We start from the raw sequence: 141,010 nt of genomic DNA, 5'->3' as shown, positions 1-141,010 counted from the left end.
CCGTTCAAAACTGGAAAGAAGCTTTCTGAGAAACTGCTCTGTGTTCTGTTAATTCATCTCACAGAGCTACATCTTTCCCTTCAAGAAGCCTTTCGCTACTGCTGTTCTTGTGGAATTGGCAAAGTGATATTTGGAAGCCCATAGAGGGCTATGGTGAAAAAGGAAATATCTTCCGTTCAAAACTGGAAAGAAGCTTTCTGAGAAAATGTTCTGTGTTCTGTTAATTCATCTCACAGAGTTACATCTTTCACTTCAAGAACACTTCGCTAAGGCTGTTCTTGTGGAATTGGCAAAGGGATATTTGGAAGCCCATAGAGGGCTACGGTGAAAAAGGTAATGTCTTCCGTTCAAAACTGGAAAGAAGCTTTCTGAGCAACTGCTCTGTGTTCTATTAATTCATCTCACAGAGTTACATCTTTCCCTTCAAGAAGCCTTTCGCTAAGGCTTTTCTTGTGAAATTGGCAAAGGGATATTTGGAAGCACATAGAGGGCTATGGTGAAAAAGGAAATATCTTCCGTTCAAAACCGGAAAGAAGCTTTCTGAGAAACTGTTCTGTGTTCTGTTAGTTCATATCACAGAGTTACATCTTTCCCTTCAAGAAGCCTTTCGGTAAGGCTGTTCTTGTGGAATTAGCAAAGGGATATTTGGAAGCCCTTAGAGGGCTATGGTGAAAAAGGAAATACCTTCCGTTCAAAACCGGAAAGAAGCTTTCTGAGAAACTGTTCTGTGTTCTGTTAGTTCATCTCACAGTGTTACATCTTTCCCTTCAAGAAGCCTTTCGGTAAGGCTGTTCTTGTGGAATTAGCAAAGGGATATTTGGAAGCCCTTAGAGGGCTATGGTGAAAAAGGAAATATCTTCCGTTCAAAACTGGAAAGAAGCTTTCTGAGAAACTGCTCTGTGTTCTCTGAATTCATCTCACAGAGTTACATCTTTCCCTTCAAGAAGCCTTTCGCTAAAGCTGTTCTTCTGCAACTGGCAAAGGGATATTTGGAAGTCCATAGAGGGCTATGGTGAAAAAGGAAGTATCTTCCGTTCAAAACCGGAAAGAAGCTTTCTGAGAAACTGCTCTGTGTTCTCTGAATTCATCTCACAGAGTTACATCTTTCCCTTCAAGAAGCCTTTCGCTAAGGCTCTTCTTGTGGAATTGGCAAAGGGATATTTGGAAGCCCATAGAGGGCTATGCTGAAAAAGGAAATAACTTCCGTTCAAAACTGGAAAGATGCTTTCTGAGAAACTGCTCTGTGTTCTGTTAGTTCATCTCACGGAGTTACATCTTTTCCTTCAAGAAGCCTTTCGCCAAGGCTGTTCTCGTGGAAATGGCAAAGGGATATTTGGAAGCCAATAGAGGGCTATGGTGAAAAAGGAAATATCTTCCGTTCAAAACTGGAAAAAGCTTTCTGAGAAACTGCTCTGTGTTCTGTTAATTCATCTCACAGAGCTACATCTTTCCCTTCAAGAAGCCTTTCGCTACTGCTGTTCTTGTGGAATTGACAAAGTGATATTTGGAAGCCCATAGAGGGCTATGGTGAAAAAGGAAATATCTTCCGTTCAAAACTGGAAAGATGCTTTCTGAGAAAATGTTCTGTGTTCTGTTAATTCATCTCACAGAGTTACATCTTTCCCTTCAGGAAGCCTTTCGGTAAGGCTGTTCTTGTGGAATTAGCAAAGGGATATTTGGAATCCCTTAGAGGGCTATGGTGAAAAAGGAAATATCTTCCGCTCAAAACTGGAAAGAAGCTTTCTGAGAAACTGCTCTGTGTTCTCTGAATTCATCTCACAGAGTTACATCTTTCCCTTCAAGAAGCCTTTCGCTAAAGCTGTTCTTCTGCAACTGGCAAAGGGATATTTGGAAGTCCATAGAGGGCTATGGTGAAAAAGGAAGTATCTTCCGTTCAAAACTGGAAAGAAGCTTTCTGAGAAACTGCTCTGTGTTCTCTGAATTCATCTCACAGAGTTACATCTTTCCCTTCAAGAAGCCTTTCGCTAAGGCTGTTCTTGTGGAATTGGCAAAGGGATATTTGGAAGCCCATAGAGGGCTATGCTGAAAAAGGAAATAACTTCCGTTCAAAACTGGAAAGAAGCTTTCTGAGAAACTGCTCTGTGTTCTGTTAGTTCATCTCACGGAGTTACATCTTTTCCTTCAAGAAGCCTTTCGCCAAGGCTGTTCTCGTGGAAATGGCAAAGGGATATTTGGAAGCCAATAGAGGGCTATGGTGGAAAAGGAAATATCTTCCGTTCAAAACTGGAAAGAAGCTTTCTGAGAAACTGCTCTGTGTTCTGTTAATTCATCTCACAGAGCTACATCTTTCCCTTCAAGAAGCCTTTCGCTACTGCTGTTCTTGTGGAATTGACAAAGTGATATTTGGAAGCCCATAGAGGGCTATGGTGAAAAAGGAAATATCTTCCGTTCAATACTGGAAAGATGCTTTCTGAGAAACTGTTCTGTGTTCTGTTAATTCATCTCACAGAGTTACATCTTTCCCTTCAAGAAGCCTTTCGCTAAGGCTTTTCTTGTGGAATTTTCAAAGGGATATATGGAAACCCATAGAGGGCTATGGTGAAAAAGGAAATATCTTCCGTTCAAAACTGGAAAGAAGCATTCTGAGAAACTACTCTGTGTTCTGTTAATTCATCTCACAGAGTTACATCTTTTCCTTCAAGAACCTTTCCTAAGGCTGTTCTTGTGGAATTGGCAAAGGGATATTTGGAAGCCCATAGAGGGCCATGGTTGAAAAGGAAATATCTTCCGTTCAAAACTGGAAAGAAGCTTTCTGAGAATCTACTCTGTGTTTTGTTAGTTCATCTCACAGAGTTACGTCTTTCCCATCAAGAAGCCTTTCGCTAAGGCTGTTCTTGTGGAACTGGCAAAGGGATATTTGGAAGCCCATAGAGGGCAATGGAGAAAAAGGAAATATCTACCGTCCAAAAATGGAAAGAAGCTTTCTGAGAATCTGCTCATTGTTCTCTGAATTCATCTCACAGAGTTACATCTTTCCCTTCAAGAAGCCTTTCGATAACGCTGTTCTTGTAGAATTGGCAGAGTGATATTTGGAAGCCCATAGAGGGCTATGGTGAAAAAGGAAATATCTTCCGTTCAAAACTGGAAAGTAGCTTTCTGAGAAACTGCTCTGTGTTCTCTGAATTCATCTCACAGAGTTACATCTTTCCCTTCAAGAAGCCTTTCGCTAAGGCTGTGCTTGTGGAACTGGCAAAGGGATATTTGGAAGCCCATAGAGGGCTAGGGTGAAAAGGAAATATCTTCCGTTCAAAATTGTAAAGAAGCTTTCTGAGAAACTGCTCTGTTTTCTCTGAATTCATCTCACAGAGTTACATCTTTCCCTTCAAGAAGCCTTTCGCTAAGGCTGTTCTTGTGGAATTGGCAAAGGGATATTTGGAAGCCCATAGAGGGCTATGGTGAAAAAGAAAATATCTTCCGTTCAAAACTGGAAAGAAGCTTTTTGAGAAACTGCTCTGTGTTCTGTTAATTCATCTCACAGAGCTACATCTTTCCCTTCAAGAAGTCTTTCGCTACTGCTGTTCTTGTGGAATTGGCAAAGTGATATTTGGAAGCCCATAGAGGGCTATGGTGAAAAAGGAAATATCTTCCGTCCAAAACTGGAAAGAAGCTTTCTGAGAATCTGCTCAGTGTTCTCTGAATTCATCTCACAGAGTTACATCTTTCCCTTCAAGAAGCCTTTCGCTAAGGCTGTTCTTGTGGAATTGGCAAAGGGATATTTGGAAGCCATAGAGGGCTATGGTGAAAAAGGAAATATCTCCCGTTCAAAACTGGAAAGAAGCTTTCTGAGCAACTGCTCTGTGTTCTCTGAATTCATCTCACAGAGTTACATCTTTCCCTTTAAGAAGCCTTTCGCTAAGGCTCTTCCTGTGGAATTGGCAAAGGGATATTTGGAAGGACATAGAGGGCTATGGTGAAAAAGGAAATATCTTCCGTTCAAAACCGGAAAGAAGCTTTCTGAGAAACTGTTCTGTGTTCTGTTAGTTCATCTCACAGAGTTACATCTTTCCCTTCAAGAAGCCTTTCGGTAAGGCTGTTCTTGTGGAATTAGCAAAGGGATATTTGGAAGCCCTTAGAGGGCTATGGTGAAAAAGGAAATATCTTCCGTTCAATAGTGGAAAGAAGCTTTCTGAGAAACTGCTCTGTGTTCTCTGAATTCATCTCACAGAGTTACATCTTTCCCTTCAAGAAGCCTTTCGCTAAAGCTGTTCTTCCGGAACTGGCAAAGGGATATTTGGAAGCCCTTAGAGGGCTATGGTGAAAAAGGAAATATCTTCCGTTCAAAACTGGAAAGAAGCTTTCTGAGAAATTGCTCTGTGTTCTCTGAATTCATCTCACAGAGTTACATCTTTCCCTTGAGAAGCCTTTCGCTAAGGCTGTTCTTGTGGAATTGGCAAAGGGATATTTGGAAGCCCATAGAGGGCTATGCTGAAAAAGGAAATAACTTCCGTTCAAAACTGGAAAGAAGCTTTCTGAGAAACTGCTCTGTGTTCTGTTAGTTCATCTCACGGAGTTACATCTTGCCCTTCAAGAAGCCTTTAGCCAAGGCTGTTCTTGTGGAATTGGCAAAGGGATATTTGGAAGCCCATAGAGGGCTATGGTGAAAAAGGAAATATCTTCCGTTCAAAACTGGAAAGAAGCTTTCTGTGAAACTGCTCTGTGTTCTGTTAATTCATCTCACAGAACTACATCTTTCCCTTCAAGAAGTCTTTCGCTACTGCTGTTCTTGTGGAATTGGCAAAGTGATATTTGGAAGCCCATAGAGGGCTATGGTGAAAAAGGAAATATCTTCCGTTCAAAACTGGAAAGAAGCTTTCTGAGAAAACGTTCTGTGTTCTGTTAATTCATGTCACAGAGTTACATCTTTCCCTTCAAGAAGCCTTTCGCTAAGGCTGTTCTTGTGGAATTGGCAAAGGGATATTTGGAAGCCCATAGAGGGCTATGGTGAAAAAGGAAATATGTTCCGTTCAAAACTGGAAAGAAGCTTTCTGAGAAACTGCTCTGTGTTCTCTGAATTCATCTAACAGAGTTACATCTTTCCTTTGAAGAAGCCTTTCGCTAAGGCTGTTCTTGTGATAATAGCAAAGGGATATTTTGAAGCCCATAGAGGGCTATGGTGAAAAAGGAAACATCTTCCGTTCAAACTGGAAAGAAGCTTTCTGAGAAACTGCTCTGTGTTCTGTTAATTCATCTCACAGAGCTACATCTTTCCCTTCAAGAAGCCTTTCGCTAAGGCTTTTCTTGTGAAATTGGCAAAGTGATATTTGGAAGGACATAGAGGGCTATGGTGAAAAAGGAAATATCTTCCGTTCAAAACCGGAAAGAAGCTTTCTGAGAAACTGTTCTGCGTTCAGTTAGTTCATCTCACAGAGTTACATCTTTCCCTTCAAGAAGTCTTTCGGTAAGGCTGTTCTTGTGGAATTTGCAAAGGGATATTTGGAAGCCCTTAGAGGTCTATGGTGAAAAAGGAAATACCTTCCGTTCAAAACCGGAAAGAAGCTTTCTGAGAAACTGTTTTGTGTTCTGTTAGTTCATCTCACAGAGTTACATCTTTCCCTTCAAGAAGCCTTTCGGTAAGGCTGTTCTTGTGGAATTAGAAAGGGATATTTGGAAGCCCTTAGAGGGCTATGGTGAAAAAGGAAATATCTTCCGTTCAAAACTGGAAAGAAGCTTTCTGAGAAACTGCTCTGTGTTCTCTGAATTCATCTCACAGAGTTACATCTTTCCCTTCAAGAAGCCTTTCGCTAAAGGTGTTCTTCTGGAACTGGCAACGGGATATTTGGAAGTCCATAGAGGGCTATGGTGTAAAAGGAAGTATCTTCCGTTCAAAACTGGAAAGAAGCTTTCTGAGAAACTTCTCTGTGTTCTCTGAATTCATCTCACAGAGTTACATCTTTCCCTTCAAGAAGCCTTTCGCTAAGGCTGTTCTTGTGGAATTGGCAAAGGGATATTTGGAAGCCCATAGAGGGCTATGCTGAAAAAGGAAATATCTTCCGTTCAAAACTGGAAAGAAGCTTTCTGAGAAACTGCTCTGTGTTCTGTTAGTTCATCACACAGAGTTACATCTTTCCCTTCAAGAAGCCTTTCGCTAAGGCTGTTCTTGTGGAATTGGCAAAGGGATATTTGGAATCCCATAGATTGCTATGCTGAAAAAGGAAATATCTTCCGTTCAAAACTGGAAAGAAGCTTTCTGAGAAACTGCTCTGTGTTCTGTTAGTTCATCACACAGAGTTACATCTTTCCCTTCAAGAAGCCTTTCGCTAAGGCTGTTCTTCTGGAACTGGCAAAGGGATATTTGGAAGCCCATAGATGGCTATGGTGAAAAAGGAAATATCTTCCGTTCAATACTGGAAAGAAGCTTTCTGAGAAACTGCTCTGTGTTCTCTGAATTCATCTCACAGAGTTACATCTTTCCCTTCAAGAAGCCTTTCGCTAAGGCTGTTCTTGTGGAATTGGCAAAGGGATATTTGGAAGCCCATAGAGGGCAATGGAAAAAAAGGAAATATCTTCCGTCCAAAACTGGAAAGAAGCTTTCTGAGAAACTGCTCTGTGTTCTGTTAATTCATCTCACAGAGTTACATCTTTCAAGAAGCCTTTCGCTAAGGCTGTTCTCGTGGAATTCGCAAAGGTATATTTGGAAGCCCATAGAGGGCTATGGTGAAAAAGGAAATATCTTCCGTTCAAAACTGGAAAGAAGCTTTCTGAGAAACTGCTCTGTGTTCTCTGAATTCATCTCACAGAGTTACATCTTTCCTTTCAAGAAGCCTTTCGCTAAGGCTGTTCTTGTGGAATTGGCAAAGGGATATTTGGAAGCCCCTAGAGGGCTATGGTGAAAAAGGTAATATCTTCCGTTCAAAACTAGAAAGAAGCTTTCTGAGAAACTGCTCTGTGTTCTCTGAATTCATCTCACAGAGTTACATCTTTCCCTTCAAGAAGCCTTTCGATAACGCTGTTCTTGTGGAATTGGCAGAGTGATATTTGGAAGCCCATAGAGGGCTATGGTGAAAAAGGAAATATCTTCCGTTCAAAACTGGAAAGTAGCTTTCTGAGAAACTGCTCTGTGTTCTCTGAATTCATCTCACAGAGTTACATCTTTCCCTTCAAGAAGCCTTTCGCTAAGGGTGTTCTTCTGGAACTGGCAAAGGGATATTTGGAAGCCCATAGAGGGCTAGGGTGAAAAGGAAATATCTTCCGTTCAAAATTGGAAAGAAGCTTTCTGAGAAACTGCTCTGTTTTCTCTGAATTCATCTCACAGAGTTATATCTTTCCCTTCAAGAAGCCTTTCGCTAAGGCTGTTCTTGTGGAATTGGCAAAGGGATATTTGGAGTCCCTTAGAGGGCTATGGTGAAAAAGGAAATATCTTTCGTTCAAAACTGGAAAGAAGCTTTCTGAGAAACTGTTCTGTGTTCTCTGAATTCATCTCACAGAGTCACATCTTTCCCTTCAAAAAGCCTTTCGCTAACGCTGTTCTTGTGGAATTGGCAGAGTGATATTTGGAAGCCCATAGAGGACTATGGTGAAAAAGGAAATATCTTCCGTTCAAAACTGGAAAGTAGCTTTCTGAGAAACTGCTCTGTGTTCTCTGAATTCGTCTCACAGAGTTACATCTTTCACTTCAAGAAGCCTTTCGCTAAGGCTGTTCTTGTGGAATTGGCAAAGGGATATTTGGAAGCCCTTAGAGGGCTATGGTGAAAAAGGAAATATCTTCCGTTCAAAACTGGAAAGAAACTTTCTGAGAAACTGCTCTGTGTTGTCTGAATTCATCTCACAGAGTTACATCTTTCCCTTCAAGAAGCCTTTCGCTAAGGCTGTTCTTGTGGAATTGGCAAAGGGATATTTGGAAGCCCATACATGGCTATGGTGAAAAAGGAAATATCTTCCGTTCAAAACTGGAAAGAAGCATTCTGAGAAACTGCTCTGTGTTCTGTTAATTCATCTCACAGAGTTACATCTTTTCCTTCAAGAAGCCTTTCCAAAGACTGTTCTTGTGGAATTGGCAAAGGGATATTTGGAAGCCCATAGAGGGCTATGGTGAAAAAGGAAATATCTTCCGTTCAAAACTGGAAAGAAGCTTTCTGAGAAACTGCTCTGTGTTTTGTTAGTTCATCTCACAGAGTTACGTCTTTCCCTTCAAGAAGCCTTTCGCTTAGGCTGTTCTTGTGGAACTGGCAAAGGGATATTTGGAAGCCCATAGAGGGCAATGGAGAAAAAGGAAATATCTTCCGTCCAAAACTGGAAAGAAGCTTTCTGAGAATCTGCTCAGTGTTCTCTGAATTCATCTCACAGAGTTACATCTTTCCCTTCAAGAAGCCTTTCGCTAAGGCTGTTCTTGTGGAATTGGCAAAGGGATATTTGGAAGCCATAGAGGTCTATGGTGAAAAAGGAAATATCTCCCGTTCAAAACTGGAAAGAAGCTTTCTGAGCAACTGCTCTGTGTTCTCTGAATTCATCTCACAGAGTTACATCTTTCCCTTCAAGAAGCCTTTCGCTAAGGCTGTTCCTGTGGAATTGGCAAAGGGATATTTGGAAGCCCATAGAGGGCTATGCTGAAAAAGGAAATAACTTCCGTTCAAAACTGGAAAGAAGCTTTCTGAGAAACTGCTCTGTGTTCTGTTAGTTCACCTCACGGAGTTACATCTTGCCCTTCAAGAAGCCTTTCGCCAAGGCTGTTCTTGTGGAATTGGCAAAGGGATATTTGGAAGCCCATAGAGGGCTATGGTGAAAAAGGAAATATCTTCCGTTCAAAACTGGAAAGAAGCTTTCTGAGAAACTGCTCTGTGTTCTGTTAATTCATCTCACAGAGCTACATCTTTCCCTTCAAGAAGCCTTTCGCTACTGCTGTTCTTGTGGAATTGGCAAAGTGATATTTGGAAGCCCATAGAGGGCTATGGTGAAAAAGGAAATATCTTCCGTTCAAAACTGGAAAGAAGCTTTCTGAGAAAATGTTCTGTGTTCTGTTAATTCATCTCACAGAGTTACATCTTTCACTTCAAGAACACTTCGCTAAGGCTGTTCTTGTGGAATTGGCAAAGGGATATTTGGAAGCCCATAGAGGGCTACGGTGAAAAAGGTAATGTCTTCCGTTCAAAACTGGAAAGAAGCTTTCTGAGCAACTGCTCTGTGTTCTATTAATTCATCTCACAGAGTTACATCTTTCCCTTCAAGAAGCCTTTCGCTAAGGCTTTTCTTGTGAAATTGGCAAAGGGATATTTGGAAGCACATAGAGGGCTATGGTGAAAAAGGAAATATCTTCCGTTCAAAACCGGAAAGAAGCTTTCTGAGAAACTGTTCTGTGTTCTGTTAGTTCATATCACAGAGTTACATCTTTCCCTTCAAGAAGCCTTTCGGTAAGGCTGTTCTTGTGGAATTAGCAAAGGGATATTTGGAAGCCCTTAGAGGGCTATGGTGAAAAAGGAAATACCTTCCGTTCAAAACCGGAAAGAAGCTTTCTGAGAAACTGTTCTGTGTTCTGTTAGTTCATCTCACAGTGTTACATCTTTCCCTTCAAGAAGCCTTTCGGTAAGGCTGTTCTTGTGGAATTAGCAAAGGGATATTTGGAAGCCCTTAGAGGGCTATGGTGAAAAAGGAAATATCTTCCGTTCAAAACTGGAAAGAAGCTTTCTGAGAAACTGCTCTGTGTTCTCTGAATTCATCTCACAGAGTTACATCTTTCCCTTCAAGAAGCCTTTCGCTAAAGCTGTTCTTCTGCAACTGGCAAAGGGATATTTGGAAGTCCATAGAGGGCTATGGTGAAAAAGGAAGTATCTTCCGTTCAAAACCGGAAAGAAGCTTTCTGAGAAACTGCTCTGTGTTCTCTGAATTCATCTCACAGAGTTACATCTTTCCCTTCAAGAAGCCTTTCGCTAAGGCTCTTCTTGTGGAATTGGCAAAGGGATATTTGGAAGCCCATAGAGGGCTATGCTGAAAAAGGAAATAACTTCCGTTCAAAACTGGAAAGATGCTTTCTGAGAAACTGCTCTGTGTTCTGTTAGTTCATCTCACGGAGTTACATCTTTTCCTTCAAGAAGCCTTTCGCCAAGGCTGTTCTCGTGGAAATGGCAAAGGGATATTTGGAAGCCAATAGAGGGCTATGGTGAAAAAGGAAATATCTTCCGTTCAAAACTGGAAAAAGCTTTCTGAGAAACTGCTCTGTGTTCTGTTAATTCATCTCACAGAGCTACATCTTTCCCTTCAAGAAGCCTTTCGCTACTGCTGTTCTTGTGGAATTGACAAAGTGATATTTGGAAGCCCATAGAGGGCTATGGTGAAAAAGGAAATATCTTCCGTTCAAAACTGGAAAGATGCTTTCTGAGAAAATGTTCTGTGTTCTGTTAATTCATCTCACAGAGTTACATCTTTCCCTTCAGGAAGCCTTTCGGTAAGGCTGTTCTTGTGGAATTAGCAAAGGGATATTTGGAATCCCTTAGAGGGCTATGGTGAAAAAGGAAATATCTTCCGCTCAAAACTGGAAAGAAGCTTTCTGAGAAACTGCTCTGTGTTCTCTGAATTCATCTCACAGAGTTACATCTTTCCCTTCAAGAAGCCTTTCGCTAAAGCTGTTCTTCTGCAACTGGCAAAGGGATATTTGGAAGTCCATAGAGGGCTATGGTGAAAAAGGAAGTATCTTCCGTTCAAAACTGGAAAGAAGCTTTCTGAGAAACTGCTCTGTGTTCTCTGAATTCATCTCACAGAGTTACATCTTTCCCTTCAAGAAGCCTTTCGCTAAGGCTGTTCTTGTGGAATTGGCAAAGGGATATTTGGAAGCCCATAGAGGGCTATGCTGAAAAAGGAAATAACTTCCGTTCAAAACTGGAAAGAAGCTTTCTGAGAAACTGCTCTGTGTTCTGTTAGTTCATCTCACGGAGTTACATCTTTTCCTTCAAGAAGCCTTTCGCCAAGGCTGTTCTCGTGGAAATGGCAAAGGGATATTTGGAAGCCAATAGAGGGCTATGGTGGAAAAGGAAATATCTTCCGTTCAAAACTGGAAAGAAGCTTTCTGAGAAACTGCTCTGTGTTCTGTTAATTCATCTCACAGAGCTACATCTTTCCCTTCAAGAAGCCTTTCGCTACTGCTGTTCTTGTGGAATTGACAAAGTGATATTTGGAAGCCCATAGAGGGCTATGGTGAAAAAGGAAATATCTTCCGTTCAATACTGGAAAGATGCTTTCTGAGAAACTGTTCTGTGTTCTGTTAATTCATCTCACAGAGTTACATCTTTCCCTTCAAGAAGCCTTTCGCTAAGGCTTTTCTTGTGGAATTTTCAAAGGGATATATGGAAACCCATAGAGGGCTATGGTGAAAAAGGAAATATCTTCCGTTCAAAACTGGAAAGAAGCATTCTGAGAAACTACTCTGTGTTCTGTTAATTCATCTCACAGAGTTACATCTTTTCCTTCAAGAACCTTTCCTAAGGCTGTTCTTGTGGAATTGGCAAAGGGATATTTGGAAGCCCATAGAGGGCCATGGTTGAAAAGGAAATATCTTCCGTTCAAAACTGGAAAGAAGCTTTCTGAGAATCTACTCTGTGTTTTGTTAGTTCATCTCACAGAGTTACGTCTTTCCCATCAAGAAGCCTTTCGCTAAGGCTGTTCTTGTGGAACTGGCAAAGGGATATTTGGAAGCCCATAGAGGGCAATGGAGAAAAAGGAAATATCTACCGTCCAAAAATGGAAAGAAGCTTTCTGAGAATCTGCTCATTGTTCTCTGAATTCATCTCACAGAGTTACATCTTTCCCTTCAAGAAGCCTTTCGCTAAGGCTGTTCTTGTGGAATTTTCAAAGGGATATATGGAAACCCATAGAGGGCTATGGTGAAAAAGGAAATATCTTATGTTCAAAACTTGAAACAAGCATTCTGAGATACTGCTCTGTGTTGTCTGAATTCATCTCACAGAGTTACATCTTACCCTTCTAGAAGCCTTTTGCTAAGGTTGTTCTTGTGGAATTGGCAAAGTGATATTAGGAAGGCCATAGAAGGCTATGGTGAAAAAGGAAATATCTTCCGTTCAAAACTGGAAAGAAGCTTTCTGAGAAACTGCTCTGTGTTCTGTTAATTCATCTCACAGAGTTACATCTTTCCCTTCAAGAAGCCTTTCGCTAAGGCTGTTCTTGTGGAACTGGCAAAGGGATATTTGGAAGCCCATAGAGGGCTATGGTGAAAAAGGAAATATCTTATGTTCAAAATTGAAAGAAGCTTTCTGAGAAACTGCTCTGTGTTCTCTGAATTCTTCTCACAGAGTTACATCTTTCCCTTCAAGAAGCTTTTCTCTAAGGCTGTTCTTGTGGAATTGGCAAAGGGATATTTGGAAGCCCATAGAGGGCTATGGTGAAAAAGGAAATGTCTTCCGTTCAAAACTGGAAAGAAGCTTTCTGAGAAACTGCTCTGTGTTCTGTTAGATCATCTCACAGAGTTACATCTCTCCCTTCAAGAAGCCTTTCGCTAAGGCTGTTCTTGTGGAATTGGCAAAGGGATATTTGGAAGCCCTTAGAGGGCTATGGTGAAAAAGGAAATATCTTCCGTTCAAAAGTGGAAAGAAGCTTTCTGAGAAACTCCTCTGTGTTCTCTGAATTCATCTCACAGAGTTACATCTTTCCATTCAAGAAGCCTTTCGCTAAGGCTGTTCTTGTGGAACTGGCAAAGGGATATTTGGAAGCCCATAGAGGTCTATGGTGAAAAAGGAAATATCTTCCGTTCAAAACTGGAAAGAAGCTTTCTGAGAAACTGCTCTGTGTTCTGTTAGTTCATCTCACAGAGTTACATCTTTCCCTTCAACAAGCCTTTCGCTAAGGCTGTTCTTGTGGAACTGGCAACGGGATATTTGGAAGCCCGTAGAGGGCTATAGTGAAAAAGGAAATATCTTCCGTTTAAAACTGGAAAGAAGCTTTCTGAGAATCTGCTCTGTGTTCTGTTAGTTCATCTCACAGAGTTACATCTTTCCCTTCAAGAAGCCTTTCGCTTAGGCTGTTCTTGTGGAATTGGCAAAGGGATATTTGGAAGCCCATAGAGGGCTATGGTGAAAAAGGAAATATCTTCCGTTCAAAAGTGGAAAGAAGCTTTCTGAGAAACTTCTCTGTGTTCTCTGAATTCATCTCACAGAGTTACATCTTTCCCTTCAAGAAGCCTTTCTGTAAGGCTGTTCTTGTGGAACTGGCAAAGGGATATTTGGAAGCCCATAGAGGGCTATGGTGAAAAAGGAAATATATTCCGTTCAAAACTGGAAAGAAGCTTTCTGAGAAACTGCTCTGTGTTCTGTTAGTTCATCTCACAGAGTTACATCTTTCCCTTCAAGAAGCCTTTCGCTAAGGCTGTTCTTGTGGAACTGGCAATGGGATATTTGGAATCCCATAGAGGGCTATAGTGAAAAAGGAAATATCTTCCGTTCCAAACTGGAAGGAAGCATTCTGAGAATCTGCTCTGTGTTCTGTTAGTTCATCTCACAGAGTTACATCTTTCCCTTCAAGAAGCCTTTCGCCAAGGCTGTTGTTGTGGAATTGGCAAAGGGATATTTGGAAACCCTTAGAGGCTATTGTGAAAAAGGAAATATCTTCCGTTCAAAACTGCAAAGAAGCTTTGTGAGATACTCCTCTGTGTTCTCTGAATTCATCTCACAGAGTTACATCTCTCCCTTCAAGAAGCCTTTCGCTAAGGCTGTTCTTGTGGAATTGGCAAAGGGATATTCGGAAGCCCATAGAGGGCTATGGTGAAAAAGGAAATATCTTCCGTTCAAAACTGGAAAGAAGCTTTCTGAGAAACTGCTCTGTGTTCTCTGAATTCATCTCATAGAGTTACCTCTTTCCCTTCAAGAAGCCTTTCGCTAAGGCTGTTCTTGTGGAATTGTCAAAGGGATATTTGGAAGCCCATAGAGGGCTATGGTGAAAAAGGAAATATCTTCCGTTCAAAACTGGAAAGAAGCTTTCTGAGAAACTGCTCTGTGTTCTGTTAATTCATCTCACAGAGTTACATCTTTCCCTTCAAGAAGCCTTTCGCTAAGGCTGTTCTTGTGGAATTGGCAAAGGGATATTTGGAAGCCCATAGAGGGCTATGGTGAAAAAGGAAATGTCTTCCGTTCAAAACTGGAAAGAAGCTTTCTGAGAAACTGCTCTGTGTTCTGTTAGTTCATCTCACAGAGTTACATCTCTCCCTTCAAGAAGCCTTTCGCTAAGGCTGTTCTTGTGGAATTGGCAAAGGGATATTTGGAAGCCCTTAGAGGGCTATGGTGAAAAAGGAAATATCTTCCGTTCAAAAGTGGAAAGAAGCTTTCTGAGAAACTCCTCTGTGTTCTCTGAATTCATCTCACAGAGTTACATCTTTCCCTTCAAGAAGCCTTTCGCTAAGGCTGTTCTTGTGGAACTGGCAAAGGGATATTTGGAAGCCCATAGAGGGCTATGGTGAAAAAGGAAATATCTTCCGTTCAAAACTGGAAAGAAGCTTTCTGAGAAACTGCTCTGTGTTCTGTTAGTTCATCTCACAGAGTTACATCTTTCCCTTCAACAAGCCTTTCGCTAAGGCTGTTCTTGTGGAACTGGCAACGGGATATTTGGAAGCCCGTAGAGGGCTATAGTGAAAAAGGAAATATCTTCCGTTTAAAACTGGAAAGAAGCTTTCTGAGAATCTGCTCTGTGTTCTGTTAGTTCATCTCACAGAGTTACATCTTTCCCTTCAAGAAGCCTTTCGCTAAGGCTGTTCTTGTGGAATTGGCAAAGGGATATTTGGAAGCCCATAGAGGGCTATGGTGAAAAAGGAAATATATTCCGTTCAAAACTGGAAAGAAGCTTTCTGAGAAACTGCTCTGTGTTCTGTTAGTTCATCTCACAGAGTTACATCATTCCCTTCAAGAAGCCTTTCGCTAAGGCTGTTCTTGTGGAACTGGCAATGGGATATTTGGAATCCCATAGAGGGCTATAGTGAAAAAGGAAATATCTTCCGTTCCAAACTGGAAGGAAGCATTCTGAGAATCTGCTCTGTGTTCTGTTAGTTCATCTCACAGAGTTACATCTTTCCCTTCAAGAAGCCTTTCGCCAAGGCTGTTGTTGTGGAATTGGCAAAGGGATATTTGGAAACCCTTAGAGGCTATTGTGAAAAAGGAAATATCTTCCGTTCAAAACTGCAAAGAAGCTTTGTGAGATACTCCTCTGTGTTCTCTGAATTCATCTCACAGAGTTACATCTCTCCCTTCAAGAAGCCTTTCGCTAAGGCTGTTCTTGTGGAATTGGCAAAGGGATATTCGGAAGCCCATAGAGGGCTATGGTGAAAAAGGAAATATCTTCCGTTCAAAACTGGAAAGAAGCTTTCTGAGAAACTGCTCTGTGTTCTCTGAATTCATCTCATAGAGTTACCTCTTTCCCTTCAAGAAGCCTTTCGCTAAGGCTGTTCTTGTGGAATTGTCAAAGGGATATTTGGAAGCCCATAGAGGGCTATGGTGAAAAAGGAAATATCTTCCGTTCAAAACTGGAAAGAAGCTTTCTGAGAAACTGCTCTGTGTTCTGTTAATTCATCTCACAGAGTTACATCTTTCCCTTCAAGAAGCCTTTCGCTAAGGCTGTTCTTGTGGAATTGGCAAAGGGATATTTGGAAGCCCATAGAGGGCTATGGTGAAAAAGGAAATGTCTTCCGTTCAAAACTGGAAAGAAGCTTTCTGAGAAACTGCTCTGTGTTCTGTTAGTTCATCTCACAGAGTTACATCTCTCCCTTCAAGAAGCCTTTCGCTAAGGCTGTTCTTGTGGAATTGGCAAAGGGATATTTGGAAGCCCTTAGAGGGCTATGGTGAAAAAGGAAATATCTTCCGTTCAAAAGTGGAAAGAAGCTTTCTGAGAAACTCCTCTGTGTTCTCTGAATTCATCTCACAGAGTTACATCTTTCCCTTCAAGAAGCCTTTCGCTAAGGCTGTTCTTGTGGAACTGGCAAAGGGATATTTGGAAGCCCATAGAGGGCTATGGTGAAAAAGGAAATATCTTCCGTTCAAAACTGGAAAGAAGCTTTCTGAGAAACTGCTCTGTGTTCTGTTAGTTCATCTCACAGAGTTACATCTTTCCCTTCAACAAGCCTTTCGCTAAGGCTGTTCTTGTGGAACTGGCAACGGGATATTTGGAAGCCCGTAGAGGGCTATAGTGAAAAAGGAAATATCTTCCGTTTAAAACTGGAAAGAAGCTTTCTGAGAATCTGCTCTGTGTTCTGTTAGTTCATCTCACAGAGTTACATCTTTCCCTTCAAGAAGCCTTTCGCTAAGGCTGTTCTTGTGGAATTGGCAAAGGGATATTTGGAAGCCCATAGAGGGCTATGGTGAAAAAGGAAATATATTCCGTTCAAAACTGGAAAGAAGCTTTCTGAGAAACTGCTCTGTGTTCTGTTAGTTCATCTCACAGAGTTACATCATTTCCTTCAAGAAGCCTTTCGCTAAGGCTGTTCTTGTGGAACTGGCAATGGGATATTTGGAATCCCATAGAGGGCTATAGTGAAAAAGGAAATATCTTCCGTTCCAAACTGGAAGGAAGCATTCTGAGAATCTGCTCTGTGTTCTGTTAGTTCATCTCACAGAGTTACATCTTTCCCTTCAAGAAGCCTTTCGCCAAGGCTGTTGTTGTGGAATTGGCAAAGGGATATTTGGAAACCCTTAGAGGCTATTGTGAAAAAGGAAATATCTTCCGTTCAAAACTGCAAAGAAGCTTTGTGAGATACTCCTCTGTGTTCTCTGAATTCATCTCACAGAGTTACATCTCTCCCTTCAAGAAGCCTTTCGCTAAGGCTGTTCTTGTGGAATTGGCAAAGGGATATTCGGAAGCCCATAGAGGTCTATGGTGAAAAAGGAAATATCTTCCGTTCAAAACTGGAAAGAAGCTTTCTGAGAAACTGCTCTGTGTTCTCTGAATTCATCTCATAGAGTTACCTCTTTCCCTTCAAGAAGCCTTTCGCTAAGGCTGTTCTTGTGGAATTGTCAAAGGGATATTTGGAAGCCCATAGAGGGCTATGGTGAAAAAGGAAATATCTTCCGTTCAAAACTGGAAAGAAGCTTTCTGAGAAACTGCTCTGTGTTCTGTTAATTCATCTCACAGAGTTACATCTTTCCCTTCAAGAAGCCTTTCGCTAAGGCTGTTCTTGTGGAATTGGCAAAGGGATATTTGGAAGCCCATAGAGGGCTATGGTGAAAAAGGAAATGTCTTCCGTTCAAAACTGGAAAGAAGCTTTCTGAGAAACTGCTCTGTGTTCTGTTAGTTCATCTCACAGAGTTACATCTCTCCCTTCAAGAAGCCTTTCGCTAAGGCTGTTCTTGTGGAATTGGCAAAGGGATATTTGGAAGCCCTTAGAGGGCTATGGTGAAAAAGGAAATATCTTCCGTTCAAAAGTGGAAAGAAGCTTTCTGAAACTCCTCTGTGTTCTCTGAATTCATCTCACAGAGTTACATCTTTCCATTCAAGAAGCCTTTCGCTAAGGCTGTTCTTGTGGAACTGGCAAAGGGATATTTGGAAGCCCATAGAGGGCTATGGTGAAAAAGGAAATATCTTCCGTTCAAAACTGCAAAGAAGCTTTCTGAGAAACTGTTCTGTGTTCTGTTAATTCATCTCAAAGAGTTACATCTTTCCCTTCAAGAAGCCTTTCGCTAAGGCTGTTCTTGTGGAATTGGAAAAGGGATATTTGGAAGCCCATAGAGGGCTATGGTGAAAAAGGAAATATCTTCCGTTCAAAATTTGAAAGAAGCTTTCTGAGAAACTGCTCTGTGTTCTCTGAATTCATCTCACAGAGTTACATCTTTCCCTTCAAGAAGCCTTTCGCTAAGGCTGTTCTTGTGGAATTGGCAAAGGGATATTTGGAAGCCCATAGTGGGCTATGGTGAAAAAGGAAATATCTTCCGTTCAAAACTGGAAAGAAGCTGTCTGAGAAACTGCTCTGTGTTCTGTTAATTCATCACACAGGGTTACATCTTTCCCTTCAAGAAGCCTTTCGCTAAGGCTGTTCTTGTGGAATTGGCAAAGGGATATTTGGAAGCCCATAGAGGGCTACGGTGAAAAAGGAAATATCTTCCGTTCAAAACTGGAAAGAAGCTTTCAGAGAAACTGCTCTGTGTTCTCTGAATTCATCTCACAGAGTTATATTTTTCCCTTCAAGATGCTTTTCGCTACGGCTGTTCTTGTGGTACTGGCAAAGGGATATTTGGAATCCCGTAGAGGGCTATGGTGAAAAAGGAAATATCTTCCGTTCAAAACTGGAAAGAAGCTTTCTGAGAAACTGCTCTGTGTTCTCTGAATTCTTCTCACAGAGTTACATTTTTCCCTTCAAGAAGCCTTTCCTAAGGCTGTTCTTGTGGAATTGGCAAGGGGATATTTGGAAGCCCATAGAGGGCTATGGTGAAAAATAAAATATCTTCCGTTCAGAACTGGAAAGAAGCTTTCTGAGAAACTGCTCTCTGTTCTGTTAATTCATCTCACAGAGCTACATCTTTCCTTTCAAGAAGCCTTTCGCTAAGGCTGTTCTTGTGGAATTGGCAAAGGGATATTTGGAAGCCATAGAGGGCTATGGTGAAAAAGGAAATATCTCCCGTTCAAAACTGGAAAGAAGCTTTCTGAGCAACTGCTCTGTGTTCTCTGAATTCATCTCACAGAGTTACATCTTTCCCTTCAAGAAGCCTTTCGCTAAGGCTGTTCCTGTGGAATTGGCAAAGGGATATTTGGAAGCACATAGAGGGCTATGGTGAAAAAGGAAATATCTTCCGTTCAAAACTGGAAAGAAGCTTTCTGAGAAACTGTTCTGTGTTCTGTTAGTTCATCTCACAGAGTTACATCTTTCCCTTCAAGAAGCCTTTCGGTAAGGCTGTTCTTGTGAAATTAGCAAAGGGATATTTGGAAGCCCTTAGAGGGCTATGGTGAAAAAGGAAATACCTTCCGTTCAAAACCGGAAAGAAGCTTTCTGAGAAACTTTTCTGTGTTCTGTTAGTTCATCTCACAGAGTTACATCTTTCCCTTCAAGAAGCCTTTCGGTAAGGCTGTTCTTGTGGAATTAGCAAAGGGATATTTGGAAGCCCTTAGAGGGCTATGGTGAAAAAGGAAATATCTTCCGTTCAAAACTGGAAAGAAGCTTTCTGAGAAACTGCTCTGTGTTCTCTGAATTCATCTCACAGAGTTACATCTTTCCCGTGAGAAGCCTTTCGCAAAGGCTGTTCTTGTGGAATTGGCAAAGGGATATTTGGAAGCCCATAGAGGGCTATGCTGAAAAAGGAAATAACTTCCGTTCAAAACTGGAAAGAAGCTTTCTGAGAAACTGCTCTGTGTTCTGTTAGTTCATCTCACGGAGTTACATCTTGCCCTTCAAGAAGCCTTTCGCCAAGGCTGTTCTTGTGGAATTGGCAAAGGGATATTTGGAAGCCCATAGAGGGCTATGGTGAAAAAGGAAATATCTTCCGTTCAAAACTGGAAAGAAGCTTTCTGAGAAACTGCTCTGTGTTCTGTTAACTCATGTCACAGAGCTACATCTTTCCCTTCAAAAGTCTTTCGCTACTGCTGTTCTTGTGGAATTGGAAAAGTGATATTTGGAAGCCCATAGAGGGCTATGGTGAAAAAGGAAATATCTTCCGTTCAAAACTGGAAAGAAGCTTTCTGAGAAAATGTTCCGTGTTCTGTTAATTCATCTCACAGAGTTACATCTTTCCCTTCAAGAAGCCTTTCGCTAAGGCTGTTCTTGTGGAATTGGCAAAGGGATATTTGGAAGCCCATAGAGGGCTATGGTGAAAAAGGAAATATCTTCCGTTCAAAACTGGAAAGAAGCTTTCTGAGAAACTGCTCTGTGTTCTCTGAATTCATCTAACAGAGTTACATCTTTCCTTTCAAGAAGCCTTTCGCTAAGGCTGTTCTTGTGATATTAGCAAAGGGATATTTTGAAGCCCATAGAGGGCTATGGTGAAAACGGAAATATCTTCCATTCAAAACTGGAAAGAAGCTTTCTGAGAAACTGCTCTGTGTTCTGGTAATTCATCTCACAGAGTTACATCTTTCCCTTAAAGAAGCCTTTCGCTAAGGCTGTTCTTGTGGAATTGTAAAAGGAATATTTGGAAGCCCATAGAGGGCTATGGTGAAAAAGGAAATATCTTCCGTTCAAAACTGGAAAGAAGCTTTCTGAGAAACTCTTCTGTGTTCTGTTAGTTCATCTCACAGAGTTACATCTTTCCCTTCAAGAAGCCTGTCGCTAAGGCTGTTCTTGTGGAATTGGCAAAGGGATATTTGGAAGCCCATAAAGGGCTATGGTGAAAAAGGAAGTATCTTATGTTCAAAATTTGAAACAAGCATTCTGAGAAACTGCTCTGTGTTCTCTGAATTCTTCTCACAGAGTTACATCTTTCCCTTCAAGAAGCTTTTCGCTAAGGCTGTTCTTGTGGAACTGGCAAAGGGATATTTGGAACCCATAGAGGGCTATGGTGAAAAAGGAAATATCTTCCGTTAAAAACTGGAAAGAAGCTTTCTGAGAAACGGCTCTGTGTTCAGTTAATTCATCTCACAGAGTTACATCTTTCCCTTTAAGAAGCCTTTCGCTAAGGCTGTTCTTGTGGAACTGGCAAAGGGATATTTGGAAGCCCATAGAGGGCTATGGTGAAAAAGGAAATATCTTCCATTCAAAACTGGAAAGAAGCTTTCTGAGAAACTGCTCTGTGTTCTGTTAGTTCATCTCACAGAGTTACATCTTTCCCTTCAAGAAGCCTTTCGCTAAGGCTGTTCTTGTGGAACTGGCAAAGGGATATTTGGAAGCCCATAGCGGGCTATGGTGAAAAAGGAAATATCTTCCGTTCAAAACTGGAAAGAAGCTTTCTGAGAAACTGCTCTGTGTTCTCTGAATTCTTCTCACAGAGTTACATCCTTCCCCTCAAGAAGCCTTTCGCTAAGGCTGTTCTTGTGGAATTGGCAAAGGGATATTTGGAAGCCCATAGAGGGCTATGGTGAAAAAGGAAATATCTTCCGTTCAAAACTGGAAAGAAGCTTTCTGAGAATCTGCTCTGTGTTCTGTTAATTCATCTCACGGAGCTACATCTTTCCCTTCAAGAAGCCTTTTGCTAAGGCTGTTCTTGTGGAATTGGCCAGGTGATATTTGGAAGCCCATAGAGGGCTATGGTGAAAAAGGAAATATCTTCCGTTCAAAACTGGAAAGAACCTTTCTGAGAAACTGTTCTGAGTTCTATTAACTCATCTCACAGTGTTACATCTTTCCCTTCAAGAAGCCTTTCGCTAAGGCTGTTCTGGTGGAATTGGCAAAGGGATATTTGGAAGCCCCTAGAGGGCTATGGTGAAAAAGGAAATATCTTCCGTTCATAACTGGAAAGAAGCTTTCTGAGAAACTGCTCTGTGTTCTGTTAATTCATCTCACAGAGTTACATCTTTCCCTTCAAGAAGCCTTTCACTAAGGCTGTTCTTGTGGAATTGGCAAAGGAATATTTGGAAGCCCATAGAGGGCTATGGTGAAAAAGGAAATATCTTCCGTTCAAAACTGGAAAGAAGCTTTCTGAGAAAGTCTTCTGTGTTCTGTTAGTTCATCTCACAGAGTTACATCTTTCACTTCAAGAAGCCTTTCGCTAAGGCTGTTCTTGTGGAACTGGCAAAGGGATATTTGGAAGCCCTTAGAGGGCTATGGTGAAAAAGGAAATATCTTATGTTCAAAACTTGAAAGAAGCTTTCTGAGAAACTGCTCTGTGTTCTCTGAATTCTTCTCCAGAGTTACATCTTTCCCTTCAAGAAGCTTTTCGCTAAGGCTGTTCTTGTGGAATTGCAAAGGGATATTTGGAAGCCCATAGAGGGCTATGGTGAAAAAGGAAATATCTTCCATTCAAAACTGGAAAGAAGCTTTCTGAGAAACTGCTCTGTGTTCTCTGAATTCATCTCATCGAGTTACATCTTTCCCTTCAAGAAGCCTTTCGCTAAGGCTGTTGTTGTGGAACTGGCAAAGGGATATTTGGATGCCCATAGCGGGCTATGGTGAAAAAGGAAATATCTTCCGTTCAAAACTGGAAAGAAGCTTTCTGAGAAACTGCTCTGTGTTCTGTTAGTTCATCTCACAGAGTTACATCTTTCCCTTCAAAAAGCCTTTCGCCAAGGCTGTTCTTGTGGAATTGGCAAAGGGATATTGGGAAGCCCATAGAGGGCTATGCTGAAAAAGGAAATATCTTCCGTTCAAAACTGGAAAGAAGCTTTCTGAGAAAGTGGTCTGTGTTCTGTTAGTTCATCTCACAGAGTTACATCTTTCCCTTCAAGAAACCTTTCGCTAAGGGTGTTTTGTGGAACTGGCAAAGGGATATTTGGAAGACCATAGAGGGCTATGGTGAAAAAGGAAATATCTTCCGTTCAAAACTGGAAAGAAACTTTCTGAGAAACTGCTCTGTGTTCTGTTAATTCATCTCACAGAGTTACATCTTTCCCTTCAAGAAGCCTTTCGCTAAGGCTGTTCTTGTGGAATTGGCAAAGGGATATTTGGAAGCCCATAGAGGGCTATGGTGAAAAAGGAAATGTCTTCCGTTCAAAACTGGAAAGAAGCTTTCTGAGAAACTGCTCTGTGTTCTCTTAGTTCATCTCACAGAGTTACATCTTTCCCTTCAAGAAGCCTTTCGCTAAGGCTGTTTTTGTGGAACTGGCAAAGGGATATTTGGAATCCCATAGAGGGCTATAGTGAAAAAGGAAATATCTTCCGTTCAAAACTGGAAGGAAGCATTCTGAGAATCTGCTCTGTGTTCCGTTAGTTCATCTCACAGAGTTACATCTTTCCCTTCAAGAAGCCTTTCGCCAAGGCTGTTGTTGTGGAATTGGCAAAGGGATATTTGGAAACCCTTAGAGGCTATTGTGAAAAAGGAAATATCTTCCGTTCAAAACTACAAAGAAGCTTTGTGAGATAGTCCTCTGTGTTCTCTGATTTCATCTCACAGAGTTACATCTCTCCTTTCAAGAAGCCTTTCGCTAAGGCTGTTCTTGTGGAATTGGCAAAGGGATATTTGGAAGCCCATAGAGGGCTATGGTGAAAAAGGAAATATCTTCCGTTCAAAACTGGAAAGAAGCTTTCTGAGAAACTGCTCTGTGTTCTGTGAATTCATCTCATAGAGTTACCTCTTTCCCTTCAAGAAGCCTTTCGCTAAGGCTGTTCTTGTGGAATTGGCAAAGGGATATTTGGAAGCCCATAGAGGGCTATGGTGAAAAAGGAAATATCTTCCGTTCAAAAGTGGAAAGAAACATTCTGAGAAACTGCTCTGTGTTCTGTTAATTCATCTCACCGAGCTACATCTTACCCTTCAAGAAGCCTTTTGCTAAGGCTGTTCTTGTGGAATTGGCAAAGTGATATTTGGAAGGCCATAGAAGGCTATGGTGAAAAAGGAAATATCTTCCGTTCAAAACTGGAAAGAAGCTTTCTGAGAAACTGCTCTGTGTTCTGTTAATTCATCTCACAGAGTTACATCTTTCCCTTCAAGAAGCCTTTCGCTAAGGCTGTTCTTGTGGAATTGGCAAAGGGATATTTTGAAGCCCATAGAGGGCTATGGTGAAAAAGGAAATATCTTCCGTTCAAAACTGGAAAGCAGCTTTCTGAGAAACTGCTCTGTGTTCTGTTAATTCATCTCACAGAGTTACATCTTTCCCTTCAACAAGCCTTTCGCTAAGGCTGTTCTTGTGGAATTGGCAAAGGGATATTTGGAAGCCCATAGAGCGCTGTGGTGTAAAAGGAAATATCTTCCGTTCAAAACTGGAAAGAAGCTTTCTGAGAAACTGCTCTGTGTTCTGTTAGTTCATCTCACAGAGTTACACCTTTCCCTTCAAGAAGCCTTTCGCTAAGGCTGTTCTTGTGGAACTGGCAAAGGGATATTTGGAAGCCCATGGAGGGCTATGGTGAAAAAGGAAATATCTTCCGTTCAAAACTGGAAAGAAGCCTTCTGAGAAACTGCTCTGTGTTCTCTGAATTCACCTCACAGAGTTACATCTTTCTCTTCAAGAAGCCTTTCGCTAAGGCTGTTCTTGTGGAATTGGAAAAGGGATATTTGGAAGCCCATAGAGGGCTATGGTGAAAAAGGAAATATCTTCCGTTCAAAATTTGAAAGAAGCTTTCTGAGAAACTGCTCTGTGTTCTGTTAATTCATCACACAGGGTTACATCTTTCCCTTCAAGAAGCCTTTCGCTAAGGCTGTTCTTGTGGAATTGGCAAAGGGATATTTGGAAGCCCATAGAGGGCTACGGTGAAAAAGGAAATATCTTCCGTTCAAAACTGGAAAGAAGCTTTCAGAGAAACTGCTCTGTGTTCTCTGAATTCATCTCATCGAGTTACATCTTTCCCTTCAAGAAGCCTTTCGCTAAGGCTGTTCTTGTGGAACTGGCAAAGGGATATTTGGAAGCCCATAGCGGGCTATGGTGAAAAAGGAAATATCTTCCGTTCAAAACTGGAAAGAAGCTTTCTGAGAAACTGCTCTGTGTTCTGTTAGTTCATCTCACAGAGTTACATCTTTCCCTTCAAAAAGCCTTTCGCCAAGGCTGTTCTTGTGGAATTGGCAAAGGGATATTGGGAAGCCCATAGAGGGCTATGCTGAAAAAGGAAATATCTTCCGTTCAAAACTGGAAAGAAGCTTTCTGAGAAAGTGCTCTGTGTTCTGTAGTTCATCTCACAGAGTTACATCTTTCCCTTCAAGAAACCTTTCCCTAAGGGTGTTCTTGTGGAATTAGCAAAGGGATATTTGGAAGCCCATAGAGGGCTATGGTGAAAAAGGAAATATCTTCCGTTCAAAACTGGAAAGAAGCTTTCTGAGAAACTGCTCTGTGTTCTGTTAATTCATCTCACAGAGTTACATCTTTCCCTTCAAGAAGCCTTTCGCTAAGGCTGTTCTTGTGGAATTGGCAAAGGGATATTTGGAAGCCCATAGAGGGCTATGGTGAAAAAGGAAATATCTTCCGTTCAAAACTTCAAAGAAGCTTTGTGAGATAGTCCTCTGTGTTCTCTGATTTCATCTCACAGAGTTACATCTCTCCCTTCAAGAAGCCTTTCGCTCAGGCTGTTCTTGTGGAATTTGCAAAGGGATATTTGGAAGCCCTTAGAGGGCTATGTTGAAAAAGAGAATATCTTCCGTTCAAAAGTGGAAAGAAGCATTCTGAGAAACTGCTCTGTGTTCTGTGAATTCCTCTCACCGAGCTACATCTTTCCCTTCAAGAAGCCTTTCGCTAAGGCTGTGCTTGTGGAATTGGCAAAGGGATGTTTGGAAGCCCATAGAGGGCTATGGTGAAAAAGGAAATATCTTCCGTTCAAAACTGGAAAGAAGCTTTCTGAGAAACTGCTCTGTGTTCTCTGAATTCATCTCATAGATTTACATCTTTCCCTTCAAGAAGCCTTTCGCTAAGGCTGTTCTTGTGGAATTGGCAAAGGGATATTTGGAAGCCCATAGAGGGCTATGGTGAAAAAGGAAATATCTTCCGTTCAAAACTGGAAAGAAGCATTCTGAGAAACTGCTCTGTGTTCTGTTAATTCATCTCACAGAGTTACATCTTTCCGTTCATGAAGCCTTTCGCTAAGGCTGTTCTTGTGGAATTGGCAAAGGGATATTTGGAAGCCCATAGAGGGCTATGTTGAAAAAGGAAATATCTTCCGTTCAAAACTGGAAAGAAGCTTTCTGAGAAACTGTTCTGTGTTCTGGTAGTTCATCTCACAGAGTTACATCTTTCCCTTCAAGAAGCCTTTCGCTAAGGCTGGTCTTGTGGAACTGGCAAAGGGATATTTGGAGGCCCATAGAGGGCTATGGTGAAAAAGGAAATATCTTCCCTTCAAAACTGGAAAGAAGCTTTCTGAGAAACTGCTCTGTGTTCTCTGAATTCATTTCACAGAGTTACATCTTTCCCTTCAAGAAGCCTTTCGCTAAGGCTGTTCTTGTGGAACTGGCAAAGGGATATTTGGAAGCCCATTGAAGGCTATGGTGAAAAAGGAATTATCTTCCGTTGAAAACTGGAAAGAAGCTTTCTGAGAAACTGCTCTGTGTTCTCTGAATTCCTCTCACAGCGTTACATCTTTCCCTTCAAGAAGCCTTTCGCTAAGGCTGTTCTTGTGGAAATGGCAAAGGGATATTTGGAAGCCCATAGAGGGCTACGGTGAAAAAGGAAATATCTTCCGTTCAAAACTGGAAAGAAGCTTTCTGAGAAACTGCTCGGTGTTTTGTTAATTCATCTCACAGAGTTACATCTTTCCCTTCAAGAAGCCTTTCGCTAAGGCTGTTCTTCTGGAATTGGCAAAGGGATATTTGGAAGCCCATAGAGGGCTATGGTGAAAAAGGAAATATCTTCCCTTCAAAACTGGAAAGAAGCTTTCTGAGAAACTACTCTGTGTTCTGTTAATTCATCTCACAGAGTTACATCTTTCCCTTCAAGAAGCCTTTCGCTAAGGCTGTTCTTGTTCTAATTGGCAAAGTGATATTTGGAAGCCCATAGAGGGCTATGGTGAAAAAGGAATTATCTTCCTTTCAAAACTTGAAAGAAGCTTTCTGAGAAACTGCTCTGTGTTCTGTCAATTCATCTCACAGAGTTACATCTTTCCCTTCAAGAAGCCTTTCGCTAAGGCTGTTCTTGTGGAATTGGCCAAGTGATATTTGGAAGCCCATAGAGGGCTATGGTGAAAAAGGAAATATCTTCCGTTCAAAACTGGAACGAAGCTTTCTGAGAAACTGTTCTGTGTTCTATTAATTCATCTCACAGAGTTACATCTTTCCCTTCAAGAAGCCTTTCGCTAAGGCTGTTCTTGTGGAATTGGCAAAGGGATATTTGGAAGCCCATAGAGGGCTATGGTGAAAAAGGAAATATCTTCCGTTCATAACTGGAAAGAAGCCTTCTGAGAAACTGCTCTGTGTTCTGTTAGTTCATCTCACAGAGTTACATCTTTCCCTTCAAGAAGCCTTTCGCTAAGGCTGTTCTTGTGGAACTGGCAAAGGGATATTTGGAAGCCCATAGAGGGCTATGGTTAAAAAGGAAATATCTTCCGTTCAAAACTGGAAAGAAGCTTTCTGAGAAACTGCTCTGTGTTCTCTGAATTCTTCTCACAGAGTTACATCTTTCCCTTAAAGAAACTTTTCGCTAAGGCTGTTCTTGTGGAATTGGCAAAGGGATATTTGGAAGCCCTTAGAGGGCTATGGTGAAAAAGGAAATATCTTCCGTTCAAAACTGGAAAGAAGCTTTCTGAGAAACTGCTCTGTGTTCTCTGAATTCATCTCATCGAGTTACATCTTTCCCTTCAAGAAGCCTTTCGCTAAGGCTGTTCTTGTGGAACTGGCAAAGGGATATTTGGAAGCCCATAGCGGGCTATTTTGAAAAAGGAAATATCTTCCGTTCAAAACTGGAAAGAAGCTTTCTGAGAAACTGCTCTGTGTTCTGTTAGTTCATCTCACAGTGATACATATTTCCCTTCAAAAAGCCTTTCGCCAAGGCTGTTCTTGTGGAATTGGCAAAGGGATATTGGGAAGCCCATAGAGGGCTATGCTGAAAAAGGAAATATCTTCCGTTCAAAACTGGAAAGAAGCTTTCTGAGAAACTGTTCTGTGTTCTGTTAATTCATCTAACAGAGTTACATCTTTCCCTTCAAGAAGCCTTTCGCTAAGGCTGTTCTTGTGAAATTGGCAAAGGGATATTTGGAAGCCCATAGAGGGCTATGGTGAAAGAGGAAATATCTTCCTTTCAAAACTGGAAAGAAGCTTTCTGAGAAACTGCTCTGTGTTCTCTGAATTCATTTCACAGAGTTACATCTTTCCCTTCAAGAAGCCTTTCGCTAAGGCTGTGCTTGTGGAACTGGCAAAGGGATATTTGGAAGCCCCTAGAGGGCTATGGTGAAAAAGGAAATATCTTCCGTTCAAAACTGGAAAGAATCTTTCTGATAAACTGCTCTGTGTTCTCTGAATTCATCTCACAGAGTTACATCTTTCCCTTCAAGAAGCCTTTCGCTAAGGCTGTTCTTGTGGAATTGGTAAAGGGATATTTGGAAGCCCATAGAGGGCTATGGTGAAAAAGGAAATATCTTCCGTTCAAAACTGGAAAGAAGCTTTCTGAGAAACTGCTCTGTGTTCTGTTAATTCATCTCACAGAGCTACATCTTTCCCTTCAAGAAGTCTTTCGCTAAGGGTTTTCTTGTGGAATAGGCAAAGGAATATTTGGAAGCCCATAGAGGGCTGGGGTGAAAAAGCAAATATCTTCCGTTCAAAACTGGAAAGAAGCTTTCTCAGAAACTGCTCTGTGTTCTGTTAGTTCATCTCACAGACTTACATCATTCCCTTCAAGAAGCCTTTCGCTAAGGCTGTTCTTGTGATATTGGCAAAGGGATATTTGGAAGCCCATAGAGGGCTATGTTGAAAAAGGAAATATCTTCCGTTCAAAACTGGAAAGAAGCTCTCTGAGAAACTGCTCTGTGTTCTCTGAATTCTTCTCACAGAGTTACATCTTTCCCTTCAAGAAGCCTATCGCTAAGGCTGTTCTTGTGGAATTGGCAAAGGGATATTTTGAAGCCCATAGGGTTCTATGGTGAAAAAGGAAAAATCTTCCGTTCAAAACTGGAAAGAAGCTTTCTGAGAAACTGCTCTGTGTTTTGTTAATTCACGTCACAGAGTTACACCTTTCCCTTCAAGAAGCCTTTCGCTAAGGCTGTTCTTGTGGAATTGGCAAAGGGATATTTGGAAGCCCATAGAGGGCTATGGTGAAAAAGGAAATATCTTCCGTTCAAAACTGGAAAGAAGCTTTCTGAGAAACTGCTCTGCGTTCTTAGTTCATCTCACAGAGTTATATCTTTCCCTTCAAGAAGCCTTTCGCCAAGGCTGTTCTTCTGGAATTGGCAAAGGGATATTTGGAAGCCCATAGAGGGCTATGGTGAAAAAGGAAATATCTTCCGTTCAAAACTGGAAAGAAGCTTTCTGAGAAACTACTCTGTGTTCTCAGAATTCATCTCATAGAGTTACATCCTTCCCTTTAAGAAACCTTTTGCTAAGGGTGTTCTTGTGGAACTGGCAAAGGGATATTTGGAAGCCCATAGAGGGCTATGGTGAAAAGGGAAATGTCTTCCGTTCAAAACTGGAAAGAAGCTTTCTGAGAAACTGCTCTGTGTTCTGTTAATTCATCTCACAGAGTTACATCTTTCCCTTCAAGAAGCCTTTCGCTAAGGCTGTTCTTGTGGAATTGGCAAAGGGATATTTGGAAGCCCATAGAAGGCTGTGGTGAAAAAGGAAATATCTTCCGTTCAAAACTGGAAAGAAGCTTTCTGAGAAACTGCTCTGTGTTCTCTGAATTCATCTCACAGAGTTACATCTTTCCCTTCAAGAAGCCTTTCACTACTGTTGTTCTTGTGGAATTGGAAAAGGGATATTTGGAAGCCCATAGAGGGCTATGGTGAAAAAGGAAATATCTTCCGTTCAAAACTGGAAAGAAGCTTTCTGAGAAACTGTTCTCTGTTCTGTTAATTCATCTCACAGTGTTACATCTTTCCCTTCAAGAAGCCTTTCGCTAAGGCTGTTCTTGTGGAATTGGCAAAGGGATATTTGGAAGCCCTTAGAAGGCCGTGGTGAAAAAGGAAAAATAATCCGTTCAAAACTGGAAAGAAGCTTTTTGAGAAACTGCTCTGTGTTCTCTGAATTCATCTCACAGAGTTACATCTTTCCCTTCAAGAAGCCTTTCGCTAAGGCAGTGCTTGTGGAATTGGCAAAGGGATATTTGGAAGCCCATAGATGGCTACAGTGAAAAAGGAAATATCTTCCGTTCAAAACTGGAAAGAAGCTCTCTGAGAAACTGCTCTGTGTTCTCTGAATTCATCTCACAGTGTTACATCTTTCCCCTCAAGAAGCCTTTCGCTAAGGCTGTTCTTGTGGAATTGGCAAATGGATATTTGGCAGCCCATAGAGGGTTATGGTGAAAAAGGAATTATCTTCCGTTCAAAACTGGAAAGAAGCTTTCTGAGAAACTGCTCTGTGTTCTGTTAATTCATCTCACAGAGTTACATCTTTCCCTTCAAGAAGCTTTTCGCTAATGCTGTTCTTCTAGAATTGGCAAAGGGTTATTTTTAAGCCCATAGAGGGCTATGGTGAAAAAGGAAACATCTTCCGTTCAAAACTGGAAAGAAGCTTTCTGAGAAACTGCTCTGTGTTCTGTTAATTCATCTCACAGAGCTACATCTTTCCCTTCAAGAAGTCTTTCGCTAAGGGTGTTCTTGTGGAATAGGCAAAGGAATATTTGGAAGCCCATAGAGGGCTGGGGTGAAAAAGCAAATAACTTCCGTTCAAAACTGGAAAGAAGCTTTCTGAGAAACTGCTCTGTGTTCTGTTAGTTCATCTCACAGAGTTACATCTTTCCCTTCAAGAAGCCTTTCGCTAAGGCTGTTCTTGTGGAATTGGCAAAGGGATATTTGAAAGCCCATAGAGGGCTATGGTGAAAAAGGAAATATCTTCCGTTCAAAACTGGAAAGAAGCTTTCTGAGAAACTGCTCTGTGTTCTGTTAGTTCATCTCACAGAGTTACATCTTTCCCTTCAAGAAGACTTTCGCCAAGGCTGTTCTTGTGGAATTGGCAAAGGGATATTTGGAAACCCATAGAGGGCTATGGTGAAAAAGGAAATATCTTTCGTTCAAAACTGGAAAGAAGCTTTCTGAGAAACTGCTCTGTGTTCTGTTAGTTCATCTCACAGAGTTACATCTTTCCCTTCAAGAAGCCTTTCGCTAAGGCTGTTCTTGTGGAACTGGCAAAGGGATATTTGGAATCCCATAGAGGGCTGCGGTGAAAAAGGAAATATCTTCCGTTCAAAACTGGAAAGAAGCTCTCTGAGAAACTGCTCTGTGTTCTCTGAATTCTTCTCACAGAGTTAAATCTTTCCCTTCAAGACGCCTATCGCTAAGGCTGTTCTTGTGGAATTGGCAAAGGGATATTTTGAAGCCCATAGAGGGCTATGGTGAAAAAGGAAATATCTTCCGTTCAAAACTGGAAAGAAGCATTCTGAGAAACTGCTCTGTGTTCTGTTAATTCATCTCACAGAGTTACACCTTTCCCTTCAAGAAGCCTTTCGCTAAGGCTCTTCTTGTGGAATTGGCAAAGGGATATTTGGAAGCCCATAGAGGGCTATGGTGAAAAAGGAAATATCTTCCGTTCAAAACAGGAAAGAAGCTTTCTGAGAAACTGCTCTGCGATCTGTTAGTTCATCTCACAGAGTTACATCTTTCCCTTCAAGAAGCCTTTCGCCAAGGCTGTTCTTCTGGAATTGGCAAAGGGATATTTGGAAGCCCATAGAGGGCTATGGTGAAAAAGGAAATATCTTCCGTTCAAAACTGGAAAGAAGCTTTCTGAGAAACTGCTCTGTGTTCTCAGAATTCATCTCATAGAGTTACATCTTTCCCTTTAAGAAACCTTTCGCTAAGGGTGTTCTTGTGGAACTGGCAAAGGGATATTTGGAAGCCCATAGAGGGCTATGGTGAAAAAGGAAATATCTTCCGTTCAAAACTGGAAAGAAGCTTTCTGAGAAACTGCTCTGTGTTCTCTGAATTCATCTCATAGCGTTACATCTTTCCCTTCAAGAATCCTTTAGCCAAGGCTGTTCTTGTGGAATTGGCAAAGGGATATTTGGAAGCCCATAGAGGGCTATGGTGAAAAAGGAAATATCTTCCGTTGAAAACTGGAAAGAAGCTATCTGAGAAACTGCTCTGTGTTCTGTTAATTCATCTCACAGAGCTACATCTTTCCCTTCAACAAGCCTTACGCTAAGGGTGTTCTTGTGGAATCGGCAAAGGGATATTTGGAAGCCCATAAACGGCTGGGGTGAAAAAGGAAATATCTTCCGTTCAAAACTGGAAAGAAGCTTTCTGAGAAACTACTTGTGTTCTGTTAATTCATCTCACAGAGTTACATCTTTCCCTTCAAGAAGCCTTTCGCTAAGGCTGTTCTTGTGGAATTGGCAAAGGGATATTTGGAAGCCCATAGAGGTCTATGGTGAAAAAGGAAATATCTTCCGTTCAAAACTGGAAAGAAGCTTTCTGAGAAACTGCTCAGTGTTCTAATAGTTCATCTCACAGAGATACATCTTTCCCTTCAAAAAGCTTTTCGCTAAGGCTGTTCTTGTGGAATTGGCAAAGGAATATTTGGAAGCCCATAGAGGGCTATGGTGAAAAAGGAAATATCTTCCGTTCAAAACTGGAAAGATGCTTTCTGAGAAACTGCTCTGTGTTCTCTGAATTCATCTCACAGCGTTACATCTTTCCCTTCAAGAATCCTTTCGCCAAGGCTGTTCTTGTGGAATTGGCAAAGGGATATTTGGAAGCCCATAGAGGGCTATGGTGAAAAAGGAAATATCTTCCGTTGAAAACTGGAAAGAAGCTTTCTGAGAAACTGCTCTGTGTTCTGTTAATTCATCTCACAGAGCTACCTCTTTCCCTTCAACAAGCCTTACGCTAAGGGTCTTCTTGTGGAATTGGCAAAGGGATATTTGGAAGCCCATAAACGGCTGGGGTGAAAAAGGAAATATCTTCCGTTCAAAACTGGAAAGAAGCTTTCTGAGAAACTACTCTGTGTTCTGTTAATTCATCTCACAGAGTTACATCTTTCCCTTCAAGAAGCCTTTTGCTAAGGCTGTTCTTGTGGAATTGGCAAAGGGATATTTGGAAGCCCATAGAGGGCTAGGGTGAAAAAGGAAATATCTTCCGTTCAAAACTGGAAAGAAGCTTTCTGAGAAACTGCTCAGTGTTCTCTTAGTTCATCTCACAGAGTTACATCTTTCCCTTCAAAAAGCTTTTCGCTAAGGCTGTTCTTGTGGAATTGGCAAAGGGATATTTGGAAGCCCATAGAGGGCTATGGTGAAAAAGGAAATATCTTCCGTTCAAAACTGGAAAGAAGCTTTCTGAGAAACTGCTCTGTGTTCTGTTAATTCATCTCACAGAGTTACATCTTTCCCTTCAAGAAGCCTTTCGCTAAGGCTGTTCTTGTGGAACTGGCAAAGGGATATTTGGAAGCCCATAGAGTGCTATGGTGAAAAAGGAAATATCTTCCGTTCAAAACTGGAAAGAAGCTTTCTGAGAAACTTCTCTGTGTTCTCTGAATTCATCTCACAGAGTTACATCTTTCCCTTCAAGAAGCCTTTCCCTAAGGCTGTTGTTGTGGAACTGGCAAAGGGATATTTGGAAGCCCATAGAGGGCTATGGTGAAAAAGGAAATATCTTCCGTTCAAAACTGGAAAGAAGCTTTCTGAGAAACTGCTCTGTGTTCTCTGAATTCATCTCACACCGTTACATCTTTCCCTTCAAGAAGCCTTTCGCCAAGGCTGTTCTTGTGGAATTGGCAAAGGGATATTTGGAAGCCCATAGAGGGCTACGGTGAAAAAGGAAATATCTTCCGTTCAAAACTGGAAAGAAGCTTTCTGAGAAACTGCTCTGTGTTCTGCTAATTCATCTCACAGAGTTACATCTTTCCCTTCAAGAAGCCTTTCGCTAAGACTGTTCTTGTGGAATTGGCAAAGGGATATTTGGAAGTCCATAGAGGGCTATGGTGAAAAAGGAAACATCTTCCGTTCAAAACTGGAAAGAAGCTTTCTGAGAAACTGCTTTGTGTTCTGTTAATTCATCTCATAGAGTTACAACTTTCCCTTCAAGAAGCCTTTCGCTAAGGCTGTTCTTGTGGAATTAGCAAAGGGATATTTGGAAACCCATGGAGGGGTATGGTGAAAAAGGAAATAACTTCCGTTCAAAACTGGAAAGAAGCTTTCTGAGAAACTGCTATGTGTTCTATTAATTCATCTCACAGAGTTACATCTTCCCCTTCAAGAAGCCGTTCGCTAAAGGTGCTCTTTTGAAATTGGCAAAGGGATATTTGGAAGCCCATAGAGGGCTGTGGTGAAAAAGGAAATACCTTCCGTTCAAAACTGGAAAGTAGCTTTCTGAGAAACTGTTCTGTGTTCTGTAAATTCATCTCACAGAGTTACATCTTTCCCTTCAAGAAGCCTTTCGCTAAGGCTGTTCTTTTGGAATTGGCAAATGGATATTTGGAAGCCCATAGAGGGTTATGGTGAAAAAGGAAATATCTTCCGTTCAAAACTGGAATGAAGCTTTCTGAGAAACTGCTCTGTGTTCTGTTATTTCATCTCACAGAGTTACATCTTTCCCTTCAGGAAGCTTTTCGCTAATGCTGTTCTTCTAGAATTGGCAAAGGGATATTTGGAAGCCCATAGAGGGCTATGGTGAAAAAGGAAACATCTTCCGTTCAAAAATGGAAAGAAGCTTTCTGAGAAACTGCTCTGTGTTCTGTTAATTCATCTCACAGAGCTACATCTTTCCCTTCAAGAAGCCTTTCGCTAAGGCTGTTCTTGTGGAATTGGCAAAGGGATATTTGGAAGCCCATAGAGGACTATGGTGAAAAAGGAAATATCTTCCGTTCAAAACTGGAAAGAAGCTTTCTGAGAAACTGCTCTGTGTTCTGTTAATTCATCTCACAGAGTTACATCTTTCCCTTCAAGAAGACTTTCGCCAAGGCTGTTCTTGTGGAATTGGCAAAGGGATATTTGGAAACCCATAGAGGGCTATGGTGAAAAAGGAAATATCTTTCGTTCAAAACTGGAAAGAAGCTTTCTGAGAAACTGCTCTGTGTTCTGTTAGTTCATCTCACAGAGTTACATCTTTCCCTTCAAGAAGCCTTTCGCTAATGCTGTTCTTGTGGAACTGGCAAAGGGATATTTGGAATCCCATAGAGGGCTGCGGTGAAAAAGGAAATATCTTCCGTTCAAAACTGGAAACAAGCTCTCTGAGAAACTGCTCTGTGTTCTCTGAATTCTTCTCACAGAGTTACATCTTTCCCTTCAAGAAGCCTATCGCTAAGGCTGTTCTTGTGGAATTGGCAAAGGGATATTTTGAAGCCCATAGAGGGCTATGGTGAAAAAGGAAATATATTCCGTTCAAAACTGGAAAGAAGCTTTCTGAGAAACTGCTCTGTGTTCTCAGAATTCATCTCATAGAGTTACATCTTTCCCTTTAAGAAACCTTTCGCTAAGGGTGTTCTTGTGGAACTGGCAAAGGGATATTTGGAAGCCCATAGAGGGCTATGGTGAAAAAGGAAATATCTTCCGTTCAAAACTGGAAAGAAGCTTTCTGAGAAACTGCTCTGTGTTCTCTGAATTCATCTCACAGCGTTACATCTTTCCCTTCAAGAATCCTTTCGCCAAGGCTGTTCTTGTGGAATTGGCAAAGGGATATTTGGAAGCCCATAGAGGGCTATGGTGAAAAAGGAAATATCTTCCGTTGAAAACTGGAAAGAAGCTTTCTGAGAAACTGCTCTGTGTTCTGTTAATTCATCTCACAGAGCTACATCTTTCCCTTCAACAAGCCTTACGCTAAGGGTGTTCTTGTGGAATTGGCAAAGGGATATTTGGAAGCCCATAAACGGCTGGGGTGAAAAAGGAAATATCTTCCGTTCAAAACTGGAAAGAAGCTTTCTGAGAAACTACTCTGTGTTCTGTTAATTCATCTCACAGAGTTACATATTTCCCTTCAAGAAGCCTTTCGCTAAGGCTGTTCTTGTGGAATTGGCAAAGGGATATTTGGAAGCCCATAGAGGGCTATGGTGAAAAAGGAAATATCTTCCGTTCAAAACTGGAAAGAAGCTTTCTGAGAAACTGCTCAGTGTTCTATTAGTTCATCTCACAAAGTTACATCTTTCCCTTCAAAAAGCTTTTCGCTAAGGCTGTTCTTGTGGAATTGGCAAAGGGATAATTGGAAGCCCATAGAGGGCTATGGTGAAAAAGGAAATATCTTCCGTTCAAAACTGGAAAGAAGCTTTCTGAGAAACTGCTCTGTGTTCTGTTAATTCATCTCACAGAGTTACATCTTTCCCTTCAAGAAGCCTTTCGCTAAGGCTGTTCTTGTGGAACTGGCAAAGGGATATTTGGAAGCCCATAGAGGGCTATGGTGAAAAAGGAAATATCTTCCGTTCAAAACTGGAAAGAAGCTTTCTGAGAAACTGCTCTGTGTTCTCTGAATTCATCTCACAGCGTTACATCTTTCCCTTTAAGAATCCTTTCGCCAAGGCTGTTCTTGTGGAATTGGCAAAGGGATATTTGGAACCCCATAGAGGGCTATGGTGAAAAAGGAAATATCTTCCGTTGAAAACTGGAAAGAAGCTTTCTGAGAAACTGCTCTGTGTTCTGTTAATTCATCTCACAGAGCTATATCTTTCCCTTCAACAAGCCTTACGCTAAGGCTGTTCTTGTGGAATTGGCAAAGGGATATTTGGAAGCCCTTAGAGGGCTATGGTGAAAAAGGAAATATCTTCCGTTCAAAACTGGAAAGAAGCTTTCTGAGAAACTGCTCAGTGTTCTATTAGTTCATCTCACAGAGTTACATCTTTCCCTTCAAAAAGCTTTTCGCTAAGGCTGTTCTTGTGGAATTGGCAAAGGGATATTTGGAAGCCCATAGAGGTCTATGGTGAAAAAGGAAATATCTTCCGTTCAAAACTGGAAAGAAGCTTTCAGAGAAACTGCTCTGTGTTCTGTTAATTCATCTCACAGAGTTACATCTTTCCCTTCAAGAAGCCTTTCGCTAAGGCTGTTCTTGTGGAACTGGCAAAGGGATATTTGGAAGCCCATAGAGTGCTATGGTGAAAAAGGAAATATCTTCCGTTCAAAACTGGAAAGAAGCTTTCTGAGAAACTGCTCTGTGTTCTCTGAATTCATCTCACAGAGTTACATCTTTCCCTTCAAGAAGCCTTTCGCTAAGGCTGTTCTTGTGGAACTGGCAAAGGGATATTTGGAAGCCCATAGATGGCTATGGTGAAAAAGGAAATATCTTCCGTTCAAAACTGGAAAGAAGCTTTCTGGAAACCGCTCTGTGTTCTCTGAATTCATCTCACACCGTTACATCTTTCTCTTCAAGAAGCCTTTCGCCAAGGCTGTTCTTGTGGAATTGGCAAAGGGATATTTGGAAGCCCATAGAGGGCTACGGTGAAAAAGGAAATATCTTCCGTTCAATACTGGAAAGAAGCTTTCTGAGAAACTGCTCTGTGTTCTGTTAATTCATCTCACAGAGTTACATCTTTCCCTTCAAGAAGCCTTTCGCTAAGGCTGTTCTTGTGGAATTGGCAAAGGGATATTTGGAAGCCCATAGAGGGCTATGGTGAAAAAGGAAATGCGTTCCGTTCAAAACTAGAAAGAAGCTTTCTGAGAAACTGCTCTTTGTTCTGTTAATTCATCTCACAGAGTTACATCTTTCCCTTCAAGAAGCCTTTCGCTAAGACTGTTCTTGTGGAATTGGCAAAGGGATATTTGGAAGCCCATAGACGGCTAAGGTGAAAAAGGAAATATCTTCCTTTCAAAACTGGAAAGACGCTTTCTGAGAAACTGCTGTGTGTTCTGTTAATTCATCTCACAGAGTTACATCTTTCCCTTCAAGAAACCTTTCGCTAAGGCTGCTCTTGTGGAATTGGCAAAGGGATATTTGGAAGCCCATAGAGGACTAAAGTGAAAAAGGAAATATCTTCCGTTCAAAACTGGAAAGAAGCTATCTGAGAAACTGCTCTGCGTTCTGTTAGTTCATCTCACAGTTACATCTTTCCCTTCAAGAAGTCTTTCGCTAAGGCTGTGCTTGTGGAATTGGCAAAGGGATATTTGGAAGCCCATAGAGGGCTACAGTAAAAAAGGAAATATCTTCCGTTCAAAACTGGAAAGAAGCTTTCTGAGAAACTGGTCTTTGTTTTCTCAATTCATCTCACAGAGTTACATCTTTCCCTTTAAGAAGCCTTTCGCTACTGTTGTTCTTGTGGAATTGGCAAAGGGATATTTGGAAGCCCATAGAGGGTTATGGTGAAAAAGGAAATATCATCCGTTCAAAACTGGAAAGAAGCTTTCTGAGAAACTGCTCTGTGTTCTCTGAGATCATCTCACAGAGTTACATCTTTCCCTTCAAGAAGCCTTTCGCTAAGGCTGTTCTTGTGGAACTGGCAAAGGGATATTTGGAAGTCCGTAGAGGGCAATGGCAAAAAAGGAAATATCTTCCGTTCAAAAGTGGATAGAAGCTTCCTGAGAAACTGCTCTGTGTTCCGTTAGTTCATCTAACAGAGTTACATCTTTCCCTTCAAGAAGCCTTTCGCTAAGGCTGTTCTTGTGGAATTGGCAAAGGGATATTTGGAAGCCCATAGAAGGCTGTGGTGAAAAAGGAAATATAATCCGTTCAAAACTGGAAAGAAGCTTTCTGAGAAACTGTTCTGTGTTCCGTTAATTCATCTCACAGAGTTACATCTGTCCCTTCAAGAAGCCTTTCGCTAAGGCTGTGCTTGTGGAATTGGCAAAGGGGTATTTGGAAGCCCATAGAGGGCTACAGTAAAAAAGGAAATATCTTCCGTTCAAAACTGGAAAGAAGCTTTCTGAGAAACTGGTCTTTGTTATCTGAATGCATCTCACAGAGTTACATCTTTCCCTTTAAGAAGCCTTTCGCTACTGTTGTTCTTGTGGAATTGGCAAAGGGATATTTGGAAGCCCATAGAGGGCTATGGTGAAAAAGGAAATATCTTCCGTTCAAAACTGGAAAGAAGCTTTCTGAAAACTGTTCTGTGGTCTGTTAGTTCATCTCACAGAGTTACATCTTTCCCTTCCAGAAGCCTTTCGCTAAGGCTGTTCTTGTGGAATTGGCAAAGGGATATTTGGAAGCCCATAGATGGCTATGGTGAAAAAGGAAATATCTTCCGTTCAAAACTGGAAAGAAGCTTTCTGAGAAACTGCTCTGTGTTCTGTCAATTCATCTCACAGGGTTACATCTTTCCCTTCAAGAAGCCTTTCGCTAAGGCTGTTCTTGTGGAATTGGCAAAGGGATATTTGGAAGCCCATAGAGGGCTATGGTGAAAAAGGAAATATCTTCCGTTCAAAACTGGAAAGAAGCTTTCTGAGAAACTGCTCTGTGTTCTCTGAATTCATCTCACAGAGTTACATCTTTCCCTTCAAGAAGCCTTTCGCTAAGGCTGTTCTTGTGGAATTGGCAAAGGGATATTTGGAAGCCCATAGAGGGCTATGGTGAAAAAGGAAATATCTTCCGTTCAAAACTGGAAAGAAGCTTTCTGAGAAACTGCTCTGTGTTCTCTGAATTCATCTCACAGAGTTACATCTTTCCCTTCCAGAAGCCTTTCGCTAAGGCTGTTCTTGTGGAATTGGCAAAGGGATATTTGGAAGCCCATAGAGGGCTATGGTGAAAAAGGAAATACTTTCCGTTCAAAACTAGAAAGAAGCTTTCTGAGAAAATGCTCTTTGTTCTGTTAATTCATCTCACAGAGTTACATCTTTCCCTTCAAGAAGCCTTTCGCTAAGACTGTTCTTGTGGAATTGGCAAAGGGATATTTGGAAGTCCATAGAGGGCTATGGTGAAAAAGGAAACATCTTCCGTTCAAAACTGGAAAGAAGCTTTCTGAGAAACTGCTCTGTGTTCTGTTAATTCATCTCATAGAGTTACATCTTTCCCTTCAAGAAGCCTTTCGCTAAGGCTGTTCTTGTGGAATTAGCAAAGGGATATTTGGAAGCCCATGGAGGGCTATGGTGAAAAAGGAAATAACTTCCGTTCAAAACTGGAAAGAAGCTTTCTGAGAAACTGCTATGTGTTCTATTAATTCATCTCACAGAGATACATCTTCCCCTTCAAGAAGCCGTTCGCTAAAGGTGCTCTTTTGAAATTGGCAAAGGGATATTTGGAAGCCCATAGAGGGCTGTGGTGAAAAAGGAAATATCTTCCGTTCAAAACTGGAAAGAAGCTTTCTGAGAAACTGTTCTGTGTTCTGTTAATTCATCTCACAGAGTTACATCTTTCCCTTCAAGAAGCCTTTCGCTAAGGCTGTTCTTGTGGAATTGGCAAATGGATATTTGGAAGCCCATAGAGGGTTATGGTGAGAAAGGAAATATCTTCCGTTCAAAACTGGAAGGAAGCTTTCTGAGAAACTGCTCTGTGTTCTGTTATTTCATCTCACAGAGTTACATCTTTCCCTTCAAGAAGCTTTTCGCTAATGCTGTTCTTCTAGAATAGGCAAAGGGATATTTGGAAGCCCATAGAGGGCTATGGTGAAAGGGGAAACATCTTCCGTTCAAAAATGGAAAGAAGCTTTCTGAGAAACTGCTCTGCGTTCTGTTAGTTCATCTCACAGAGTTACAACTTTCCCTTCAAGAAGCCTTTCGCCAAGGCTGTTCTTCTGGAATTGGCAAAGGGATATTTGGAAGCCCATAGAGGGCTATGGTGAAAAAGGAAATATCTTCCCTTCAAAACTGGAAAGAAGCTTTCTGAGAAACTGCTCTGTGTTCTCAGAATTCATCTCATAGAGTTACATCTTTCCCTTTAAGAAACCTTTCGCTAAGGGTGTTCTTGTGGAACTGGCAAAGGGATATTTGGAAGCCCATAGAGGGCTATGGTGAAAAAGGAAATATCTTCCGTTCAAAACTGGAAAGAAGCTTTCTGAGAAACTGCTCTGTGTTCTCTGAATTCATCTCACAGCGTTACATCTTTCCCTTCAAGAATCCTTTCGCCAAGGCTGTTCTTGTGGAATTGGCAAAGGGATATTTGGAAGCCCATAGAGGGCTATGGTGAAAAAGGAAATATCTTCCGTTGAAAACTGGAAAGAAGCTTTCTGAGAAACTGCTCTGTGTTCTGTTAATTCATCTCACAGAGCTACATCTTTCCCTTCAACAAGCCTTACGCTAAGGGTGTTCTTGTGGAATTGGCAAAGGGATATTTGGAAGCCCATAAACGGCTGGGGTGAAAAAGGAAATATCTTCCGTTCAAAACTGGAAAGAAGCTTTCTGAGAAACTACTCTGTGTTCTGTTAATTCATCTCACAGAGTTACATATTTCCCTTCAAGAAGCCTTTCGCTAAATCTGTTCTTGTGGAATTGGCAAAGGGATATTTGGAAGCCCATAGAGGGCTATGGTGAAAAAGGAAATACCTTCCGTTCAACACTGGAAAGAAGCTTTCTGAGAAACTGCTCAGTGTTCTATTAGTTCATCTCACAGAGTTACATCTTTCCCTTCAAAAAGCTTTTCGCTAAGGCTGTTCTTGTGGAATTGGCAAAGGGATAATTGGAAGCCCATAGAGGGCTATGGTGAAAAAGGAAATATCTTCCGTTCAAAACTGGAAAGAAGCTTTCTGAGAAACTGCTCTGTGTTCTGTTAATTCATCTCACAGAGCTACATTTTCCCTTCAAGAAGCCTTTCGCTAAGGCTGTTCTTGTGGAACTGGCAAAGGGATATTAGGAAGCCCATAGAGGGCTATGGTGAAAAAGGAAATATCTTCCGTTCAAAACTGGAAAGAAGCTTTCTGAGAAACCGCTCTGTGTTCTCTGAATTCATCTCACACCGTTACATCTTTCCCTTCAAGAAGCCTTTCGCCAAGGCTGTTCTTGTGGAATTGGCAAAGGGATATTTGGAAGCCCATAGAGGGCTACGGTGAAAAAGGAAATATCTTCCGTTCAATACTGGAAAGAAGCTTTCTGATAAACTGCTCTGTGTTCTGTTAATTCATCTCACAGAGTTACATCTTTCCCTTCAAGAAGCCTTTCGCTAAGGCTGTTCTTGTGGAATTGGCAAAGGGATATTAGGAAGCCCATAGAGGGCTATGGTGAAAAAGGAAATACTTTCCGTTCAAAACTAGAAAGAAGCTTTGTGAGAAACTGCTCTTTGTTCTGTTAATTCATCTCACAGAGTTACATCTTTCCCTTCAAGAAGCCATTCGCTAAGACTGTTCTTGTGGAATTGGCAAAGGGATATTTGGAAGCCCATAGAGGGCTATGGTGAAAAAGGAAATATCTTCCGTTCAAAACTGGAAAGACGCTTTCTGAGAAACTGCTGTGTGTTCTGTTAATTCATCTCACAGAGTTACATCTTTCCCTTCAAGAAACCTTTCGCTAAGGCTGCTCTTGTGGAATTGGCAAAGGGATATTTGGAAGCCCAGAGAAGACTAAAGTGAAAAAGGAAATATCTTCTGTTCAAAACTGGAAAGAAGCTATCTGAGAAACTGCTCTGTGTTCTGTTAGTTCATCTCACAGAGTTACATCTTTCCCTTCAAGAAGTCTTTCGCTAAGGCTGTTCTTCTGGAATTGGCTAGGGATATTTGGAAGCCCTTAGAGGGCTATGGTGAAAAAGGAAATATCTTTCTTTCAAAACTGGAAAGAAGCTTTCTGAGAAACTCCTCTGTGTTCTCTGATATCATCTCACAGAGTTACATCTTTCCCTTCAAGAAGCCTTTCGCTAAGGCTGTTCTTGTGGAACTGCAAAGGGATATTTGGAAGTCCGTAGAGGGCAATGGCGAAAAAGGAAATATCTTCCGTTCAAAACTGGAAAGAAGCTTTCTGAGAAACTGCTCTGTGTTCCGTTAGTTCATCTAACAGAGTTACATCTTTCCCTTCAAGAAGCCTTTCGCTGAGGCTGTTCTTGTGGAATTGGCAAAGGGATATTTGGAAGCCCATAGAAGGCTGTGGTGAAAAAGGAAATATAATCCGTTCAAAACTGGAAAGAAGCTTTCTGAGAAACTGTTCTGTGTTCCGTTAATTCATCTCACAGAGTTACATCTGTCCCTTCAAGAAGCCTTTCGCGAAGGCTGTGCTTGTGGAATTGGCAAAGGGATATTTGGAAGCCCATAGAGGGCTACAGTAAAAAAGGAAATATCTTCCATTCAAAACTGGAAAGAAGCTTTCTGAGAAACTGGTCTTTGTTTCTGAATTCATCTCACAGAGTTACATCTTTCCCTTCAAGAAGCCTTTCGCTAAGGCTGTTGTTGTGTAATTGGCAAAGGGATATTTGGAAGCCCATAGAGGGCTATGGTGAAAAAGGAAATATCTTCCGTTCAAAACTGGAAAGATGCTTTCTGAGAAACTGCTCTGTGTTCTGTTAGTTCATCTCACAGAGTTACATCTTTCCCTTCAAGAAGCCTTTCGCCAAGGCTGTTCTTGTGTAACTGGAAAAGGGATATTTGGAAGCCCATAGATGGCTATGGTGAGAAAGGAAATATCTTCCGTTCAATACTGGAAAGAAGCTTTCTGAGAAACTGCTCTGTGTTCTGTTAGTTCATCTCACAGAGTTACATCTTTACCTTCAAGAAGCCTTTCGCTAAGGCTGTTCTTGTGGAACTGGCAAGGGGATATTTAGAAGACCATAGAGGGCTATGGTGAAAAAGTAAATATCTTCCGTTCAAAACTGGAAAGAAGCTTTCCTAGAAACTGCTCTGTGTTCTGTTAATTCATCTCACAGAGTTACATCTTTCCCTTCAAGAAGCCTTTCGCTAAGGCTGTTCTTGTGGAATTGGCAAAGGGATATTTGGAAGCCCATAGAGGGCTATGGTGAAAAAGGAAATATCTTCCGTTCAAAACTGGAAAGAAGCTTTCTGAGAAACTGCTCTGTGTTCTGTTAATTCATCTCACAGAGTTAGATCTTTCCCTTCAAGAAGCCTTTCGCTAAGGCTGTTCTTGTGGAACTGGCAAAGGGATATTTGGAAGCCCATAGAGGGCTATGGTGAAAAAGGAAATATCTTCCGTTAAAAACTGGAAAGAAGCTTTCTGAGAAACTGCTCTGTGTTCTGTTAATTCATCTCACAGAGTTACATCTTTCCCTTCAAGAAACCTTTCGCTAAGGCTGCTCTTGTGGAATTGGCAAAGGGATATTTGGAAGCCCATAGAGGACTAAAGTGAAAAAGGAAATATCTTCCGTTCACAACTGGAAAGAAGCTATCTGAGAAACTGCTCTGTGTTCTGTTAGTTCATCTCATAGAGTTACATCTTTCCCTTCAAGAAGTCTTTCGCTAAGGCTGTTCTTCTGGAATTGGCAAAGGGATATTTGGAAGCCCTTAGAGGGCTATGGTGAAAAAGGAAATATCTTCCTTTCAAAACTGGAAAGAAGCTTTCTGAGATACTGCTCTGTGTTCCGTTAGTTCATCTAACAGAGTTACATCTTTCCCTTCAAGAAGCCTTTCGCTGAGGCTGTTCTCGTGGAATTCGCAAAGGTATATTTGGAAGCCCATAGAGGGCTATGGTGAAAAAGGAAATATCTTCCGTTCAAAACTGGAAAGAAGCTTTCTGAGAAACTGCACTGTGTTCTCTGAATTCATCTCACAGAGTTACATCTTTGCCTTCAAGAAGCCTTTCGCTAAGGCTGTTCTTGTGGAATTGGCAAAGGGATATTTGGAAGCCCCTAGAGTTCTATGGTGAAAAAGGAAATATCTTCCGTTCAAAACTAGAAAGAAGCTTTCTGAGAAACTGCTCTGTGTTCTCTGAATTCATCTCACAGAGTTCCATCTTTCCCTTCAAGAAGCCTTTCGATAACGCTGTTCTTGTGGAATTGGCAGTGTGATATTTGGAAGCCCATAGAGGGCTATGGTGAAAAAAGAAATATCTTCCGTTCAAAACTGGAAAGTAGCTGTCTGAGAAACTGCTCTGTGTTCTCTGAATTCATCTCACAGAGTTACATCTTTCCCTTCAAGAAGCCTTTCGCTAAGGCTGTTCTTGTGGAACTGGCAAAGGGATATTTGGAAGCCCATAGAGGGCTAGGGTGAAAAGGAAATATCTTACGTTCAAAATTGGAAAGAAGCTTTCTGAGAAACTGCTCTGTTTTCTCTGAATTCATCTCACAGAGTTACATCTTTCCCTTCAAGAAGCCTTTCGCTAAGGCTGTTCTTGTGGAATTGGCAAAGGGATATTTGGAAGCCCATAGAGGACTATGGTTAAAAAGGAAATATCTTCCGTTCAAAACTGGAAAGTAGCTTTCTGAGAAACTGCTCTGTGTTCTCTGAATTCATCTCACAGAGTTACATCTTTCCCTTCAAGAAGCCTTTCGCTACTGCTGTTCTTGTGGAATTGGCATAGTGATATTTGGAAGCCCATAGAGGGCTATGGTGAAAAAGGAAATATCTTCCGTTCAAAACTGGAAAGTAGCTTTCTGAGAAACTGCTCTGTGTTCTCTGAATTCATCTCACAGATTTACATCTTTCCCTTCAAGAAGCCTTTCGCTACTGCTGTTCTTGTGGAATTGGCAAAGGGATATATGGAAGCCCTTAGAGGGCTATGGTGAAAAAGGAAATATCTTCCGTTCAAAACAGGAAAGAAGCTTTCTGAGAAACTGCTCTGTGTTCTGTTAATTCATCTCACAGAGTTACATCTTTCAAGAATCCTTTCGCTAAGGCTGTTCTCGTGGAATTCGCAAAGGTATATTTGGAAGCCCATAGAGGGCTATGGTGAAAAAGGAAATATCTTCCGTTCAAAAGTGGAAAGAAACTTTCTGAGAAACTGCTCTGTGTTCTCTGAATTCATCTCACAGAGTTACATCTTTCCCTTCAAGAAGCCTTTCGCTAAGGCTGTTCTTGTGGAATTGGCAAAGGGATATTTGGAAGCCCTTAGAGGGCTATGGTGAAAAAGGAAATATCTTCCGTTCAAAACAGGAAAGAAGCTTTCTGAGAAACTGCTCTGTGTTCTGTTAATTCATCTCACAGAGTTACATCTTTCAAGAAGCATTTCGCTAAGGCTGTTCTCGTGCAATTCGCAAAGGTATATTTGGAAGCCCTTAGAGGGCTATGGTGAAAAAGGAAATATCTTCCGTTCAAAACTGGAAGGAAGCTTTCTGAGAAACTGCTCTGTGTTCTCTGAATTCATCTCACAGAGTTACATCTTTCCCTTCAAGAAGCCTTTCGCTAAGGCTATTCTTGTGGAATTGGCAAAGGGATATTTGGAAGCCCCTAGAGGGCTATGGTGAAAAAGGAAATATCTTCCGTTCAACCCTAGAAAGAAGCTTTCTGAGAAACTGCTCTGTGTTCTCTGAATTCATCTCACAGAGTTACATCTTTCCCTTCAAGAAGCCTTTCGCTAAGGCTGTTCTTGTGGAACTGGCAAAGGGATATTTGGATGCCCATAGAGGGCTAGGGTGAAAAGGAAATATCTTCTGTTCAAAATTGGAAAGAAGCTTTCTGAGAAACTGCTCTGTTTTCTCTGAATTCATCTCACAGAGTTACATCTTTCCCTTCAAGAAGCCTTTCGCTAAGGCTGTTCTTGTGGAATTGGCAAAGGGATATTTGGAAGCCCTTAGAGGGCTATGGTGAAAAAGGAAATATCTTTCGTTCAAAACTGGAAAGAAGCTTTCTGAGAAACTGTTCTGTGTTCCCTGAATTCATCTCACAGAGACACATCTTTCCCTTCAAGAAGCCTTTCGCTAACGCTGTTCTTGTGGAATTGGCAGAGTGATATTTGGAAGCCCATATAGGACTATGGTGAAAAAGGAAATACCTTCCGTTCAAAACTGGAAAGTAGCTTTCTGAGTAACTGCTCTGTGTTCTCTGAATTCATCGCACAGATTTACATCTTTCCCTTCAAGAAGCCTTTCGCTACTGCTGTTCTTGTGGAATTGGCAAAGTGATATTTGGAAGCCCATAGAGGGCTATGGTGAAAAAGGAAATATCTTCCGTTCAAAACTGGAAAGAAGCTTTCTGAGAAAATGTTCTGTGTTCTGTTAATTCATCTCACAGAGTTACATCTTTCCCTTCAAGAAGCCTTTCGCTAAGGCTGTTCTTGTGGAATTGGAAAAGGGATATTTGGAAGCCCATAGAGGGCTATGGTGAAAAAGGAAATATCTTCCGTTCAAAACTGGAAAGAAGCTTTCTGAGCAACGGCTCTGTGTTCTGTTAATTCATCTCACAGAGTTACATCTTTCCCTTCAAGAAGCCTTTCGCTAAGCCTGTTCTTGTGGAATTGGCAAAGGGATATTTGGAAGCCCATAGAGGGCTATGGTGAAAAAGGAAATATCTTCCGTTCAAAACTGGAAAGAAGCTTTCTGAGAAACTGCTCTGTGTTCTCTGAATTCATCTCACAGAGTTACATCTTTCCCTTCAAGAAGCCTTTCGCTAAGGCTGTTCTTGTGATATTGGCAAAGGGATATTTGGAAGCACATAGAGGGCTATGGGGAAAAAGGAAATATCTTCCGTTCAAACCGGAAAGAAGCTTTCTGAGAAACTGCTCTGTGTTCTGTTAATTCATCTCACAGAGCTACATCTTTCCCTTCAAGAAGCCTTTCGCTAAGGCTTTTCTTGTGAAATTGGCAAAGTGATATTTGGAAGCACATAGAGGGCTATGGTGAAAAAGGAAATATCTTCCGTTCAAAACCGGAAAGAAGCTTTCTGAGAAACTGTTCTGTGTTCTGTTAGTTCATCTCACAGAGTTACATCATTCCCTTCAAGAAGCCTTTCGGTAAGGCTGTTCTTGTGGAATTAGCAAAGGGATATTTGGAAGCCCTTAGAGGGCTATGGTGAAAAAGGAATTACCTTCCGTTCAAAACCAGAAAGAAGCTTTCTGAGAAACTGTTCTGTGTTCTGTTAGTTCATCTCACAGAGTTACATCTTTCCCTTCAAGAAGCCTTTCGGTAAGTCTGTTCTTGTGGAATTAGCAAAGGGATATTTGGAAGCCCTTAGAGGGCTATGGTGAAAAAGGAAATATCTTCCGTTCAAAACTGGAAAGAAGCTTTCTGAGAAACTGCTCTGTGTTCTCTGAATTCATCTCACAGAGTTACATCTTTGCCTTCAAGAAGCCTTTCGCTAAGGCTGTTCTTGTGGAATTGGCAAAGGGATATTTTGAAGCCCTTAGAGGGCTCTGGTGAAAAAGGAAATATCTTCCGTTCAAACTGGAAAGAAGCTTTCTGAGAAAATGCTCTGTGTTCTGTTAATTCATCTCACAGAGCTACATCTTTCCCTTCAAGAAGCCTTTCGCTAATGCTTTTCTTTTGAAATTGGCAAAGTGATATTTGGAAGCACATAGAGGGCTATGGTGAAAAACGAAATATCTTCCGTTCAAAACCGGAAAGAAGCTTTCTGAGAAACTGTTCTGTGTTCTGTTAGTTCATCTCACAGAGTTACATCTTTCCCTTCAAGAAGCCTTTCGGTAAGGCAGTTCTTGTGGAATTGGCAAAGGGATATTGGGAAGCCCATAGAGGGCTACGGTGAAAAAGCAAATATCTTCCGTTCAAAACTGGAAAGAAGCTTTCTGAGCAACTGCTCTGTGTTCTCTTAATTCATCTCACAGAGTTACATCTTTCCCTTCAAGAAGCCTTTCGCTAAGGCTGTTCTTCTGGAATTGGCAAAGGGATATTTGGAAGCCCATAGAGGGCTATGCTGAAAAAGGAAATATCTTCCGTTCAAAACTGGAAAGAAGCTTTCTGAGAAACTGCTCTGTGTTCTGTTAATTCATCTCACAGAGTTACATCTTTCCCTTGAAGAAGCCTTTCGCTAAGGCTGTTATTGTGGAATTGGCAAAGGAATATTTGGAAGACCATAGAGGGCTATGGTGAAAAAGGAAATATCTTCCGTTCAAAACTGGAAAGAAGCTTTCTGAGAAACTGCTCTGTGTTCTGTTAATTCATCTCACAGAGTTAGATCTTTCCCTTCAAGAAGCCTTTCGCTAAGGCTGTTCTTGTGGAACTGGCAAAGGGATATTTGGAAGCCTATAGAGGGCTATGGTGAAAAAGGAAATATCATCCGTTCAAAACTGGAAAGAAGCTTTCTGAGAAACTGCTCTGTGTTCTCTGAGATCATCTCACAGAGTTACATCTTTCCCTTCAAGAATCCTTTCGCTAAGGCTGTTCTTGTGGAACTGGCAAAGGGATATTTGGAAGTCCGTAGAGGGCAATGGCAAAAAAGGAAATATCTTCCGTTCAAAAGTGGATAGAAGCTTTCTGAGAAACTGCTCTGTGTTCCGTTAGTTCATCTAGCAGAGTTACATCTTTCCCTTCAAGAAGCCTTTCGCTAAGGCTGTTCTTGTGGAATTGGCAAAGGGATATTTGGAAGCCCATAGAAGGCTGTGGTGAAAAAGGAAATATAATCCGTTCAAAACTGGAAAGAAGCTTTCTGAGAAACTGTTCTGTGTTCCGTTAATTCATCTCACAGAGTTACATCTGTCCCTTCAAGAAGCCTTTCGCTAATGCTGTGCTTGTGGAATTGGCAAAGGGGTATTTGGAAGCCCATAGAGGGCTACAGTAAAAAAGGAAATATCTTCCGTTCAAAACTGGAAAGAAGCTTTCTGAGAAACTGGTCTTTGTTATCTGAATGCATCTCACAGAGTTACATCTTTCCCTTTAAGAAGCCTTTCGCTACTGTTGTTCTTGTGGAATTGGCAAAGGGATATTTGGAAGCCCATAGAGGGCTATGGTGAAAAAGGAAATATCTTCCGTTCAAAACTGGAAAGAAGCTTTCTGAAAACTGTTCTGTGGTCTGTTAGTTCATCTCACAGAGTTACATCTTTCCCTTCCAGAAGCCTTTCGCTAAGGCTGTTCTTGTGGAATTGGCAAAGGGATATTTGGAAGCCCATAGATGGCTATGGTGAAAAAGGAAATATCTTCCGTTCAAAACTGGAAAGAAGCTTTCTGAGAAACTGCTCTGTGTTCTGTCAATTCATCTCACAGGGTTACATCTTTCCCATCAAGAAGCCTTTCGCTAAGGCTGTTCTTGTGGAATTGGCAAAGGGATATTTGGAAGCCCATAGAGGGCTATGGTGAAAAAGGAAATATCTTCCGTTCAAAACTGGAAAGAAGCTTTCTGAGAAACTGCTCTGTGTTCTCTGAATTCATCTCACAGAGTTACATCTTTCCCTTCAAGAAGCCTTTCGCTAAGGCTGTTCTTGTGGAATTGGCAAAGGGATATTTGGAAGCCCATAGAGGGCTATGGTGAAAAAGGAAATATCTTCCGTTCAAAACTGGAAAGAAGCTTTCTGAGAAACTGCTCTGTGTTCTCTGAATTCATCTCACAGAGTTACATCTTTCCCTTCCAGAAGCCTTTCGCTAAGGCTGTTCTTGTGGAATTGGCAAAGGGATATTTGGAAGCCCATAGAGGGCTATGGTGAAAAAGGAAATACTTTCCGTTCAAAACTAGAAAGAAGCTTTCTGAGAAAATGCTCTTTGTTCTGTTAATTCATCTCACAGAGTTACATCTTTCCCTTCAAGAAGCCTTTCGCTAAGACTGTTCTTGTGGAATTGGCAAAGGGATATTTGGAAGTCCATAGAGGGCTATGGTGAAAAAGGAAACATCTTCCGTTCAAAACTGGAAAGAAGCTTTCTGAGAAACTGCTCTGTGTTCTGTTAATTCATCTCATAGAGTTACATCTTTCCCTTCAAGAAGCCTTTCGCTAAGGCTGTTCTTGTGGAATTAGCAAAGGGATATTTGGAAGCCCATGGAGGGCTATGGTGAAAAAGGAAATAACTTCCGTTCAAAACTGGAAAGAAGCTTTCTGAGAAACTGCTATGTGTTCTATTAATTCATCTCACAGAGATACATCTTCCCCTTCAAGAAGCCGTTCGCTAAAGGTGCTCTTTTGAAATTGGCAAAGGGATATTTGGAAGCCCATAGAGGGCTGTGGTGAAAAAGGAAATATCTTCCGTTCAAAACTGGAAAGAAGCTTTCTGAGAAACTGTTCTGTGTTCTGTTAATTCATCTCACAGAGTTACATCTTTCCCTTCAAGAAGCCTTTCGCTAAGGCTGTTCTTGTGGAATTGGCAAATGGATATTTGGAAGCCCATAGAGGGTTATGGTGAAAAAGGAAATATCTTCCGTTCAAAACTGGAAGGAAGCTTTCTGAGAAACTGCTCTGTGTTCTGTTATTTCATCTCACAGAGTTACATCTTTCCCTTCAAGAAGCTTTTCGCTAATGCTGTTCTTCTAGAATAGGCAAAGGGATATTTGGAAGCCCATAGAGGGCTATGGTGAAAGGGGAAACATCTTCCGTTCAAAAATGGAAAGAAGCTTTCTGAGAAACTGCTCTGTGTTCTGTTAATTCATCTCACAGAGCTACATATTTCCCTTCAAGAAGCCTTTCGCTAAGGCTCTTCTTGTGGAATTGGCAAAGGGATATTTGGAAGCCCATAGAGGGCTATGGTGAAAAAGGAAATATCTTCTGTTCAAAACTGGAAAGAAGCTCTCTGAGAAACTGCTCTGTATTCTCTGAATTCTTCTCACAGAGTTACATCTTTCCCTTCAAGAAGCCTATCGCTAAGGCTGTTCTTGTGGAATTCGCAAAGGGATATTTTGAAGCCCATAGAGGGCTATGGTGAAAAAGGAAATATCTTCCGTTCAAAACTGGAAAGAAGCTTTCTGAGAAACTGCTCTGTGTTCTGTTAATTCATCTCACAGAGTTACACCTTTCCCTTCATGAAGCCTTTCGCTAAGGCTCTTCTTGTGGAATTGGCAAAGGGATATTTGGAAGCCCATAGAGGGCTATGGTGAAAAAGGAAATATCTTCCGTTCAAAACTGGAAAGAAGCTTTCTGAGAAACTGCTCTGCGTTCTGTTAGTTCATCTCACAGAGTTACAACTTTCCCTTCAAGAAGCCTTTCGCCAAGGCTGTTCTTCTGGAATTGGCAAAGGGATATTTGGAAGCCCATAGAGGGCTATGGTGAAAAAGGAAATATCTTCCCTTCAAAACTGGAAAGAAGCTTTCTGAGAAACTGCTCTGTGTTCTCAGAATTCATCTCATAGAGTTACATCTTTCCCTTTAAGAAACCTTTCGCTAAGGGTGTTCTTGTGGAACTGGCAAAGGGATATTTGGAAGCCCATAGAGGGCTATGGTGAAAAAGGAAATATCTTCCGTTCAAAACTAGAAAGAAGCTTTCTGAGAAACTGCTCTGTGTTCTCTGAATTCATCTCACAGCGTTACATCTTTCCCTTCAAGAATCCTTTCGCCAAGGCTGTTCTTGTGGAATTGGCAAAGGGATATTTGGAAGCCCATAGAGGGCTATGGTGAAAAAGGAAATATCTTCCGTTGAAAACTGGAAAGAAGCTTTCTGAGAAACTGCTCTGTGTTCTGTTAATTCATCTCACAGAGCTACATCTTTCCCTTCAACAAGCCTTACGCTAAGGGTGTTCTTGTGGAATTGGCAAAGGGATATTTGGAAGCCCATAAACGGCTGGGGTGAAAAAGGAAATATCTTCCGTTCAAAACTGGAAAGAAGCTTTCTGAGAAACTACTCTGTGTTCTGTTAATTCATCTCACAGAGTTACATATTTCCCTTCAAGAAGCCTTTCGCTAAATCTGTTCTTGTGGAATTGGCAAAGGGATATTTGGAAGCCCATAGAGGGCTATGGTGAAAAAGGAAATACCTTCCGTTCAACACTGGAAAGAAGCTTTCTGAGAAACTGCTCAGTGTTCTATTAGTTCATCTCACAGAGTTACATCTTTCCCTTCAAAAAGCTTTTCGCTAAGGCTGTTCTTGTGGAATTGGCAAAGGGATAATTGGAAGCCCATAGAGGGCTATGGTGAAAAAGGAAATATCTTCCGTTCAAAACTGGAAAGAAGCTTTCTGAGAAACTGCTCTGTGTTCTGTTAATTCATCTCACAGAGCTACATTTTCCCTTCAAGAAGCCTTTCGCTAAGGCTGTTCTTGTGGAACTGGCAAAGGGATATTAGGAAGCCCATAGAGGGCTATGGTGAAAAAGGAAATATCTTCCGTTCAAAACTGGAAAGAAGCTTTCTGAGAAACCGCTCTGTGTTCTCTGAATTCATCTCACACCGTTACATCTTTCCCTTCAAGAAGCCTTTCGCCAAGGCTGTTCTTGTGGAATTGGCAAAGGGATATTTGGAAGCCCATAGAGGGCTACGGTGAAAAAGGAAATATCTTCCGTTCAATACTGGAAAGAAGCTTTCTGATAAACTGCTCTGTGTTCTGTTAATTCATCTCACAGAGTTACATCTTTCCCTTCAAGAAGCCTTTCGCTAAGGCTGTTCTTGTGGAATTGGCAAAGGGATATTAGGAAGCCCATAGAGGGCTATGGTGAAAAAGGAAATATCTTCCGTTCAAAACTGGAAAGAAGCTTTCTGAGAAACTGCTCTGTGTTCTCTGAATTCATCTCACAGAGTTACATCTTTCCCTTCCAGAAGCCTTTCGCTAAGGCTGTTCTTGTGGAATTGGCAAAGGGATATTTGGAAGCCCATAGAGGGCTATGGTGAAAAAGGAAATACTTTCCGTTCAAAACTAGAAAGAAGCTTTCTGAGAAAATGCTCTTTGTTCTGTTAATTCATCTCACAGAGTTACATCTTTCCCTTCAAGAAGCCTTTCGCTAAGACTGTTCTTGTGGAATTGGCAAAGGGATATTTGGAAGTCCATAGAGGGCTATGGTGAAAAAGGAAACATCTTCCGTTCAAAACTGGAAAGAAGCTTTCTGAGAAACTGCTCTGTGTTCTGTTAATTCATCTCATAGAGTTACATCTTTCCCTTCAAGAAGCCTTTCGCTAAGGCTGTTCTTTTGGAATTAGCAAAGGGATATTTGGAAGCCCATGGAGGGCTATGGTGAAAAAGGAAATAACTTCCGTTCAAAACTGGAAAGAAGCTTTCTGAGAAACTGCTATGTGTTCTATTAATTCATCTCACAGAGATACATCTTCCCCTTCAAGAAGCCGTTCGCTAAAGGTGCTCTTTTGAAATTGGCAAAGGGATATTTGGAAGCCCATAGAGGGCTGTGGTGAAAAAGGAAATATCTTCCGTTCAAAACTGGAAAGAAGCTTTCTGAGAAACTCTTCTGTGTTCTGTTAATTCATCTCACAGAGTTACATCTTTCCCTTCAAGAAGCCTTTCGCTAAGGCTGTTCTTGTGGAATTGGCAAATGGATATTTGGAAGCCCATAGAGGGTTATGGTGAAAAAGGAAATATCTTCCGTTCAAAACTGGAAGGAAGCTTTCTGAGAAACTGCTCTGTGTTCTGTTATTTCATCTCACAGAGTTACATCTTTCCCTTCAAGAAGCTTTTCGCTAATGCTGTTCTTCTAGAATAGGCAAAGGGATATTTGGAAGCCCATAGAGGGCTATGGTGAAAGGGGAAACACCTTCCGTTCAAAAATGGAAAGAAGCTTTCTGAGAAACTGCTCTGTGTTCTGTTAATTCATCTCACAGAGCTACATATTTCCCTTCAAGAAGCCTTTCGCTAAGGCTCTTCTTGTGGAATTGGCAAAGGGATATTTTGAAGCCCATAGAGGGCTATGGTGAAAAAGGAAATATCTTCCGTTCAAAACTGGAAAGAAGCTTTCTGAGAAACTGCTCTGTGTTCTGTTAATTCATCTCACAGAGTTACACCTTTCCCTTCATGAAGCCTTTCGCTAAGGCTCTTCTTGTGGAATTGGCAAAGGGATATTTGGAAGCCCATAGAGGGCTATGGTGAAAAAGGAAATATCTTCCGTTCAAAACTGGAAAGAAGCTTTCTGAGAAACTGCTCTGCGTTCTGTTAGTTCATCTCACAGAGTTACAACTTTCCCTTCAAGAAGCCTTTCGCCAAGGCTGTTCTTCTGGAATTGGCAAAGGGATATTTGGAAGCCCATAGAGGGCTATGGTGAAAAAGGAAATATCTTCCCTTCAAAACTGGAAAGAAGCTTTCTGAGAAACTGCTCTGTGTTCTCAGAATTCATCTCATAGAGTTACATCTTTCCCTTTAAGAAACCTTTCGCTAAGGGTGTTCTTGTGGAACTGGCAAAGGGATATTTGGAAGCCCATAGAGGGCTATGGTGAAAAAGGAAATATCTTCCGTTCAAAACTGGAAAGAAGCTTTCTGAGAAACTGCTCTGTGTTCTCTGAATTCATCTCACAGCGTTACATCTTTCCCTTCAAGAATCCTTTCGCCAAGGCTGTTCTTGTGGAATTGGCAAAGGGATATTTGGAAGCCCATAGAGGGCTATGGTGAAAAAGGAAATATCTTCCGTTGAAAACTGGAAAGAAGCTTTCTGAGAAACTGCTCTGTGTTCTGTTAATTCATCTCACAGAGCTACATCTTTCCCTTCAACAAGCCTTACGCTAATTGTGTTCTTGTGGAATTGGCAAAGGGATATTTGGAAGCCCATAAACGGCTGGGGTGAAAAAGGAAATATCTTCCGTTCAAAACTGGAAAGAAGCTTTCTGAGAAACTACTCTGTGTTCTGTTAATTCATCTCACAGAGTTACATATTTCCCTTCAAGAAGCCTTTCGCTAAATCTGTTCTTGTGGAATTGGCAAAGGGATATTTGGAAGCCCATAGAGGGCTATGGTGAAAAAGGAAATACCTTCCGTTCAACACTGGAAAGAAGCTTTCTGAGAAACTGCTCAGTGTTCTATTAGTTCATCTCACAGAGTTACATCTTTCCCTTCAAAAAGCTTTTCGCTAAGGCTGTTCTTGTGGAATTGGCAAAGGGATAATTGGAAGCCCATAGAGGGCTATGGTGAAAAAGGAAATATCTTCCGTTCAAAACTGGAAAGAAGCTTTCTGAGAAACTGCTCTGTGTTCTGTTAATTCATCTCACAGAGCTACATTTTCCCTTCAAGAAGCCTTTCGCTAAGGCTGTTCTTGTGGAACTGGCAAAGGGATATTAGGAAGCCCATAGAGGGCTATGGTGAAAAAGGAAATATCTTCCGTTCAAAACTGGAAAGAAGCTTTCTGAGAAACCGCTCTGTGTTCTCTGAATTCATCTCACACCGTTACATCTTTCCCTTCAAGAAGCCTTTCGCCAAGGCTGTTCTTGTGGAATTGGCAAAGGGATATTTGGAAGCCCATAGAGGGCTACGGTGAAAAAGGAAATATCTTCCGTTCAATACTGGAAAGAAGCTTTCTGATAAACTGCTCTGTGTTCTGTTAATTCATCTCACAGAGTTACATCTTTCCCTTCAAGAAGCCTTTCGCTAAGGCTGTTCTTGAGGAATTGGCAAAGGGATATTAGGAAGCCCATAGAGGGCTATGGTGAAAAAGGAAATACTTTCCGTTCAAAACTAGAAAGAAGCTTTGTGAGAAACTGCTCTTTGTTCTGTTAATTCATCTCACAGAGTTACATCTTTCCCTTCAAGAAGCCATTCGCTAAGACTGTTCTTGTGGAATTGGCAAAGGGATATTTGGAAGCCCATAGAGGGCTATGGTGAAAAAGGAAATATCTTCCGTTCAAAACTGGAAAGACGCTTTCTGAGAAACTGCTGTGTGTTCTGTTAATTCATCTCACAGAGTTACATCTTTCCCTTCAAGAAACCTTTCGCTAAGGCTGCTCTTGTGGAATTGGCAAAGGGATATTTGGAAGCCCAGAGAAGACTAAAGTGAAAAAGGAAATATCTTCTGTTCAAAACTGGAAAGAAGCTATCTGAGAAACTGCTCTGTGTTCTGTTAGTTCATCTCACAGAGTTACATCTTTCCCTTCAAGAAGTCTTTCGCTAAGGCTGTTCTTCTGGAATTGGCTAGGGATATTTGGAAGCCCTTAGAGGGCTATGGTGAAAAAGGAAATATCTTTCTTTCAAAACTGGAAAGAAGCTTTCTGAGAAACTCCTCTGTGTTCTCTGATATCATCTCACAGAGTTACATCTTTCCCTTCAAGAAGCCTTTCGCTAAGGCTGTTCTTGTGGAACTGCAAAGGGATATTTGGAAGTCCGTAGAGGGCAATGGCGAAAAAGGAAATATCTTCCGTTCAAAACTGGAAAGAAGCTTTCTGAGAAACTGCTCTGTGTTCCGTTAGTTCATCTAACAGAGTTACATCTTTCCCTTCAAGAAGCCTTTCGCTGAGGCTGTTCTTGTGGAATTGGAAAAGGGATATTTGGAAGCCCATAGAAGGCTGTGGTGAAAAAGGAAATATAATCCGTTCAAAACTGGAAAGAAGCTTTCTGAGAAACTGTTCTGTGTTCCGTTAATTCATCTCACAGAGTTACATCTGTCCCTTCAAGAAGCCTTTCGCTACTGCTGTTCTTGTGGAATTGGCAAAGGGATATATGGAAGCCCTTAGAGGGCTATGGTGAAAAAGGAAATATCTTCCGTTCAAAACAGGAAAGAAGCTTTCTGAGAAACTGCTCTGTGTTCTGTTAATTCATCTCACAGAGTTACATCTTTCAAGAATCCTTTCGCTAAGGCTGTTCTCGTGGAATTCGCAAAGGTATATTTGGAAGCCCATAGAGGGCTATGGTGAAAAAGGAAATATCTTCCGTTCAAAAGTGGAAAGAAACTTTCTGAGAAACTGCTCTGTGTTCTCTGAATTCATCTCACAGAGTTACATCTTTCCCTTCAAGAAGCCTTTCGCTAAGGCTGTTCTTGTGGAATTGGCAAAGGGATATTTGGAAGCCCTTAGAGGGCTATGGTGAAAAAGGAAATATCTTCCGTTCAAAACAGGAAAGAAGCTTTCTGAGAAACTGCTCTGTGTTCTGTTAATTCATCTCACAGAGTTACATCTTTCAAGAAGCATTTCGCTAAGGCTGTTCTCGTGGAATTCGCAAAGGTATATTTGGAAGCCCTTAGAGGGCTATGGTGAAAAAGGAAATATCTTCCGTTCAAAACTGGAAGGAAGCTTTCTGAGAAACTGCTCTGTGTTCTCTGAATTCATCTCACAGAGTTACATCTTTCCCTTCAAGAAGCCTTTCGCTAAGGCTATTCTTGTGGAATTGGCAAAGGGATATTTGGAAGCCCCTAGAGGGCTATGGTGAAAAAGGAAATATCTTCCGTTCAACCCTAGAAAGAAGCTTTCTGAGAAACTGCTCTGTGTTCTCTGAATTCATCTCACAGAGTTACATCTTTCCCTTCAAGAAGCCTTTCGCTAAGGCTGTTCTTGTGGAACTGGCAAAGGGATATTTGGATGCCCATAGAGGGCTAGGGTGAAAAGGAAATATCTTCTGTTCAAAATTGGAAAGAAGCTTTCTGAGAAACTGCTCTGTTTTCTCTGAATTCATCTCACAGAGTTACATCTTTCCCTTCAAGAAGCCTTTCGCTAAGGCTGTTCTTGTGGAATTGGCAAAGGGATATTTGGAAGCCCTTAGAGGGCTATGGTGAAAAAGGAAATATCTTTCGTTCAAAACTGGAAAGAAGCTTTCTGAGAAACTGTTCTGTGTTCCCTGAATTCATCTCACAGAGACACATCTTTCCCTTCAAGAAGCCTTTCGCTAACGCTGTTCTTGTGGAATTGGCAGAGTGATATTTGGAAGCCCATATAGGACTATGGTGAAAAAGGAAATATCTTCCGTTCAAAACTGGAAAGTAGCTTTCTGAGTAACTGCTCTGTGTTCTCTGAATTCATCGCACAGATTTACATCTTTCCCTTCAAGAAGCCTTTCGCTACTGCTGTTCTTGTGGAATTGGCAAAGTGATATTTGGAAGCCCATAGAGGGCTATGGTGAAAAAGGAAATATCTTCCGTTCAAAACTGGAAAGAAGCTTTCTGAGAAAATGTTCTGTGTTCTGTTAATTCATCTCAGAGAGTTACATCTTTCCCTTCAAGAAGCCTTTCGCTAAGGCTGTTCTTGTGGAATTGGAAAAGGGATATTTGGAAGCCCATAGAGGGCTATGGTGAAAAAGGAAATATCTTCCGTTCAAAACTGGAAAGAAGCTTTCTGAGCAACGGCTCTGTGTTCTGTTAATTCATCTCACAGAGTTACATCTTTCCCTTCAAGAAGCCTTTCGCTAAGGCTGTTCTTGTGGAATTGGCAAAGGGATATTTGGAAGCCCATAGAGGGCTATGGTGAAAAAGGAAATATCTTCCGTTCAAAACTGGAAAGAAGCTTTCTGAGAAACTGCTCTGTGTTCTCTGAATTCATCTCACAGAGTTACATCTTTCCCTTCAAGAAGCCTTTCGCTAAGGCTGTTCTTGTGATATTGGCAAAGGGATATTTGGAAGCACATAGAGGGCTATGGGGAAAAAGGAAATATCTTCCGTTCAAACCGGAAAGAAGCTTTCTGAGAAACTGCTCTGTGTTCTGTTAATTCATCTCACAGAGCTACATCTTTCCCTTCAAGAAGCCTTTCGCTAAGGCTTTTCTTGTGAAATTGGCAAAGTGATATTTGGAAGCACATAGAGGGCTATGGTGAAAAAGGAAATATCTTCCGTTCAAAACCGGAAAGAAGCTTTCTGAGAAACTGTTCTGTGTTCTGTTAGTTCATCTCACAGAGTTACATCATTCCCTTCAAGAAGCCTTTCGGTAAGGCTGTTCTTGTGGAATTAGCAAAGGGATATTTGGAAGCCCTTAGAGGGCTATGGTGAAAAAGGAATTACCTTCCGTTCAAAACCAGAAAGAAGCTTTCTGAGAAACTGTTCTGTGTTCTGTTAGTTCATCTCACAGAGTTACATCTTTCCCTTCAAGAAGCCTTTCGGTAAGTCTGTTCTTGTGGAATTAGCAAAGGGATATTTGGAAGCCCTTAGAGGGCTATGGTGAAAAAGGAAATATCTTCCGTTCAAAACTGGAAAGAAGCTTTCTGAGAAACTGCTCTGTGTTCTCTGAATTCATCTCACAGAGTTACATCTTTGCCTTCAAGAAGCCTTTCGCTAAGGCTGTTCTTGTGGAATTGGCAAAGGGATATTTTGAAGCCCTTAGAGGGCTCTGGTGAAAAAGGAAATATCTTCCGTTCAAACTGGAAAGAAGCTTTCTGAGAAAATGCTCTGTGTTCTGTTAATTCATCTCACAGAGCTACATCTTTCCCTTCAAGAAGCCTTTCGCTAATGCTTTTCTTGTGAAATTGGCAAAGTGATATTTGGAAGCACATAGAGGGCTATGGTGAAAAACGAAATATCTTCCGTTCAAAACCGGAAAGAAGCCTTCTGAGAAACTGTTCTGTGTTCTGTTAGTTCATCTCACAGAGTTACATCTTTCCCTTCAAGAAGCCTTTCGGTAAGGCAGTTCTTGTGGAATTGGCAAAGGGATATTGGGAAGCCCATAGAGGGCTACGGTGAAAAAGCAAATATCTTCCGTTCAAAACTGGAAAGAAGCTTTCTGAGCAACTGCTCTGTGTTCTCTTAATTCATCTCACAGAGTTACATCTTTCCCTTCAAGAAGCCTTTCGCTAAGGCTGTTCTTGTGGAATTGGCAAAGGGATATTTGGAAGCCCATAGAGGGCTATGCTGAAAAAGGAAATATCTTCCGTTCAAAACTGGAAAGAAGCTTTCTGAGAAACTGCTCTGTGTTCTGTTAATTCATCTCACAGAGTTACATCTTTCCCTTGAAGAAGCCTTTCGCTAAGGCTGTTATTGTGGAATTGGCAAAGGAATATTTGGAAGACCATAGAGGGCTATGGTGAAAAAGGAAATATATTCCGTTCAAAACTGGAAAGAAGCATTCTGAGAAACTGCTCTGTGTTCGGTTAATTCATCTCACAGAGTTACATCTTTTCCTTCAAGAAGCCTTTCCTAAGGCTGTTCTTGTGGAAATGGCAAAGGGATATTTGGAAGCCTATAGAGGGCTATGGTGAAAAAGGAAATATCTTCCGTTCAAACTGGAAAGAAGCTTTCTGAGAAACTGCTCTGTGTTCTGTTAATTCATCTCACAGAGCTACATCTTTCCCTTCAAGAAGCCTTTCGCTAAGGCTTTTCTTGTGAAATTGGCAAAGTGATATTTGGAAGCACATAGAGGGCTATGGTGAAAAAGGAAATATCTTCCGTTCAAAACCGGAAAGAAGCTTTCTGAGTAACTGTTCTGTGTTCTGTTAGTTCATCTCACAGAGTTACATCTTTCCCTTCAAGAAGCCTTTCGGTAAGGCTGTTCTTGTGGAATTAGCAAAGGGATATTTGTAAGCCCTTAGAGGGCTATGGTGAAAAAGGAAATACCTTCCGTTCAAAACCGGAAAGAAGCTTTATGAGAAACTGTTCTGTGTTCTGTTAGTTCATCTCACAGAGTTACATCTTTCACTTCAAGAAGCCTTTCGGTAAGGCTGTTCTTGTGGAATTAGCAAAGGGATATTTGGAAGCCCTTAGAGGGCTATGGTGAAAAAGGAAATATCTTCCGTTCAAAACTGGAAAGAAGCTTTCTGAGAAACTGCTCTGTGTTCTCTGAATTCATCTCATCGAGTTACATCTTTCCCTTCAAGAAGCCTTTCGCTAAGGCTGTTCTTGTGGAATTGGCAAAGGGATATTGGGAAGCCCATAGAGGGCTATGCTGAAAAAGGAAATATCTTCCGTTCAAAACTGGAAAGAAGCTTTCTGAGAAAGTGCTCTGTGTTCTGTTAGTTCATCTCACAGAATTACATCTTTCCCTTCAAGAAGCCTTTCGCTAAGTCTGTTCTTGTGGAATTGGCAAAGGGATATTTGGAAGCCCATAGAGGGCTATGGTGAAAAAGGAAATATCTTCCGTTCAAAACTGGAAAGAAGCTTTCTGAGAAACTGCTCTGTGTTTTGTTAATTCATCTCACAGAGTTAGATCTTTCCCTTCAAGAAGCCTTTCGCTAAGGCTGTTCTTGTGGAACTGGCAAAGGGATATTTGGAAGCCCATAGAGGGCTATGGTGATAAAGGAAATATCTTCCGTTCAAAACTGGAAAGAAGCTTTCTGAGTAACTGCTCTGTGTTCTGTTAATTCATCTCACAGAGTTACATCTTTCCCTTCAAGAAACCTTTCGCTAAGGCTGCTCTTGTGGAATTGGCAAAGGGATATTTGGAAGCCCATAGAGGACTAAGGTGAAAAAGGAAATATCTTCCGTTAAAAACTGGAAAGAAGCTATCTGAGAAACTGCTCTGCGTTCTGTTAGTTCATCTCACAGAGTTACATCTTTCCCTTCAAGAAGTCTTTCGCTAAGGCTGTTCTTCTGGAATTGGCAAAGGGATATTTGGAAGCCCTTAGAGGGCTATGGTGAAAAAGGAAATATCTTCCTTTCAAAACTGGAAAGAAGCTTTCTGAGAAACTCCTCTCTGTTCTCTGATATCATCTCACAGAGTTACATCTTTCCCTTCAAGAAGCGTTTCGCTAAGGCTGTTCTTGTGGAACTGGAAAAGGGATATTTGGAATTCCGTAGAGGGCAATGGCAAAAAAAGAAATATCTTCCGTTCAAAACTGGAAAGAAGCTTTCTGAGAAACTGCTCTGTGTTCCGTTAGTTAATCTAACAGAGTTACATCTTTCCCTTCAAGAAGCCTTTCGCTAAGGCTGTTCTTGTGGAATTGGCAAAGGGATATTTGGAAGCCCATAGCGGGCTATGGTGAAAAAGGAAATATCTTCCGTTCAAAACTGGAAAGAAGCTTTCTGAAAAACTGCTCTGTGTTCTGTTAGTTCATCTCACAGAGTTACATCTTTCCCTTCAAAAAGCCTTTCGCCAAGGCTGTTCTTGTGGAATTGGCAAAGGGATATTGGGAAGCCCATAGAGGGCTATGCTGAAAAAGGAAATATCTTCCGTTCAAAACTGGAAAGAAGCTTTCTGAGAAAGTGCTCTGGGTTCTGTTAGTTCATCTCACAGAGTTACATGTTTCCCTTCAAGAAAACTTTCCCTAAGGGTGTTCTTGTGGAACTGGCAAAGGGATATTTGGAAGCCCATAGAGGGCTATGGTGAAAAAGGAAATATCTTCCGTTCAAAACTGGAAAGAAGCTTTCTGAGAAACTGCTCTGTGTTCTGTTAATTCATCTCACAGAGTTACATCTTTCCCTTCAAGAAGCCTTTCGCTAAGGCTGTACTTGTGGTATTGGCAAAGTGATATTTGGAAGCCCATAGAGGGCTATGGTGAAAAAGGAAATATCTTCCGTTCAAAACTTCAAAGAAGCTTTGTGAGATAGTCCTCTGTGTTCTCTGATTTCATCTCACAGAGTTACATCTCTCCCTTCAAGAAGCCTTGCGCTAAGGCTGTTCTTGTGGAATTGGCAAAGGGATATTTGGAAGCCCTTAGAGGGCTATGGTGAAAAAGAGAATATCTTCCGTTCAAAAGTGGAAAGAAGCATTCTGAGAAACTGCTCTGTGTTCTGTGAATTCCTCTCACCGAGCTACATCTTTCCCTTCAAGAAGCCTTTCGCTAAGGCTGTTCTTGTGGAATTGGCAAAGGGATATTTGGAAGCCCTTAGAGGGCTATGGTGAAAAAGGAAATATCTTCCGTTCAAAACAGGAAAGAAGCTTTCTGAGAAACTGCTCTGTGTTCTGTTAATTCATCTCACAGAGTTACATCTTTCAAGAAGCATTTCGCTAAGGCTGTTCTCGTGGAATTCGCAAAGGTATATTTGGAAGCCCTTAGAGGGCTATGGTGAAAAAGGAAATATCTTCCGTTCAAAACTGGAAGGAAGCTTTCTGAGAAACTGCTCTGTGTTCTCTGAATTCATCTCACAGAGTTACATCTTTCCCTTCAAGAAGCCTTTCGCTAAGGCTATTCTTGTGGAATTGGCAAAGGGATATTTGGAAGCCCCTAGAGGGCTATGGTGAAAAAGGAAATATCTTCCGTTCAACCCTAGAAAGAAGCTTTCTGAGAAACTGCTCTGTGTTCTCTGAATTCATCTCACAGAGTTACATCTTTCCCTTCAAGAAGCCTTTCGCTAAGGCTGTTCTTGTGGAACTGGCAAAGGGATATTTGGATGCCCATAGAGGGCTAGGGTGAAAAGGAAATATCTTCTGTTCAAAATTGGAAAGAAGCTTTCTGAGAAACCGTTCTGTGTTCCGTTAATTCATCTCACAGAGTTACATCTGTCCCTTCAAGAAGCCTTTCGCTAAGGCTGTGCTTGTGGAATTGGCAAAGGGATATTTGGAAGCCCATAGAGGGCTACAGTAAAAAAGGAAATATCTTCCGTTCAAAACTGGAAAGAAGCTTTCTGAGAAACTGTTCTGTGTTCCCTGAATTCATCTCACAGAGACACATCTTTCCCTTCAAGAAGCCTTTCGCTAACGCTGTTCTTGTGGAATTGGCAGAGTGATATTTGGAAGCCCATATAGGACTATGGTGAAAAAGGAAATATCTTCCGTTCAAAACTGGAAAGTAGCTTTCTGAGTAACTGCTCTGTGTTCTCTGAATTCATCGCACAGATTTACATCTTTCCCTTCAAGAAGCCTTTCGCTACTGCTGTTCTTGTGGAATTGGCAAAGTGATATTTGGAAGCCCATAGAGGGCTATGGTGAAAAAGGAAATATCTTCCGTTCAAAACTGGAAAGAAGCTTTCTGAGAAAATGTTCTGTGTTCTGTTAATTCATCTCACAGAGTTACATCTTTCCCTTCAAGAAGCCTTTCGCTAAGGCTGTTCTTGTGGAATTGGAAAAGGGATATTTGGAAGCCCATAGAGGGCTATGGTGAAAAAGGAAATATCTTCCGTTCAAAACTGGAAAGAAGCTTTCTGAGCAACGGCTCTGTGTTCTGTTAATTCATCTCACAGAGTTACATCTTTCCCTTCAAGAAGCCTTTCGCTAAGGCTGTTCTTGTGGAATTGGCAAAGGGATATTTGGAAGCCCATAGAGGGCTATGGTGAAAAAGGAAATATCTTCCGTTCAAAACTGGAAAGAAGCTTTCTGAGAAACTGCTCTGTGTTCTCTGAATTCATCTCACAGAGTTACATCTTTCCCTTCAAGAAGCCTTTCGCTAAGGCTGTTCTTGTGATATTGGCAAAGGGATATTTGGAAGCACATAGAGGGCTATGGGGAAAAAGGAAATATCTTCCGTTCAAACCGGAAAGAAGCTTTCTGAGAAACTGCTCTGTGTTCTGTTAATTCATCTCACAGAGCTACATCTTTCCCTTCAAGAAGCCTTTCGCTAAGGCTTTTCTTGTGAAATTGGCAAAGTGATATTTGGAAGCACATAGAGGGCTATGGTGAAAAAGGAAATATCTTCCGTTCAAAACCGGAAAGAAGCTTTCTGAGAAACTGTTCTGTGTTCTGTTAGTTCATCTCACAGAGTTACATCATTCCCTTCAAGAAGCCTTTCGGTAAGGCTGTTCTTGTGGAATTAGCAAAGGGATATTTGGAAGCCCTTAGAGGGCTATGGTGAAAAAGGAATTACCTTCCGTTCAAAACCAGAAAGAAGCTTTCTGAGAAACTGTTCTGTGTTCTGTTAGTTCATCTCACAGAGTTACATCTTTCCCTTCAAGAAGCCTTTCGGTAAGTCTGTTCTTGTGGAATTAGCAAAGGGATATTTGGAAGCCCTTAGAGGGCTATGGTGAAAAAGGAAATATCTTCCGTTCAAAACTGGAAAGAAGCTTTCTGAGAAACTGCTCTGTGTTCTCTGAATTCATCTCACAGAGTTACATCTTTGCCTTCAAGAAGCCTTTCGCTAAGGCTGTTCTTGTGGAATTGGCAAAGGGATATTTTGAAGCCCTTAGAGGGCTCTGGTGAAAAAGGAAATATCTTCCGTTCAAACTGGAAAGAAGCTTTCTGAGAAAATGCTCTGTGTTCTGTTAATTCATCTCACAGAGCTACATCTTTCCCTTCAAGAAGCCTTTCGCTAATGCTTTTCTTGTGAAATTGGCAAAGTGATATTTGGAAGCACATAGAGGGCTATGGTGAAAAACGAAATATCTTCCGTTCAAAACCGGAAAGAAGCTTTCTGAGAAACTGTTCTGTGTTCTGTTAGTTCATCTCACAGAGTTACATCTTTCCCTTCAAGAAGCCTTTCGGTAAGGCAGTTCTTGTGGAATTGGCAAAGGGATATTGGGAAGCCCATAGAGGGCTACGGTGAAAAAGCAAATATCTTCCGTTCAAAACTGGAAAGAAGCTTTCTGAGCAACTGCTCTGTGTTCTCTTAATTCATCTCACAGAGTTACATCTTTCCCTTCAAGAAGCCTTTCGCTAAGGCTGTTCTTGTGGAATTGGCAAAGGGATATTTGGAAGCCCATAGAGGGCTATGCTGAAAAAGGAAATATCTTCCGTTCAAAACTGGAAAGAAGCTTTCTGAGAAACTGCTCTGTGTTCTGTTAATTCATCTCACAGAGTTACATCTTTCCCTTGAAGAAGCCTTTCGCTAAGGCTGTTATTGTGGAATTGGCAAAGGAATATTTGGAAGACCATAGAGGGCTATGGTGAAAAAGGAAATATATTCCGTTCAAAACTGGAAAGAAGCATTCTGAGAAACTGCTCTGTGTTCGGTTAATTCATCTCACAGAGTTACATCTTTTCCTTCAAGAAGCCTTTCCTAAGGCTGTTCTTGTGGAAATGGCAAAGGGATATTTGGAAGCCTATAGAGGGCTATGGTGAAAAAGGAAATATCTTCCGTTCAAACTGGAAAGAAGCTTTCTGAGAAACTGCTCTGTGTTCTGTTAATTCATCTCACAGAGCTACATCTTTCCCTTCAAGAAGCCTTTCGCTAAGGCTTTTCTTGTGAAATTGGCAAAGTGATATTTGGAAGCACATAGAGGGCTATGGTGAAAAAGGAAATATCTTCCGTTCAAAACCGGAAAGAAGCTTTCTGAGTAACTGTTCTGTGTTCTGTTAGTTCATCTCACAGAGTTACATCTTTCCCTTCAAGAAGCCTTTCGGTAAGGCTGTTCTTGTGGAATTAGCAAAGGGATATTTGTAAGCCCTTAGAGGGCTATGGTGAAAAAGGAAATACCTTCCGTTCAAAACCGGAAAGAAGCTTTATGAGAAACTGTTCTGTGTTCTGTTAGTTCATCTCACAGAGTTACATCTTTCACTTCAAGAAGCCTTTCGGTAAGGCTGTTCTTGTGGAATTAGCAAAGGGATATTTGGAAGCCCTTAGAGGGCTATGGTGAAAAAGGAAATATCTTCCGTTCAAAACTGGAAAGAAGCTTTCTGAGAAACTGCTCTGTGTTCTCTGAATTCATCTCATCGAGTTACATCTTTCCCTTCAAGAAGCCTTTCGCTAAGGCTGTTCTTGTGGAATTGGCAAAGGGATATTGGGAAGCCCATAGAGGGCTATGCTGAAAAAGGAAATATCTTCCGTTCAAAACTGGAAAGAAGCTTTCTGAGAAAGTGCTCTGTGTTCTGTTAGTTCATCTCACAGAATTACATCTTTCCCTTCAAGAAGCCTTTCGCTAAGTCTGTTCTTGTGGAATTGGCAAAGGGATATTTGGAAGCCCATAGAGGGCTATGGTGAAAAAGGAAATATCTTCCGTTCAAAACTGGAAAGAAGCTTTCTGAGAAACTGCTCTGTGTTTTGTTAATTCATCTCACAGAGTTAGATCTTTCCCTTCAAGAAGCCTTTCGCTAAGGCTGTTCTTGTGGAACTGGCAAAGGGATATTTGGAAGCCCATAGAGGGCTATGGTGATAAAGGAAATATCTTCCGTTCAAAACTGGAAAGAAGCTTTCTGAGTAACTGCTCTGTGTTCTGTTAATTCATCTCACAGAGTTACATCTTTCCCTTCAAGAAACCTTTCGCTAAGGCTGCTCTTGTGGAATTGGCAAAGGGATATTTGGAAGCCCATAGAGGACTAAGGTGAAAAAGGAAATATCTTCCGTTAAAAACTGGAAAGAAGCTATCTGAGAAACTGCTCTGCGTTCTGTTAGTTCATCTCACAGAGTTACATCTTTCCCTTCAAGAAGTCTTTCGCTAAGGCTGTTCTTCTGGAATTGGCAAAGGGATATTTGGAAGCCCTTAGAGGGCTATGGTGAAAAAGGAAATATCTTCCTTTCAAAACTGGAAAGAAGCTTTCTGAGAAACTCCTCTCTGTTCTCTGATATCATCTCACAGAGTTACATCTTTCCCTTCAAGAAGCGTTTCGCTAAGGCTGTTCTTGTGGAACTGGAAAAGGGATATTTGGAATTCCGTAGAGGGCAATGGCAAAAAAAGAAATATCTTCCGTTCAAAACTGGAAAGAAGCTTTCTGAGAAACTGCTCTGTGTTCCGTTAGTTAATCTAACAGAGTTACATCTTTCCCTTCAAGAAGCCTTTCGCTAAGGCTGTTCTTGTGGAATTGGCAAAGGGATATTTGGAAGCCCATAGCGGGCTATGGTGAAAAAGGAAATATCTTCCGTTCAAAACTGGAAAGAAGCTTTCTGAAAAACTGCTCTGTGTTCTGTTAGTTCATCTCACAGAGTTACATCTTTCCCTTCAAAAAGCCTTTCGCCAAGGCTGTTCTTGTGGAATTGGCAAAGGGATATTGGGAAGCCCATAGAGGGCTATGCTGAAAAAGGAAATATCTTCCGTTCAAAACTGGAAAGAAGCTTTCTGAGAAAGTGCTCTGGGTTCTGTTAGTTCATCTCACAGAGTTACATGTTTCCCTTCAAGAAAACTTTCCCTAAGGGTGTTCTTGTGGAACTGGCAAAGGGATATTTGGAAGCCCATAGAGGGCTATGGTGAAAAAGGAAATATCTTCCGTTCAAAACTGGAAAGAAGCTTTCTGAGAAACTGCTCTGTGTTCTGTTAATTCATCTCACAGAGTTACATCTTTCCCTTCAAGAAGCCTTTCGCTAAGGCTGTACTTGTGGTATTGGCAAAGTGATATTTGGAAGCCCATAGAGGGCTATGGTGAAAAAGGAAATATCTTCCGTTCAAAACTTCAAAGAAGCTTTGTGAGATAGTCCTCTGTGTTCTCTGATTTCATCTCACAGAGTTACATCTCTCCCTTCAAGAAGCCTTGCGCTAAGGCTGTTCTTGTGGAATTGGCAAAGGGATATTTGGAAGCCCTTAGAGGGCTATGGTGAAAAAGAGAATATCTTCCGTTCAAAAGTGGAAAGAAGCATTCTGAGAAACTGCTCTGTGTTCTGTGAATTCCTCTCACCGAGCTACATCTTTCCCTTCAAGAAGCCTTTCGCTAAGGCTGTTCTTGTGGAATTGGCAAAGGGATGTTTGGAAGCCCATAGAGGGCTATGGTGAAAAAGGAAATATCTTCCGTTCAAAACTGGAAAGAAGCTTTCTGAGAAACTGTTCTGTGTTCTGGTAGTTCATCTCACAGAGTTACATCTTTCCCTTCAAGAAGCCTTTCGCTAAGGCTGTTCTTGTGGAACTGGCAAAGGGATATTTGGAGGCCCATAGAGGGCTATGGTGAAAAAGGAAATATCTTCCCTTCAAAACTGGAAAGAAGCTTTCTGAGAAACTGCTCTGTGTTCTCTGAATTCATTTCACAGAGTTACATCTTTCCCTTCAAGAAGCCTTTCGCTAAGGCTGTTCTTGTGGAATTGGCAAAGGGATATTGGGAAGCCCATAGAGGGCTATGCTGAAAAAGGAAATATCTTCCGTTCAAAACTGGAAAGAAGCTTTCTGAGAAAGTGCTCTGTGTTCTGTTAGTTCATCTCACAGAATTACATCTTTCCCTTCAAGAAGCCTTTCGCTAAGTCTGTTCTTGTGGAATTGGCAAAGGGATATTTGGAAGCCCATAGAGGGCTATGGTGAAAAAGGAAATATCTTCCGTTCAAAACTGGAAAGAAGCTTTCTGAGAAACTGCTCTGTGTTTTGTTAATTCATCTCACAGAGTTAGATCTTTCCCTTCAAGAAGCCTTTCGCTAAGGCTGTTCTTGTGGAACTGGCAAAGGGATATTTGGAAGCCCATAGAGGGCTATGGTGATAAAGGAAATATCTTCCGTTCAAAACTGGAAAGAAGCTTTCTGAGTAACTGCTCTGTGTTCTGTTAATTCATCTCACAGAGTTACATCTTTCCCTTCAAGAAACCTTTCGCTAAGGCTGCTCTTGTGGAATTGGCAAAGGGATATTTGGAAGCCCATAGAGGACTAAGGTGAAAAAGGAAATATCTTCCGTTAAAAACTGGAAAGAAGCTATCTGAGAAACTGCTCTGCGTTCTGTTAGTTCATCTCACAGAGTTACATCTTTCCCTTCAAGAAGTCTTTCGCTAAGGCTGTTCTTCTGGAATTGGCAAAGGGATATTTGGAAGCCCTTAGAGGGCTATGGTGAAAAAGGAAATATCTTCCTTTCAAAACTGGAAAGAAGCTTTCTGAGAAACTCCTCTCTGTTCTCTGATATCATCTCACAGAGTTACATCTTTCCCTTCAAGAAGCGTTTCGCTAAGGCTGTTCTTGTGGAACTGGAAAAGGGATATTTGGAATTCCGTAGAGGGCAATGGCAAAAAAAGAAATATCTTCCGTTCAAAACTGGAAAGAAGCTTTCTGAGAAACTGCTCTGTGTTCCGTTAGTTAATCTAACAGAGTTACATCTTTCCCTTCAAGAAGCCTTTCGCTAAGGCTGTTCTTGTGGAATTGGCAAAGGGATATTTGGAAGCCCATAGCGGGCTATGGTGAAAAAGGAAATATCTTCCGTTCAAAACTGGAAAGAAGCTTTCTGAAAAACTGCTCTGTGTTCTGTTAGTTCATCTCACAGAGTTACATCTTTCCCTTCAAAAAGCCTTTCGCCAAGGCTGTTCTTGTGGAATTGGCAAAGGGATATTGGGAAGCCCATAGAGGGCTATGCTGAAAAAGGAAATATCTTCCGTTCAAAACTGGAAAGAAGCTTTCTGAGAAAGTGCTCTGGGTTCTGTTAGTTCATCTCACAGAGTTACATGTTTCCCTTCAAGAAAACTTTCCCTAAGGGTGTTCTTGTGGAACTGGCAAAGGGATATTTGGAAGCCCATAGAGGGCTATGGTGAAAAAGGAAATATCTTCCGTTCAAAACTGGAAAGAAGCTTTCTGAGAAACTGCTCTGTGTTCTGTTAATTCATCTCACAGAGTTACATCTTTCCCTTCAAGAAGCCTTTCGCTAAGGCTGTACTTGTGGTATTGGCAAAGTGATATTTGGAAGCCCATAGAGGGCTATGGTGAAAAAGGAAATATCTTCCGTTCAAAACTTCAAAGAAGCTTTGTGAGATAGTCCTCTGTGTTCTCTGATTTCATCTCACAGAGTTACATCTCTCCCTTCAAGAAGCCTTGCGCTAAGGCTGTTCTTGTGGAATTGGCAAAGGGATATTTGGAAGCCCTTAGAGGGCTATGGTGAAAAAGAGAATATCTTCCGTTCAAAAGTGGAAAGAAGCATTCTGAGAAACTGCTCTGTGTTCTGTGAATTCCTCTCACCGAGCTACATCTTTCCCTTCAAGAAGCCTTTCGCTAAGGCTGTTCTTGTGGAATTGGCAAAGGGATGTTTGGAAGCCCATAGAGGGCTATGGTGAAAAAGGAAATATCTTCCGTTCAAAACTGGAAAGAAGCTTTCTGAGAAACTGCTCTGCATTCTGTTAGTTCACCTCACAGAGTTACGTCTTTCCCTTCAAGAAGCCTTTCGCCAAGGCTGTTCTTCTGGAATTGGCAAAGGGATATTTGGAAGCCCATAGAGGGCTATGGTGAAAAAGGAAATATCTTCCGTTCAAAACTGGAAAGAAGCTTTCTGAGAAACTGCTCTGTGTTCTCAGAATTCATCTCATAGAGTTACATCTTTCCCTTTAAGAAACCTTTTGCTAAGGGTGTTCTTGTGGAACTGGTAAAGGGATATTTGGAAGCCCATAGAGGGCTATGGTGAAGAAGGAAATATCTTCCGTTCAAAACTGGAAAGAAGCTTTATGAGAAACTGCTCTGTGTTCTCTGAATTCACCTCACAGCGTTACATCTTTCCCTTCAAGAAGCCTTTCGCTAAGGCTGTTCTTGTGGAATTGGCAAAGGGATATTTGGAAGCCCATAGAGGGCTATGGTGAAAAAGGAAATATGTTCCGTTCAAAACTGGAAAGAAGCTTTCTGAGAAACTGCTCTGTGTTCTGTTAATTCAACTCACAGAGTTACATCTTTCCCTTCAAGAAGCCTTTAGCTAAGGCTGTTCTTGTGGAATTGGCAAAGGGATATTTGGAAGCCCATAGAAGGCTGTGGTGAAAAAGGAAATATCTTCCGTTCAAAACTGGAAAGAAGCTTTCTGAGAAACTGCTCAGTGTTCTCTTAGTTCATCTCACAGAGTTACATCTTTCCCTTCAAAAAGCTTTTCGCTAAGGCTGTTCTTGTGGAATTGGAAAAGGGATACTTGGAAGCCCATAGAGGGCTATGGTGAAAAAGGAAATACCTTCCGTTCAAAACTGGAAAGAAGCTTTCTGAGAAACTGCTCTGTGTTCTGTTAATTCATCTCACAGAGTTACATCTTTCCCTTCAAGAAGCCTTTCGCTAAGGCTGTTCTTGTGGAATTGGCAAAGGGATATTTGGAAGCCCATAGAAGGCCGTGGTGAAAAAGGAAATTTAATCCGTTCAAAACTGGAAAGAAGCTTTTTGAGAAACTGTTCTGTGTTCCGTTAATTCATCTCACAGAGTTACATCTTTCCCTTCAAGAAGCCTTTCGCTAAGGCTGTGCTTGTGGAATTGGCAAAGGGATATTTGGAAGCCCATAGAGGGCTACAGTGAAAAAGGAAATATCTTCCGTTCAAAACTGGAAAGAAGCTCTCTGAGAAACTGCTCTGTGTTCTCTGAATTCATCTCACAGTGTTACATCTTTCCCCTCAAGAAGCCTTTCGCTAAGGCTGTTCTTGTGGAATTGGCAAATGGATATTTGGAAGCCCATAGAGGGTTATGGTGAAAAAGGAAATATCTTCCGTTCAAAACTGGAAAGAAGCTTTCTGAGAAACTGCTCTGTGTTCTGTTAATTCATCTCACAGAGCTACATCTTTCCCTTCAAGAAGCTTTTCGCTAATGCTGTTCTTCTAGAATTGGCAAAGGGTTATTAGGAAGCCCATAGAGGGCTATGGTGAAAAAGGAAACATTTTCCGTTCAAAACTGGAAAGAAGCTTTCTGAGAAACTGCTCTGTGTTCTGTTAATTCATCTCACAGAGCTACATCTTTCCCTTCAAGAAGTCTTTCGCTAAGGGTGTTCTTGTGGAATAGGCAAAGGAATATTTGGAAGCCCATAGAGGGCTGGGGTGAAAAAGCAAATATCTTCCGTTCAAAACTGGAAAGAAACTTTCTGAGAAACTGCTCTGTGTTCTGTTAGTTCATCTCACAGAGTTACATCTTTCCCTTCAAGAAGCCTTTCGCTAAGGCTGTTCTTGTGGAATTGGCAAAGGGATATTTGGAAGCCCATAGAGGGCTATGGTGAAAAAGGAAATATCTTCCGTTCAAAACTGGAAAGAAGCTTTCTGAGAAACTGCTCTGTGTTCTGTTAGTTCATCTCACAGAGTTACATCTTTCCCTTCAAGAAGACTTTCGCCAAGGCTGTTCTTGTGGAACTGGCAAAGGGATATTTGGAAACCCATAGAGGGCTATGGTGAAAAAGGAAATATCTTTCGTTCAAAACTGGAAAGAAGCTTTCTGAGAAACTGCTCTGTGTTCTCTGAATTCATCTCACAGAGTTACATCTTTCCCTTCAAGAAGCCTTTCACTAAGGCTGTTCTTGTGGAATTGGCAAAGGGATATTTGGAAGCCCATAGACGGCTATGTTGAAAAAGGAAATATCTTCCGTTCATAACTGGAAAAAAGCCTTCTGAGAAACTGCTCTGTGTTCTGTTAATTCATCTCACAGAGTTACATCTTTCCCTTCAAGAAGCCATTCGCTAAGGCTGTTCTTGTGGAATTGGCAAAGGGATATTTGGAAGCCCATAGAGGGCTATGGTGAAAAAGGAAATATCTTCCGTTGAAAACTGGAAAGGAGCTTTCTGAGAAACTGCTCTGTGTTCTCTGAATTCATCTCATAGAGTTACATCTTTTCCTTCAAGAAGCCTTTCGCTAAGGCTGTTCTTGTGGAATTGTCAAAGGGATATTTGGAAGCCCTTAGAGGGCTATGGTGAAAAAGGAAATATCTTCCGTTCAAAACTGGAAAGAAGCATTCTGAGAAACTGCTCTGTGTTCTGTGAATTCCTCTCACCGAGCTACATCTTTCCCTTCAAGAAGCCTTTCGCTAAGGCTGTTCTTGTGGAATTGGCAAAGTGATATTTGGAAGGCCATAGAAGGCTATGGTGAAAAAGGAAATATCTTCCGTTCAAAACTGGAAAGAAGCTTTCTGAGAAACTGTTCTGTGTTCTGTTAATTCATCTCACATAGTTACATCTTTCCCTTGAAGAAGCCTTTCGCTAAGGCTGTTCTTGTGGAATTGGCAAAGGGATATTTGGAAGCCCATAGAGGGCTATGGTGAAAAAGGAAATATCTTCCGTTCAAAACTGGAAAGAAGCATTCTGAGAAACTGCTCTGTGTTCTGTTAATTCATCTCACAGAGTTACATCTTTCCCTTCATGAAGCCTTTCGCTAAGGCTGTTCTTGTGGAATTGGCAAAGGGATATTTGGAAGCCCATAGAGGGCTATGTTGAAAAAGGAAATATCTTCCGTTCAAATCTGGAAAGAAGCTTTCTGAGAAACTGTTCTGTGTTCTGGTAGTTCATCTCACAGAGTTACATCTTTCCCTTCAAGAAGCCTTTCGCTAAGGCTGTTCTTGAGGAACTGGCAAAGGGATATTTGGAGGCCCATAGAGGGCTATGGTGAAAAAGGAAATATCTTCCCTTCAAAACTGGAAAGAAGCTTTCTGAGAAACTGCTCTGTGTTCTCTGAATTCATTTCACAGAGTTACATCTTTCCCTTCAAGAAGCCTTTCGCTAAGGCTGTTCTTGTGGAACTGGCAAAGGGATATTTGGAAGCCCATTGAGGGCTATGGTGAAAAAGGAAATATCTTCCGTTCAAAACTGGAAAGAAGCTTTCTGAGAAACTGCTCTGTGTTCTCTGAATTCATCTCACAGCGTTACATCTTTCCCTTCAAGAAGCCTTTCGCTAAGGCTGCTCTTGTGGAATTGGCAAAGGGATATTTGGAAGCCCATAGAGGGCTACGGTGAAAAAGGAAATATCTTCCGTTCAAAACTGGAAAGAAGCTTTCTGAGAAACTGCTCTGTGTTCTGTTAATTCATCTCACAGAGTTACATCTTTCCCTTCAAGAAGCCTTTCGCTAAGGCTGTTCTTGTTCAAATTGGCAAAGTGATATTTGGAAGCCCATAGAGGGCTATGGTGAAAAAGGAAATATCTTCCGTTCAAAACTGGAAAGAAGCTTTCTGAGAAACTGCTCTGTGTTCTGTCAATTCATCTCACAGAGTTACATCTTTCCCTTCAAGAAGCCTTTCGCTAAGGCTGTTCTTGTGGAATTGGCCAAGTGATATTTGGAAGCCCATAGAGGGCTATGGTGAAAAAGGAAATATCTTCCGTTCAAAACTGGAACGAAGCTTTCTGAGAAACTGTTCTGTGTTCTATTAATTCATCTCACAGAGTTACATCTTTCCCTTCAAGAAGCCTTTCGCTAAGGCTGTTCTTTTGGAATTGGCAAGGGGATATTTTGAAGCCCATAGAGGGCTATGGTGAAAAAGGAAATACCTTCCGTTCAAAACTAGAAAGAAGCTTTCTGAGAAACTGCTCTTTGTTCTGTTAATTCATCTCACAGAGTTACATCTTTCCCTTCAAGAAGCCTTTCGCTAAGGCTGTTCTTGTGGAATTTGCAAAGGGATATTTGGAAGCCCATAGAGGGCAATGGTGAAAAAGGAAATGTCTTCCGTTCAAAACTGGAAAGACGCTTTCTGAAAAACTGCTGTGTGTTCTGTTAATTCATCTCACAGAGTTACATCTTTCCCTTCAAGAAGCCTTTCGCTAAGGCTGTTCTTCTGGAATTGGCAAAGGGATATTTTGAAGCCCATAGAGGGCTATGGTGTAAAAGGAAATACCTTCCGTTCAAAACTAGAAAGAAGCTTTCTGAGAAACTGCTCTGTGTTCTCTGAATTCATCTCACAGAGTTACATCTTTCCCTTCAAGAAGCCTTTCGCTAAGGCTGTTGTTGTGTAATTGGCAAAGGGATATTTGGAAGCCCATAGAGGGCTATGGTGAAAAAGGAAATATCTTCCGTTCAAAACTGGAAAGAAACTTTTTGAGAAACTGCTCTGTGTTCTGTTAGTTCATCTCGCAGAGTTACATCTTTCCCTTCAAGAAGCCTTTCGCCAAGGCTGTTCTTGTGGAACTGGCAAAGGGATATTTGGAAGCCCATAGATGGCTATGGTGAAAAAGGAAATATCTTCCGTTCAATACTGGAAAGAAGCTTTCTGAGAAACTGCTCTGTGTTCTGTTAGTTCATCTCACAGAGTTACATCTTTCCCTTCAAGAAGCCTTTCGCTAAGGCTGTTCTTGTGGAACTGGCAAAGGGATATTTGGAAACCCCTATTGGGCTATGGTGAAAAAGTAAATATCTTCCGTTCCAAACTGGAAAGAAGCTTTCTGAGAAACTGCTCTGTGTTCTCTGAATTCATCTCACAGAGTTACATCTTTCCCTTCAAGAAGCCTTTCGCTAAGGCTGTTCTTGTGGAATTGGCAAAGGGATATTTGGAAGCCCATAGAGGGTTATGGTGAAAAAGGAAATATCTTCCGTTCAAAACTGGAAAGAAGCTTTCTGAGAAACTGCTCTGTGTTCTGTTAATTCATCTCACAGAGCTACATCTTCCCTTCAAGAAGCTTTTCGCTAATGCTGTTCTTCTAGAATTGGCAAAGGGTTATTTGGAAGCCCATAGAGGGCTATGGTGAAAAAGGAAACATTTTCCGTTCAAAACTGGAAAGAAGCTTTCTGAGAAACTGCTCTGTGTTCTGTTAATTCATCTCACAGAGCTACATCTTTCCCTTCAAGAAGTCTTTCGCTAAGGGTGTTCTTGTGGAATAGGCAAAGGAATATTTGGAAGCCCATAGAGGGCTGGGGTGAAAAAGCAAATATCTTCCGTTCAAAACTGGAAAGAAACTTTCTGAGAAACTGCTCTGTGTTCTGTTAGTTCATCTCACAGAGATACATCTTTCTCTTCAAGAAGCCTTTCCCTAAGGCTGTTCTTGTGGAATTGGCAAAGGGATATTTGGAAGCCCATAGAGGGCTATGGTGAAAAAGGAAATATCTTCCGTTCAAAACTGGAAAGAAGCTTTCTGAGAAACTGCTCTGTGTTCTGTTAGTTTATCTCACAGAGTTACATCTTTCCCTTCAAGAAGACTTTCGCCAAGGCTGTTCTTGTGGAACTGGCAAAGGGATATTTGGAAACCCATAGAGGGCTATGGTGAAAAAGGAAATATCTTTCGTTCAAAACTGGAAAGAAGCTTTCTGAGAAACTGCTCTGTGTTCTGTTAGTTCATCTCACAGAGTTACATCTTTCCCTTCAAGAAGCCTTTCGCTAAGGCTGTTCTTGTGGAATTGGCAAAGGGATATTTGGAAGCCCATAGACGGCTATGTTGAAAAAGGAAATATCTTCCGTTCATAACTGGAAAGAAGCCTTCTGAGAAACTGCTCTGTGTTCTGTTAATTCATCTCACAGAGTTACATCTTTCCCTTCAAGAAGCCTTTCGCTAAGGCTGTTCTTGTGGAATTGGCAAAGGGATATTTGGAAGCCCATAGAGGGCTATGGTGAAAAAGGAAATATCTTCCGTTGAAAACTGGAAAGGAGCTTTCTGAGAAACTGCTCTGTGTTCTCTGAATTCATCTCATAGAGTTACATCTTTTCCTTCAAGAAGCCTTTCGCTAAGGCTGTTCTTGTGGAATTGTCAAAGGGATATTTGGAAGCCCTTAGAGGGCTATGGTGAAAAAGGAAATATCTTCCGTTCAAAACTGGAAAGAAGCATTCTGAGAAACTGCTCTGTGTTCTGTGAATTCCTCTCACCGAGCTACATCTTTCCCTTCAAGAAGCCTTTCGCTAAGGCTGTTCTTGTGGAATTGGCAAAGTGATATTTGGAAGGCCATAGAAGGCTATGGTGAAAAAGGAAATATCTTCCGTTCAAAACTGGAAAGAAGCTTTCTGAGAAACTGTTCTGTGTTCTGTTAATTCATCTCACATAGTTACATCTTTCCCTTCAAGAAGCCTTTCGCTAAGGCTGTTCTTGTGGAATTGGCAAAGGGATATTTGGAAGCCCATAGAGGGCTATGGTGAAAAAGGAAATATCTTCCGTTCAAAACTGGAAAGAAGCATTCTGAGAAACTGCTCTGTGTTCTGTTAATTCATCTCACAGAGTTACATCTTTCCCTTCATGAAGCCTTTCGCTAAGGCTGTTCTTGTGGAATTGGCAAAGGGATATTTGGAAGCCCATAGAGGGCTATGTTGAAAAAGGAAATATCTTCCGTTCAAATCTGGAAAGAAGCTTTCTGAGAAACTGTTCTGTGTTCTGGTAGTTCATCTCACAGAGTTACATCTTTCCCTTCAAGAAGCCTTTCGCTAAGGCTGTTCTTGAGGAACTGGCAAAGGGATATTTGGAGGCCCATAGAGGGCTATGGTGAAAAAGGAAATATCTTCCCTTCAAAACTGGAAAGAAGCTTTCTGAGAAACTGCTCTGTGTTCTCTGAATTCATTTCACAGAGTTACATCTTTCCCTTCAAGAAGCCTTTCGCTAAGGCTGTTCTTGTGGAACTGGCAAAGGGATATTTGGAAGCCCATTGAGGGCTATGGTGAAAAAGGAAATATCTTCCGTTCAAAACTGGAAAGAAGCTTTCTGAGAAACTGCTCTGTGTTCTCTGAATTCATCTCACAGCGTTACATCTTTCCCTTCAAGAAGCCTTTCGCTAAGGCTGTTCTTGTGGAATTGGCAAAGGGATATTTGGAAGCCCATAGAGGGCTACGGTGAAAAAGGAAATATCTTCCGTTCAAAACTGGAAAGAAGCTTTCTGAGAAACTGCTCTGTGTTCTGTTAATTCATCTCACAGAGTTACATCTTTCCCTTCAAGAAGCCTTTCGCTAAGGCTGTTCTTGTTCTAATTGGCAAAGTGATATTTGGAAGCCCATAGAGGGCTATGGTGAAAAAGGAAATATCTTCCGTTCAAAACTGGAAAGAAGCTTTCTGAGAAACTGCTCTGTGTTCTGTCAATTCATCTCACAGAGTTACATCTTTCCCTTCAAGAAGCCTTTCGCTAAGGCTGTTCTTGTGGAATTGGCCAAGTGATATTTGGAAGCCCATAGAGGGCTATGGTGAAAAAGGAAATATCTTCCGTTCAAAACTGGAACGAAGCTTTCTGAGAAACTGTTCTGTGTTCTATTAATTCATCTCACAGAGTTACATCTTTCCCTTCAAGAAGCCTTTCGCTAAGGCTGTTCTTGTGGAATTGGCAAAGGGATATTTTGAAGCCCATAGAGGGCTATGGTGAAAAAGGAAATACCTTCCGTTCAAAACTAGAAAGAAGCTTTCTGAGAAACTGCTCTTTGTTCTGTTAATTCATCTCACAGAGTTACATCTTTCCCTTCAAGAAGCCTTTCGCTAAGGCTGTTCTTGTGGAATTTGCAAAGGGATATTTGGAAGCCCATAGAGGGCAATGGTGAAAAAGGAAATGTCTTCCGTTCAAAACTGGAAAGACGCTTTCTGAAAAACTGCTGTGTGTTCTGTTAATTCATCTCACAGAGTTACATCTTTCCCTTCAAGAAGCCTTTCGCTAAGGCTGTTCTTCTGGAATTGGCAAAGGGATATTTTGAAGCCCATAGAGGGCTATGGTGTAAAAGGAAATACCTTCCGTTCAAAACTAGAAAGAAGCTTTCTGAGAAACTGCTCTGTGTTCTCTGAATTCATCTCACAGAGTTACATCTTTCCCTTCAAGAAGCCTTTCGCTAAGGCTGTTGTTGTGTAATTGGCAAAGAGATATTTGGAAGCCCATAGAGGGCTATGGTGAAAAAGGAAATATCTTCCGTTCAAAACTGGAAAGAAACTTTTTGAGAAACTGCTCTGTGTTCTGTTAGTTCATCTCGCAGAGTTACATCTTTCCCTTCAAGAAGCCTTTCGCCAAGGCTGTTCTTGTGGAACTGGCAAAGGGATATTTGGAAGCCCATAGATGGCTATGGTGAAAAAGGAAATATCTTCCGTTCAATACTGGAAAGAAGCTTTCTGAGAAACTACTCTGTGTTCTGTTAGTTCATCTCACAGAGTTACATCTTTCCCTTCAAGAAGCCTTTCGCTAAGGCTGTTCTTGTGGAACTGGCAAAGGGATATTTGGAAACCCCTATTGGGCTATGGTGAAAAAGTTAATATCTTCCGTTCAAAACTGGAAAGAAGCTTTCTGAGAAACTGCTCTGTGTTCTGTTAATTCATCTCTCAGAGTTACATCTTTCCCTTCAAGAAGCCTTTCGCTAAGGATGTTCTTGTGGAATTGGCAAAGGGATATTTGGAAGCCCATAGAGGGCTACGGTGAAAAAGGAAATATCTTCCGTTCAAAACTGGAAAGAAGCTTTCTGAGAAACTGCTCTGTGTTCTGTTAATTCATCTCACAGAGTTAGATCTTTCCATTAAAGAAGCCTTTCGATAAGGCTGTTCTTGTGGAACTGGCAAAGGGATATTTGGAAGCCCATAGAGGTCTATGGTGAAAAAGGAAATATCTTCCGTTCAAAACTGGAAAGAAGCTTTCTGAGAAACTGCTCTGTGTTCTGTTAATTCATCTCACAGAGTTACATCTTTCCCTTCAAGAAGCCTTTCGCTAAGGCTGTTCTTGTGGAATTGGCAAAGGGATATTTGGAAGCCCGTAGAAGGCCGTGGTGAAAAAGGAAATATAATCTGTTCAAAACTGGAAAGAAGCTTTCTGAGAACCTGTTCTGTGTTCCGTTAATTCATCTCACAGAGTTACATCTTTCCCTTCAAGAAGCCTTTCGCTAAGGCTGTGCTTGTGGAATTGGCAAAGGGATATTTGGAAGCCCATAGAGTGCTACAGTGAAAAAGGAAATATCTTCCGTTCAAAACTGGAAAGAAGCTTTCTGAGAAACTGCTCTGTGTTCTCAGAATTCATCTCATAGAGTTACATCTTTCCCTTTAAGAAACCTTTTGCTAAGGGTGTTCTTGTGGAACTGGTAAAGGGATATTTGGAAGCCCATAGAGGGCTATGTTGAAGAAGGAAATATCTTCCGTTCAAAACTGGAAAGAAGCTTTATGAGAAACTGCTCTGTGTTCTCTGAATTCACCTCACAGCGTTACATCTTTCCCTTCAAGAAGCCTTTCGCTAAGGCTGTTCTTGTGGAATTGGCAAAGGGATATTTGGAAGCCCATAGAGGGCTATGGTGAAAAAGGAAATATGTTCCGTTCAAAACTGGAAAGAAGCTTTCTGAGAAAATGCTGTGTGTTCTGTTAATTCATCTCACAGAGTTAGATCTTTCCCTTCAAGAAGCCTTTCGCTAAGGCTGTTCTTGTGGAACTGGCAAAGGGATATTTGGAAGCCCATAGAGGGCTATGGTGAAAAAGGAAATGTCTTCCGTTCAAAATTGGAAAGAAGCTTTCTGAGAAACTGCTCTGTGTTCTGTTAATTCATCTCACAGAGTTACATCTTTCCCTTCAAGAAGCCTTTAGCTAAGGCTGTTCTTGTGGAATTGGCAAAGGGATATTTGGAAGCCCATAGAAGGCTGTGGTGAAAAAGGAAATATCTTCCGTTCAAAACTGGAAAGAAGCTTTCTGAGAAACTGCTCAGTGTTCTCTTAGTTCATCTCACAGAGTTACATCTTTCCCTTCAAAAAGCTTTTCGCTAAGGCTGTTCTTGTGGAATTGGAAAAGGGATATTTGGAAGCCCATAGAGGGCTATGGTGAAAAAGGAAATACCTTCCGTTCAAAACTGGAAAGAAGCTTTCTGAGAAACTGCTCTGTGTTCTGTTAATTCATCTCACAGAGTTACATCTTTCCCTTCAAGAAGCCTTTCGCTAAGGCTGTTCTTGTGGAATTGGCAAAGGGATATTTGGAAGCCCATAGAAGGCCGTGGTGAAAAAGGAAATTTAATCCGTTCAAAACTGGAAAGAAACTTTTTGAGAAACTGTTCTGTGTTCCGTTAATTCATCTCACAGAGTTACATCTTTCCCTTCAAGAAGCCTTTCGCTAAGGCTGTGCTTGTGGAATTGGCAAAGGGATATTTGGAAGCCCATAGAGGGCTACAGTGAAAAAGGAAATATCTTCCGTTCAAAACTGGAAAGAAGCTCTCTGAGAAACTGCTCTGTGTTCTCTGAATTCATCTCACAGTGTTACATCTTTCCCCTCAAGAAGCCTTTCGCTAAGGCTGTTCTTGTGGAATTGGCAAATGGATATTTGGAAGCCCATAGAGGGTTATGGTGAAAAAGGAAATATCTTCCGTTCAAAACTGGAAAGAAGCTTTCTGAGAAACTGCTCTGTGTTCTGTTAATTCATCTCACAGAGCTACATCTTTCCCTTCAAGAAGCTTTTCGCTAATGCTGTTCTTCTAGAATTGGCAAAGGGTTATTTGGAAGCCCATAGAGGGCTATGGTGAAAAAGGAAACATTTTCCGTTCAAAACTGGAAAGAAGCTTTCTGAGAAACTGCTCTGTGTTCTGTTAATTCATCTCACAGAGTTACATCTTTCCCCTCAAGAAGCCTTTCGCTAAGACTGTTCTTGTGGAATTGGCAAAGGGATATTTGGAAGCCCATAGAGGGCTATGGTGAAAAAGGAATTATCTTCCGTTCAAAACTGGAAAGACGCTTTCTGAGAAACTGCTGTGTGTTCTGTTAATTCATCTCACAGAGTTACATCTTTCCCTTCAAGAAACCTTTCGCTAAGGCTGTTCTTGTGGAATTGGCAAAGGGATATTTGGAAGCCCATAGAGGACTAAAGTGAAAAAGGAAATATCTTCCGTTCAAAACTGGAAAGAAGCTATCTGAGAAACTGCTCTGTGTTCTGTTAGTTCATCTCACAGAGTTACATCTTTCCCTTCAAGAAGTCTTTCGCTAAGGCTGTTCTTCTGGAATTGGCAAATTGATATTTGGAAGCCCTTAGAGGGCTATGGTGAAAAAGGAAATATCTTCCTTTCAAAACTGGAAAGAAGCTTTCTGAGAATCTGCTCTGTGTTCTCTGAATTCATCTCACAGAGTTACATCTTTCCCTTCAAGAAGCCTTTCAATACTGTTGTTCTTGTGGAATTGGCAAAGGGATATTTGGAAGCCCATAGAGGGCTATGGTGAAAAAGGAAATATCTTCCGTTCAAAACTGGAAAGAAGCTTTCTGAGAAACTGTTCTCTGTTCTGTTAATTCATCTCACAGTGTTACATCTTTCCCCTCAAGAAGCCTTTCGCTAAGGCTGTTCTTGTGGAATTGGCAAAGGGATATTTGGAAGCCCATAGAGGGCTATGGTGAAAGAGGAAATATCTTCCGTTCAAAACTGGAAAGAAGCTTTCTGAGAATCTGCTCTGTGTTCTGTTAATTCATCTCACAGAGTTACATCTTTCCCTTCAAGAAGCTTTTCGCTAATGCTGTTCTTCTAGATTTGGCAAAGGGATATTTGGAAGCCCATAGAGGGCTATGGTGAAAAAGGAAACATCTTCCGTTAAAAACTGGAAAGAAGCTTTCTGAGAAACTGCTCTGTGTTCTGTTAATTCATCTCAGAGTTACATCTTTCCCTTCAAGACGCCTTTCGCTAAGGCTGTTCTTGTGGAACAGGCAAAGGGATATTTGGAAGCCCATAGAGGGCTATGGTGAAAAAGGAAATATCTTCCGTTCAAAACTGGAAAGAAGCTTTCTGAGAAACTGCTCTGTGTTCTCTGAATTCATCTCATAGCGTTACATCTTTCCCTTTAAGAATCCTTTCGCCAAGGCTGTTCTTGTGGAATTGGCAAAGGGATATTTGGAAGCCCATAGAGGGCTATGGTGAAAAAGGAAATATCTTCCGTTGAAAACTGGAAAGAAGCTTTCTGAGAAACTGCTCTGTGTTCTGTTAATTCATCTCACAGAGCTACATCTTTCCCTTCAACAAGCCTTACGCTAAGGCTGTTCTTGTGGAATTGGCAAAGGGATATTTGGAAGCCCATAGAGGGCTATGGTGAAAAAGGAAATATCTTCCGTTCAAAACTGGAAAGAAGCTTTCTGAGAAACTGCTCAGTGTTCTATTAGTTCATCTCACAGAGTTACATCTTTCCCTTCAAAAAGCTTTTCGCTAAGGCTGTTCTTGTGGAATTGGCAAAGGGATATTTGGAAGCCCATAGAGGGCTATGTTGAAAAAGGAAATATCTTCCGTTCAAAACTGGAAAGAAGCTTTCTGAGAAACTGCTCTGTGTTCTGTTAATTCATCTCACAGAGTTACATCTTTCCCTTCAAGAAGCCTTTCGCTAAGGCTGTTCTTGTGGAACTGGCAAAGGGATATTTGGAAGCCCATAGAGTGCTATGGTGAAAAAGGAAATATCTTCCGTTCAAAACTGGAAAGAAGGTTTCTGAGAAACTGCTCTGTGTTCTCTGAATTCATCTCACAGAGTTACATCTTTCCCTTCATGAAGCCTTTCGCTAAGGCTGTTGTTGTGGAACTGGCAAAGGGATATTTGGAAGCCCATAGAGGGCTATGGTGAAAAAGGAAATATCTTCCGTTCAAAACTGGAAAGAAGCTTTCTGAGAAACCGCTCTGTGTTCTCTGAATTCATCTCACACCGTTACATCTTTCCCTTCAAGAAGCCTTTCGCCAAGGCTGTTCTTGTGGAATTGGCAAAGGTATATTTGGAAGCCCATAGAGGGCTACGGTGAAAAAGGAAATATCTTCCGTTCAATACTGGAAAGAAGCTTTCAGAGAAACTGCTCTGTGTTCTGTTAATTCATCTCACAGAGTTACATCTTTCCCTTCAAGAAGCCTTTCGCTAAGGCTGTTCTTGTGGAATTGGCAGAGAGATATTTGGAAGCCCATAGAGGGCTATGGTGAAAAAGGAAATACTTTCCGTTCAAAACTAGAAAGAAGCTTTCTGAGAAACTGCTCTTTGTTCTGTTAATTCATCTCACAGAGTTACATCTTTCCCCTCAAGAAGCCTTTCGCTAAGACTGTTCTTGTGGAATTGGCAAAGGGATATTTGGAAGCCCATAGAGGGCTATGGTGAAAAAGGAAATATCTTCCGTTCAAAACTGGAAAGACGCTTTCTGAGAAACTGCTGTGTGTTCTGTTAATTCATCTCACAGAGTTACATCTTTCCCTTCAAGAAACCTTTCGCTAAGGCTGCTCTTGTGGAATTGGCAAAGGGATATTTGGAAGCCCATAGAGGACTAAAGTGAAAAAGGAAATATCTTCCGTTCAAAACTGGAAAGAAGCTATCTGAGAAACTGCTCTGTGTTCTGTTAGTTCATCTCACAGAGTTACATCTTTCCCTTCAAGAAGTCTTTCGCTAAGGCTGTTCTTCTGGAATTGGCAAATTGATATTTGGAAGCCCTTAGAGAGCTATGGTGAAAAAGGAAATATCTTCCTTTCAAAACTGGAAAGAAGCTTTCTGAGAATCTGCTCTGTGTTCTCTGAATTCATCTCACAGAGTTACATCTTTCCCTTCAAGAAGCCTTTCAATACTGTTGTACTTGTGGAATTGGCAAAGGGATATTTGGAAGCCCATAGAGGACTAAAGTGAAAAAGGAAATATCTTCCGTTCAAAACTGGAAAGAAGCTATCTGAGAAACTGCTCTGTGTTCTGTTAGTTCATCTCACAGAGTTACATCTTTCCCTTCAAGAAGTCTTTCGCTAAAGCTGTTCTTCTGGAATTGGCAAAGGGATATTTGGAAGCCCTTAGAGGGCTATGGTGAAAAAGGAAATATCTTCCGTTCAAAACTGGAAAGAAGCTTTCTGAGAAACTCCTCTGTGTTCTCTGATATCATCTCACAGAGTTACATCTTTCCCTTCAAGAAGCCTTTCGCTAAGGCTGTTCTTGTGGAAATGGCAAAGGGATATTTGGAAGTCCGTAGAGGGCAATGGCGAAAAAGGAAATATCTTCCGTTCAAAACTGGAAAGAAGCTTTCTGAGAAACTGCTCTGTGTTCCGTTAGTTCATCTAACAGAGTTACATCTTTCCCTTCAAGAAGCCTTTCGCTGAGGCTGTTCTTGTGGAATTGGCAAAGGGATATTTGGAAGCCCATAGAAGGCTGTGGCGAAAAAGGAAATATAATCCGTTCAAAACTGGAAAGAAGCTTTCTGAGAAACTGTTCTGTGTTCCGTTAATTCATCTCACAGAGTTACATCTGTCCCTTCAAGAAGCCTTTCGCTAAGGCTGTGCTTGTGGAATTGGCAAAGGGATATTTGGAAGCCCATAGAGGGCTACAGTAAAAAAGGAAATATCTTCCGTTCAAAACTGGAAAGAAGCTTTCTGAGAAACTGGTCTTTGTTCTCTGAATTCATCTCACAGAGTTACATCTTTCCCTTTAAGAAGCCTTTCGCTACTGTTGTTCTTGTGGAATTGGCAAAGGGATATTTGGAAGCCCATAGAGGGCTATGTTGAAAAAGGAAATAACTTCCGTTCTAAACTGGAAAGAAGCTTTCTGAGAAACTGTTCTGTGGTCTGTTAATTCATCTCACAGAGTTATATCTTTCCCTTCAAGGAGCCTTTCGCTAAGGCTGTTCTTGTGGAATTGGCAAAGGGATATTTGGAAGCCCATAGAGGGCTATGGTGAAAGAGGAAATATCTTCCTTTCAAAACTGGAAAGAAGCTTTCTGAGAAACTACTCCGTGTTCTGTTAATTCATCTCAGAGTTACATCTTTCCCTTCAAGAAGCCTTTCGCTAAGGCTGTTCTTGTGGAACTGGCAAAGGGATATTTGGAAACCCACAGACGGCTATGGTGAAAAAGGAAATATCTTCCGTTCAAAACTGGAAAGAAGCTTTCTGAGAAACTGCTCTGTGTTCCCTGAATTCATCTCACAGAGTTACATCTTTCCCTTCAAGAAGCCTTTCGCTAAGGCTGTTCTTGTGGAATTGGCAAAGGGATATTTGGAAGCCCATAGAGGGCTATGGTGAAAAAGGAAATATCTTCCTTTCAAAACTGGAAAGAAGCTTTCTGAGAAACCGCTCTGTGTTCTCTGAATTCATCTCACACCGTTACATCTTTCCCTTCAAAAGCCTTTGGCCAAGGCTGTTCTTGTATAATTGGCAAAGGGATATTTGGAAGCCCATAGAGGGCTATGGTGAAAAAGGAAATATCTTCCGTTCAAAACTGGAAAGAAGCTTTCTGAGAAACTGCTCTGTGTTCTCTGAGATCATCTCACAGAGTTACATCTTTCCCTTCAAGAAGCCTTTCGCTAAGTCTGTTCCTGTGGAACTGGCAAAGGGATATTTGGAAGTCCGTAGAGGGCAATGGCAAAAAAGGAAATATCTTCCGTTCAAAACTGGAAAGAAGCTTTCTGAGAAACTGCTCTGTGTTCCGTTAGTTCATCTAACAGAGTTACATCTTTCCCTTCAAGAAGCCTTTCGCTGAGGCTGTTCTTGTGGAATTGGCAAAGGGATATTTGGAAGCCCATAAAAGGCTGTGGTGAAAAAGGAAATATAATCCGTTCAAAACTGGAAAGAAGCTTTCTGAGAAACTGTTCTGTGTTCCGTTAATTCATCTCACAGAGTTACATCTGTCCCTTCAAGAAGCCTTTCGCTAAGGCTGTGCTTGTGGAATTGGCAAAGGGATATTTGGAAGCCCATAGAGGGCTACAGTAAAAAAGGAAATATCTTCCGTTCAAAACTGGAAAGAAGCTTTCTGAGAAACTGGTCTTTGTTCTCTGAATGCATCTCACAGAGTTACATCTTTCCCTTTAAGAAGCCTTTCGCTACTGTTGTTCTTGTGGAATTGGCAAAGGGATATTTGGAAGCCCATAGAGGGCTATGGTGAAAAAGGAAATATCTTCCGTTCAAAACTGGAAAGAAGCTTTCTGAGAAACCGCTCTGTGTTCTCTGAATTCATCTCACACCGTTACATCTTTCGCTTCAAAAAGCCTTTCGCTAAGGCTGTTCTTGTGGAATTGGCAAAGGGATATTTGGAAGCCCATAGAGGGCTATGGTGAAAAAGGAAATATCTTCCGTTCAAAACTGGAAAGAAGCTTTCTGAGAAACCGCTCTGTGTTCTGTGAATTCATCTCACACCGTTACATCTTTCCCTTCAAAAGCCTTTGGCCAAGGCTGTTCTTGTATAATTGGCAAAGGGATATTTGGAAGCCCATAGAGGGCTATGGTGAAAAAGTAAATATGTTCCCTTCAAAACTGGAAAGAAGCTTTCTGAGAAACTGCTCTGTGTTCTGTTAATTCATCTCACAGAGTTACATCTTTCCCTTCAAGAAGCCTTTCGCTAAGGCTGTTCTTGTGGAATTGGCAAAGGGATATTTGGAAGCCCATAGAGGGCTGTGGTGAAAAAGGAAATATCTTCCGTTCAAAACTGGAAAGAAGCTTTCTGAGAATCTGCTCGGTGTTCTGTTAATTCATCTCACAGAGTTAGATCTTTCCCTTCAAGAAGCCTTTCGCTAAGGCTGTTCTTGTGGAATTGGCAAAGGGATATTTGGAAGCCCATAGAGGGCTGTGGTGAAAAAGGAAATATCTTCCGTTCAAAACTGGAAAGAAGCTTTCTGAGAAACTGCTCTGTGTTCTCTGAGATCATCTCACAGAGTTACATCTTTCCCTTCAAGAAGCCTTTCGCTAAGGCTGTTCTTGTGGAACTGGCAAAGGGATATTTGGAAGTCCGTAGAGGGCAATGGCAAAAAAGGAAATATCTTCCGTTCAAAACTGGAAATAAGCTTTCTGATAAACTGCTCTGTGTTCCGTTAGTTCATCTAACAGAGTTACATCTTTCCATTCAAGAAGCCTTTCGCTGAGGCTGTTCTTGTGGAATTGGCAAAGGGATATTTGGAAGCCCATAGAAGGCTGTGGTGAAAAAGGAAATATAATCCGTTCAAAACTGGAAAGAAGCTTTCTGAGAAACTGCTCTGTGTTCCGTTAATTCATCTCACAGAGTTACTTCTGTCCCTTCAAGAAGCCTTTCGCTAAGGCTGTGCTTGTGGAATAGGCAAAGGGATATTTGGAAGCCCATAGAGGGCTACAGTAAAAAAGGAAATATCTTCCGTTCAAAACTGGAAAGAAGCTTTCTGAGAAACTGGTCTTTGTTCTCTGAATGCATCTCACAGAGTTACATCTTTCCCTTTAAGAAGCCTTTCGCTACTGTTGTTCTTGTGGAATTGGCAAAGGGATATTTGGAAGCCCATAGAGGGCTATGTTGAAAAAGGAAATATCTTCCGTTGAAAACTGGAAAGAAGCTTTCTGAAAACTGTTCTGTGGTCTGTTAATTCATCTCATGCAGTTATATCGTTCCCTTCAAGGAGCCTTTCGCTAAGGCTGTTCTTGTGGAATTGGCAAAGGGATATTTGGAAGCCCATAGAGGGCTATGGTGAAAGAGGAAATATCTTCCTTTCAAAACTGGAAAGAAGCTTTCTGAGAAACTGCTCTGTGTTCTGTTAATTCATCTCAGAGTTACATCTTTCCCTTCAAGACGCCTTTCGCTAAGGCTGTTCTTGTGGAACTGGCAAAGGGATATTTGGAAGCCCATAGAGGGCTATGGTGAAAAAGGAAATATCTTCCGTTCAAAACTGGAAAGAAGCTTTCTGAGAAACCGCTCTGTGTTCTCTGAATTCATCTCACACCGTTACATCTTTCCTTTCAAGAAGCCTTTCGCTAAGGCTGTTCTTGTGGAATTGGCAAAGGGATATTTGGAAGCCCATAGAGGGCTATGGTGAAAAAGGATATATCTTCCGTTCAAAAGTGGAAAGAAGCTTTCTGAGAAACTGCTCTGTGTTCTGTTAATTCATCTCACAGAGTTCCATCTTTTCCTTCAAGAAGCCTTTCGCTAAGGCTGTTCTTGTGGAATTGGCAAAGGGATATTTCGAAGCCCATAGAGGGCAATGGAGAAAAAGGAAATCTCTTCCGTCCAAAACTGGAAAGAAGCTTTCTGAGAATCTGCTCAGTGTTCTCTGAATTCATCTCACAGTGTTTCATCTTTCCCTTCAAGAAGCCTTTCGCTAAGGCTGTTCTTGTGGAATTGGCAAAGGGATATTTGGAAGCCATAGAAGGCTATGGTGAAAAAGGAAATATCTCCCGTTCAAAACTGGAAAGAAGCTTTGTGAGAAACTGTTCTGTGTTCTCTGAATTCATCTCAAAGTGTTACATCTTTCCCTTCAAGAAGCCTTTCGCTAAGGCTGTTCTTGTGATATTGGCAAAGGGATATTTTGAAGCCCATGGAGGGCTATGGTGAAAAAGGAAATATCTTCCGTTCAAACTGGAAAGAAGCTTTCTGAGAAACTGCTGTGTGTTCTGTTAATTCATCTCACAGAGCTACATCTTTCCCTTCAAGAAGCCTTTCGCTAAGGCTTTTCTTGTGAAATTGGCAAAGTGATATTTGGAAGCACATAGAGGGCTATGGTGAAAAAGGAAATATCTTCCGTTCAAAATTTGAAAGAAGCTTTCTGAGAAACTGCTCTGTGTTCCCTGAATTCATCTCACAGAGTTACATCTTTCCCTTCAAGAAGCCTTTCGCTAAGGCTGTTCTTGTGGAATTGGCAAAGGGATATTTGGAAGCCCATAGAGGGCTATGGTGAAAAAGGAAATATCTTCCTTTCAAAACTGGAAAGAAGCTTTCTGAGAAACCGCTCTGTGTTCTCTGAATTCATCTCACACCGTTACATCTTTCCCTTCAAAAGCCTTTGGCCAAGGCTGTTCTTGTATAATTGGCAAAGGGATATTTGGAAGCCCATACAGGGCTATGGTGAAAAAGGAAATATCTTCCGTTCAAAACTGGAAAGAAGCTTTCTGAGAAACTCCTCTGTGTTCTCTGAGATCATCTCACAGAGTTACATCTTTCCCTTCAAGAAGCCTTTCGCTAAGGCTGTTCTTGTGGAACTGGCAAAGGGATATTTGGAAGTCCGTAGAGGGCAATGGCAAAAAAGGAAATATCTTCCGTTCAAAACTGGAAATAAGCTTTCTGAGAAACTGCTCTGTGTTCCGTTAGTTCATCTAACCGAGTTACATCTTTCCCTTCAAGAAGCCTTTCGCTGAGGCTGTTCTTGTGGAATTGGCAAAGGGATATTTGGAAGCCCATAGAAGGCTGTGGTGAAAAAGGAAATATAAACCGTTCAAAACTGGAAAGAAGCTTTCTGAGAAACTGGTCTTTGTTCTCTGAATGCATCTCACAGAGTTACATCTTTCCCTTTAAGAAGCCTTTCGCTACTGTTGTTCTTGTGGAATTGGCAAAGGGATATTTGGAAGCCCATAGAGGGCTATGGAAAAAAGGAAATATCTTCCGTTGAAAACTGGAAAGAAGCTTTCTGAAAACTGTTCTGTGGTCTGTTAATTCATCTCACGGAGTTATATCGTTCCCTTCAAGGAGCCTTTCGCTAAGGCTGTTCTTGTGGAATTGGCAAAGGGATATTTGGAAGCCCATAGAGGGCTATGGTGAAAGAGGAAATATCTTCCTTTCAAAACTGGAAAGAAGCTTTCTGAGAAACTGCTCTGTGTTCTGTTAATTCATCTCAGAGTTACATCTTTCCCTTCAAGACGCCTTTCGCTAAGGCTGTTCTTGTGGAACTGGCAAAGGGATATTTGGAAGCCCATAGAGGGCTATGGTGAAAAAGGAAATATCTTCCGTTCAAAACTGGAAAGAAGCTTTCTGAGAAACCGCTCTGTGTTCTCTGAATTCATCTCACACCGTTACATCTTTCCCTTCAAGAAGCCTTTCGCTAAGGCTGTTCTTGTGGAATTGGCAAAGGGATATTTGGAAGCCCATAGAGGGCTATGGTGAAAAAGGAAATATCTTCCGTTCAAAACTGGAAAGAAGCTTTCTGAGAAACCGCTCTGTGTTCTCTGAATTCATCTCACACCGTTACATCTTTCCCTTCAAAAGCCTTTGGCCAAGGCTGTTCTTGTATAATTGGCAAAGGGATATTTGGAAGCCCATAGAGGGCTATGGTGAAAAAGTAAATATGTTCCGTTCAAAACTGGAAAGAAGCTTTCTGAGAAACTGCTCTGTGTTCTGTTAATTCATCTCACAGAGTTACATCTTTCCCTTCAAGAAGCCTTTCGCTAAGGCTGTTCTTGTGGAATTGGCAAAGGGATATTTGGAAGCCCATAGAGGGCTGTGGTGAAAAAGGAAATATCTTCCGTTCAAAACTGGAAAGAAGCTTTCTGAGAAACTGCTCGGTGTTCTGTTAATTCATCTCACAGAGTTAGATCTTTCCCTTCAAGAAGCCTTTCTCTAAGGCTGTTCTTGTGGAACTGGCAAAGGGATATTTGGAAGCCTATAGAGGGCTATGGTGAAAAAGGAAATATCTTCCGTTCAAAACTGGAAAGAAGCTTTCTGAGAAACTGCTCTGTGTTCTCTGAGATCATCTCACAGAGTTACATCTTTCCCTTCAAGAAGCCTTTCGCTAAGGCTGTTCTTGTGGAACTGGCAAAGGGATATTTGGAAGTCCGTAGAGGGCAATGGCAAAAAAGGAAATATCTTCCGTTCAAAACTGGAAATAAGCTTTCTGAGAAACTGCTCTGTGTTCCGTTAGTTCATCTAACAGAGTTACATCTTTCCATTCAAGAAGCCTTTCGCTGAGGCTGTTCTTGTGGAATTGGCAAAGGGATATTTGGAAGCCCATAGAAGGCTGTGGTGAAAAAGGAAATATAATCCGTTCAAAACTGGAAAGAAGCTTTCTGAGAAACTGCTCTGTGTTCCGTTAATTCATCTCACAGAGTTACATCTGTCCCTTCAAGAAGCCTTTCGCTAAGGCTGTGCTTGTGGAATAGGCAAAGGGATATTTGGAAGCCCATAGAGGGCTACAGTAAAAAAGGAAATATCTTCCGTTCAAAACTGGAAAGAAGCTTTCTGAGAAACTGGTCTTTGTTCTCTGAATGCATCTCACAGAGTTACATCTTTCCCTTTAAGAAGCCTTTCGCTACTGTTGTTCTTGTGGAATTGGCAAAGGGATATTTGGAAGCCCATAGAGGGCTATGTTGAAAAAGGAAATATCTTCCGTTGAAAACTGGAAAGAAGCTTTCTGAAAACTGTTCTGTGGTCTGTTAATTCATCTAACGCAGTTATATCGTTCCCTTCAAGGAGCCTTTCGCTAAGGCTGTTCTTGTGGAATTGGCAAAGGGATATTTGGAAGCCCATAGAGGGCTATGGTGAAAGAGGAAATATCTTCCTTTCAAAACTGGAAAGAAGCTTTCTGAGAAACTGCTCTGTGTTCTGTTAATTCATCTCAGAGTTACATCTTTCCCTTCAAGACGCCTTTCGCTAAGGCTGTTCTTGTGGAACTGGCAAAGGGATATTTGGAAGCCCATAGAGGGCTATGGTGAAAAAGGAAATATCTTCCGTTCAAAACTGGAAAGAAGCTTTCTGAGAAACCGCTCTGTGTTCTCTGAATTCATCTCACACCGTTACATCTTTCCTTTCAAGAAGCCTTTCGCTAAGGCTGTTCTTGTGGAATTGGCAAAGGGATATTTGGAAGCCCATAGAGGGCTATGGTGAAAAAGGATATATCTTCCGTTCAAAAGTGGAAAGAAGCTTTCTGAGAAACTGCTCTGTGTTCTGTTAATTCATCTCACAGAGTTCCATCTTTTCCTTCAAGAAGCCTTTCGCTAAGGCTGTTCTTGTGGAATTGGCAAAGGGATATTTCGAAGCCCATAGAAGGCAATGGAGAAAAAGGAAATCTCTTCCGTCCAAAACTGGAAAGAAGCTTTCTGAGAATCTGCTCAGTGTTCTCTGAATTCATCTCACAGTGTTTCATCTTTCCCTTCAAGAAGCCTTTCGCTAAGGCTGTTCTTGTGGAATTGGCAAAGGGATATTTGGAAGCCATAGAAGGCTATGGTGAAAAAGGAAATATCTCCCGTTCAAAACTGGAAAGAAGCTTTCGGAGAAACTGCTCTGTGTTCTCTGAATTCATCTCAAAGTGTTACATCTTTCCCTTCAAGAAGCCTTTCGCTAAGGCTGTTCTTGTGATATTGGCAAAGGGATATTTTGAAGCCCATGGAGGGCTATGGTGAAAAAGGAAATATCTTCCGTTCAAACTGGAAAGAAGCTTTCTGAGAAACTGCTGTGTGTTCTGTTAATTCATCTCACAGAGCTACATCTTTCCCTTCAAGAAGCCTTTCGCTAAGGCTTTTCTTGTGAAATTGGCAAAGTGATATTTGGAAGCACATAGAGGGCTATGGTGAAAAAGGAAATATCTTCCGTTCAAAATTTGAAAGAAGCTTTCTGAGAAACTGCTCTGTGTTCCCTGAATTCATCTCACAGAGTTACATCTTTCCCTTCAAGAAGCCTTTCGCTAAGGCTGTTCTTGTGGAATTGGCAAAGGGATATTTGGAAGCCCATAGAGGGCTATGGTGAAAAAGGAAATATCTTCCTTTCAAAACTGGAAAGAAGCTTTCTGAGAAACCGCTCTGTGTTCTCTGAATTCATCTCACACCGTTACATCTTTCCCTTCAAAAGCCTTTGGCCAAGGCTGTTCTTGTATAATTGGCAAAGGGATATTTGGAAGCCCATACAGGGCTATGGTGAAAAAGGAAATATCTTCCGTTCAAAACTGGAAAGAAGCTTTCTGAGAAACTGCTCTGTGTTCTCTGAGATCATCTCACAGAGTTACATCTTTCCCTTCAAGAAGCCTTTCGCTAAGGCTGTTCTTGTGGAACTGGCAAAGGGATATTTGGAAGTCCGCAGAGGGCAATGGCAAAAAAGGAAATATCTTCCGTTCAAAACTGGAAAGAAGCTTTCTGAGAAACTGCTCTGTGTTCCGTTAGTTCATCTAACCGAGTTACATCTTTCCCTTCAAGAAGCCTTTCGCTGAGGCTGTTCTTGTGGAATTGGCAAAGGGATATTTGGAAGCCCATAGAAGGCTGTGGTGAAAAAGGAAATATAAACCGTTCAAAACTGGAAAGAAGCTTTCTGAGAAACTGGTCTTTGTTCTCTGAATGCATCTCACAGAGTTACATCTTTCCCTTTAAGAAGCCTTTCGCTACTGTTGTTCTTGTGGAATTGGCAAAGGGATATTTGGAAGCCCATAGAGGGCTATGGAAAAAAGGAAATATCTTCCGTTGAAAACTGGAAAGAAGCTTTCTGAAAACTGTTCTGTGGTCTGTTAATTCATCTCACGGAGTTATATCGTTCCCTTCAAGGAGCCTTTCGCTAAGGCTGTTCTTGTGGAATTGGCAAAGGGATATTTGGAAGCCCATAGAGGGCTATGGTGAAAGAGGAAATATCTTCCTTTCAAAACTGGAAAGAAGCTTTCTGAGAAACTGCTCTGTGTTCTGTTAATTCATCTCAGAGTTACATCTTTCCCTTCAAGACGCCTTTCGCTAAGGCTGTTCTTGTGGAACTGGCAAAGGGATATTTGGAAGCCCATAGAGGGCTATGGTGAAAAAGGAAATATCTTCCGTTCAAAACTGGAAAGAAGCTTTCTGAGAAACCGCTCTGTGTTCTCTGAATTCATCTCACACCGTTACATCTTTCCCTTCAAGAAGCCTTTCGCTAAGGCTGTTCTTGTGGAATTGGCAAAGGGATATTTGGAAGCCCATAGAGGGCTATGGTGAAAAAGGAAATATCTTCCGTTCAAAACTGGAAAGAAGCTTTCTGAGAAACCGCTCTGTGTTCTCTGAATTCATCTCACACCGTTACATCTTTCCCTTCAAAAGCCTTTGGCCAAGGCTGTTCTTGTATAATTGGCAAAGGGATATTTGGAAGCCCATAGAGGGCTATGGTGAAAAAGTAAATATGTTCCGTTCAAAACTGGAAAGAAGCTTTCTGAGAAACTGCTCTGTGTTCTGTTAATTCATCTCACAGAGTTACATCTTTCCCTTCAAGAAGCCTTTCGCTAAGGCTGTTCTTGTGGAATTGGCAAAGGGATATTTGGAAGCCCATAGAGGGCTGTGGTGAAAAAGGAAATATCTTCCGTTCAAAACTGGAAAGAAGCTTTCTGAGAAACTGCTCGGTGTTCTGTTAATTCATCTCACAGAGTTAGATCTTTCCCTTCAAGAAGCCTTTCTCTAAGGCTGTTCTTGTGGAACTGGCAAAGGGATATTTGGAATCCTATAGAGGGCTATGGTGAAAAAGGAAATATCTTCCGTTCAAAACTGGAAAGAAGCTTTCTGAGAAACTGCTCTGTGTTCTCTGAGATCATCTCACAGAGTTACATCTTTCCCTTCAAGAAGCCTTTCGCTAAGGCTGTTCTTGTGGAACTGGCAAAGGGATATTTGGAAGTCCGTAGAGGGCAATGGCAAAAAAGGAAATATCTTCCGTTCAAAACTGGAAATAAGCTTTCTGAGAAACTGCTCTGTGTTCCGTTAGTTCATCTAACAGAGTTACATCTTTCCATTCAAGAAGCCTTTCGCTGAGGCTGTTCTTGTGGAATTGGCAAAGGGATATTTGGAAGCCCATAGAAGGCTGTGGTGAAAAAGGAAATATAATCCGTTCAAAACTGGAAAGAAGCTTTCTGAGAAACTGTTCTGTGTTCCGTTAATTCATCTCACAGAGTTACATCTGTCCCTTCAAGAAGCCTTTCGCTAAGGCTGTGCTTGTGGAATAGGCAAAGGGATATTTGGAAGCCCATAGAGGGCTACAGTAAAAAAGGAAATATCTTCCGTTCAAAACTGGAAAGAAGCTTTCTGAGAAACTGGTCTTTGTTCTCTGAATGCATCTCACAGAGTTACATCTTTCCCTTTAAGAAGCCTTTCGCTACTGTTGTTCTTGTGGAATTGGCAAAGGGATATTTGGAAGCCCATAGAGGGCTATGTTGAAAAAGGAAATATCTTCCGTTGAAAACTGGAAAGAAGCTTTCTGAAAACTGTTCTGTGGTCTGTTAATTCATCTCACGCAGTTATATCGTTCCCTTCAAGGAGCCTTTCGCTAAGGCTGTTCTTGTGGAATTGGCAAAGGGATATTTGGAAGCCCATAGAGGGCTATGGTGAAAGAGGAAATATCTTCCTTTCAAAACTGGAAAGAAGCTTTCTGAGAAACTGCTCTGTGTTCTGTTAATTCATCTCAGAGTTACATCTTTCCCTTCAAGACGCCTTTCGCTAAGGCTGTTCTTGTGGAACTGGCAAAGGGATATTTGGAAGCCCATAGAGGGCTATGGTGAAAAAGGAAATATCTTCCGTTCAAAACTGGAAAGAAGCTTTCTGAGAAACCGCTCTGTGTTCTCTGAATTCATCTCACACCGTTACATCTTTCCTTTCAAGAAGCCTTTCGCTAAGGCTGTTCTTGTGGAATTGGCAAAGGGATATTTGGAAGCCCATAGAGGGCTATGGTGAAAAAGGATATATCTTCCGTTCAAAAGTGGAAAGAAGCTTTCTGAGAAACTGCTCTGTGTTCTGTTAATTCATCTCACAGAGTTCCATCTTTTCCTTCAAGAAGCCTTTCGCTAAGGCTGTTCTTGTGGAATTGGCAAAGGGATATTTCGAAGCCCATAGAGGGCAATGGAGAAAAAGGAAATCTCTTCCGTCCAAAACTGGAAAGAAGCTTTCTGAGAATCTGCTCAGTGTTCTCTGAATTCATCTCACAGTGTTTCATCTTTCCCTTCAAGAAGCCTTTCGCTAAGGCTGTTCTTGTGGAATTGGCAAAGGGATATTTGGAAGCCATAGAAGGCTATGGTGAAAAAGGAAATATCTCCCGTTCAAAACTGGAAAGAAGCTTTCGGAGAAACTGCTCTGTGTTCTCTGAATTCATCTCAAAGTGTTACATCTTTCCCTTCAAGAAGCCTTTCGCTAAGGCTGTTCTTGTGATATTGGCAAAGGGATATTTTGAAGGCCATGGAGGGCTATGGTGAAAAAGGAAATATCTTACGTTCAAACTGGAAAGAAGCTTTCTGAGAAACTGCTGTGTGTTCTGTTAATTCATCTCACAGAGCTACATCTTTCCCTTCAAGAAGCCTTTCGCTAAGGCTTTTCTTGTGAAATTGGCAAAGTGATATTTGGAAGCACATAGAGGGCTATGGTGAAAAAGGAAATATCTTCCGTTCAAAACCAGAAAGAAGCTTTCTGAGAAACTGTTCTGTGTTCTGTTAGTTCATCTCACAGAGTTACATCTTTCCCTTCAAGAAGCCTTTCGGTAAGGCTGTTCTTGTGTAATTGGCAAAGGGATATTTGGAAGCCCTTAGAGGGCTATGGTGAAAAAGGAAATATCTTCCGTTCAAAACAGGAAAGAAGCTTTCTGAGAAACTGCTGTGTGTTCTGTTAGTTCATCTCACAGAGTTACATCTTTCCCTTCAAGAAGCCTTTCACTGATGCTGTTCTTGTGGAACTGGGAAAGGGATATTTGGAATCCCATAGAGGGCTGCGGTGAAAAAGGAAATATCTTCCGTTCAAAACTGGAAAGAAGCTCTCTGAGAAACTGCTCTGTGTTCTCTGAATTCTTCTCACAGAGTTACATCTTTCCCTTCAAGAAGCCTATCGCTAAGGCTGTTCTTGTGGAATTGGCAAAGGCATATTTTGAAGCCCATAGAGGGCTATGGTGAAAAAGGAAATATCTTCCGTTCAAAACTGGAAAGAAGCTTTCTGAGAAACTGCTCTGTGTTCTCAGAATTCATCTCATAGAGTTACATCTTTCCCTTTAAGAAACCTTTCGCTAAGTGTGTTCTTGTGGAACTGGCAAAGGGATATTTGGAAGCCCATAGAGGGCTACGGTGAAAAAGGAAATATCTTCCGTTCAAAACTGGAAAGAAGCTTTCTGAGAAACTGCTCTGTGTTCTCTGAATTCATCTCACAGCGTTACATCTTTCCCTTCAAGAATCCTTTCGCCAAGGCTGTTCTTGTGGAATTGGCAAAGGGATATTTGGAAGCCCATAGAGGGCTATGGTGAAAAAGGAAATATCTTCCGTTGAAAACTGGAAAGAAGCTTTCTGAGAAACTGCTCTGTGTTCTGTTAATTCATCTCACAGAGCTACATCTTTCCCTTCAATAAGCCTTACGCTAAGGGTGTTCTTGTGGAATTGGCAAAGGGATATTTGGAAGCCCATAAACGGCTGGGGTGAAAAAGGAAATATCTTCCGTTCAAAACTAGAAAGAAGCTTTCTGAGAAACTACTCTGTGTTCTGTTAATTCATCTCACAGAGTTACATCTTTCCCTTCAAGAAGCCTTTCGCTAAGGCTGTTCTTGTGGAATTGGCAAAGGGATATTTGGAAGCCCATAGAGGGCTATGGTGAAAAAGGAAATATCTTCCGTTCAAAACTGGAAAGAAGCTTTCTGAGAAACTGCTCAGTGTTCTATTAGTTCATCTCACAGAGTTACATCTTTCCCTTCAAAAAGCTTTTCGCTAAGGCTGTTCTTGTGGAACTGGCAAAGGGATAATTGGAAGCCCATAGAGGGCTATGGTGAAAAAGGAAATATCTTCCGTTCAAAACTGGAAAGAAGCTTTCTGAGAAACTGCTCTGTGTTCTCTTAATTCATCTCACAGAGTTACATCTTTCCCTTCAAGAAGCCTTTCGCTAAGGCTGTTCTTGTGGAACTGGCAAAGGGATATTTGGAAGCCCATAGAGTGCTATGGTGAAAAAGGAAATATCTTCCGTTCAAAACTGGAAAGAAGCTTTCTGAGAAACTGCTCTGTGTTCTCTGAATTCATCTCACAGAGTTACATCTTTCCCTTCAAGAAGCCTTTCGCTAAGGCTGTTGTTGTGGAACTGGCAAAGGGATATTTGGAAGCCCATAGAGGGCTATGGTGAAAAAGGAAATATCTTCCGTTCAAAACTGGAAAGAAGCTATCTGAGAAACTGCTCTGTGTTCTGTTAGTTCATCTCACAGAGTTACATCTTTCCCTTCAAGAAGCCTTTCGCTAAGGCTGTTCAATTTTAAATGCAAAGGGATATTTGGAAGTCCGTAGAGGGCAATGGCGAAAAAGGAAATATCTTCCATTCAAAACTGGAAAGAAGCTTTCTGAGAAACTGCTCTGTGTTCCCTTAGTTCATCTAACAGAGTTACATCTTTCCCTTCAAGAAGCCTTTCGCTGAGGCTGTTCTTGTGGAATTGGCAAAGGGATATTTGGAAGCCCATAGAAGGCTGTGGTGAAAAAGGAAATATAATCCGTTCAAAACTGGAAAGAAGCTTTCTGAGAAACTGTTCTGTGTTCCGATAATTCATCTCACAGAGTTACATCTGTCCCTTCAAGAAGCCTTTCGCTAAGGCTGTGCTTGTGGAATTGGCAAAGGGATATTTGGAAGCCCTTAGAGGGCTACAGTAAAAAAGGAAATATCTTCCTTTCAAAACTGGAAAGAAGCTTTCTGAGAAACTGGTCTTTGTTCTCTGAATGCATCTCACAGAGTTACATCTTTCCCTTTAAGAAGCCTTTCGCTACTGTTGTTCTTGTGGAATTGGCAAAGGGATATTTGGAAGCCCATAGAGGGCTATGTTGAAAAAGGAAATATCTTCCGTTGAAAACTGGAAAGAAGCTTTCTGAAAACTGTTCTGTGGTCTGTTAATTCATCTCACGCAGTTATATCGTTCCCTTCAAGGAGCCTTTCGCTAAGGCTGTTCTTGTGGAATTGGCAAAGGGATATTTGGAAGCCCATAGAGGGCTATGGTGAAAGAGGAAATATCTTCCTTTCAAAACTGGAAAGAAGCTTTCTGAGAAACTGCTCTGTGTTCTGTTAATTCATCTCAGAGTTACATCTTTCCCTTCAAGACGCCTTTCGCTAAGGCTGTTCTTGTGGAACTTGCAAAGGGATATTTGGAAGCCCATAGAGGGCTATGGTGAAAAAGGAAATATCTTCCGTTCAAAACTTGAAAGAAGCTTTCTGAGAAACCGCTCTGTGTTCTCTGATTCATCTCACACCGTTACATCTTTCCCTTCAAGAAGCCTTTCGCTAAGGCTGTTCTTGTGGAAACGGCAAAGGGATATTTGGAAGCCCATAGAGGGCTATGGTGAAAAAGGATATATCTTCCGTTCAAAACTGGAAAGAAGCTTTCTGATAAACTGCTCTGTGTTCTGTTAATTCATCTCACAGAGTTCCATCTTTCCCTTCAAGAAGCCTTTCGCTAAGGCTGTTCTTGTGGAATTGGCAAAGGGATATTTCGAAGCCCATAGAGAGCAATGGAGAAAAAGGAAATCTCTTCCGTCCAAAACTGGAAAGAAGCTTTCTGAGAATCTGCTCAGTGTTCTCTGAATTCATCTCACAGTGTTTCATCTTTCCCTTCAAGAAGCCTTTAGCTAAGGCTGTTCTTGTGGAATTGGCAAAGGGATATTTGGAAGCCATAGAAGGCTATGGTGAAAAAGGAAATATCTCCCGTTCAAAACTGGAAAGAAGCTTTCTGAGAAACTGCTCTGTGTTCTCTGAATTCATCTCAAAGTGTTACATCTTTCCCTTCAAGAAGCCTTTCGCTAAGGCTGTTCTTGTGATATTGGCAAAGGGATATTTTGAAGCCCATGGAGGGCTATGGTGAAAAAGGAAATATCTTCCGTTCAAACTGGAAAGAAGCTTTCTGAGAAACTGCTCTGTGTTCTGTTAATTCATCTCAAAGAGCTACATCTTTCCCTTCAAGAAGCCTTTCGCTAAGGCTTTTCTTGTGAAATTGGCAAAGTGATATTTGGAAGCACATAGAGGGCTATGGTGAAAAAGGAAATATCTTCCGTTCAAAACCGGAAAGAAGCTTTCTGAGAAACTGCTCTGTGTTCTGTTAGTTCATATCACAGAGTTACATCTTTCCCTTCAAGAAGCCTTTCGGTAAGGCTGTTCTTGTGTAATTGGCAAAGGGATATTTGGAATCCCTTAGAGGGCTATGTTAAAAAAGGAAATATCTTCCGTTCAAAACAGGAAAGAAGCTTTCTGAGAAACTGCTCTGTGTTCTCTGAATTCATCTCACAGTGTTACATCTTTCAAAAAGCCTTTCGCTAAGGCTGTTCTCGTGGAATTCGCAAAGGTATATTTGGAAGCCCATAGAGGGCTATGGTGAAAAAGGAAATATCTTCCGTTCAAAACTAGAAAGAAGCTTTCTGAGAAACTGCTCTGTGTTCTCTGAATTCAACTCACAGAGTTACATCTTTCCCTTCAAGAAGCCTTTCGCTAAGGCTGTTCTTGTGGAATTGGCAAAGGGATATTTGGAAGCCCATAGAGGGCTATGCTGAAAAAGGAAATATCTTCCGTTCAAAACTAGAAAGAAGCTTTCTGAGAAACTGCTCTGTGTTCTCTGAATTCATCTCACAGAGTTCCATCTTTCCCTTCAAGAAGCCTTTCGATAACGCTGTTCTTGTGGAATTGGCAGTGTGATATTTGGAAGCCGATAGAGGGCTATGGTGAAAAAGGAAATATCTTCCGTTCAAAACTGGAAAGTAGCTTTCTGAGAAACTGCTCTGTGTTCTCTGAATTCATCTCACAGAGTTACATCTTTCCCTTCAAGAAGCCTTTCGCTAAGGCTGTTCTTGTGGAACTGGCAAAGGGATATTTGGAAGCCCATAGAGGACTAGGGTGAAAAGGAAATATCTTCCGTTCAAAATTGGAAAGAAGCTTTCTGAGAAACTGCTCTGTTTTCTCTGAATACATCTCACAGAGTTACATCTTTCCCTTCAAGAAGCCTTTCGCTAAGGCTGTTCTTGTGGAATTGGCAAATTGATATTTGGAAGCCCATAGAGGGCTATGGTGAAAAAGGAAATATCTTCCGTTCAAAACTGGAAAGAAGCTTTCTGAGAAAATGTTCTGTGTTCTGTTAATTCATCTCACAGAGTTACATCTTTCCCTTCAAGAAGCCTTTCGCTAAGGCTGTTCTTGTGTAATTGGAAAAGGGATATTTGGAAGCCCATAGAGGGCTATGGTGAAAAAGGAAATATCTTCCGTTCAAAACTGGAAAGAAGCTTTCTGAGCAACTGCTCTGTGTTCTGTTAATTCATCTCACAGAGTTACATCTTTCCCTTCAAGAAGCCTTTCGCTAAGGCTGTTCTTGTGGAATTGGCAAAGGGATATTTGGAAGCCCATAGAGGGCTATGGTGAAAAAGGAAATATCTTCCGTTCAAAACGGGAAAGAAGCTTTCTGAGAAACTGCTCTGTGTTCTCTGAATTCATCTCACAGAGTTATATCTTTCCCTTCAAGAAGCCTTTCGCTAAGGCTGTTCTTGTGATATTGGCAAAGGGATATTTGGAAGCCCATAGAGGGCTATGGGGAAAAAGGAAATATCTTGCGTTCAAACTGGAAAGAAGCTTTCTGAGAAACTGCTCTGTGTTCTGTTAATTCATCTCACAGAGCTACATCTTTCCCTTCAAGAAGCCTTTCGCTAAGGCTTTTCTTGTGAAATTGGCAAAGTGATATTTGGAAGCACATAGAGGGCAATGGTGAAAAAGGAAATATCTTCCGTTCAAAACCCGAAAGAAGCTTTCTGAGAAACTGTTCTGTGTTCTGTTAGTTCAACTCAAAGAGTTACATCTTTCCCTTCAAGAAGCCTTTCGGTAAGGCTGTTCTTGTGGAATTAGCAAAGGGATATTTGGAAGCCCTTAGAGGGCTATGGTGAAAAAGGAAATACCTTCCGTTCAAAACCGGAAAGAAGCTTTCTGAGAAACTGTTCTGTGTTCTGTTAGTTCATCTCACAGAGTTACATCTTTCCCTTCAAGAAGCCTTTCGGTAAGTCTCTTCTTGTGGAATTAGCAAAGGGATATTTGGAAGCCCTTAGAGGGCTATGGTGAAAAAGGAAATATCTTCCGTTCAAAACTGGAAAGAAGCTTTCTGAGAAACTGCTCTGTGTTCTCTGAATTCATCTCACAGAGTTACATCTTTCCCTTCAAGAAGCCTTTCGCTAAGGCTGTTCTTGTGGAATTGGCAAAGGGATATTTTGAAGCCCTTAGAGGGCTCTGGTGAAAAAGGAAATATCTTCCGTTCAAACTGGAAAGAAGCTTTCTGAGAAAATGCTCTGTGTTCTGTTAATTCATCTCACAGAGCTACATCTTTCCCTTCAAGAAGCCTTTCGCTAATGCTTTTCTTGTGAAATTGGCAAAGTGATATTTGGAAGCACATAGAGGGCTATGGTGAAAAACGAAATATCTTCCGTTCAAAACCGGAAAGAAGCTTTCTGAGAAACTGTTCTGTGTTCTGTTAGTTCATCTCACAGAGTTACATCTTTCCCTTCAAGAAGCCTTTCGGTAAGGCAGTTCTTGTGGAAATGGCAAAGGGATATTGGGAAGCCCATGGAGGGCTACGGTGAAAAAGCAAATATCTTCCGTTCAAAACTGGAAAGAAGCTTTCTGAGCAACTGCTCTGTGTTCTCTTAATTCATCTCACAGAGTTACATCTTTCCCTTCAAGAAGCCTTTCGCTAAGGCTGTTCTTGTGGAATTGGCAAAGGAATATTTGGAAGACCATAGAGGGCTACGGTGAAAAAGGAAATATATTCCGTTCAAAACTGGAAAGAAGCATTCTGAGAAACTGCTCTGTGTTCTGTTAATTCATCTCACAGAGTTACATCTTTTCCTTCAAGAAGCCTTTCCTAAGGCTGTTCTTGTGGAAATGGCAAAGGGATATTTGGAAGCCCATAGAGGGCTATGGTGAAAAAGGAAATATCTTCCGTTCAAACTGGAAAGAAGCTTTCTGAGAAACTGCTCTGTGTTCTGTTAATTCATCTCACAGAGCTACATCTTTCCCTTCAAGAAGCCTTTCGCTGAGGCTTTTCTTGTGAAATTGGCAAAGTGATATTTGGAAGCACATAGAGGGCTATGGTGAAAAAGGAAATATCTTCCGTTCAAAACCGGAAAGAAGCTTTCTGAGAAACTGTTCTGTGTTCTGTTAGTTCATCTCACAGAGTTACATCTTTCCCTTCAAGAAGCCTTTCGGTAAGGCTGTTCTTGTGGAATTAGCAAAGGGATATTTGTAAGCCCTTAGAGGGCTATGGTGAAAAAGGAAATACCTTCCGTTCAAAACCGGAAAGAAGCTTTCTGAGAAACTGTTCTGTGTTCTGTTAGTTCATCTCACAGAGTTACATCTTTCACTTCAAGAAGCCTTTCGCCAAGGCTGTTCTTGTGGAAATGGCAAAGGGATATTTGGAAGCAAATAGAGGGCTGTGGTTAAAAATTAAATATCTTCCGTTCTAAAATGGAAAGAAGCTTTCTGAGAAACTGCTTTGTGTTCTGTTAATTCATCTCACAGAGATACATCTTTCCGTTCAAGAAGCCTTTCGCTAAGGCTGTTCTTGTGGAATTGGCAAAGGGATATTTGGAAGCCCATAGAGGGCTATGGTGAAAAAGGAAATATCTTCCGTTCAAAACTGGAAAGAAGCTTTCTGAGAAACTGCTCTGTGTTCTGTTAATTCATATCACAGAGTTACATCTTTCCCTTCAAGAAGCCTTTCGCTAAGGCGGTTCTTGTGGAACTGGCAAAGGGATATTTGGAAGCCCATAGAGGGCTATGGTGAAAAACGAAATATCTTCCGTTCAAAACTGGAAAGAAGCTTTCTGAGAAACTGCTCTGTGTTCTCTGAATTCATCTCACAGAGTTACATCTTTCCCTCCAAGAAGCCTTTCGCTAAGGCTGTTCTTGTGGAAATGGCAAAGGGATATTTCGAAGCTCATAGAGGGCTATGGTGAAAAAGGAAATATCATCCGTTCAAAACTCAAAGAAGCTTTCTGAGAAACTGCTCTGCGTTCTCTGACTTCATCTCACAGAGTTACATCTTTCTGTTCAAGAAGCCCTTCGCTAAGGCTGTTCTTGTGGAATTGGCAAAGGGATATTTGGAAGCCCATAGAGGGCTATGGTGAAAAAGGAAATATCTTCCGTTCAAAACAGGAAAGAAGCTTTCTGAGAAACTGCTCTGTGTTCTGTTAATTCATCTCACAGAGTTACATCTTTCAAGAAGCCTTTCGCTAAGGCTGTTCTCGTGGAATTCGCAAAGGTATATTTGGAAGCCCATAGAGGGCTATGGTGAAAAAGGAAATATCTTCCGTTCAAAACTGGAAAGAAGCATTCTGAGAAACTGCTCTGTGTTCTGTTAATTCATATCACAGAGTTACATCTTTTCCTTCAAGAACCCTTTCCTAAGGCTGTTCTTTTGGAATTGGCAAAGGGATATTTGGAAGCCCGTAGAGGGCTATGGTGAAAAAGGAAATATCTTCCGTTGAAACTGGAAAGAAGCTTTCTGAGAAACTGCTCTGTGTTCTGTTAATTCATCTCACAGAGCTACATCTTTCCCTTCAAGAAGCCTTTCGCTAAGGCTTTTCTTGTGAAATTGGCAAAGTGATATTTGGAAGCACATAGAGGGCTATGGTGAAAAAGGAAATATCTTCCGTTCAAAACCGGAAAGAAGCTTTCTGAGAAACTGTTCTGTGTTCTGTTAGTTCATCTCACAGAGTTACATCTTTCCCTTCAAGAAGCCTTTCGGTAAGGCTGTTCTTGTGGAATTAGCAAAGGGATATTTGTAAGCCCTTAGAGGGCTATGGTGAAAAAGGAAATACCTTCCGTTCAAAACCGGAAAGAAGCTTTCTGAGAAACTCTTCTGTGTTCTGTTAGTTCATCTCACAGAGTTACATCTTTCACTTCAAGAAGCCTTTCGCCAAGGCTGTTCTTGTGGAAATGGCAAAGGGATATTTGGAAGCAAATAGAGGGCTGTGGTTAAAAATTAAATATCTTCCGTTCTAAAATGGAAAGAAGCTTTCTGAGAAACTGCTTTGTGTTCTGTTAATTCATCTCACAGAGATACATCTTTCCGTTCAAGAAGCCTTTCGCTAAGGCTGTTCTTGTGGAATTGGCAAAGGGATATTTGGAAGCCCATAGAGGGCTATGGTGAAAAAGGAAATATCTTCCGTTCAAAACTGGAAAGAAGCTTTCTGAGAAACTGCTCTGTGTTCTGTTAATTCATATCACAGAGTTACATCTTTCCCTTCAAGAAGCCTTTCGCTAAGGCGGTTCTTGTGGAACTGGCAAAGGGATATTTGGAAGCCCATAGAGGGCTATGGTGAAAAACGAAATATCTTCCGTTCAAAACTGGAAAGAAGCTTTCTGAGAAACTGCTCTGTGTTCTCTGAATTCATCTCACAGAGTTACATCTTTCCCTCCAAGAAGCCTTTCGCTAAGGCTGTTCTTGTGGAAATGGAAAAGGGATATTTCGAAGCTCATAGAGGGCTATGGTGAAAAAGGAAATATCATCCGTTCAAAACTGAAAGAAGCTTTCTGAGAAACTGCTCTGCGTTCTCTGACTTCATCTCACAGAGTTACATCTTTCTGTTCAAGAAGCCCTTCGCTAAGGCTGTTCTTGTGGAATTGGCAAAGGGATATTTGGAAGCCCATAGAGGGCTATGGTGAAAAAGGAAATATCTTCCGTTCAAAACAGGAAAGAAGCTTTCTGAGAAACTGCTCTGTGTTCTGTTAATTCATCTCACAGAGTTACATCTTTCAAGAAGCCTTTCGCTAAGGCTGTTCTCGTGGAATTCGCAAAGGTATATTTGGAAGCCCATAGAGGGCTATGGTGAAAAAGGAAATATCTTCCGTTCAAAACTGGAAAGAAGCATTCTGAGAAACTGCTCTGTGTTCTGTTAATTCATATCACAGAGTTACATCTTTTCCTTCAAGAACCCTTTCCTAAGGCTGTTCTTTTGGAATTGGCAAAGGGATATTTGGAAGCCCGTAGAGGGCTATGGTGAAAAAGGAAATATCTTCCGTTGAAACTGGAAAGAAGCTTTCTGAGAAACTGCTCTGTGTTCTGTTAATTCATCTCACAGAGCTACATCTTTCCCTTCAAGAAGCCTTTCGCTAAGGCTTTTCTTGTGAAATTGGCAAAGTGATATTTGGAAGCACATAGAGGGCTATGGTGAAAAAGGAAATATCTTCCGTTCAAAACCGGAAAGAAGCTTTCTGAGAAACTGTTCTGTGTTCTGTTAGTTCATCTCACAAAGTTACATCTTTCCCTTCAAGAAGCCTTTCGGTAAGGCTGTTCTTGTGGAATTAGCAAAGGGATATTTGTAAGCCCTTAGAGGGCTATGGTGAAAAAGGAAATACCTTCCGTTCAAAACCGGAAAGAAGCTTTCTGAGAAACTGTTCTGTGTTCTGTTAGTTCATCTCACAGAGTTACATCTTTCACTTCAAGAAGCCTTTCGGTAAGGCTGTTCTTGTGGAATTAGCAAAGGGATATTTGGAAGCCCTTAGAGGGCTATGGTGAAAAAGGAAATATCTTCCGTTCAAAACTGGAAAGAAGCTTTCTGAGAAACTGCTCTGTGTTCTGTTAGTTCATCTCACGGAGTTACATCTTGCCCTTCAAGAAGCCTTTCGCCAAGGCTGTTCTTGTGGAATTGGCAAAGGGATATTTGGAAGCCCATAGAGGGCTATGGTGAAAAAGGAAATATCTTCCGTTCAAAACTGGAAAGAAGCTTTCTGAGAAACTGCTATGTGTTCTGTTAATTCATCTCACAGAGCTACATCTTTCCCTTCAAGAAGCCTTTCGCTACTGCTGTTCTTGTGGAATTGGCAAAGTGATATTTGGAAGCCCATAGTGGGCTATGGTGAAAAAGGAAATATCTTCCGTTCAAAACTGGAAAGAAGCTTTCTGAGAAAATGTTCTGTGTTCTGTTAATTCATCTCACAGAGTTACATCTTTCCCTTCAAGAAGCCTTTCGCTAAGGCTGTTCTTGTGGAATTGGCAAAGGGATATTTGGAAGCCCATAGAGGGATACGGTGAAAAAGGAAATATCCTCCGTTCAAAGCTGGAAAGAAGCTTTCTGAGCAACTGCTCTGTGTTCTGTTAATTCATCACACAGAGTTACATCTTTCCCTTCAAGAAGCCTTTCGCTAAGGCTGTTGTTGTGGAATTGGCAAAGGGACATTTGGAAGCCCATAGAGGGCTATGGTGAAAAAGGAAATATCTTCCGTTTAAAACTGGAAAGAAGCTTTCTGAGAAACTGCTCTGTGTTCTCTGAATTCATCTCACAGAGTTACATCTTTCCCTTCAAGAAGCCTTTCGCTAAGTCTGTTCTTGTGGAATTGGCAAAGGGATATTTGGAAGCCCATAGAGGGCTATGCTGAAAAAGGAAATATCTTCCGTTCAAAACTGGAAAGAAGCTTTCTGAGAAACTGCTCTGTGTTCTGTTAATTCATCTCACAGAGCTACATCTTTCCCTTCAAGAAGCCTTTCGCTAAGGCTTTTCTTGTGAAATAGGCAAAGTGATATTTGGAAGCACCTAGAGGGCTATGGTGAAAAAGGAAATATCTTCCGTTCAAAACCGGAAAGAAGCTTTCTGAGAAACTATTCTGTGTTCTGTTAGTTTATCTCACAGAGTTACATCTTTCCCTTCAAGAAGCCTTTTGGTAAGGCTGTTCTTGTGGAATTGGCAAAGGGATATTTGGAAGCCCTTAGAGGGCTATGGTGAAAAAGGAATTATCTTCCGTTCAAAACAGGAAAGAAGCTTTCTGAGAAACTGCTCTGTGTTCTGTTAATTCATCTCACAGAGTTACATCTTTCAAGAAGCCTTTCGCTATGGCTATTCTCGTGGAATTCGCAAAGGTATATTTGGAAGCCCATAGAGGGCTACGGTGAAAAAGGAAATATCTTCCGTTCAAAACTGGAAAGAAGCTTTCTGAGCAACTGCTCTGTGTTCTGTTAATTCATCTCATAGAGTTACATCTTTCCCTTCAAGAAGCCTTTCGCTAAGGCTGTTCTTGTGGAATTGGCAAAGGGACATTTGGAAGCCTATAGAGGGCTATGGTGAAAAAGGAAATATCTTCCGTTCAAAACTGGAAAGAAGCTTTCTGAGAAACTGCTCTTTGTTCTCTGAATTCATCTCACAGAGTTACATCTTTCCCTTCAAGAAGCCTTTCCCTAAGGCTGTGCTTGTGGAATTGGCAAAGGGATATTTGGAAGCCCATAGAGGGCTATGCTGAAAAAGGAAATATCTTCCGTTCAAAACTGGAAAGAAGCTTTCTGAGAAACTGCTCTGTGTTCTGTTAGTTCATCTCACAGAATTACATCTTTCCCTTCAAGAAGCCTTTCGCTAAGGCTGTTCTTGTGGAATTGGCAAAGGGATATTTGGAAGCCCATAGAGGGCTATGGTGAAAAAGGATATATCTTCCGTTCAAAACTGGAAAGAAGCTTTCTGAGAAACTGCTCTGTGTTCTCTGAATTCATCTCACAGAGTTCCATCTTTCCCTTCAAGAAGCCTTTCGCTAAGGCTGTTCTTGTGGAATTGGCAAAGGGATATTTCGAAGCGCATAGAGGGCAATGGATAAAAAGGAAATCTCTTCCGTCCAAAACCGGAAAGAACCTTTCTGAGAATCTGCTCAGTGTTCTCTGAATTCATCTCACAGTGTTTCATCTTTCCCTTCAAGAAGCCTTTCGCTAAGGCTGTTTTTGTGGAATTGGCAAAGGGATATTTGGAAGCCATAGAAGGCTATGGTGAAAAAGGAAATATCTCCCGTTCAAAACTGGAAAGAAGCTTTCTGAGAAACTGCTCTGTGTTCTCTGAATTCATCTCACAGTGTTACATCTTTCCCTTCAAGAAGCCTTTCGCTAAGGCTGTTCTTGTGATATTGGCAAAGGGATATTTTGAAGCCCATGGAGGGCTATGGTGAAAAAGGAAATATCTTCCGTTCAAACTGGATAGAAGCTTTCTGAGAAACTGCTCTGTGTTCTGTTAATTCATCTCACAGAGCTACATCTTTCCCTTCAAGAAGCCTTTCGCTAAGGCTTTTCTTGTGAAATTGGCAAAGTGATATTTGGAAGCACATAGAGGGCTATGGTGTAAAAGGAAATATCTTCCGTTCAAAACCGGAAAGAAGCTTTCTGAGAAACTGTTCTGTGTTCTGTTAGTTCATCTCACAGAGTTACATCTTTCCCTTCAAGAAGCCTTTCGCTAAGGCTGTTCTTGTGTAATTGGCAAAATGATATTTGGAAGCCCTTAGAGGGCTATGGTGAAAAAGGAAATATCTTCCGTTCAAAACAGGAAAGAAGCTTTCTGAGAAACTGCTCTGTGTTCTGTTAATTCATCTCACAGAGTTACATCTTTCAAGAAGCCTTTCGCTAAGGCTGTTCTCGTGGAATTTGCAAAGGTATATTTGGAAGCCCATAGAGGGCTATGTTGAAAAAGGAAATATCTTCCGTTCAAAAATAGAAAGAAGCTTTCTGAGAAACTGCTCTGTGTTCTCTGAATTCATCTCACAGAGTTACATCTTTCCCTTCAAGAAGCCCTTCGCTAAGGCTGTTCTTGTGGAATTGGCAAAGGGATATTTGGAAGCCCCTAGAGGGCTATGGTGAAAAAGGAGATATCTTCCGTTCAAAACTAGAAAGAAGCTTTCTGAGAAACTGCTCTGTGTTCTCTGAATTCATCTCACAGAGTTCCATCTTTCCCTTCAAGAAGCCTTTCGATAACGCTGTTCTTGTGGAATTGGCAGTGTGATATTTGGAAGCCCATAGAGGGCTATGGTGAAAAAGGAAATATCTTCCGTTCAAAACTGGAAAGAAGCTTTCTGAGAAACTGCTCTGTGTTCGCTGAATTCATCTCACAGAGTTACATCTTTCCCTTCCAGAAGCCTTTCGCTAAGGCTGTTCTTGTGGAATTGGCAAAGGGATATTTGGAAGCCCACAGATGGCTATGCTGAAAAAGGAAGTATCTTCCGTTCAAAACTGGAAAGAAGCTTTCTGAGAAACTGCTCTGTATTCTGTTAGTTCATCACACAGAGTTACATCTTTCCCTTCAAGAAGCCTTTCGCTAAGGCTGTTCTTCTGGAATTGGCAAAGGGATATTTGGAAGCCCATACATGGCTATGGTGAAAAAGGAAATATCTTCCGTTCAAAACTGGAAAGAAGCTTTCTTGAAACTGCTCTGTGTTCTGTTAATTCATCTCACAGAGTTACATCTTTCCCATCAAGAAGCCTTTCGCTAAGGCTGTTCTTGTGGAATTGGCAAAGGGATATTTGGAAGCCCATAGAGGGCTATGGTGAAAAAGGAAATATCTTCCGTTCAAAACTGGAAAGAAGCTTTCTGAGAAACTGCTCTGTGTTCTCTGAATTCATCTCACAGAGTTACATCTTTCCCTTCCAGAAGCCTTTCGCTAAGGGTGTTCTTGTGGAATTGGCAAAGGGACATTTGGAAGCCCATAGAGGGCTATGCTGAAAAAGGAAATATCTTCCGTTCAAAACTGGAAAGAAGCTTTCTGAGAAACTGCTCTGTGTTCTGTTAGTTCATCTCACAGAGTTACATCTTTCCCTTCAAGAAGCCTTTCGCTAAGGCTGTTCTTCTGGAATTGGCAAAGGGATATTTGGAAGACATTGATGGCTATGGTGAAAAAAGAAATATCTTCCGTTCAAAACTGGAAAGAAGTTTTCTGAGAAACTGCTCTGTGTTCTGTTAATTCATCTCACAGGGTTACATCTTTCCCATCAAGAAGCCTTTCGCTAAGGCTGTTCTTGTGGAATTGGCAAAGGGATATTTGGAAGCCCATAGAGGGCTATGGTGAAAAAGGAAATATCTTCCGTTCAAAACTGGAAAGAAGCTTTCTGAGAAACTGCTCTGTGTTCTCTGAATTCATCTCACAGAGTTACATCTTTCCCTTCAAGAAGCCTTTCGCCAAGGCTGTTCTTGTGGAAATGGCAAAGGGATATTTGGAAGCAAATAGAGGGCTGTGGTTAAAAATTAAATATCTTCCGTTCTAAAATGGAAAGAAGCTTTCTGAGAAACTGCTTTGTGTTCTGTTAATTCATCTCACAGAGATACATCTTTCCGTTCAAGAAGCCTTTCGCTAAGGCTGTTCTTGTGGAATTGGCAAAGGGATATTTGGAAGCCCATAGAGGGCTATGGTGAAAAAGGAAATATCTTCCGTTCAAAACTGGAAAGAAGCTTTCTGAGAAACTGCTCTGTGTTCTGTTAATTCATATCACAGAGTTACATCTTTCCCTTCAAGAAGCCTTTCGCTAAGGCGGTTCTTGTGGAACTGGCAAAGGGATATTTGGAAGCCCATAGAGGGCTATGGTGAAAAACGAAATATCTTCCGTTCAAAACTGGAAAGAAGCTTTCTGAGAAACTGCTCTGTGTTCTCTGAATTCATCTCACAGAGTTACATCTTTCCCTCCAAGAAGCCTTTCGCTAAGGCTGTTCTTGTGGAAATGGCAAAGGGATATTTCGAAGCTCATAGAGGGCTATGGTGAAAAAGGAAATATCATCCGTTCAAAACTCAAAGAAGCTTTCTGAGAAACTGCTCTGCGTTCTCTGACTTCATCTCACAGAGTTACATCTTTCTGTTCAAGAAGCCCTTCGCTAAGGCTGTTCTTGTGGAATTGGCAAAGGGATATTTGGAAGCCCATAGAGGGCTATGGTGAAAAAGGAAATATCTTCCGTTCAAAACAGGAAAGAAGCTTTCTGAGAAACTGCTCTGTGTTCTGTTAATTCATCTCACAGAGTTACATCTTTCAAGAAGCCTTTCGCTAAGGCTGTTCTCGTGGAATTCGCAAAGGTATATTTGGAAGCCCATAGAGGGCTATGGTGAAAAAGGAAATATCTTCCGTTCAAAACTGGAAAGAAGCATTCTGAGAAACTGCTCTGTGTTCTGTTAATTCATATCACAGAGTTACATCTTTTCCTTCAAGAACCCTTTCCTAAGGCTGTTCTTTTGGAATTGGCAAAGGGATATTTGGAAGCCCGTAGAGGGCTATGGTGAAAAAGGAAATATCTTCCGTTGAAACTGGAAAGAAGCTTTCTGAGAAACTGCTCTGTGTTCTGTTAATTCATCTCACAGAGCTACATCTTTCCCTTCAAGAAGCCTTTCGCTAAGGCTTTTCTTGTGAAATTGGCAAAGTGATATTTGGAAGCACATAGAGGGCTATGGTGAAAAAGGAAATATCTTCCGTTCAAAACCGGAAAGAAGCTTTCTGAGAAACTGTTCTGTGTTCTGTTAGTTCATCTCACAGAGTTACATCTTTCCCTTCAAGAAGCCTTTCGCTAAGGCTGTTCTTGTGGAATTAGCAAAGGGATATTTGTAAGCCCTTAGAGGGCTATGGTGAAAAAGGAAATACCTTCCGTTCAAAACCGGAAAGAAGCTTTCTGAGAAACTGTTCTGTGTTCTGTTAGTTCATCTCACAGAGTTACATCTTTCACTTCAAGAAGCCTTTCGCCAAGGCTGTTCTTGTGGAAATGGCAAAGGGATATTTGGAAGCAAATAGAGGGCTGTGGTTAAAAATTAAATATCTTCCGTTCTAAAATGGAAAGAAGCTTTCTGAGAAACTGCTTTGTGTTCTGTTAATTCATCTCACAGAGATACATCTTTCCGTTCAAGAAGCCTTTCGCTAAGGCTGTTCTTGTGGAATTGGCAAAGGGATATTTGGAAGCCCATAGAGGGCTATGGTGAAAAAGGAAATATCTTCCGTTCAAAACTGGAAAGAAGCTTTCTGAGAAACTGCTCTGTGTTCTGTTAATTCATATCACAGAGTTACATCTTTCCCTTCAAGAAGCCTTTCGCTAAGGCGGTTCTTGTGGAACTGGCAAAGGGATATTTGGAAGCCCATAGAGGGCTATGGTGAAAAACGAAATATCTTCCGTTCAAAACTGGAAAGAAGCTTTCTGAGAAACTGCTCTGTGTTCTCTGAATTCATCTCACAGAGTTACATCTTTCCCTCCAAGAAGCCTTTCGCTAAGGCTGTTCTTGTGGAAATGGAAAAGGGATATTTCGAAGCTCATAGAGGGCTATGGTGAAAAAGGAAATATCATCCGTTCAAAACTGAAAGAAGCTTTCTGAGAAACTGCTCTGCGTTCTCTGACTTCATCTCACAGAGTTACATCTTTCTGTTCAAGAAGCCCTTCGCTAAGGCTGTTCTTGTGGAATTGGCAAAGGGATATTTGGAAGCCCATAGAGGGCTATGGTGAAAAAGGAAATATCTTCCGTTCAAAACAGGAAAGAAGCTTTCTGAGAAACTGCTCTGTGTTCTGTTAATTCATCTCACAGAGTTACATCTTTCAAGAAGCCTTTCGCTAAGGCTGTTCTCGTGGAATTCGCAAAGGTATATTTGGAAGCCCATAGAGGGCTATGGTGAAAAAGGAAATATCTTCCGTTCAAAACTGGAAAGAAGCATTCTGAGAAACTGCTCTGTGTTCTGTTAATTCATATCACAGAGTTACATCTTTTCCTTCAAGAACCCTTTCCTAAGGCTGTTCTTTTGGAATTGGCAAAGGGATATTTGGAAGCCCGTAGAGGGCTATGGTGAAAAAGGAAATATCTTCCGTTGAAACTGGAAAGAAGCTTTCTGAGAAACTGCTCTGTGTTCTGTTAATTCATCTCACAGAGCTACATCTTTCCCTTCAAGAAGCCTTTCGCTAAGGCTTTTCTTGTGAAATTGGCAAAGTGATATTTGGAAGCACATAGAGGGCTATGGTGAAAAAGGAAATATCTTCCGTTCAAAACCGGAAAGAAGCTTTCTGAGAAACTGTTCTGTGTTCTGTTAGTTCATCTCACAGAGTTACATCTTTCCCTTCAAGAAGCCTTTCGGTAAGGCTGTTCTTGTGGAATTAGCAAAGGGATATTTGTAAGCCCTTAGAGGGCTATGGTGAAAAAGGAAATACCTTCCGTTCAAAACCGGAAAGAAGCTTTCTGAGAAACTCTTCTGTGTTCTGTTAGTTCATCTCACAGAGTTACATCTTTCACTTCAAGAAGCCTTTCGCCAAGGCTGTTCTTGTGGAAATGGCAAAGGGATATTTGGAAGCAAATAGAGGGCTGTGGTTAAAAATTAAATATCTTCCGTTCTAAAATGGAAAGAAGCTTTCTGAGAAACTGCTTTGTGTTCTGTTAATTCATCTCACAGAGATACATCTTTCCGTTCAAGAAGCCTTTCGCTAAGGCTGTTCTTGTGGAATTGGCAAAGGGATATTTGGAAGCCCATAGAGGGCTATGGTGAAAAAGGAAATATCTTCCGTTCAAAACTGGAAAGAAGCTTTCTGAGAAACTGCTCTGTGTTCTGTTAATTCATATCACAGAGTTACATCTTTCCCTTCAAGAAGCCTTTCGCTAAGGCGGTTCTTGTGGAACTGGCAAAGGGATATTTGGAAGCCCATAGAGGGCTATGGTGAAAAACGAAATATCTTCCGTTCAAAACTGGAAAGAAGCTTTCTGAGAAACTGCTCTGTGTTCTCTGAATTCATCTCACAGAGTTACATCTTTCCCTCCAAGAAGCCTTTCGCTAAGGCTGTTCTTGTGGAAATGGAAAAGGGATATTTCGAAGCTCATAGAGGGCTATGGTGAAAAAGGAAATATCATCCGTTCAAAACTGAAAGAAGCTTTCTGAGAAACTGCTCTGCGTTCTCTGACTTCATCTCACAGAGTTACATCTTTCTGTTCAAGAAGCCCTTCGCTAAGGCTGTTCTTGTGGAATTGGCAAAGGGATATTTGGAAGCCCATAGAGGGCTATGGTGAAAAAGGAAATATCTTCCGTTCAAAACAGGAAAGAAGCTTTCTGAGAAACTGCTCTGTGTTCTGTTAATTCATCTCACAGAGTTACATCTTTCAAGAAGCCTTTCGCTAAGGCTGTTCTCGTGGAATTCGCAAAGGTATATTTGGAAGCCCATAGAGGGCTATGGTGAAAAAGGAAATATCTTCCGTTCAAAACTGGAAAGAAGCATTCTGAGAAACTGCTCTGTGTTCTGTTAATTCATATCACAGAGTTACATCTTTTCCTTCAAGAACCCTTTCCTAAGGCTGTTCTTTTGGAATTGGCAAAGGGATATTTGGAAGCCCGTAGAGGGCTATGGTGAAAAAGGAAATATCTTCCGTTGAAACTGGAAAGAAGCTTTCTGAGAAACTGCTCTGTGTTCTGTTAATTCATCTCACAGAGCTACATCTTTCCCTTCAAGAAGCCTTTCGCTAAGGCTTTTCTTGTGAAATTGGCAAAGTGATATTTGGAAGCACATAGAGGGCTATGGTGAAAAAGGAAATATCTTCCGTTCAAAACCGGAAAGAAGCTTTCTGAGAAACTGTTCTGTGTTCTGTTAGTTCATCTCACAAAGTTACATCTTTCCCTTCAAGAAGCCTTTCGGTAAGGCTGTTCTTGTGGAATTAGCAAAGGGATATTTGTAAGCCCTTAGAGGGCTATGGTGAAAAAGGAAATACCTTCCGTTCAAAACCGGAAAGAAGCTTTCTGAGAAACTGTTCTGTGTTCTGTTAGTTCATCTCACAGAGTTACATCTTTCACTTCAAGAAGCCTTTCGGTAAGGCTGTTCTTGTGGAATTAGCAAAGGGATATTTGGAAGCCCTTAGAGGGCTATGGTGAAAAAGGAAATATCTTCCGTTCAAAACTGGAAAGAAGCTTTCTGAGAAACTGCTCTGTGTTCTGTTAGTTCATCTCACGGAGTTACATCTTGCCCTTCAAGAAGCCTTTCGCCAAGGCTGTTCTTGTGGAATTGGCAAAGGGATATTTGGAAGCCCATAGAGGGCTATGGTGAAAAAGGAAATATCTTCCGTTCAAAACTGGAAAGAAGCTTTCTGAGAAACTGCTATGTGTTCTGTTAATTCATCTCACAGAGCTACATCTTTCCCTTCAAGAAGCCTTTCGCTACTGCTGTTCTTGTGGAATTGGCAAAGTGATATTTGGAAGCCCATAGTGGGCTATGGTGAAAAAGGAAATATCTTCCGTTCAAAACTGGAAAGAAGCTTTCTGAGAAAATGTTCTGTGTTCTGTTAATTCATCTCACAGAGTTACATCTTTCCCTTCAAGAAGCCTTTCGCTAAGGCTGTTCTTGTGGAATTGGCAAAGGGATATTTGGAAGCCCATAGAGGGATACGGTGAAAAAGGAAATATCCTCCGTTCAAAGCTGGAAAGAAGCTTTCTGAGCAACTGCTCTGTGTTCTGTTAATTCATCACACAGAGTTACATCTTTCCCTTCAAGAAGCCTTTCGCTAAGGCTGTTGTTGTGGAATTGGCAAAGGGACATTTGGAAGCCCATAGAGGGCTATGGTGAAAAAGGAAATATCTTCCGTTTAAAACTGGAAAGAAGCTTTCTGAGAAACTGCTCTGTGTTCTCTGAATTCATCTCACAGAGTTACATCTTTCCCTTCAAGAAGCCTTTCGCTAAGTCTGTTCTTGTGGAATTGGCAAAGGGATATTTGGAAGCCCATAGAGGGCTATGCTGAAAAAGGAAATATCTTCCGTTCAAAACTGGAAAGAAGCTTTCTGAGAAACTGCTCTGTGTTCTGTTAATTCATCTCACAGAGCTACATCTTTCCCTTCAAGAAGCCTTTCGCTAAGGCTTTTCTTGTGAAATAGGCAAAGTGATATTTGGAAGCACCTAGAGGGCTATGGTGAAAAAGGAAATATCTTCCGTTCAAAACCGGAAAGAAGCTTTCTGAGAAACTATTCTGTGTTCTGTTAGTTTATCTCACAGAGTTACATCTTTCCCTTCAAGAAGCCTTTTGGTAAGGCTGTTCTTGTGGAATTGGCAAAGGGATATTTGGAAGCCCTTAGAGGGCTATGGTGAAAAAGGAATTATCTTCCGTTCAAAACAGGAAAGAAGCTTTCTGAGAAACTGCTCTGTGTTCTGTTAATTCATCTCACAGAGTTACATCTTTCAAGAAGCCTTTCGCTATGGCTATTCTCGTGGAATTCGCAAAGGTATATTTGGAAGCCCATAGAGGGCTACGGTGAAAAAGGAAATATCTTCCGTTCAAAACTGGAAAGAAGCTTTCTGAGCAACTGCTCTGTGTTCTGTTAATTCATCTCATAGAGTTACATCTTTCCCTTCAAGAAGCCTTTCGCTAAGGCTGTTCTTGTGGAATTGGCAAAGGGACATTTGGAAGCCTATAGAGGGCTATGGTGAAAAAGGAAATATCTTCCGTTCAAAACTGGAAAGAAGCTTTCTGAGAAACTGCTCTTTGTTCTCTGAATTCATCTCACAGAGTTACATCTTTCCCTTCAAGAAGCCTTTCCCTAAGGCTGTGCTTGTGGAATTGGCAAAGGGATATTTGGAAGCCCATAGAGGGCTATGCTGAAAAAGGAAATATCTTCCGTTCAAAACTGGAAAGAAGCTTTCTGAGAAACTGCTCTGTGTTCTGTTAGTTCATCTCACAGAATTACATCTTTCCCTTCAAGAAGCCTTTCGCTAAGGCTGTTCTTGTGGAATTGGCAAAGGGATATTTGGAAGCCCATAGAGGGCTATGGTGAAAAAGGATATATCTTCCGTTCAAAACTGGAAAGAAGCTTTCTGAGAAACTGCTCTGTGTTCTCTGAATTCATCTCACAGAGTTCCATCTTTCCCTTCAAGAAGCCTTTCGCTAAGGCTGTTCTTGTGGAATTGGCAAAGGGATATTTCGAAGCGCATAGAGGGCAATGGATAAAAAGGAAATCTCTTCCGTCCAAAACCGGAAAGAACCTTTCTGAGAATCTGCTCAGTGTTCTCTGAATTCATCTCACAGTGTTTCATCTTTCCCTTCAAGAAGCCTTTCGCTAAGGCTGTTTTTGTGGAATTGGCAAAGGGATATTTGGAAGCCATAGAAGGCTATGGTGAAAAAGGAAATATCTCCCGTTCAAAACTGGAAAGAAGCTTTCTGAGAAACTGCTCTGTGTTCTCTGAATTCATCTCACAGTGTTACATCTTTCCCTTCAAGAAGCCTTTCGCTAAGGCTGTTCTTGTGATATTGGCAAAGGGATATTTTGAAGCCCATGGAGGGCTATGGTGAAAAAGGAAATATCTTCCGTTCAAACTGGATAGAAGCTTTCTGAGAAACTGCTCTGTGTTCTGTTAATTCATCTCACAGAGCTACATCTTTCCCTTCAAGAAGCCTTTCGCTAAGGCTTTTCTTGTGAAATTGGCAAAGTGATATTTGGAAGCACATAGAGGGCTATGGTGTAAAAGGAAATATCTTCCGTTCAAAACCGGAAAGAAGCTTTCTGAGAAACTGTTCTGTGTTCTGTTAGTTCATCTCACAGAGTTACATCTTTCCCTTCAAGAAGCCTTTCGCTAAGGCTGTTCTTGTGTAATTGGCAAAATGATATTTGGAAGCCCTTAGAGGGCTATGGTGAAAAAGGAAATATCTTCCGTTCAAAACAGGAAAGAAGCTTTCTGAGAAACTGCTCTGTGTTCTGTTAATTCATCTCACAGAGTTACATCTTTCAAGAAGCCTTTCGCTAAGGCTGTTCTCGTGGAATTTGCAAAGGTATATTTGGAAGCCCATAGAGGGCTATGTTGAAAAAGGAAATATCTTCCGTTCAAAAATAGAAAGAAGCTTTCTGAGAAACTGCTCTGTGTTCTCTGAATTCATCTCACAGAGTTACATCTTTCCCTTCAAGAAGCCCTTCGCTAAGGCTGTTCTTGTGGAATTGGCAAAGGGATATTTGGAAGCCCCTAGAGGGCTATGGTGAAAAAGGAGATATCTTCCGTTCAAAACTAGAAAGAAGCTTTCTGAGAAACTGCTCTGTGTTCTCTGAATTCATCTCACAGAGTTCCATCTTTCCCTTCAAGAAGCCTTTCGATAACGCTGTTCTTGTGGAATTGGCAGTGTGATATTTGGAAGCCCATAGAGGGCTATGGTGAAAAAGGAAATATCTTCCGTTCAAAACTGGAAAGAAGCTTTCTGAGAAACTGCTCTGTGTTCGCTGAATTCATCTCACAGAGTTACATCTTTCCCTTCCAGAAGCCTTTCGCTAAGGCTGTTCTTGTGGAATTGGCAAAGGGATATTTGGAAGCCCACAGATGGCTATGCTGAAAAAGGAAGTATCTTCCGTTCAAAACTGGAAAGAAGCTTTCTGAGAAACTGCTCTGTATTCTGTTAGTTCATCACACAGAGTTACATCTTTCCCTTCAAGAAGCCTTTCGCTAAGGCTGTTCTTCTGGAATTGGCAAAGGGATATTTGGAAGCCCATACATGGCTATGGTGAAAAAGGAAATATCTTCCGTTCAAAACTGGAAAGAAGCTTTCTTGAAACTGCTCTGTGTTCTGTTAATTCATCTCACAGAGTTACATCTTTCCCATCAAGAAGCCTTTCGCTAAGGCTGTTCTTGTGGAATTGGCAAAGGGATATTTGGAAGCCCATAGAGGGCTATGGTGAAAAAGGAAATATCTTCCGTTCAAAACTGGAAAGAAGCTTTCTGAGAAACTGCTCTGTGTTCTCTGAATTCATCTCACAGAGTTACATCTTTCCCTTCCAGAAGCCTTTCGCTAAGGGTGTTCTTGTGGAATTGGCAAAGGGACATTTGGAAGCCCATAGAGGGCTATGCTGAAAAAGGAAATATCTTCCGTTCAAAACTGGAAAGAAGCTTTCTGAGAAACTGCTCTGTGTTCTGTTAGTTCATCTCACAGAGTTACATCTTTCCCTTCAAGAAGCCTTTCGCTAAGGCTGTTCTTCTGGAATTGGCAAAGGGATATTTGGAAGACATTGATGGCTATGGTGAAAAAAGAAATATCTTCCGTTCAAAACTGGAAAGAAGTTTTCTGAGAAACTGCTCTGTGTTCTGTTAATTCATCTCACAGGGTTACATCTTTCCCATCAAGAAGCCTTTCGCTAAGGCTGTTCTTGTGGAATTGGCAAAGGGATATTTGGAAGCCCATAGAGGGCTATGGTGAAAAAGGAAATATCTTCCGTTCAAAACTGGAAAGAAGCTTTCTGAGAAACTGCTCTGTGTTCTCTGAATTCATCTCACAGAGTTACATCTTTCCCTTCAAGAAGCCTTTCGCCAAGGCTGTTCTTGTGGAAATGGCAAAGGGATATTTGGAAGCAAATAGAGGGCTGTGGTTAAAAATTAAATATCTTCCGTTCTAAAATGGAAAGAAGCTTTCTGAGAAACTGCTTTGTGTTCTGTTAATTCATCTCACAGAGATACATCTTTCCGTTCAAGAAGCCTTTCGCTAAGGCTGTTCTTGTGGAATTGGCAAAGGGATATTTGGAAGCCCATAGAGGGCTATGGTGAAAAAGGAAATATCTTCCGTTCAAAACTGGAAAGAAGCTTTCTGAGAAACTGCTCTGTGTTCTGTTAATTCATATCACAGAGTTACATCTTTCCCTTCAAGAAGCCTTTCGCTAAGGCGGTTCTTGTGGAACTGGCAAAGGGATATTTGGAAGCCCATAGAGGGCTATGGTGAAAAACGAAATATCTTCCGTTCAAAACTGGAAAGAAGCTTTCTGAGAAACTGCTCTGTGTTCTCTGAATTCATCTCACAGAGTTACATCTTTCCCTCCAAGAAGCCTTTCGCTAAGGCTGTTCTTGTGGAAATGGCAAAGGGATATTTCGAAGCTCATAGAGGGCTATGGTGAAAAAGGAAATATCATCCGTTCAAAACTCAAAGAAGCTTTCTGAGAAACTGCTCTGCGTTCTCTGACTTCATCTCACAGAGTTACATCTTTCTGTTCAAGAAGCCCTTCGCTAAGGCTGTTCTTGTGGAATTGGCAAAGGGATATTTGGAAGCCCATAGAGGGCTATGGTGAAAAAGGAAATATCTTCCGTTCAAAACAGGAAAGAAGCTTTCTGAGAAACTGCTCTGTGTTCTGTTAATTCATCTCACAGAGTTACATCTTTCAAGAAGCCTTTCGCTAAGGCTGTTCTCGTGGAATTCGCAAAGGTATATTTGGAAGCCCATAGAGGGCTATGGTGAAAAAGGAAATATCTTCCGTTCAAAACTGGAAAGAAGCATTCTGAGAAACTGCTCTGTGTTCTGTTAATTCATATCACAGAGTTACATCTTTTCCTTCAAGAACCCTTTCCTAAGGCTGTTCTTTTGGAATTGGCAAAGGGATATTTGGAAGCCCGTAGAGGGCTATGGTGAAAAAGGAAATATCTTCCGTTGAAACTGGAAAGAAGCTTTCTGAGAAACTGCTCTGTGTTCTGTTAATTCATCTCACAGAGCTACATCTTTCCCTTCAAGAAGCCTTTCGCTAAGGCTTTTCTTGTGAAATTGGCAAAGTGATATTTGGAAGCACATAGAGGGCTATGGTGAAAAAGGAAATATCTTCCGTTCAAAACCGGAAAGAAGCTTTCTGAGAAACTGTTCTGTGTTCTGTTAGTTCATCTCACAGAGTTACATCTTTCCCTTCAAGAAGCCTTTCGCTAAGGCTGTTCTTGTGGAATTAGCAAAGGGATATTTGTAAGCCCTTAGAGGGCTATGGTGAAAAAGGAAATACCTTCCGTTCAAAACCGGAAAGAAGCTTTCTGAGAAACTGTTCTGTGTTCTGTTAGTTCATCTCACAGAGTTACATCTTTCACTTCAAGAAGCCTTTCGCCAAGGCTGTTCTTGTGGAAATGGCAAAGGGATATTTGGAAGCAAATAGAGGGCTGTGGTTAAAAATTAAATATCTTCCGTTCTAAAATGGAAAGAAGCTTTCTGAGAAACTGCTTTGTGTTCTGTTAATTCATCTCACAGAGATACATCTTTCCGTTCAAGAAGCCTTTCGCTAAGGCTGTTCTTGTGGAATTGGCAAAGGGATATTTGGAAGCCCATAGAGGGCTATGGTGAAAAAGGAAATATCTTCCGTTCAAAACTGGAAAGAAGCTTTCTGAGAAACTGCTCTGTGTTCTGTTAATTCATATCACAGAGTTACATCTTTCCCTTCAAGAAGCCTTTCGCTAAGGCGGTTCTTGTGGAACTGGCAAAGGGATATTTGGAAGCCCATAGAGGGCTATGGTGAAAAACGAAATATCTTCCGTTCAAAACTGGAAAGAAGCTTTCTGAGAAACTGCTCTGTGTTCTCTGAATTCATCTCACAGAGTTACATCTTTCCCTCCAAGAAGCCTTTCGCTAAGGCTGTTCTTGTGGAAATGGAAAAGGGATATTTCGAAGCTCATAGAGGGCTATGGTGAAAAAGGAAATATCATCCGTTCAAAACTGAAAGAAGCTTTCTGAGAAACTGCTCTGCGTTCTCTGACTTCATCTCACAGAGTTACATCTTTCTGTTCAAGAAGCCCTTCGCTAAGGCTGTTCTTGTGGAATTGGCAAAGGGATATTTGGAAGCCCATAGAGGGCTATGGTGAAAAAGGAAATATCTTCCGTTCAAAACAGGAAAGAAGCTTTCTGAGAAACTGCTCTGTGTTCTGTTAATTCATCTCACAGAGTTACATCTTTCAAGAAGCCTTTCGCTAAGGCTGTTCTCGTGGAATTCGCAAAGGTATATTTGGAAGCCCATAGAGGGCTATGGTGAAAAAGGAAATATCTTCCGTTCAAAACTGGAAAGAAGCATTCTGAGAAACTGCTCTGTGTTCTGTTAATTCATATCACAGAGTTACATCTTTTCCTTCAAGAACCCTTTCCTAAGGCTGTTCTTTTGGAATTGGCAAAGGGATATTTGGAAGCCCGTAGAGGGCTATGGTGAAAAAGGAAATATCTTCCGTTGAAACTGGAAAGAAGCTTTCTGAGAAACTGCTCTGTGTTCTGTTAATTCATCTCACAGAGCTACATCTTTCCCTTCAAGAAGCCTTTCGCTAAGGCTTTTCTTGTGAAATTGGCAAAGTGATATTTGGAAGCACATAGAGGGCTATGGTGAAAAAGGAAATATCTTCCGTTCAAAACCGGAAAGAAGCTTTCTGAGAAACTGTTCTGTGTTCTGTTAGTTCATCTCACCGAGTTACATCTTTCCCTTCAAGAAGCCTTTCGGTAAGGCTGTTCTTGTGGAATTAGCAAAGGGATATTTGTAAGCCCTTAGAGGGCTATGGTGAAAAAGGAAATACCTTCCGTTCAAAACCGGAAAGAAGCTTTCTGAGAAACTGTTCTGTGTTCTGTTAGTTCATCTCACAGAGTTACATCTTTCACTTCAAGAAGCCTTTCGGTAAGGCTGTTCTTGTGGAATTAGCAAAGGGATATTTGGAAGCCCTTAGAGGGCTATGGTGAAAAAGGAAATATCTTCCGTTCAAAACTGGAAAGAAGCTTTCTGAGAAACTGCTCTGTGTTCTGTTAGTTCATCTCACGGAGTTACATCTTGCCCTTCAAGAAGCCTTTCGCCAAGGCTGTTCTTGTGGAATTGGCAAAGGGATATTTGGAAGCCCATAGAGGGCTATGGTGAAAAAGGAAATATCTTCCGTTCAAAACTGGAAAGAAGCTTTCTGAGAAACTGCTATGTGTTCTGTTAATTCATCTCACAGAGCTACATCTTTCCCTTCAAGAAGCCTTTCGCTACTGCTGTTCTTGTGGAATTGGCAAAGTGATATTTGGAAGCCCATAGTGGGCTATGGTGAAAAAGGAAATATCTTCCGTTCAAAACTGGAAAGAAGCTTTCTGAGAAAATGTTCTGTGTTCTGTTAATTCATCTCACAGAGTTACATCTTTCCCTTCAAGAAGCCTTTCGCTAAGGCTGTTCTTGTGGAATTGGCAAAGGGATATTTGGAAGCCCATAGAGGGATACGGTGAAAAAGGAAATATCCTCCGTTCAAAGCTGGAAAGAAGCTTTCTGAGCAACTGCTCTGTGTTCTGTTAATTCATCACACAGAGTTACATCTTTCCCTTCAAGAAGCCTTTCGCTAAGGCTGTTGTTGTGGAATTGGCAAAGGGACTTTTGGAAGCCCATAGAGGGCTATGGTGAAAAAGGAAATATCTTCCGTTCAAAACTGGAAAGAAGCTTTCTGAGAAACTGCTCTGTGTTCTCTGAATTCATCTCACAGAGTTACATCTTTCCCTTCAAGAAGCCTTTCGCTAAGTCTGTTCTTGTGGAATTGGCAAAGGGATATTTGGAAGCCCATAGAGGGCTATGCTGAAAAAGGAAATATCTTCCGTTCAAAAATGGAAAGAAGCTTTCTGAGAAACTGCTCTGTGTTCTGTTAATTCATCTCACAGAGCTACATCTTTCCCTTCAAGAAGCCTTTCGCTAAGGCTTTTCTTGTGAAATAGGCAAAGTGATATTTGGAAGCACCTAGAGGGCTATGGTGAAAAAGGAAATATCTTCCGTTCAAAACCGGAAAGAAGCTTTCTGAGAAACTATTCTGTGTTCTGTTAGTTTATCTCACAGAGTTACATCTTTCCCTTCAAGAAGCCTTTTGGTAAGGCTGTTCTTGTGGAATTGGCAAAGGGATATTTGGAAGCCCTTAGAGGGCTATGGTGAAAAAGGAATTATCTTCCGTTCAAAACAGGAAAGAAGCTTTCTGAGAAACTGCTCTGTGTTCTGTTAATTCATCTCACAGAGTTACATCTTTCAAGAAGCCTTTCGCTATGGCTATTCTCGTGGAATTCGCAAAGGTATATTTGGAAGCCCATAGAGGGCTACGGTGAAAAAGGAAATATCTTCCGTTCAAAACTGGAAAGAAGCTTTCTGAGCAACTGCTCTGTGTTCTGTTAATTCATCTCATAGAGTTACATCTTTCCCTTCAAGAAGCCTTTCGCTAAGGCTGTTCTTGTGGAATTGGCAAAGGGACATTTGGAAGCCTATAGAGGGCTATGGTGAAAAAGGAAATATCTTCCGTTCAAAACTGGAAAGAAGCTTTCTGAGAAACTGCTCTTTGTTCTCTGAATTCATCTCACAGAGTTACATCTTTCCCTTCAAGAAGCCTTTCCCTAAGGCTGTGCTTGTGGAATTGGCAAAGGGATATTTGGAAGCCCATAGAGGGCTATGCTGAAAAAGGAAGTATCTTCCGTTCAAAACTGGAAAGAAGCTTTCTGAGAAACTGCTCTGTGTTCTGTTAGTTCATCTCACAGAATTACATCTTTCCCTTCAAGAAGCCTTTCGCTAAGGCTGTTCTTGTGGAATTGGCAAAGGGATATTTGGAAGCCCATAGAGGGCTATGGTGAAAAAGGATATATCTTCCGTTCAAAACTGGAAAGAAGCTTTCTGAGAAACTGCTCTGTGTTCTCTGAATTCATCTCACAGAGTTCCATCTTTCCCTTCAAGAAGCCTTTCGCTAAGGCTGTTCTTGTGGAATTGGCAAAGGGATATTTCGAAGCGCATAGAGGGCAATGGATAAAAAGGAAATCTCTTCCGTCCAAAACCGGAAAGAACCTTTCTGAGAATCTGCTCAGTGTTCTCTGAATTCATCTCACAGTGTTTCATCTTTCCCTTCAAGAAGCCTTTCGCTAAGGCTGTTTTTGTGGAATTGGCAAAGGGATATTTGGAAGCCATAGAAGGCTATGGTGAAAAAGGAAATATCTCCCGTTCAAAACTGGAAAGAAGCTTTCTGAGAAACTGCTCTGTGTTCTCTGAATTCATCTCACAGTGTTACATCTTTCCCTTCAAGAAGCCTTTCGCTAAGGCTGTTCTTGTGATATTGGCAAAGGGATATTTTGAAGCCCATGGAGGGCTATGGTGAAAAAGGAAATATCTTCCGTTCAAACTGGATAGAAGCTTTCTGAGAAACTGCTCTGTGTTCTGTTAATTCATCTCACAGAGCTACATCTTTCCCTTCAAGAAGCCTTTCGCTAAGGCTTTTCTTGTGAAATTGGCAAAGTGATATTTGGAAGCACATAGAGGGCTATGGTGTAAAAGGAAATATCTTCCGTTCAAAACCGGAAAGAAGCTTTCTGAGAAACTGTTCTGTGTTCTGTTAGTTCATCTCACAGAGTTACATCTTTCCCTTCAAGAAGCCTTTCGCTAAGGCTGTTCTTGTGTAATTGGCAAAATGATATTTGGAAGCCCTTAGAGGGCTATGGTGAAAAAGGAAATATCTTCCGTTCAAAACAGGAAAGAAGCTTTCTGAGAAACTGCTCTGTGTTCTGTTAATTCATCTCACAGAGTTACATCTTTCAAGAAGCCTTTCGCTAAGGCTGTTCTCGTGGAATTTGCAAAGGTATATTTGGAAGCCCATAGAGGGCTATGTTGAAAAAGGAAATATCTTCCGTTCAAAAATAGAAAGAAGCTTTCTGAGAAACTGCTCTGTGTTCTCTGAATTCATCTCACAGAGTTACATCTTTCCCTTCAAGAAGCCCTTCGCTAAGGCTGTTCTTGTGGAATTGGCAAAGGGATATTTGGAAGCCCCTAGAGGGCTATGGTGAAAAAGGAGATATCTTCCGTTCAAAACTAGAAAGAAGCTTTCTGAGAAACTGCTCTGTGTTCTCTGAATTCATCTCACAGAGTTCCATCTTTCCCTTCAAGAAGCCTTTCGATAACGCTGTTCTTGTGGAATTGGCAGTGTGATATTTGGAAGCCCATAGAGGGCTATGGTGAAAAAGGAAATATCTTCCGTTCAAAACTGGAAAGAAGCTTTCTGAGAAACTGCTCTGTGTTCGCTGAATTCATCTCACAGAGTTACATCTTTCCCTTCCAGAAGCCTTTCGCTAAGGCTGTTCTTGTGGAATTGGCAAAGGGATATTTGGAAGCCCACAGATGGCTATGCTGAAAAAGGAAGTATCTTCCGTTCAAAACTGGAAAGAAGCTTTCTGAGAAACTGCTCTGTATTCTGTTAGTTCATCACACAGAGTTACATCTTTCCCTTCAAGAAGCCTTTCGCTAAGGCTGTTCTTCTGGAATTGGCAAAGGGATATTTGGAAGCCCATACATGGCTATGGTGAAAAAGGAAATATCTTCCGTTCAAAACTGGAAAGAAGCTTTCTTGAAACTGCTCTGTGTTCTGTTAATTCATCTCACAGAGTTACATCTTTCCCATCAAGAAGCCTTTCGCTAAGGCTGTTCTTGTGGAATTGGCAAAGGGATATTTGGAAGCCCATAGAGGGCTATGGTGAAAAAGGAAATATCTTCCGTTCAAAACTGGAAAGAAGCTTTCTGAGAAACTGCTCTGTGTTCTCTGAATTCATCTCACAGAGTTACATCTTTCCCTTCCAGAAGCCTTTCGCTAAGGGTGTTCTTGTGGAATTGGCAAAGGGACATTTGGAAGCCCATAGAGGGCTATGCTGAAAAAGGAAATATCTTCCGTTCAAAACTGGAAAGAAGCTTTCTGAGAAACTGCTCTGTGTTCTGTTAGTTCATCTCACAGAGTTACATCTTTCCCTTCAAGAAGCCTTTCGCTAAGGCTGTTCTTCTGGAATTGGCAAAGGGATATTTGGAAGACATAGATGGCTATGGTGAAAAAAGAAATATCTTCCGTTCAAAACTGGAAAGAAGTTTTCTGAGAAACTGCTCTGTGTTCTGTTAATTCATCTCACAGGGTTACATCTTTCCCATCAAGAAGCCTTTCGCTAAGGCTGTTCTTGTGGAATTGGCAAAGGGATATTTGGAAGCCCATAGAGGGCTATGGTGAAAAAGGAAATATCTTCCGTTCAAAACTGGAAAGAAGCTTTCTGAGAAACTGCTCTGTGTTCTCTGAATTCATCTCACAGAGTTACATCTTTCCCTTCAAGAAGCCTTTCGCTAAGGCTGTTCTTGTGGAATTGGCAAAGGGATATTTGGAAACCCATGGAGGGCTATGGTGAAAAAGGAAATAACTTCCGTTCAAAACTGGAAAGAAGCTTTCTGAGAAACTGCTCTGTGTTCTGTTAATTCATCTCACAGAGTTACATCTTTCCCTTCAAGAAGCCTTTCGCTAAGGCTGTTATTGTGGAAATGGCAAATGAATATTTGGAAGACCTTAGAGGGTATGGTGAAAAAGGAAATATATTGCGTTCAAAACTGGAAAGAAGCATTCTGAGAAACTGCTCTGTGTTCTGTTAATTCATCTCACAGAGTTACATCTTTTCCTTCAAGAAGCCTTTCCTAAGGCTGTTCTTGTAGAAATGGCAAAGGGATATTTGGAAGCCCATAGAGGGCTATGGTGAAAAAGGAAATATCTTCCGTTCAAACTGGAAAGAAGCTTTCTGAGAAACTGCTCTGTGTTCTGTTAATTCATCTCACAGAGCTACATCTTTCCCTTCAAGAAGCCTTTCGCTAAGGCTTTTCTTGTGAAATTGGCAAAGTGATATTTGGAAGCACATAGAGGGCTATGGTGAAAAAGGAAATATCTTCCGTTCAAAACCGGAAAGAAGCTTTCTGAGAAACTGTTCTGTGTTCTGTTAGTTCATCTCACAGAGTTACATCTTTCCCTTCAAGAAGCCTTTCGGTAAGGCTCTTCTTGTGGAATTAGCAAAGGGATATTTGTAAGCCCTTAGAGGGCTATGGTGAAAAAGGAAATATCTTCCGTTCAAAATTGGAAAGAAGCTTTCTGAGAAACTGCTCTGTGTTCTGTTAATTCATCTCACAGAGTTACATCTTTCAAGAAGCCTTTCGCTGAGGCTGTTCTCGTGGAATTCGCAAAGGTATATTTGGAAGCCCATAGAGGGCTATGGTGAAAAAGGAAATATCTTCCGTTCAAAACTAGAAAGAAGCTTTCTGAGAAACTGCTCTGTGTTCTCTGAATTCATCTCACAGAGTTACATCTTTCCCTTCAAGAAGCCTTTCGCTAAGGCTGTTCTTGTGGAATTGGCAAAGGGATATTTGGAAGCCCCTAGAGGGCTATGGTGAAAAAGGAAATATCTTCCGTTCAAAACTAGAAAGAAGCTTTCTGAGAAACTGATCTGTGTTCTCTGAATTCATCTCACAGAGTTACATCTTTCCCTTCAAGAAGCATTTCGATAACGCTGTTCTTGTGGAATTGGCAGTGTGATATTTGGAAGCCCATAGAGGGCTATGGTGAAAAAGGAAATATCTTCCGTTCAAAACTGGAAAGTAGCTTTCTGAGAAACTGCTCTGTGTTCTATGAATTCATCTCACAGAGTTACATCTTTCCCTTCAAGAAGCCTTTCGCTAAGGCTGTTCTTGTGGAACTAGCAAAGGGATATTTGGAAGCCCATAGAGGGCTAGGGTGAAAAGGAAATATCTTCCGTTCAAAACTGGAAAGAAGCTTTCTGAGAAACTGCTCTGTGTTCTGTTAATTCATCTCACAGAGTTACATCTTTCCCATCAAGAAGCCTTTCGCTAAGGCTGTTCTTGTGGAATTGGCAAAGGGATATTTGGAAGCCCATAGAGGGCTATGGTGAAAAACGAAATATCTTCCGTTCAAAACTGGAAAGAAGCTTTCTGAGAAACTGCTCTGTGTTCTCTGAATTCATCTCACAGAGTTACATCTTTCCCTCCAAGAAGCCTTTCGCTAAGGCTGTTCTTGTGGAAATGGCAAAGGGATATTTGGAATCCCATGGAGAGCTATGGTGAAAAAGGAAATATCTTCCGTTCAAAACTGGAAAGAACCTTTCTGAGAAACTGCTCTGTGTTCTGTTAATTCATCTCACAGAGTTACATCTTTCCCTTCAAGAAGCCTTTCTCTAAGGCTGTTATTGTGGAATTGGCAAAGGAATATTTGGACGACCATAGAGGGCTATGGTGAAAAAGGAAATATATTCCGTTCAAAACTGGAAAGAAGCATTCTGAGAAACTGCTCTGTGTTCTGTTAATTCATCTCACAGAGTTACATCTTTTCCTTCAAGAAGACTTTCCTAAGGCTGTTCTTGTGGAAATGGCAAAGGGATATTTGGAAGCCCATAGAGGGCTATCGTGAAAAAGGAAATATCTTCCGTTCAAACTGGAAAGAAGCTTTCTGAGAAACTGCTCTGTGTTCTGTTAATTCATCTCACAGAGCTACATCTTTCCCTTCAAGAAGCCTTTCGCTAAGGCTTTTCTTGTGAAATTGGCAAAGTGATATTTGGAAGCACAAAGAGGGCTATGGTGAAAAAGGAAATATCTTCCGTTCAAAACCGGAAAGAAGCTTTCTGAGAAACTGTTCTGTGTTCTGTTAGTTCATCTCACAGAGTTACATCTTTCCCTTCAAGAAGCCTTTCGGTAAGGCTGTTCTTGTGGAATTAGCAAAGGGATATTTGTAAGCCCTTAGAGGGCTATGGTGAAAAAGGAAATACCTTCCGTTCAAAACCGGAAAGGAGCTTTCTGAGAAACTGTTCTGTGTTCTGTTAGTTCATCTCACAGAGTTACATCTTTCACTTCAAGAAGCCTTTCGGTAAGGCTGTTCTTGTGGAATTAGCAAAGGGATATTTGGAAGCCCTTAGAGCGCTATGGTGAAAAAGGAAATATCTTCCGTTCAACACTGGAAAGAAGCTTTCTGAGAAACTGCTCTGTGTTCTCTGAATTCATCTCACAGAGTTACATCTTTCCCTTCAAGAAGCCTTTCGCTAAAGATGTTCTTCTGGAACTGGCAAAGGGATATTTGGAAGCCCATAGAGGGCTATGGTGAAAAAGGAAATATCTTCCGTTCAAAACTGGAAAGAAGCTTTCTGAGAAACTGCTCTGTGTTCTGTTAGTTCATCTCACGGAGTTACATCTTGCCCTTCAAGAAGCCTTTCGCCAAGGCTGTTCTTGTGGAAATGGCAAAGGATATTTGGAAGCCCATAGAGGGCTGTGGTGAAAAAGGAAATATCTTCCGTTCAAAAATGGAAAGAAGCTTTCTGAGAAACTGCTTTGCGTTCTGTTAATTCATCTCACAGAGACACATCTTTCCGTTCAAGAAGCCTTTCGCTAAGGCTGTTCTTGTGGAATTGGCAAAGGGATATTTGGAAGCCCATAGAGGGCTATGGTGAAAAAGGAAATATCTTCCCTTCAAAACTGGAAAGAAGCTTTCTGAGAAACTGCTCTGTGTTCTCTGAATTCATCTCACAGAGTTACATCTTTCCCTTCAAGAAGCCTTTCGCTAAAGATGTTCTTCTGGAACTGGCAAAGGGATATTTGGAAGCCCATAGAGGGCTATGGTGAAAAAGGAAATATCTTCCGTTCAAAACTGGAAAGAAGCTTTCTGAGAAACTGCTCTGTGTTCTCTGAATTCATCTCATATATTTACATCTTTCCCTCCAAGAAGCCTTTCGCTAAGGCTGTTCTTGTGGAAATGGCAAAGGGATATTTCGAAGCTCATAGAGGGCTATGGTGAAAAAGGAAATATCATCCGTTCAAAACTGAAAGAAGCTTTCTGAGAAACTGCTCTGCGTTCTCTGAATTCATCTCACAGAGTTACATCTTTCTGTTCAAGAAGCCCTTCGCTAAGGCTGTTCTTCTGGAATTGGCAAAGGGATATTTGGAAGCCCATAGAGGGCTATGGTGAAAAAGGAAATATCTTCCCTTCAAAACTGGAAAGAAGCTTTCTGAGAAACTGCTTTGTGTTCTGTTAATTCATTTCACAGAGATACATCTTTCCATTCAAGAAGCCTTTCGCTAAGGCTGTTCTTGTGGAATTGGCAAAGGGATATTTGGAAGCCCATAGAGGGCTATGGTGAAAAAGGAAATATCTTCCCTTCAAAACTGGAAAGAAGCTTTCTGAGAAACTGCTCTGTGTTCTGTTAATTCATATGACAGAGTTACATCTTTCCCTTCAAGAAGCCTTTCGCTAAGTCGGTTCTTGTGGAACTGGCAAAGGGATATTTGGAAGCCCATAGAGGGCTATGGTGAAAAAGGAAATATCTTCCGTTCAAAACTGGAAAGAAGCTTTCTGAGAAACTGCTCTGTGTTCTCTGAATTCATCTCACAGAGTTACATCTTTCCCTCCAAGAAGCCTTTCGCTAAGGCTGTTCTTGTGGAAATGGCAAAGGGATATTTCGAAGCTCATAGAGGGCTATGGTGAAAAAGGAAATATCATCCGTTCAAAACTGAAAGAAGCTTTCTGAGAAACTGCTCTGTGTTCTCCGAATTCATCTCACAGAGTTACATCTTTCTGTTCAAGAAGCCCTTCGCTAAGGCTGTTCTTGTGGAATTGACAAAGGGATATTTGGAAGCCCATAGAGGGCTATGGTGAAAAAGAAAATATCTTCCGTTCAAAACTTGTAAGAAGCTTTCTGAGAAACTGCTCTGTGTTCTGTTAATTCATCTCACAGAACTACATCTTTCCCGTCAAGAAGCCTTTCGCTAAGGCTGTTCTTGTGGAAATGGCAAAGTGATATTTGGAAGCCCAGAGAGGGCTATGGTAAAAAAGGAAATATCTTCAGTTCAAAACTGGAAAGAAGCTTTCTGAGAAACTGCTCGGTGTTCTGTTAATTCATCTCACAGAGGTACATCTTTCCCTTCAAGAAGCCTTTCGCTAAGGCTGTTCTTGTTCAATTGGCAAAGGGATATTTGGAAGCCCATAGAGGGCTATGGTGAAAAAGGAAATATCTTCCGTTCAAAACTGGAAAGAAGCTTTCTGAGCAACTGCTCTGTGTTCTGTTAATTCATCTCACAGAGTTACATCTTTCCCTTCAAGAAGCCTTTCGCTAAGGCTGTTCTTGTGGAATTGGCAAAGGGATATTTGGAAGCCCATAGAGGGCTATGCTGAAAAAGGAAATATCTTCCGTTCAAAACTGGAAAGAAGGTTTTTGAGAAACTGCTCTGTGTTCTCTGAATTCATCTCACAGATTTACATCTTTCCTCCAAGAAGCCTTTCGCTAAGGCTGTTCTTGTGGAATTGGCAAAGGGATATTTGGAAGCCCTTAGAGGGCTATGGTGAAAAAGGAAATATCTTCCGTTCAAAACAGGAAAGAAGCTTTCTGAGAAATTGCTCTGTGTTCTGTTAATTCATCTCACAGAGTTACATCTTTCAAGAAGCCTTTCGCTAAGGCTGTTATCGTGGAATTCGCAAAGGTATATTTGGAAGCCCATAGAGGGCTATGGTGAAAAAGGAAATATCTTCCGTTCAATACTAGAAAGAAGCTTTCTGAGAAACTGCTCTGTGTTCTCTGAATTCATCTCACAGAGTTACATCTTTCCCTTCAAGTAGCCTTTCGCTAAGGCTGTTCTTGTGGAATTGGCAAAGGGATATTTGGAAGCCCCTAGAGGGCTATGGTGAAAAAGGAAATATCTTCCGTTTAAAAGTAGAAAGAAGATTTCTGAGAAACTGCTCTGTGTTCTCTGAATTCATCTCACAGAGTTACATCTTTCCCTTCAAGAAGCCTTTCGATAACGCTGTTCTTGTGGAATTGGCAGTGTGATATTTGGAAGCCCATAGAGGGCTATGGTGATAAAGGAATTATCTTCCGTTCAAAACTGGAAAGTAGCTTTCTGAGAAGCTGCTCTGTGTTCTCTGAATTCATCTCACAGAGTTACATCTTTCCCTTCAAGAAGCCTTTCGCTAAGGCTGTTCTTGTGGAACTGGCAAAGGGATATTTGGAAGCCCATAGAGGGCTAGGGTGAAAAGGAAATATCTTCCGTTCAAAATTGGAAAGAAGCTTTCTGAGAAAGTGCTCTGTTTTCTCTGAATTCATCTCACAGAGTTACAACTTTCCCTTGAAGAAGCCTTTCGCTAAGGCTGTTCTTGTGGAATTGGCAAAGGGATATTTGGAAGCCCATAGAGGACTATGGTGAAAAAGGAAATATCTTCCGTTCAAAACAGGAAAGAAGCTTTCTGAGAAACTGCTCTGTGTTCTCTGAATTCATCTCACAGAGTTACATCTTTCCCTTCCAGAAGCCTTTCGCTAAGGCTGTTCTTGTGGAATTGGCAAAGGGATATTTGGAAGCCCATAGAGGGCTATGCTGAAAAAGGAAATATCTTCCGTTCAAAACTGGAAAGAAGCTTTCTGAGAAACTGCTCTGTGTTCTGTTAGTTCATCTCACAGAGTTACATCTTTCCCTTCAAGATGCCTTTCGCTAAGGCTGTTCTTCTGGAATTGGCAAAGGGATATTTGGAAGCCCATAGATGGCTATGGTGAAAAAGGAAATATCTTCCGTTCAAAACTGGAAAGAAGCTTTCTGAGAAACTGCTCTGTGTTCTCTGAATTCATCTCACAGAGTTACATCTTTCCCTTCAAGAAGCCTTTCGCTAAGGCTGTTATTGTGGAATTGGCAAAGGAATATTTGGAAGACCATAGAGGGCTATGGTAAAAAAGGAAATATCTTCCGTTCAAAACTGGAAAGAAGCTTTCTGAGAAACTGCTCTGTGTTCTGTTAATTCATCTCACAGAGTTACATCTTTCCCTTCAAGAAGCCTTTCGCTAAGGCTGTTATTGTGGAATTGGCAAAGGAATATTTGGAAGACCATAGAGGGCTATGGTGAAAAAGGAAATATATTCCGTTCAAAACAGGAAAGAAGCATTCTGAGAAACTGCTCTGTGTTCTGTTAATTCATCTCACAGAGTTACATCTTTTCTTTCAAGAAGCCTTTCCTAAGGCTGTTCTTGTGGAAATGGCAAAGGGATATTTGGAAGCCCGTAGAGGGCTATGGTGAAAAAGGAAATATCTTCCGTTAAAACTGGAAAGAAGCTTTCTGAGAAACTGCTCTGTGTTCTGTTAATTCACCTCACAGAGCTACATCTTTCCCTTCAAGAAGCCTTTCACTAAGGCTGTTCTTGTGAAATTGGCAAAGTGATATTTGGAAGCACATAGAGGGCTATGGTAAAAAAGGAAATATCTTCCGCTCAAAACCGGAAAGAAGCTTTCTGAGAAACTGTTCTGTGTTCTGTTAGTTCATCTCACAGAGTTACATCTTTCCCTTCAAGAAGCCTTTCGGTAAGGCTGTTCTTGTGGAATTAGCAAAGGGATATTTGTAAGCCCTTAGAGGGCTATGGTGAAAAAGGAAATATCTTCCGTTGAAAACAGGAAAGAAGCTTTCTGAGAAACTGCTCTGTGTTCTGTTAATTCATCTCACAGAGTTACATCTTTCAAGAAGCCTTTCGCTAAGGCTATTCTCATGGAATTCGCAAAGGTATATTTGGAAGCCCATAGAGGGCTATGGTGAAAAAGGAAATATCTTCCGTTCAAAACTAGAAAGAAGCTTTCTGAGAAACTACTCTGTGTTCTCTGAATTCATCTCACAGAGTTACATCTTTCCCTTCAAGAAGCCTTTCGCTAAGGCTGTTCTTGTGGAATTGGCAAAGGGATATTTGGAAGCCCATAGAGGGCTATGGTGAAAAAGGAAATATCTTCCGTTCAAAACTGGAAAGAAGCTTTCTGAGCAACTGCTCTGTGTTCTGTTAATTCATCTCATAGAGTTACATCTTTCCCTTCAAGAAGCCTTTCGCTAAGGCTGTTCTTGTGGAATTGGCAAAGGGACATTTGGAAGCCTATAGAGGGCTATGGTGAAAAAGGAAATATCTTCCGTTCAAAACTGGAAAGAAGCTTTCTGAGAAACTGCTCTTTGTTCTCTGAATTCATCTCACAGAGTTACATCTTTCCCTTCAAGAAGCCTTTCGCTAAGGCTGTGCTTGTGGAATTGGCAAAGGGATATTTGGAAGCCCATAGAGGGCTATGATGAAAAAGGAAATATCTTCCGTTCAAAACTGAAAGAAGCTTTCTGAGAAACTGCTCTGTGTTCTGTTAGTTCATCTCACAGAGTTACATCATTCCCATAAAGAAGCCTTTCGCTAAGGCTGTTCTTGTGGAATTGGCAAAGGGATATTTGGAAGCCCATAGAGGGCTATGGTGAAAAAGGATATATCTTCCGTTCAAAACTGGAAAGAAGCTTTCTGAGAAACTGCTCTGTGTTCTCTGAATTCATCTCACAGAGTTCCATCTTTCCCTTCAAGAAGCCTTTCGCTAAGGCTGTTCTTGTGGAATTGGCAAAGGGATATTTCGAAGCCCATAGAGGGCAATGGATAAAAAGGAAATCTCTTCCGTCCAAAACCGGAAAGAAGCTTTCTGAGAATCTGCTCAGTGTTCTCTGAATTCATCTCACAGTGTTTCATCTTTCCCTTCAAGAAGCCTTTCGCTAAGGCTGTTTTTGTGGAATTGGCAAAGGGATATTTGGAAGCCATAGAAGGCTATGGTGAAAAAGGAAATATCTCCCGTTCAAAACTGGAAAGAAGCTTTCTGAGAAACTGCTCTGTGTTCTCTGAATTCATCTCACAGTGTTACATCTTTCCCTTCAAGAAGCCTTTCGCTAAGGCTGTTCTTGTGATATTGGCAAAGGGATATTTTGAAGCCCATGGAGGGCTATGGTGAAAAAGGAAATATCTTCCGTTCAAACTGGAAAGAAGCTTTCTGAGAAACTGCTCTGTGTTCTGTCAATTCATCTCACAGAGCTACATCTTTCCCTTCAAGAAGCCTTTCGCTAAGGCTTTTCTTGTGAAATTGGCAAAGTGATATTTGGAAGCACATAGAGGGCTATGGTGTAAAAGGAAATATCTTCCGTTCAAAACCGGAAAGAAGCTTTCTGAGAAACTGTTCTGTGTTCTGTTAGTTCATCTCACAGAGTTACATCTTTCCCTTCAAGAAGCCTTTCGCTAAGGCTGTTCTTGTGTAATTGGCAAAGGGATATTTGGAAGCCCTTAGAGGGCTATGGTGAAAAAGGAAATATCTTCCGTTCAAAACAGGAAAGAAGCTTTCCGAGAAACTGCTCTGTGTTCTGTTAATTCATCTCACAGAGTTACATCTTTCAAGAAGCCTTTCGCTAAGGCTATTCTCGTGGAATTTGCAAAGGTATATTTGGAAGCCCATAGAGGGCTATGGTGAAAAAGGAAATATCTTCCGTTCAAAAATAGAAAGAAGCTTTCTGAGAAACTGCTCTGTGTTCTCTGAATTCATGTCACAGAGTTACATCTTTCCCTTCAAGAAGCCCTTCGCTAAGGCTCTTCTTGTGGAATTGGCAAAGGGATATTTGGAAGCCCCTAGAGGGCTATGGTGAAAAAGGAGATATCTTCCGTTCAAAACTAGAAAGAAGCTTTCTGAGAAACTGCTCTGTGTTCTCTGAATTCATCTCACAGAGTTCCATCTTTCCCTTCAAGAAGCCTTTCGATAACGCTGTTCTTGTGGAATTGGCAGTGTGATATTTGGAAGCCCATAGAGGGCTATGGTGAAAAAGGAAATATCTTCCGTTCAAAACTGGAAAGAAGCTTTTTGAGAAACTGCTCTGTGTTCGCTGAATTCATCTCACAGAGTTACATCTTTCCCTTCCAGAAGCCTTTCGCTAAGGCTGTTCTTGTGGGATTGGCAAAGGGATATTTGGAAGCCCATAGATGGCTATGCTGAAAAAGGAAGTATCTTCCGTTCAAAAATGGAAAGAAGCTTTCTGAGAAACTGCTCTGTATTCTGTTAGTTCATCGCACAGAGTTACATCTTTCCCTTCAAGAAGCCTTTCGCTAAGGCTGTTCTTCTGGAATTGGCAAAGGGATATTTGGAAGCCCATACATGGCTATGGTGAAAAAGGAAATATCTTCCGTTCAAAACTGGAAAGAAGCTTTCTTGAAACTGCTCTGTGTTCTGTTAATTCATCTCACAGAGTTACATCTTTCCCATCAAGAAGCCTTTCGCTAAGGCTGTTCTTGTGGAATTGGCAAAGGGATATTTGGAAGCCCATAGAGGGCTATGGTGAAAAAGGAAATATCTTCCGTTCAAAACTGGAAAGAAGCTTTCTGAGAAACTGCTCTGTGTTCTCTGAATTCATCTCACTGAGTTACATCTTTCCCTTCCAGAAGCCTTTCGCTAAGGGTGTTCTTGTGGAATTGGCAAAGGGACATTTGGAAGCCCATAGAGGGCTATGCTGAAAAAGGAAATATCTTCCGTTCAAAACTGGAAAGAAGCTTTCTGAGAAACTGCTCTGTGTTCTGTTAGTTCATCTCACAGAGTTACATCTTTCCCTTCAAGAAGCCTTTCGCTAAGGCTGTTCTTCTGGAATTGGCAAAGGGATATTTGGAAGACATAGATGGCTATGGTGAAAAAAGAAATATCTTCCGTTCAAAACTGGAAAGAAGTTTTCTGAGAAACTGCTCTGTGTTCTGTTAATTCAACTCACAGGGTTACATCTTTCCCATCAAGAAGCCTTTCGCTAAGGCTGTTCTTGTGGAATTGGCAAAGGGATATTTGGAAGCCCATAGAGGGCTATGGTGAAAAAGGAAATATCTTCCGTTCAAAACTGGAAAGAAGCTTTCTGAGAAACTGCTCTGTGTTCTCTGAATTCATCTCACAGAGTTACATCTTTCCCTTCAAGAAGCCTTTCGCTAAGGCTGTTCTTGTGGAATTGGCAAAGGGATATTTGGAAACCCATGGAGGGCTATGGTGAAAAAGGAAATAACTTCCGTTCAAAACTGGAAAGAAGCTTTCTGAGAAACTGCTCTGTGTTCTGTTAATTCATCTCACAGAGTTACATCTTTCCCTTCAAGAAGCCTTTCGCTAAGGCTGTTATTGTGGAAATGGCAAATGAATATTTGGAAGACCTTAGAGGGCTATGGTGAAAAAGGAAATATATTGCGTTCAAAACTGGAAAGAAGCATTCTGAGAAACTGCTCTGTGTTCTGTTAATTCATCTCACAGAGTTACATCTTTTCCTTCAAGAAGCCTTTCCTAAGGCTGTTCTTGTAGAAATGGCAAAGGGATATTTGGAAGCCCATAGAGGGCTATGGTGAAAAAGGAAATATCTTCCGTTCAAACTGGAAAGAAGCTTTCTGAGAAACTGCTCTGTGTTCTGTTAATTCATCTCACAGAGCTACATCTTTCCCTTCAAAAAGCCTTTCGCTAAGGCTTTTCTTGTGAAATTGGCAAAGTGATATTTGGAAGCACATAGAGGGCTATGGTGAAAAAGGAAATATCTTCCGTTCAAAACCGGAAAGAAGCTTTCTGAGAAACTGTTCTGTGTTCTGTTAGTTCATCTCACAGAGTTACATCTTTCCCTTCAAGAAGCCTTTCGGTAAGGCTCTTCTTGTGGAATTAGCAAAGGGATATTTGTAAGCCCTTAGAGGGCTATGGTGAAAAAGGAAATATCTTCCGTTCAAAATTGGAAAGAAGCTTTCTGAGAAACTGCTCTGTGTTCTGTTAATTCATCTCACAGAGTTACATCTTTCAAGAAGCCTTTCGCTGAGGCTGTTCTCGTGGAATTTGCAAAGGTATATTTGGAAGCCCATAGAGGGCTATGGTGAAAAAGGAAATATTTTCCGTTCAAAACTAGAAAGAAGCTTTCTGAGAAACTGCTCTGTGTTCTCTGAATTCATCTCACAGAGTTACATCTTTCCCTTCAAGAAGCCTTTCGCTAAGGCTGTTCTTGTGGAATTGGCAAAGGGATATTTGGAAGCCCCTAGAGGGCTATGGTGAAAAAGGAAATATCTTCCGTTCAAAACTAGAAAGAAGCTTTCTGAGAAACTGATCTGTGTTCTCTGAATTCATCTCACAGAGTTACATCTTTCCCTTCAAGAAGCATTTCGATAACGCTGTTCTTGTGGAATTGGCAGTGTGATATTTGGAAGCCCATAGAGGGCTATGGTGAAAAAGGAAATATCTTCCGTTCAAAACTGGAAAGTAGCTTTCTGAGAAACTGCTCTGTGTTCTATGAATTCATCTCACAGAGTTACATCTTTCCCTTCAAGAAGCCTTTCGCTAAGGCTGTTCTTGTGGAACTAGCAAAGGGATATTTGGAAGCCCATAGAGGGCTAGGGTGAAAAGGAAATATCTTCCGTTCAAAATTGGAAAGAAGCTTTCTGAGAAACTGCTCTGTTTTCTCTGAATTCATCTCACAGAGTTACATCTTTCCCTTCAAGAAGCCTTTCGCTAAGGCTGTTCTTGTGGAATTGGCAAAGGGATATTTGGAAGCCCATAGAGGGCTATGGTGAAAAAGGAAATATCTTCCGTTCAAAACTGGAAAGAAGCTTTCTGAGAAACTGCTCTGTGTTCTCTGAATTCATCTCACAGAGTTACATCTTTCCCTTCAAGAAGCCTTTCGCTAAGGCTGTTCTTGTGGAATTGGCAAAGGGATATTTGGAAGCCCAGAGAGGGCTATGCTGAAAAAGGAAGTATCTTCCGTTCAAAACTGGAAAGAAGCTTTCTGAGAAACTGCTCTGTGTTCTGTTAGTTCATCACACAGAGTTACATCTTTCCCTTCAAGAAGCCTTTCGCTAAGGCTGTTCTTCTGGAATTGGCAAAGGGATATTTGGAAGCCCATAGATGGCTATGGTGAAAAAGGAAATATCTTCCGTTCAAAACTGGAAAGAAGCTTTCTGAGAAACTGCTCTGTGTTCTGTTAATTCATCTCACAGAGTTACATCTTTCCCATCAAGAAGCCTTTCGCTAAGGCTGTTCTTGTGGAATTGGCAAAGGGATATTTGGAAGCCCATAGAGGGCTATGGTGAAAAACGAAATATCTTCCGTTCAAAACTGGAAAGAAGCTTTCTGAGAAACTGCTCTGTGTTCTCTGAATTCATCTCACAGAGTTACATCTTTCCCTCCAAGAAGCCTTTCGCTAAGGCTGTTCTTGTGGAAATGGCAAAGGGATATTTGGAAGCCCATGGAGAGCTATGGTGAAAAAGGAAATATCTTCCGTTCAAAACTGGAAAGAACCTTTCTGAGAAACTGCTCTGTGTTCTGTTAATTCATCTCACAGAGTTACATCTTTCCCTTC

This window comes from Chlorocebus sabaeus, chromosome 6, assembly GCF_047675955.1.
Source record: "Chlorocebus sabaeus isolate Y175 chromosome 6, mChlSab1.0.hap1, whole genome shotgun sequence".
Classification (NCBI taxonomy): domain Eukaryota; kingdom Metazoa; phylum Chordata; class Mammalia; order Primates; family Cercopithecidae; genus Chlorocebus; species Chlorocebus sabaeus.
The sequence above is the reverse complement of the archived record's forward strand: the minus strand, read 5'-3'. Positions refer to the sequence as shown.